General features: G+C 40.9%; 1 protein-coding gene across 1 annotated transcript; it reads right to left on the reverse strand.

Moving 5' to 3' along the window:
• Window positions 1–7,818: 7,818 nt before the first annotated feature.
• On the reverse strand, window positions 7,819–117,703 carry REPS2 (RALBP1 associated Eps domain containing 2). Its single transcript, XM_032226664.1, has 19 exons — window positions 117,255–117,703; window positions 95,671–95,794; window positions 91,280–91,428; window positions 89,686–89,812; window positions 74,221–74,312; window positions 72,195–72,333; window positions 70,405–70,468; window positions 68,448–68,590; window positions 66,634–66,722; window positions 63,874–63,937; window positions 58,378–58,452; window positions 45,877–45,919; window positions 40,017–40,153; window positions 34,450–34,508; window positions 31,494–31,571; window positions 16,293–16,370; window positions 13,208–13,356; window positions 9,655–9,760; window positions 7,819–8,509 (listed from the first exon to the last, which is right to left on the reverse strand). The coding sequence occupies exons 1-19, from the start codon at window positions 117,480–117,482 to the stop codon at window positions 8,441–8,443; spliced, it is 2,013 nt and encodes a 670-aa protein (XP_032082555.1). The 5' UTR covers window positions 117,483–117,703; the 3' UTR covers window positions 7,819–8,440.
• Window positions 117,704–121,896: the final 4,193 nt, after the last annotated feature.

Below are 121,896 nucleotides of genomic sequence, written 5' to 3' on the forward strand. Positions count from 1 at the left end.
TTCTCCAGTGACAGCCAGTGAACATTTGTCCTATCACCCATTACTTTACTATTTAAGGAAGTGAATAGAGCTGCAGATTACATATTGAATAAACAAACAGTAATGTAGATAACCGTTTGGTGAACACAGGCTGACAGTAATGAGAGGCTTAAACACGCACAAATAAAATTCATTAATATGGTATTTAATATGTTATTACAATCATGCATTATCTAGGATTTTCCTTATTAAAATATATATTTTGCTTTTTATCCACAGCTCAGGATGGCAGATATACATATCATTCCCTCCTATTTTATTCAATGACTTCTCAGATTGTGTTGACATAAATTGATCCAAAGTCACTGAGAGAGCTCCTATGGCTGATGACTGGTTTGAAAAGGGGTCTTTTTGATGCCAATCCAATTCCTTAACCACTGCATTACACTTCCTCTCATTGAAATGATTAAACACTTCTGAGAATTCTATTTATATTACTAACCTCAAAATAGTTTCTTCTTTAGAAAAGCTATACGGCCATCCAGTACAAATCAGTATAAAGCAATACAATTAAAAACAAATACAATAATACAAAATAAAAAAGCTGAGGCATCTTGCATATCACTCTCAATCTCCAAAGTCGCCTACAGTATACCAGGCTTCATTAACAACCCAGTCCTAACATCTGAGAGAAAAGCCAAATTTAGTGGTGAGATAGGCAGCAAAAAAATTAATTAATATTTTTACAGCCTTCTGAAAAGCCAAGAGGATCAGAGCTGTTTAGATCTCAAGGTCAGGTAGGGGATCTGTTCAGAAAAGACATGGTTTCACAGTGGGAACCAGAGTATGCTTACCCAGCCAAATCTAGTCAGGTGGGCAGAAAAAAAGAAAACTTGGTGGTCCTGTAGTAACATATCTCTATGTCATGTAAGGCTTTAAAGTGTAGCACCCTGAATTGCATCTAGAAACATACTAAAAGCATGGTGCACTCAATATTGCACATGATGCTACATTTTGGACTAACTGAAACTGCTGAATGCTTTTCAAGGCAAACCCCAAGTAAAACATGTTGCAATAATCCAGGCAGGAAGTGACTAAGGTGTAACTATGAGCAGAACCTCCCTATCCAGAACAAGCACTGTTAGTGCACAATATGGATTTGTGTAAAAACAACCCATTCACAGCTGCCACCTGTTCATCAGGAGGGAGTTCAGGAGTATTACCAAATTGTACATTAACTGTGTGTCTGGAGTAGTAGTACTGCAACTAGAAATACTGTCACAGCTCCAGAACTAGGGATTCTGAAAACCTGGAACACGGTTTTGCCTTGTTAAGAGTTGAGTCACAATCTGTTCATTGATCTGTTCATAGACAGTTGCAGCGCCCAGTCAGCATCTCCACGTGTACAGCTAAGCGGGGAGATGTAAAAGTAGGTATCTTTAGTATACTCATCATGACAGATGACTTCAAGCTGTAGCTTCAGGAGTGGAAAAAATCAAACACTGAGGTATATAACCACAGGTCTAGAATTAGATGCCTCCCCCATTACCATCACCAGCTAGAAACAGCCTTGGAAAGAGTTTTTCCACAAAACTCTGCCTACCATTCTCAATGTCCTAAATGAATTCAGAAATATACCATGATCATTGGTCTCTACCACCACCAAGAGACACAAGTGGACAAGAAACTGATGCGTCAAACCCATCCCAAGCTTTGTGGAAATAACCCACAAGCATATACAATGCTGTTTCAGTGCTATAACCTAGCCTGAAACCAGACTGAAATGGGCCTAGATATCTCACTTTCTTCAAGGCCCTTTCAATCTCAGAACCAATCAACCTTTCAACAATCTTTCCCCTAGAAAGTGAAAGTTGGAGACTAACAAAACTTGTCTAATACTGAGGTATCCAATTATGACCATCTCCTCTTATACTGTAGGTGAAATCTTCCCTTCACGCAAAGGATTCATCACACCATCCAGGAATACAGGTATAAAACACATGACATAACTCACAGCCCAGAGGACTTCCTCCAGTTGAAAAACTTCCCAGATAATTAAGCAAAAGTATGTCTCAGTGATCCCAAAGGTGGTGTCAGACAGATCTCTAACATGTGGTTTGCAGCTTGCTTGCTCTCGGCTGCCATAGAAACTGTGAGGAGGGGGGGCGGTCTGGCATTTAGGATGGGGAAGAGAGGTGGTGTGAAAAGTTCTGGTGAGAATTGGAAGGGGGGTTTGCACTCATGAACTGTGAGGCTGCTATATGCAGTTGTTTGGGCTTTTCCAAAGCCAACTGTCCTGGGACTCCAGAGACACAAAATTGCAGCGGAGCTTTCCATATGTTGTTATATTGAACGCTGATTGATCTTTCAATGCTGAACCCTGGGGGGAGGATTTGGGGGTGACTTTCAGTGTATAACTTTCACACGGATTTTTCCCAGATCTTGCCTTGCTTTTGCTGCTATTAGAAAAAGTACCTCTTTTCTAAATCAATGGAGTTAGGGTTTTTCTTTCTTAGAATTTGAATGGAGGCAGACTTGTGCAAAGTCTGCATTAGGCACGATCTCCTTTATCAGTCAACCCAGAGACTATAGTCTACCATGGGAACCAAGCATTCAATTTCAACTCATAGGAGTGACTGGGAAGTCTGGAGCCTTAGGAGCAAGTCTCCCCACCCCCAAGACTACACCACACTCAAAATGAGGAGGAATGGCTGTGTCATGCCGCAATTGGAGTCTGAATCGGTGGAGGAAGATGAGCCAGAACTGGAGCTGACAGAAATCAAGGGGGTGGCTTTGGAGGAATATGGGGAGGACCAGGCTGAATCAGGCCAGGGCCTTTCAGGATTGGGATGGCTTATAGGCAGGGAAGAATGGGGACAGGATGACCAAGAGAGGCTAAGCAGTGAACGTGAGACAGAGCTCAGGCGATGAGCAAGGACCACCCTCTCCTGATCCTTGAGCACAGAGTGGAGAAAAGGCAAGAACAGCACAGGCTGACCCACCTACTCAGGAGAGCACCCTACCCCTTCCCATAAGGCACACCTGGGGACTGAGACTTAATATGCTGTGGGGAGGGGCATTTATTGGGAACAAATGCTGAATTCCTGGAGGGTTGTGTGCCATTGCTGACGTTGGATGTTTCCTGGACTTCTTGCTTTCTGGATTAACTGCCTTGTTCCTTAGCTTCCTAGACTAATCGACTTATTCCCCTGCCCTGCTGGATTACTTGTTTTGCAGTAATTGTGCTCACAGCATTGTGCTGGACTACTTGCAGCCAGAAGCTGCTGATGGTGTGTGTGTCATCACTTTGCTCTGGGACTTAACCACAAACCTGCAGCAGCTGGGAGTAGGAAGGCTGAGAAGCCACCACGGAGGCTTTCTAGGGCTAAATAGTCCCGAAGGAGATGGAGGTTGTCGAATTCTCTCCTCCTGGCCTGGAGCGGTTGGGAGCTCTGACCCCATTGTGAATCCAACTGTGACAATGACCCCCTGGTAAATCAGCATGTGATCCACATAACCATCTCAGGTGTTATGAGGTTATGAGGTATTTGTAGCCTTCTGCCAATTGGGTAGGTCAGTGGCATCCCCCCAGCTCATTTCATAATGGAATCTCTGGAAATGAGGGTGGGGAACCTCAACGAGCTTCTGAGTTGAATAGTAGCACCTGGGATGGAGAGACCCCTCTTACTTGGACTGACCTGACTCCACAAGTGGAACCCACTTTGATTTGTAGAAGAGGGCTCCTAAAAATCTGACTTCAGCCAGCAGGGACAAGGAAGGGAAATCCCTTGCTAGAGGCCAAAAAAAAAAAAAAAAAAAAAAAAAAAAAAAGCCAAAATGACAAGGGAATTGGGTGCTGCCATGGAGGAGCAGACAAAGAGAGAGGCGGAAAACCCAAAGGAATGCTGGGACTTAAGATAAGATTGGATAACCATTTGTCTGAAGTGGTGTAGGGTTTCTTGCCTAAGCAGGGGTTTGGACTAGAAGACCTCCAAGGTTCCTTCCAACTGTTATTCTATTCTATTCTGTTCTATTCTATTCTAGGGAGGCATTCAGTGAGCGGGTCTTCGATGCACTCCCATCCCATTGCCCCATGGACTGCAGCATAGAAATTATCCCCAGAGTGAAATGCCCCAAGCCAAAAATCTATTTGATGATTCCACATGAATTAGATGAGCTCAGCACCTTATTGACAAAAATTTGAAAAGGGGATTCATCCAACCAGCCAGACTGTGAGTGTCCACTCCAGTGTTATTTTGGGAGAAAAAAGATGGAAGTCTTCATCTTTGTGGATTACAAGGGGTTAAACGATGTGTGTGTGGAGAATGTTTATCTGTTGGCTCTGATGAAAGATATTTTGGTGCATTCTCCCAAAGGGAGAATTTTTACTAAATTGGACGAGAGAAGCTTACTACAGGGTTTGCATTAAAATGAATGGAAAATCCGCCGGCCAGTGTCGACTGGCGACTACTCGGAGGAGAGCCTTCTCTGTGGTTGCTCCGACCCTCTGGAACGAACTCCCCATGGAGATTCAAACCCTCACCACCCTCCAGGCCTTCCGCAAAGCCCTTAAAACCTGGCTATTCCGACAGGCCTGGGGCTAAAGAACTGTTGCCCCCGTCTCGAATTGGTATGACTGTTGTTTTAATCATGCATTGTTTTTTATGTCGTTTTAAATTCTTGTTTGTATCCCCCTTCCCTGGTTGAGTTGTGAGCCGCCCTGAGTCCCCTTCGGGGGAAAAGGGTGGCATATAAATAAAATCAACACCAACACCAACATCTGTAACAAAAGGGTCTTGGTATACTTAGATGATATTCTAATGAACATCCTTTCTATTTTTATGCCTTTTGTAAATGTGATGACATTTGTGTCCAGTGCAATGGCAATGTAGCAGCAACATTTATAAAAATTCAATATAGGAAAGTTTTGGACAAAAATTCAGTTTATGTTGCTTAGTATGTATCTGAAAGCATGTTGAAGCTGGTTTATAATCTGACAAAACCTGATTTAATTCTGGCCTCCTGACATGTTTGTGGATGTAGTCTAGAAAGGTAGGTTCTCCCCTCCCCCGCCCCTTTTATCTTCTCTTAAGGAGCCAGTGCCAATGATACAAATGATTTTTAATTTCTGATTGTAAACCATATACTTGCAAAATATGGGACATTCAAATTTAATATACCTTACTTTGGGCTTGGATAACTTGCAATTATCTTGCTATTCTGGTTGACAGAGCCTGACCCGTCTTGAGAGAGAGCTTCAGTGCAGACTCTCTAGTGCTTGGCCTTGATAATCAGCTAATTCACCCAATGATAGATTTTCTTGAAGAAGTGATTAATCACACAGCCTTATTTTTCAAGAACTATAATTATAAAACTCTCAGGACAGGCTTCTCAGATCTAATATTTTAATTAATTAGAAAGAGTGGCACTGTTATACCTTCAATGGGGTTAACATGAAAACAAGAGAGAGCAAATCCTGATTGGTTTAATGGAAATGGGTAGGATTTTATGATGTTGAATTCTATGCTGGCTTTACAAGTTAATAGGACTTGGATTATAGAAATGAATAATATGGGCTATAAAATGAACCCGTCTGTTTCGGATCCACTGACCATGTAATCTCACATGCATTTTAATAGTAGCCAGATAGCTGCTTTTTGTGAGCAAAAGCAACCTTATCCTGTTGTCCTTCTCAACCCAAGGAACTGATGCACTGTGGCCTGCTGCCTTGAATACTAAAGTTCTAATGAGGCAGTATGGTCACTATTAGTGACATATCTATTCCTGTGAATTGGTTAATCTCCTTTACAGGCGTTCTAAGTCATGAGCTTGTTTTCAGTAATGTACAATGATTTGCAAGAAAAATGAAAATTTAAATGCAGATTATTAAATAAAGCTTTCCCAGCTGCCTCTTTCCCTAAAGGATCACTTTCTCTGTGGACGTGGTAATCTCAGCATGCAAATCAAGGAGTACCAAATATTTTAATGCAAGCCAGATAATGTGTCACATGTACATGTACCATATTTCTTATTTGGCACGAGGGAATTTTGGGGGGATTCAGAACACTAAGTGGAATTGATATGTAACAACAGAAGCATCATATTAATAAAATATTAATCCCAAAGGAGGGGAAATTACTTGTGAACTGGTAATAACTTCAACAATTAAACACAAACAATTCTAGACACAAAGATGCTCTGCTTTAAATGAGATATATGTTAACCTTTAAATAATGACTATTATAATCTGTGGGTAATATGTAAATATTTTTGTAAGCAAAAGCACTACACTAAATCTTTCAGTGTTGCTATTTTTGTAAATAATTTCATGAAATTTAAGTAGCAAAATGCCCAATTTATAATTGGAACTGATGTGATGAACTAGTACTAACTCTACTGGGCTGACTTAACTAATCAACAAGAATGCCTAGTAGTTTCCTAGCACACAGTTGTGAATAAATAAATAAATAAATAACTTCATAGTATGCCATCCATTAAAAAACTAGAGCTATACACTGGGTGCAGAGTTATTAGGCAAGTGAGTATTTTCACCATATCATCATTTTCATGCACATATTTTCCACCTCCAAGCTATATAAACGTGAATGCTTAGTGGATGTAAGCTTATCAGGTGATGTGTATTTGTGTAATGAGGGAGGGTGTGGCCTAAGAAGATCAACACCCTATATCAGTGTGCATAATTATTAGGCAGCTTCTTTTCCTCAGGCAAAATGGGCCAAAAAAAGAGATTTAACTGATTCTGAAAAGTCAAAAATTGTAAAAAGTCTTTCAGAGGGATGTAGCACTCTTGAAATTGCTAAGATATTGGGGTATGATCTTCAAAACCGACAAACGTTTTGTTGCAAATAGCCAATAGAGTCACAAGAAATGTTTTGAGAAAAAAAATACACCTATTAACTGCCAAAGATTTGAGAAGAATCAAATGTGAAGCTACCAGGAACCCATTATCCTTCAGTGCTGTCATATTCCAGAACTGCAACCTACCTGGAGTGGGCAGAAGTGCAAGGTGTTCAGTGCTCAGAGACATGGCCAAAGTAAGGAAGGCTAACACATAGCCACCACTGAACAAGACACATAAGTTGAAATGGCAAGACAGGGCGAAGAAATATCTAAAGACAGATTTTTCAAAGGTTTTATGGACTGATGAGAGTGACGCTTGACAAGATGGATGGGCCAGTGGCTGGATCAGTAACACAGAGCTCCACTTCGATTCAGATGCCAGCAAAATGGAGGTATTGTTATGGGCTGGTGTTGTTAAAGATGAGGTAGTTGGATCTTTTGGGGCTGAACAGCTAAAGATGAAAGAATAATGACATGGCCTCCTTCCTCACCTGATCTAAACCCTGTTGAGAACTTATGGGCCCTTCTTCAATGGGAGATTTACGGTGAAGGAAAACAGTACACCTCTCTGAACAGTGTCTGGGAAGCTGTGGTGGTTCCTGCACAAAAAATTGATTGTCAACAGATCGAGAAACTGACAGACTCTATGAATGGAAGGCTTATGACTATTATTGAATAGAAGGGTGGCTATACTGATCACTGATTTTTAATTTTTGCAATGTCAAAAATATTTATTTGTACATTTTGAGTTTTTTGTTTATTATTCACAGATGCAATCAAACGAGATGGGCAAATTTTCATTTTTCATTTAGTTGCATAATAATTCTGCACACTAATAGTTGCCCAATAATTGTGCACACAAGGTATTCTCCAAAACCTCTTTTTTACTTTCTTAAATATTCAGGTTTGAGGTTTATTAACATTTTACATTGATTGAGAGCACTATAGTTGTTCAATAATGAAATAAATACCCCAAAATACAACTTGCCTAATAATTGTGCACACAGTGTATTAAACTATGGCTGCAGGCCACTGTACATCGCTTCCTTCAAACTGCAGCAGAAATATGGAACAATGACAGTATGTCAACTTCTAGGAATAGGCAAGGAATTGATATGCAGTGGTAAGTTGTAGAGAGAAGAGTGTGGATATATTTTATCAATACAACAAATTTGTGCTTTCTACCAAAGGTGATTAGTGATAATAAAACAAGGGGGGTGGGGGGAGAAACTAGGAAGATATTATACATGATAAATACAATGTGCTATAAATGCTCATAAAAAGCATATGGAAATAATAGTTAAAATATGAGACAGTGTTAAGCAAAATATAATTTCTTGGATACACACATACACAATATAAATGTCCTTCTCCTGTCCTTTAGAAAGAAAGGGTTGGCTAGATTAGTGGAAAAATAGTTTAGGTACTATGGTTGTCATTTGGATGGTGTGCATCTTCTTGCCAACAAGGTAACTGGTACAAGAAATGTAAAGATATCTGGCAACTATTTCAGATGAAGCTGCCTTGTTAGAAAAAAAAATGCCAACGTATTATACAAAGTGCCATGTTTCATAGAACAAACTGTGTGTAAAAATAATGTTCATAAGACAGTTACAGGTCGGTGTTGCTCCAATTGAGTTTCCAGTGCAATTCGTTCCTTGTGAACTTCCTAGATAGAATAAATGTTATGAAATAATTAGAGAGCAACTTGGTAGAAATATGCATATATAAAAATAATTTTGTTTTAAAATGCAGACTTATGAACTCTACTTTTGCAGTTTCTGAGTTTCACTATGTGTCCTTTCAATAAACTATAGCAATAACAAAATAAACAGACACTCAAATGTTGGATAGCTTGGTAATTTCAATGTTCCACCATCATTGCCCTAATTTTTTTAGTTTAGTTTACATTGTGATTCCTCAAGAAGTTTAAATACTATGTATTAAGATACAAATTCCTCCCCCAAAATATGCTTTACGTTTCTGAAAGCTAACCTATGGACTTTTGATCTATTTAGCCCTATTTTGAACTCTACTGTAATACTGATCAGGTGAATGCATTCATTGATAAAGAGTTTTAGGGACCATTGAGGAATTAACTCAACTTGGTCAAAAAATATGAAAGAAATTCAGTCAATAACCCATGTCAATCACTTGATAAGAAGTACCACTGGAAAGAAGATTAACGTTAATAATGTCACATATTTTTTCCATAGATGTAGGCAGTAAATAAATTCTATTTCAGAAAACAGTTGTTTCAATTTTATTTATAATTTAGTTCTTCTGCTGTCTTATTTGTCAGAAACTGATTTATTTGCAATTAAGAAGAAATTCTGAAGAGCATCTTATGTACTATAATATATTCTACTGTATGTTAAATATCAAAACCCAAATTATCACTGAAGCAAAGTATCTTTTGGCTCAAAAAGAGTAGTTAACTAGAAAGAACACGTGTTTTACTTTCTACTTCAAATCCATTTTGAATAATAGGATTGTATCTGCAAAAAGGACATTTCCTAATCCCATGACCACAGAGTTTTATTTTTTTAAGTGCTAATATGATTACATATAATATTCATTCATACAGGGACATGAGGGGAGAGGGCAGCTTCTGTCACTGTAGAAAATGGTATGAGGAAATTCACATTTATCACTTCCATAAATTTATTTAAATTTATTTAATTCATGGAAGGTTCCTTTTCACTCCAGTTCTCAGCGACCCATTCTTCTATTTCAAGAACATTTATATTTTATACTAAAGCTTACATTTTCTTCATGTACAAGTGCAAAAAGAGAAACATGAGCATTCCTTACCTTCAGTTGCTGCTGGAGTTCGCTGTTCAACCGAACTAGCACTGCATTAGCTTCTTTGTTTTCACGAATAGCAGTCTGAATAGCTTTCTTCTGTTTTGAAGACTGTCTGCCAGAGATAAAGACAACCCCTATTTTAATTAGTAGGACAATCTGGATGATAGACAAAGAGGACATGATGGGTTTAAATTAAAATCAAGGGAAAACGTTGGGGTGTGCATTTTTAAAACATGTAATTTGCGTAGAAAGTCAGTACAGTATAAGTAAACTATTGCTATGGTCTCCAACCTGATATCTAATTTCCCTATAGAATTATCCTCTGTGTTTTCTTCTTTACTATTGAATAGCCTTTAGAATAAACTTTATTTATAAGAACAATTTAGGCCCGCAAATATCCCAAACTCTTATTCAGATCTTTCTGAACTGACATAAGCAATCTTATCATACATTGTGTTCTGCAACATTCTAACATAAACCTTTTTCCAATTCCAGATGTTAGAAAAGACTATTTCCATAAATATATCATCTAGCTTCGGATAAATCCACAAGGAGGGATCTCTAATCCAAAATGGTGATGTATTGAACTAATTGCCCTTTCATTATATGGTCACCTATTTCATGAGGAAATTACTCTGTGTGGCATACAAGCAACCAATAAAAACAATTAAAAAAACATTTAGGAAAAACAAAATTTAATATTATTATGAAAAGGCTAAGAGAAGACATTAGATTACAACCAATAGAGCCATCTCATCAGATCTCTATTCCCTTGAGATCCTAAGGCCTATATACAACTAGGTTTTAAGGAACATCTGGAAAGTTGACAGGGATGGGATCAATTCTGCCTAAGGGGGATATGCCACAGGGAAATTATTTGATTTATATCCCAGTATTATCTTGTATAATTCAAGGCAGTGACGTGCAGTCAGGGGAGGCAGGGCCTCACCACTGTCATCATGAAAAGAAAAAAACATTTTAAAAGAAAAAGGCTGAGGTAGTTGCTGCCAGAGTCACAGTGGATGACTCTGCTTAGTGCTTAACTGTTTAAAAAAGCCTCTAAAAAGTGCCCTACAGAGGAAGAGGCGGGAGAAAGAACCACATGCCTCATTTAGTCTATCTTTATGATCACTCGAGCAGAGTTAAGCAAGGATTAAAAGCCAAAAAATTCCTTATGTAAATGAGGCACTTGGTTCTCTTGCCTCCTCCTGTGGAGGGTGGTTTTTTAGAGGCTGTTTTAAACAGTTCAGCAGAGTCATCCATTGGGGACTCTGGCAGCAGCTAACCCAGCCTGACCTCCGCAGCTCTTGCCTTTTTCCTTTTACATTTTCATCATAGCAGACAAAAGCAGAGTTGAAATCCTCTGTGAAACAGCTGGAAAAGATATGTGGGTCGGAAGGAGGGGGAGGAATTCAAAATTAATGTAATTTGTAAGTAATTGTATTATTGTAAGTAATTTGTGTGTGTTTGTTTGTTTGTGTGTGTTTTACCCATCTCTGCTGGGGCGCGGGCTAGCACTTTTTTTATGTTGGACATAGCGGCAGGGCTTTTGGACATAGTGGGACGCCTCTATGTCAGACACAGTGCCGAGGCTTTTGGACGCCCTGGCACTGTGTCCGCCATAGAGACTGTAGCGGCAGGGAGGCTTTTGCCTCTAGCGCCTGGGCGGCAGGGCGGCTTTTGCATAGCGGGCAAAAGCCGCCCTGCCACTATATCCGACATAGAGGTGTCCCGCCTCTATGGCAGACATAGCGCTGGGGTGGCAGGGCGGCTTTTGCCCGCTTTCAAGAAAGCTTTCTTGAAAGCAGGCAAAAGCCGCCCTGGCGCCCTGGCGCTAGAGGCAAAAGCCGCCCTGCCGCTATGTCCGACATAGAGGTGTCCTGCCTCTATTTTGGACATAGCGCTGGGGCGGGATGACGGCTTTTGCCCGCTTGCCTCACCAGCCATAAACCTCACTGCACGTCACTGATTCAAGGTATAATGCTATCACCTTCTATTTTCCCCAACAATATCCTGTAACAGGAATTGACTAAGAAAGAGTCCCAAGTCAGAACTTGGCCCCAAGTCACCCCGTGAGTTTACATGCTAAAGGAGGAATAGAACTCATAATTTCCAAGTTTCTAGCCCAGCACTTTAAGAACTACATCAAATTGGTTCTCTCATGGTCAAGTGCATTATATTTTTCTAAATCAGTCACTGACTGAGATTTGTGGTTATAGAAACTGAATGAGTGCATGAATACATGACTATGCAATAGCTAGGTCTTATATTTATTAAGGGGACTCGCTCTGGACAACACCTGTTTTAAATGCAAATATCCTCCCCAGTATATAGAACTTATATTATAAAACACTTATTTGCTGTTTTCCTTTATTAAATAATACTTTGTTAGTTTTCTTCCAACTCAAGTAGTTTATATATTACAAAGAAGTAGGGCTACTATCTTTTGTTACGTGTACTATTACATTTGCTACATCTTAATAACATATAAATCAGTCCTAAATTATGATGCCACAAACTAAAACAGATTTTTTTTTGGCAGATGATCCTCTGGATTGTTATGCCTTTCTATTCCACTTTTAAAAAGAAAGATGTTTACAATTTTATTTATAAAGAAAACTGATATAATGATGAAAAAAGCCAACTTTATTTCTAAGAGGTATTTTACAGTTCTCAATGAGATGTTGATCACATGAGCTAAGGCAGATACTTTATTTTGCAAACACACAAAGCTTATGTGAAAATAAATCTTTGACTTGCTCTGTCTTTCTAAAACAGAGTTGATAGTTTGAGCTCTTGAATCTCCCAGTGCCTTTTCCTGAAAAATTTATAGTCTCTTCAACTGACTTCTTCCCCATCTCTCAGCATTCTAACTGTGGAAAACAAATATGTTTATTTTAATTCAAGCATTTCCTTCTAATATATTGTGCCACTAGGAAACACCTCCTTATAAGTGAGGCTCAAATAAGAATACTGCTTGCAGATCACAACAATTCTAAGGAGACTTCAAACTTCCACATTGTTCACCCCTCCCCACCCATTACATATGCCTTAAAAGGGTATGATTTACAGTAGCTCCTTGTGTCTTAGAATATTTGGAGGAAAGCAAGAATTGATGATGAACAGATTCAAATACTACAAAATGCTTCTGTGCACATCAGTGCTACAGCACATATAGTTGCTAACCTCATCTGTTAACCAAATTAGAGTCCTGGAAGGGATATACAATTTTCAGGCTCTTGCAAAATGTCAGTGTTCTCCACCCACAACTGAACCATGGATTAACTGTTCTCTAGAGAGTTCTCTACATAGTCCAGAGGGTAATATTTTAATAGCACAGACATTGTGATAGTGGATTTGCATTCCCCAAACTAATAAGAAGAAATGAATTGCACAAACTGTATCTTTGTTCTGTATTGTCCCTAAGAAGAGATATTTTCAAAGTTGTTGACTTGCATTTTATACCATATTACCTACGAGGGAAATCTAAGCCTCTCTATGTTGTCACAAAACCCACACCTCTCCCAGTTTCTCATGTAGCATAAATCGGCCCTTTTACTTTGGAAATGCATGATGAGGTTTGATGGTAGGTAAGGAAGAGGCAGTGGCACTTTTCGTTGGAGAAACTTCCTGGTTCTCTAGCAAGTGGCTTTCAGGTTGGAATTTTCTGTGAATTGGCTTTGATGGTAGCTGAGTAAGTACAAGGTCCTATGAAATTTAAAAAAAAAAATCTTTTAAAAACTATTTTTTATTAGACATTTCAAAGAAAATATGGAAACTTGTGAAGACAAGAAATAAAGAGATAAAACAATAAAATAAACAAGAGATCTACAAATATCATAAAAGCTAAAATTTTCCAGTACTGTTTACTGTATCATTGATTTTGAATAATGGAATATACTGTATCTTTTAATAAGCCTAAAAATGACTATTAAACTCCAAACCAAAATTCCCCAAACTTTCTTGCTTAGTGGCTCAGTAATTTTTTTCATAGTGCTCTGCAGTTTCCAAATTGTCTACCTTATTACCAGCCAATGCATCATATGCTTTACTGATGTGTTCTCAGGCCCAAATCTTTGTTAACGTCAGCAATAAACTTTGACACTGGCACAATACAGAGAAATTTCTGCAACTCTTTGTTTTGGACTGAAGCAATATTTCAACTATTAAATGAAAAATTAGACTAAAAGTGAGCATTTAAAAGAATGTTACTTGAAATATGAAGCAGAAGATACTATGGAATATAGGTTAGGGAATATACAGTATTTCAATACAAATATACTACAACACAACAAAACACAATACCATCGCTCTAGAAAAAAACAACTTTGTAGGATGAATTATTTTAGCCTGAAAGTTAATTATAGCTGAAAACATCTATAAAACGTCAGGTCTATACATTGCTAATGTTAACAAAACTACTACTAAAAAAGAAATATTGTGCCATCTTGTAGAATTGTACGTGTTCAGGGCATATATCTGCATTTGCTGCCAACCTGTTGATTCCAATTCAGGTATCATTCTGCCAGGGATACTACAGGGCGGGGCATAACCTTTTCCTAGGGGGTCACAGCAAGATCGACAGCAGTTTACAACTTCCGCGACACCTCATTTTAAAGCCCATAAAAAACTGAATTGAATGAGCTATTAAATGTTAAATTTGCTTTAAGAATGGCTGGAAAATTCGATTCGGAAGAACAAAGGATCATTGACAGAATAAAATGCATTGCCTTTCGAGAGGCTCGCGATGCTGGAGCGACGTTTATCAATCGAAAATGGATTGCAAACAAATTGAAACGTCATCCGGATTGGGTTACTGATAATTGGAACAAAACAGCCCAAGAATGTTTCACAAAATTTGGAGAAGGGCGTCCTCTGCAACTGTCCCAAGAAAGCAAAGCCATCATTGCAACTGGCAGTCGCAAACAACGAAAAGGAAACCGAAAAGTGGCCCAAGAAATCCTTCAAATTCGTGGAAAACGAGTTGATCAAAGGACAATCGGCCGATATCGAGAACGAGAAGGTTTGAAGCCATTCCACGTCATTTGCAAACCATTGAAAACTCAAACACACGTTCAAGATCGGCTTTGGTTGTGCGATTGGTTGTCTGAATGGACCGAGGAAGATTTTCTTCATTTGGCGCCATCTGACGAATTCTTCGTTTATGCCATTCGAAAACCGAATTTCCAGAACGATCGAATTTGGGCTAAAGACATCGACGACATCGCCAAACATGAACGATATCGACAAATCGTTCGCAATCCGACTTGCATCGGGATTTTCGTCATTTTCACAGCCAAGAAACTGCATTGGGTTTTGAAGGATAAAGGGGAATCCTGGGATGGCAGTTATTTCCGTGAGAAAATTTTATTGGAGAATGTCATTCCATTTCTCAGTGATCCAGACAATGTCTTGGTGGTTGGTGAGGCTGTCTTTCTTCATGACAAAGCTCCTTGCATGCGTGCAAATGCGACTCAGCAATTGTTAAAGGAAAACAATGTCGAATTTTGGGGCAATGACGTCTGGCCGGGAAATTCGCCAGATCTCAATCCGGCAGAGAACATTGGGGCCATAATTAAGGATGAAGTGGAAGCTCTGATGATTCAGGAGCAAGGTCAAAATCGATATTCGGTTGAAACTTTGAGAATGAATTTGGAAACTGTGTTGAAAAATCTGGAAAATCGAACGGAACTGTTTGAAGATTTGTTGTGTTCTTATCCACCTCGTTTGAATGCTGTTCGAAGGGCTAATGGTGGTCATACTGACTATTAAATCGTGTCAATAAACTCAGTTTTTGATGGGCTTTCGAATGGTGTATGAATTATTTGTGTTGTTATTACAAGTGTTGCTGTGACCCCCTAGGAAAAGGTTATGCCCCGCCCTGTACAATTTTCTAGCACTGGATTCATTCATATATACATCTTTGTAAATGCAACATGAGTTGTGCTAGAAATATTGTCACAGCATTAATCAACTGAACTAAAAAATACATCTCAGCTCAAAATTCCTAACTATATAACTTCATAAATTTATTATTATGAATTTTTGGGAAAAAAATCTTACTTTGGAAATCCATTATGAGAAAGTCTGATTTTTTCCACCAGATTGCCTATTCAATGGCAATAGGATATTGTTATAGAATCTTTATTTAAAATGGGTATATTTCTTTGCTTTAGGCCTGATACTGAGATAATCTTTCCTTGGATTAAAAACTCTGATAGATTTTCAGATGCTCACATGTATGTCCACTGCCTTCAGCTATTTATAAAAATAATAAAAACAGGGTCCCCCCACTCAAAAAACCTAATAAATCTGTTGATCATTCACCATTTTAAAAGACAGTTTTATATTTTCTCAATTTTTTTCAGAGACCAAGATTAAAATATTAAATGAGTGGTTTACTTAGCTTTAATATTTTCTTTGTTCCATAAAAGCACAACGACAATAACAAATTTTATTAGAAACTAAAATGGCATAAAATGGGTAATAAAAACAAGATTTGAGCAAAAAACAATAAAGAACAATGCTGAAGTTACTTACGCCCTACTGAACAATGTAATTCTTAAAAATAAGTTTATATGGCAGTATATATTTTTATAGATCTGAAATGACTTACTACTGAAGATTACATGATACGTGCTTACCTTTTTTGCTGGGCTGCTTTCTTGTAATGGGGACATGTTCACTGGCAAATGTGAGTTTATTTCAGAGTCTTGTTCTATCTGTAACAATGTGAAAACTTCTGTAATATCAAAAATATTTACTGCACTGTTGTACTGCCTGGAAGTGTATATTGAAATGCAAACATTTACTTCCATTAAGAATTTAGCTTTCTGCAATTGATCTCCACTGGATACTTGGGAAGACCTTCATAGAAATGAGAGATGGGACTTAGATGTAAATCTTTGGAAGAAAAAAGCCAGAATGGTTCAGAAACAAAATTCCCAGTGTTTTTGTTTTCTTTTGGAAAATGTTGTAAAAGGTAAAAACAAAACAAAAATCTCTCCAAAGAAACATTTACTGTTAAGATAATGCTTAGAATAAGACAAGAGTGTATTTAGTGTTATCTTTTATTCTTTCTAAATGCATTGGGAGACTTTTATCTGAATCATCAGAAGACTACAGTTCTATACAGAGGAGAAGTAGAACTCTATTTGAGTTAGCATCTTGGGACATGTTAGTTATTGGGGATGTGCAAAGTTTGTGAAAATGATACTTCACAAAGCACGTTACAATAAGTGATGTATCCTTCTTCAAACTGTTACAACAATTTTAAAGCTTCTTCGACATCACAATGCAGATTTGGTTGACCAAACTACTAGCTTCAGTGTATGCTAACAAATCAATTTGGTTCAAAAGAAAAGAAATGTAAAATGAAGAAATTGGATAAATGAATATAAAACTAAACTTTTCCAGGGTTTTTGCTTGTTTTTACCTTCAAAGTCTGGCTGAGAATACAAAGTTAACATTTTGTAGCTACAGAACTATTACCCCTTTTCTTTTTCTGTGTATGCAACTTCTTTGGCCTTGTAAGTTATCTTCTAAAAAGTTACTGATATTTCCATAATGGTTTTAATTCCAATTACATATTGAGGCACTCAGTGTCAAAGGGCTGGAGTAGTCTAGAAGCTACAGAAAATGAATGAATAAATGTTTTCTGATATCCCCATGTAATAAAGTTTTTAGTGTATAAAACGTTCAATACACATGCCTTACATGTAGTGAACAAGGTGTTGGAGGATAACTTCATTTTCAATTAAAAAGAATTTGAACACTTGAATAATATAACCATCAGACGTTATATTACGTTCCATTTATAAGACAGCAGCAATACTACACATCTGATTTTCTAAACTTTCCAAACTGAGTATTTTATTTTTCATTTTTATCTTTTAATTTAGAAAAACCAGACCACGTAGAGAAATGTGCGCATCTTAATAGAATGCATTTTAATAAGTGGGAAAATGCTGGAAGAATAGTAGTGGGCAATTTATCCTGTATTGTGAGACTTCTGTTGTATGAAAATGAAAGTTGGATATATTAGGAGAAATATAAAAATTGAATACAATGGAAGTGTGTCCTTAGAAGAACATATGGTAAGTCAAGAAGACATAGGGCAAACAAATGAATGCATGTTAAATAGTTTTAGGCAGTGACGTGCAGTGAGGTTTATGGCTGGTGAGGCAAAAAGAAAGAAAGCGGCTTTTGGCCGCTGTCAAGAAAGAGGCTTTTCGCCGCTCCGGCGCTATGTCCGCCATAGAGACGGGATGCGTCCCACCTCTAATGGTGGACACAGCGCCGGGGCTTTTGGACATCCAAAAGTCCCGGTGCTGTGTCCACCATAGAGGCTTTTGGACACCCAGCGCTGTGTCCGCCATAGAGGAAAAACTTCCTTAGACCAACGGAAGACTTTAAAAGCAGAGAGAACCTATGGAAAGCTTCAAAGAATCAATGCTGGATGGAACCAAAGTCGCCCTGCCGCCCCGGCACTAGGGGCGCCCCGGCACCGCTGTGTCCAACATAAAAAAAGTGCCAGCCCACGCACCAGCAGAGACGGGTAAAACACACACAAACACAAATTACTTACAATAATACAATTACTTACAAATTACATTAATTTTGAATTCCTCCCCCTCCCTCCGACCCACATACTTTTTCCAGCTGTTTCACAGAGGATTTCAACTCTGCTCTTGTCCGCCATGATGAAAATGTAAAAATATAAAAGGAAAAAGGCAAGAGCTGCTGAGGTCAGGCTGGGTTAGCTGCTGCCAGAGTCCCCAATGAATGACTCTGCTTAACTGTTTAAAACAGCCTCTAAAAAAGTGCCCTCTACAGGAGGAGGCGAGAGAACCAAGTGGCTCATCTACATAAGGAATTTTTCAGCTTTTAACCCTTGCTTAACTCTGCTTGAGTGATCATAAAGATAGACTAAATGAAGCACGTGGTTCTTTCTCCCGCCTCCTCCTGTAGAGGGCACTTTTTTAGAGGCTTTTTTAAACAGTTAAGCACTAAGCAGAGTCATCCACTGTGACTCTGGCAGCAACTACCTCAGCCTTTTTCCTTTTATTTTTTTTTTCTTTTCATGATGACAGTGGTGAGGCCCTGCCTCCCCTGACTGCACGTCACTGGTTTTAGGATTTATAAAAGTGATACATAGCTAAGACTCTTTTGTGATGTAATCACTGAATCAAAGGAGAATGCAAAATTACTGTTCTCCAAAAAGCCACTGGGGATATACAGTACCTGCCTTGGAAATTAAGCTGTTCAAAAAGAGGAAAACAGCTACTCAGAATAACTGCCCTTTCTATGTCCTGTTAGAACTTCTGTGTTCATCTGAATCATACAGACAGAATTTATGTAGGATATACAGAGGCCTTGACATACAGTCAATTAAGGATGATGTGGCTGAGAGTACTGAAGGCCAGGAGGCCTATCAGAACAGGGATAGTCCTGTTCTGGTCCTTCCATCCACGCCTCTCTGTAAGAGAGTAATCTGAGCAACCAATTTGATTTCCATTCTGTACTCTGGCCTGAACCCCAACTACCACTGATCCAGATAATCTGCTTCTTTCTAGAGCCCATCTAGAATAAATGACAACCGACCACTTTCTTCAAGGAGTGGAGGTTGGATATTGTCTGCTTGCCTGCCTGCCTACCTACCTACCAATCATTGGTTGTATGGTCATGCAGGCAAAATGAATGAGGATTTAATAGCAAAACCAAATATATGAAGTGTGAATAAACTGAGAAAAAAGAAAGTTGTGGTTAGATGAAATTGATGAGATCTTCATAAAGAGAAGAATTTTGACAACAAAATGCAATACTTGTGAAATCCAGGATAGCTTTCAAGGAACGATATGGAGAGAACAGAAGTGAATGTTAGTGGAATAAACTAGATTTATAGGTAGTTGTGAAGTTTTTGGTCTTTAATTTTTTTGGCTTACCATGCTTTACCTAGTACTGCTAATATAAATGGGAATAATGATAAGCATGGTATATATGTTATTTGTATACTAAGATAGCATTCTCCAACCTTTGTGGCTTGGTGACCTGGCTGGGGGAATTGGGTTGCGCGAGGTGAGGCTAGCACGCATGTAAGGTGAGCTGCGCACACACACATTCTGACCAGCCACTCATGTGGCTCAATTCTAAATAGGCCATAGCCTGGTAGTGGACCATGGGCTGGGGACCCCTTCACTAAGATATGACTTTTCATTTCTAAGTGTGATTACAAATTTGAAGTACAGAGATGTATTCATTTTAAGAAACAACATGTAAAAATAAATTATGAAAATAATGATGGCCAAGCTGCAACCACTGTTTTCAGTGTAATACATTCCACCAGAGAATGTTCAAGTCAAAACCTGGAAAAATGGAGCTGCATAAATATTATGCATTCCTATTTTAAATAATAAAACTAACAGAGATAAAAACTGGTTGCTATATCCTTAAAGTGCCATCTAGTGGAATCTGTCAAAATATTTTAAATTAGAGTGAAGCACTCCTATAGTCAGTGCCTCAACATGACAGTATTTAGATTTTTTTCACCATACAGTATTTACAATTGCCTAAAGCTAGCAATTCCAAATATTGTATGTTGAGAAAGAATTAAAGTAACCAGCTATAGAGCAGACATGAGAAAACTGCTTCACCTGAATATTTTTGTTACTGTGACTCTGGAAATATATCATGAAATTATACAGCACCTCCTTTATTTTGAAACCAAAAATAGGTTATCTATTTATTTGTGCTTTGTTTTATTACATTGGGACATTAAGGGGTAAACAATTGGATTTTAGTAAATTATTTTATCATGAAGAGAGATTAATTGGTTTAATAGGATTGTCTCCTGGATAAGTATGTATGCTGGGCTGAATTGTATCAGCTGCCAAGCATCAGAGATGACATAAAAGTTGCACTAAATAAATAAATAAGCAAACACATTTATGATTTCAGCCTTGCTGTCATTAAGGGCTGCTTCATAGATTCATAAGAATCATTCATGAAGTTCAATCATTATTGGTCATGTCACTCCAAACTTTGGAAACATTTGAAATTAATTGTCCCCATGAAGGTACCTGGTTGCCCTGAATTTATTCAGCTTGTCCACAACATATAAGTTGCAAATTTAGCATGAACATTTTTCCTCTTGCTTTGCCTGGTGGGAAGATAATTCACAGTAATTTACTTGTTTCACTTACCAAATTTACTTATTAAATTTAGATACTGCCCATCTCACTCTGAGACTATTTACTACATTTTTATACTGTCACACAGGAATATTTTGTACCAACTACAGCTTCTGCCAAGGTAACCCTGTACACCAGTGGTAGTCAACCTGGTCCCTACCGCCCACTAGTGGGCGTTCCAACTTCCATGGTGGGCGGTAGGGGTTTGCTGTAACTCTGCTTTATAAATTTTATAAAGTAAAGTTACTTCCATACTTTATAAATCACTATTACTGTGGAACTGGTGGGCCGTTAGAAAATTTTACTACTAACAGAGATACTAAAGTGGGCAGTAGGTATAAAAAGGTTGACTACCCCTGCTGTACACAGAACATTGCATTCATATATGCGATGTAACCAGGATATGGGAAACAATGGCTTTTACCTGCCTATCTGGGAGTAATTCAGTATCTATACTGAAGTTATATATAAGTTATAACCTAATCCTTTGGGGGTAATGTTATCACATAATTTCTGAGTACGTTGTAGCTCACTCTCTCGAGGATTTAGCTTCAACTTGCTCCTTCCTATCCAGTCTCCTAAAGCATCTAAACACTGGGGTAGGACTTTCACTATATGACTGAGCCAAGGATAGTTGTTTATTGATATTGTGACACCCACTCACCCATGTTTTGGTTATACTCCACATGGAAACTTGTTTACCAGCAATAATCTAAAGCCAAAACTCTAACAATCTCATGATCAGCAAGAAAATCCCCACGACTTCCTGTGGTGACATCACCGTGCTTAGAGTGGAGGGAAGGAAGCTCTCTTAACCTCTAACTCTTTGTTTGGGCTCTTTTTTGAGCACTGTTGATCCTGAAGAGGTCAACAAATTAAAGGGGATACTCTGTAGACGCTGGGATGATAAGGCAAATCCCCTCGCGGATAGGAGAAACCCCCTAAATGGACAAGGAGATATCCTGCCTTTTGGTTAGGACTGAAGCGAATGGCGGCCGCATAAGAAGGGAGCGAAGACAGAGAAGCAGTGAAATCGGATACTTGTTACTATTGCTGACAACCCAAAGAGAAAGGTAACGTGAAACTGGCAGAGAGGGTGAGCTGAAAGAAGAAAGAGCCAGAGAGAGAAGTTGTTTTTGCAGCTCAATTTTGCCGAAAAGAACTGGAGCAAAGACGCAGAGACGCTGGGACGAAAGGGACAGCTGGAAAGAGTTTAAAGGATTTAGCCACAGTGAGAAGGAAATTCCGACATGGACAAACAGGAGTGGAGTGGAAGATAATATTTGCCGAAAAGATTTGGAAAGCTCAAAGAAGAGACTGTTTAATAGCCGGGTTGGTACACTGCCCCTTTTCCTTTCCTGCTCACTTTCCCTTCTGCTGCTTGTTGAATTTATAAGTATTTGACACTTATTTGGAACAGTGCCAGAGACAACGGATAGTGAATTGTATTGGAAAGAGAATTTTGCTGCATAGATAATAACAGTGAGACTGAGGAAAGGGTGACACCTAGTGGATTGTAAATCCGAACCTTGAAACCAGAAGTAAGGAAATCTTTGATGATATACACAGAGACTAATTACTAGGATTGAATGCTTGCATAATTGATAAAATTGAGAGACATTTATTGGTATAAGATAATAGTGTAATTTATAAATCTATGATATATATTAAGTAAAGACCAAAAACCAAATAATCAAATAGGATAGAATACTACATAGGAATGTTCAGGGATTGAAATGTGATATTAAGGACAGTTAATTATTGTTGAATATTGAAATATACAATTATTTATATCATAGATATTACTGACAAGGTAGAAGTAAAAATAAACCTTATATGCAATTGGGGACAAGGATAAACAGGGGGATACAAAATCGCAACTTCAGCAAAATTAATGAAAAAACTACTCCCAATGTGATCTCTGCAACACCCCCCCCATCAAATCAAAGATCAATTGAGAGCGTGTTGGGGTTGGAGAAAGGTGAAAAGATAGCAGAAACAGTGGGACCAGCTCCAACAATGCAGAGTATGTAAGCAATCCTCCAGATGATACAAGAGACACTGTCGAAAAGCCAAGAAGTGACAACTACTAACCATGAGGAAACAAGGAGGAATCATGAAGAAATGAAAAATGAAATGGGAGAATTGAAAGGAACTATTAAGATGGTAGATGATAAAATTGAAAAGATACAGAATGCCTTAACAATCAATGAACAGAAAATCCAATACATGGAAGAAAAAAATAGAACAATCAGACAAGAGGATGGAAAAAATGAAATTGGAATATAAGCAACTTAATAAAGATTTAGAACTATCATTAATTCGACTGGAAAATGAAAGAGCTGCATTCTACCTAAGATTCCAAAACATACCGGAAGAGAAGGAAGAGGACGTGAAAGGAAAAGTAATTAAAATTCTCACTGAATCTCTTAAAGTGAGAGGAGACATTGATGAAGCTTATAGGGTGCATACTAATTACGCCAGAAGACATGGACTCCCGAGGGAAGTGCATGTAAGATTTGCTAAAAAAACAATGAGAGATGAAGTGTACAAAAAAACCAGAGAAGAGACAATTACTCTACAGGGAAAAGAGTTGATCACGCTCAAACAGATTCCACAAAGAATTTGGGAACAACGTAGGGAGAAAAAAAGAGAAGGAGAGAGAGTAGGAGGGGGAAGAGAGAGGGTAAGACTAGGAGAGAGGTAAGGGAAGGAAGAAGGGGAAAGAGAGGAGGTAGGAAGGAAGTAGAGAAGGAAGGGAGAGAGAAAAGAAAAGAAAGAGAAAATAAGGTGGTGTCATAATAGATGCTTGGGTTGGTAAACAATACAACCCAAACTGTACTCTATAATCTCTTAAATGGAATAACAATAGTATAAGATTGGCAAAGAAAAAGAATAACCATGTGAATGTTTACCTGGAATTGTATGTATATATAGCACATTAGAAATAAACAATATTTGGTTATAAATAGCTAACTATGGAAAGGGAAAACACTAACTGCAAAGAAACCGATACGGAACTGCTGTATGATATATGATGGAACTTCTTGTTCCTATGTTGTCTTAAGTCATGTGTTTGTTCTTGTTGATGTGTTTATGTAAAATAAAAACTTTAAAAAAGAAGAAGATCCCCACATATCAATCGGCCTTAAATTGCAGGCCACCCTTCACTGAAGTGGTTGACCCAGTATTTTCCCATAGTACCATTCCCTACCCATCTTCATTGAAATATGATGTACATGATATTTATCTGCTGAATCTTTCCAATTATCCCTGCCTCTTTTTTATCATGACCAATAGACTCAACCCCAAATCAAATTCCCATCTTCCCCATTTTCTGACTTTCACTTAATGCAACTAACAGGGTTACAATTGTTCCCACAAGGCAACATCTTGTGAAACCAACCACTCAGATCTGCTTTAACCTCATTAATCCATATATCTTTAATTCAACTACCATATTTTTCAGAGTATAAGATGCACCTTCTCCCCCTAAAAAGAGCATGGAAATGTTGGTCTGTCTTATACACTGATTCTAGCCATTTTTGGGCTCCTGAAGCCCCGCCTCTGCATCCCATTTTTGTGAAAAACGGGAGAAAAATGGGTTGGTTTGCGCCAAAACGGGGGCATTTTGCCTTCCCTCACCCCCCCCCCCAGAAGTACTCTGCAGGCTTCAGCAGGGCTTGGGGAAGGCAAAAACGTCCCCATTTTGGTGAAAAGGGGGGGGGCGTTTTGCCTTTCCCCCAGCCCTGCTGAAGCCTGCTGAGTGCTCCTGGAGGCTGGGGAGGGAAAAAACTTTTTTTTCTTACTTATCTGTTTGAAATCTTGGTGTATCTTATACACCGTATAAGTAATGATTTCCTTCTTTTAGTCTGATAAATACGGTACTTTTCATTCCCTCCATAAAAAAGCTATCCTCATATAAAAGTGAAGGATCACCCGTCTTATTCTCATGAGAGCTAATAACAGCAGGAGCCCCTATTCTCTTATTTCGGAGAGCTTCCGGTCCAATCTGCCTCTTGTACTTTCTTTGTGAATAGACAGTATACAATTAATGATAATCTTATCGATGATCCAAGGCTTTATACTCACTCAGAACAATTGTGACTTCCACTAATGCTTTCAGGTCCACAAATCACCCTCACCTTAACTGGAAACCCAGGCCCAGCAGCTCTGATCCCAGTTCTTAGGATATAGATTTTATGGAACTAATCTTTAAAAAGTTCTAGTCTGAAAAAATACTATTAAAGCATTTATATAGCCACTTTTTTGTACCAAATGTAACTTAGAGCTAATACCCTTATATGTACAATAACATTAAAACCAAATTAATTAACCCCCGCCCTCCCCAATACTAAAACCAAAAGCCTGGCATAACAACTAAACTTAGCTCCCCCTATTCCAGCATTTGGGGGGTGGGGCCAGATCTTCATTGATTTTCAGAAGGTTAAAAGGGTAAGATCCTGCCAAATTTCAGAGGGGAGGATTGATATGAATACCCGGTGTTTATTACTTCTGAATTCCTTTTCATATCCTTACAGCTTTAACTGTCTTTCAAAAGTATTTTTAAATTTCAGATACATGCATATGTCTGTAAAAGATGAATGAATGTTCTGAATTCATGCACTCCATTTTAATATCAGAGAGCATGAAACCACTCTACAGAAATTTCAATAATAATGATAATGGCTGATGGGCTAATGGTAATGACAATATTTACTTGAAGTCACTTTTCAGAAGAGATGCTAGGAGAATTACAAAATAGAGGCATTCTCCAAAAATCATAATTTATGGAGACAATAACTGTCTCCACTACCTTGAATCTTTATGAATATGTTAATTACATATTGCCTGGACATGCAATTTCAGGTAATCATAAACTTTCTAAGCAGTGTTAGGCAGAAAAACAATTCAATTTTCTTAGGACTATATGGTGCAGCAACCTTTTTTGGATGCAGCATCATATAGTTGATTATCTAGTTATCTAGTTCTAGTAACCAACAAATCCTTAATGAGTAGTACATTTGAAAAAGCAGTCAGAAAGAGCAAAGCATGAATTAAGTAACATAAGAGTTATTCATATTTCTGTTCATTAGCTGAATATATTAACATTAGAGTGGCATAGAGGTGAAGATGCTTGCCTCCCAATTGGAAAGTTGAGAGTTCAATCCTAGGCAGCAACAGATGTTTCTCTATCTGGGCACAAAGAGAAAATATCTGCTACAAATTCCATATAGGCATCAGAAAGGGCATCTGGCTAGTAAATGCTTATTTCCATTCAGTCACCCCGATTCCACCCTGATAAAAAGGATTACAAGGTTGTAAAAATACCCCCTGAAAATGTTAACTTTAATATTTTACATTAGAGCAGTTTATGTAACTTATAGTCACATAACACTATTAGTTATATTCACATCTCTATATGGGTTGCTTAAGAATGGCACTGTGGTGTGCTGTAATCTTAAAAAATGCAATAGCACAGATCAGACTTTGTAATGAAGAAGAAAAATATTTCAAAAATTTCCTGAAACTAAATTCTACTTGTTACATTTTCTCACCAGCCGATAATTTCATGCTGGATCAGTCCTTCTAAAACAATATGGTTGATGAATAGACTTTAAGGCCAGGAGAGAAACTGAAATGTTATTACACTGATTTCCAATACTTTTGATGGTTCATTTCTAAACAATATAGTTGCTATATAGAAATTGACCTATGTGATATTACAGGTATCCTAAGACTTAACACAATTCATTTAGTGACCATTTGAAGTTACAATGGCACTAAAAAAGGTGACTTATGACCATTTTTCACATTACAACTATTGCAGCATCCTCATGGTCGTGTGATTAAAATTGGGTCACTTGGCAGCTGAATCATATTTATAATGGTTGTAGTGTCCTGGAGTCACATGATCACCTTTTGCAACCTTCTGACAAGCAAAGTCAATGGAAAAGACAGTATCACTTAACAACGGTGCTACTAACTTAACAACTGCAGTGATTCACTTAACAACTGTGGCAATAGTTGTTAAGAAATGCGGCAAAACTCACTTAACATCTATCTCCCTTAGCAACAGAAATGTTTGACTCGGAGGCGGAGTTGATGTCGCGATGATATGACGTGCGATCTTGGAGCTTCAGGTTCACTATCTCTGCCACCGGGCGGTCCTTTTGGATTTAAACCGTCCCGTAGAGATGGTGATAGAGAAGGGCACATCCTGCTGATCCCGGGGACATTGCAAAGTCCCTGGTAGATCCAGGAGAAGCCCTTTTCTCCAGTGACAAAGAAGCCATTGAAGCTGCTAAAAGTTGGGACAGCTCCAGAAACAGAAGACAAGCAGGAGAGAAAGTGTGGCGAATTGGTGAGATAATTTTTTACTATTAGATGAGAGAACACCCCAAAGATTAAAAGTAAAGTTAAAACTGAAAACAGAAGAGGTCAAGCGGCGAGATTAAGCCTGAGTCAAACTTAGTGTGTTATTTTTCTTTAATCCTTTTACTGCTGGAATTTCTACAAATTCTTATTTTTTAAACTGGACTGATTTTATTTTTCTCTTTTTAAAAAGGTTTTCATTCTTTTTCTTTTTTCAACGCCTTATAATATTTTCTTATTAAAAAAAATCTTTTTTCTTTCTTTCCTGGAATATAAAGAATATAAAGAGGGATGTGAAAATAGATGAAAAGAAATAACACTGCCACTTAGAGGCTTGGAAATATTGTTTTTCTTCTCTACATTTGAGCATTTGCTAATCTTGTGCAAAGTAAGAGATGGTGTTACACTTCAAGGACTTTGAGTTTGTTTATTGAAAATGATAGTGGGAAGAGCATGGATGTTTATACAGGTGCTTCTCTGGGTACTATCAGAGTAAAAAGCTTGGAGTGGAAAAAAAAGATTGCACTGAACTGGAAAGAGAACAGTTAACTTTGTTTGGAAAAGAGCCTTGGATTTTAAAGTGGCAGTGTGCACTATTGGAAGGAAAATATCAATACAGACGATGTTGCAACAGGGAAAAGAAAAGGAAGTGACATTGATGATAATATCAGAAATTCAAAAAATACAAGTAAGAACAGAGAGCATTGAAAAGAGATTGGAGATTATTGCACAAAGAACAGAAAAAAATTGATGGAAAAAAATGAGAATACTTACCAAAAGATGATGAGATATGAGGACAGATCTCAAAAAACTGAAGAAAAAGATGAACAAAGAGATAAGAAAATTGGAGATATTGACAGCAAAATGAGTGCTGTTGAAAAAGATAAGAGTGGAATATTGAAATGGGAGATCGATAGACTAGAATTTTACCTTAGATTCCAGAAGATAGAAGAAGAAAAGGTAGAAAATTTGGCAGAAGTAATGATAGAAATTACTTTCACCAGAAGCATTGGTGATAACTAAAGGGAAGATGATGGAAGGAACGGATGAGGGGTTTCGAACCTTCACAAGATACTCAGTGAAATATAAGTTGCCAAGAGATGTCCATACAAGGTTTAGTAAAAAAGCAATTAGAATACAAATACCACAAATGACAAGAAATAAAAGATTGTACTACTATTGGATGGATACAGGATGATGTAATGAAATGTTATAATAAAAATTAATTTGAATTTATTTAAAGTTAGAATATTTTGTATAAAATGAAGTAATAATAGTTATAGTCAAATAAAGGATTAATAATGATAATACTGTATACATATATATTAGATTGATAATATGAGATTTTATATAATTTGTAAGTGAGGACTATGGAGAGGATGAATAAAAGTTTGGTAACCAAAGATAAACAATTTTATAAAACATGGGACTTATCTTATTAATGGTTAGACAAAAATTTTTATAAAGATGTATTATTACTGGATGGATTTACGGTGATGTAATGAAATGTCATAATATAAATTTACCTAAAATGTAGAATATCTCACATAAAATGAAGTAATGATAATTATAGTCAAATAAATGTATAATAATGATAATAATTGTATACATATATATCAGATTGATAATATGAGATTCTATATAAAGTGTAAGTGAAGACTATGGTGATAATGTACAAAAAAGTTTTGTAACCAATCAAGACACTGTACAGAATTGGAAGATGTTTTTATGTTTTATGTTTGTCTGTACTTGTTTGTTTAAAAATAAAAAAGTTTTTTTAAAAAAAAGAAATGTTTGACTCAATTATGGTCATAGGTCAAGGACTACATGTACAGCAGGTCACAGAATCTTATATTCTATGAGAGCGCTGCCCAAATACATGGGGTTAGAGAGGAGGCATCAGGCCTGGAAGTGTTTATACTTTTGCCTACTACTACTACTACTACTACTACTACTACTACTACTACTACTACTACGATAATTCTCCTCACTTTAAAACCACAAAAACAAAGACCATATACCCAAAGCACAAAGAAAGGAGGTCTATCTTACTTTGGTACTGAAAACCTTGATATTAAATAATATTATGAATAAAAAGAAATATTCTATCTTTCTGTTGGCCTAGATTGCCATCTGGCTTTCTAAATATAGTTATTCCTGTGAGGGTTTTAAAAATTACTGAAATTAATCAAGCTTTAGAACCAAGTTACATTATCTCCCACCCATCCTCCTGAAATATATCATATACATTTCAGTAAGCCAGTCATATACTATCATAGTGCTTCTCAATAACCTATGCATAACAACAATATTAAAATAATGCTGCTCAGCTATCTGGCCATGACAATATAGAGCGATAATTCTATGAAACAAGTTACAGGAAACCCATTATTTTAGAAACCAGATACAATTAATCAAAGAAGCTAAAGAATGTGCAATGCCAAAATCCGCCTTCCCTTTAAATCATTTCCATCATTCTTCTATTCTGGAAACTGATTTTTTTCACTTGTATTTGGTATGTTCTTTTCAGCCAAGAACCCCATTAAGTAATGTAACCCATATGTGCATAACAATTCCAGTTCTCTACAAAGCTGATTTATAAGTTCCAACTAGTATGCATAACATTTTGATAGCTTTAATACCTAGAGACCTACAGGATGAGTGGATGGCTTTTAGCGTTGGCCAAAATGCCAATTTTTGGTTAGTTTTTTTTAAAACTAAGTTATGCTTCATTCAATATTATTATTTTCTCCAGCTGCAGCAATAGTGATAATGACAGCATGATGTTGAGAAAATTAAATTTGTCCTTTAACAGACAAAATAAAAAAGCTTTACCTCAGTGTAGCTTAGTGTTTATTCAAATCCTTGTGAAACCATTTAGGGCAGTGTTTCTCAACCTTGGCGACTTTAAGTCCTGGTTGGGGGATTCTGGGAGTTGAAGTCCACAGGACTTAAAGTCACCAAGGATGAGAAACACTGTTTTAGGGACTTTATAAAGTTACACTGCATTCTCACGGGTGTACAGTAATGTCTCTCTATGGTTTGAGGAATGAACTATATCACACAAAGCTTGATAGATTCATAAACAATTTTAATGATTTCTCATTAAGATTAAGCTTTGTCTAGCTGGTCAAGAGTGCAAAAGAATAGGATACACAAGCATATTCTGTCTGGTTATTTAATTGGGTTTATATATTAATTCCAAGGATATTTTTGAACTTCAATAATGCTAAAGTCTGAAAAAAAAATGTCCTTGACCACTCATATAGGTAGACCTCGACTTACAACATTTTGTTTCGTGACCGTTCGAAGTTACAACGGCACTGAAAAAAAGTGACACAACCATTTTTCAGACTTATGACTGTTGCAGTATCCTCATGGACACATGATTTACATTTGGATGTTTGGCAACTGACTCACACTTATGATGGTTACAGTGTCCTGGAATCATGTGATCCCCTTTTGTGACCTTCTGGCAAGCAAAGTCAATGGGGAAACCAGATTCATTTAACAATCGTGTTACTAATTCAACAACTGCAGTGATTCACTTAAAAACTGTGGCAAGAAAAGTCATAAAATGGGGAAAAACTCACTTAACTCATTTCTCACTTAGCAATATAAATTCCGGGCTCAATTGTGGTCGTAAATTGAGGACTACCTGTATAGTGTTTTCAAACATCTCTGTGTATAAGGCTGCTGAAAAACAACAAGTCTTTTCTTGCATATCCTTATGAATGTACTATGTTCTGTACGCATTTTTTTTACAAATTAGGCATAACAGAAACTTTTCTATTACTCATAAAATCCATAGTTAGAAACAACTTACAAGGAAGGAAGAATCCCTAAAACTATACTTCTATAGTTTTATTATAAATAATTGTATATTGTATTTGTCTATATTTGAACATATTTAAAACATCACTCTATTCTAAGAAACAAATATACATACATAGCTCCAGCCCAATTTGTAGTCATACATTTATGTATGCATAAAGAAATAAATACATAACTAAATCAAAGTTTGCTAATCTCAATTAAACATACCCTTTTCACCTTTAACTTATTAAAGTAATGTATTAAAGTAACAATTCTTACTCTGTGTGTGTTTGTGTGTGTGTGTGTGTGTATGTCAGTTTGGTACCACTTAAGGTACCAGACAAGACTCCAGGAAATTGTGAGTTCTGGTCCCACTTTAGGCATCATTTATACAAGTAATAAAGATGGGAGATAAACTGTGAAGAATAAAAAAACCTTGTTTTTATTTATAGTTTAAAAGTCTACCTGTTCCTGAAGAGTGAAGTTCATATAGCTTGATTTGGGTTGAGTGCTTGTTGCAGTATTTATGACAGGAAGAGAAACCTGCAGGACACAATCAGAATCAATCTTTTTATGTAGCATGATCAGAAGAAGCAATAGTTAAATAAATAAATGTTAGGTTAAAGTTTTAACTTTAATTTTAAACTTGCAGAATATTTTTAGAATGGTTTTCTTCTTTGGGGAACAATCAGACTTTCAAGTGAAGTAGGAATTCAGAAGAAAAATAAATAAATATAATAAACTTTTAAACAGGAAACCAAACTTTGGTTTAAAAAGAAGCAGATTTTCTTATGTAGAACAGTACTATATATAAATATCACTGACCCTGGAACATGACAGCAAGAAGTCAAAAAATGGGAGAAAACAAGATATAAAAGGAAAATTGACAAATGGCAACTTGTGTGGAAACACTTCCTAAATATACAACTAACATAAAATTAACAAGATCACTATTGCTCTTAATATTTCCATACTGATCCTCTTTTTATTATTTATTAGCATTTGTATTATTTGTCTAAACAAAATTATAGCTGCAAATTTACAATTAAGATTTTTAATTTGCCCAATTTTACAAGTGAAAGTTTTATGTTTGTCTACTGGATTCTACATCACTACAGGTAGTCTCTGACATGACCACAATTGAGCCCAAAATTTCTATTGTTAAGTGAGATATTTGTTAAGTGACTTTTGCCCCATCTTACAACCTTTCTGCCTCAGTTTTTAAGTGAATCATTGTAGCTGATAAAATAGTAACCCAGTTGTTAAATTAATATGGCTTCCCTATTGACCTTGCTTTTCAGATTGCAAAAGGTGATCATACGATCTTGGATAGAGCAATGGTCATAAATATGAACCAGGTACCAAGCATCTGAATTTTGATCACATGACCATGGGATGCTGCAAAGGTCATAACTGTGAAAAATGGTCATAAGTCACTTTTTTCAGTGCCATTGCAACGTTGAACGGTCACTAAACAAAAGTGGTTAGTTGAGGACTACCTGTATTCAGGAATGCCCAATATTTTTGGCTGATAGAAATAATGGATCTTGATGTGGGCTGAAGAGCTTGATGTGGGCTGAAGGGCTGCCAAGGAGGTATTTTGCTTATCTAGTTATAAAAAATCTACAGTAGTGATGTAATCATTCTTAAAACAAAAGAAATCAGAGTGATTCAGATATTGGTGAGTAGCCCTTGATCATATTACTTCAAAAATAAAGCAGATTCTAGCCTTCTGCATAAAGTAGACCTATACATTTAAAATATTATTTCCAATAACAAAACATTCCTGAGAGGGGCTTTCAATGGGTAATATGTGAGTCCTTCAATTCTTCAGAATTTATTAAGCCTAACACTGATCTGAGTTTTTTTGCTCTTTGTTATTTTCCATTTACAATCTAACTTTTTCTTTCAGGTTTACATTTAGACTACAATGACTAAGTTTTATAAATAGTGACTGAACTTGTTTTGATAGGCTGAAATAGTAGTAGTCTGAAAATGTGTTACGTGTCATAAAAGGCATCATAATCAGGTGAAATTCATGCATCCTCATAGATTCTACTACCTTTGTTGGTTTTTTTGGTTTGGTATCTTTGAGTCAAGTTTTTACTCCTGACAAGTGCCTGCACAAGTCCCTGCAGTTTTCCTGGCTGGAAATAATTTGCAAGACAGGACTAGAACTTAACTGTCCCTTGGTTTCTCACCTGGTGCCTTTCTATGATATTTTTATATTATTATATGTAAATTAAAGGGATTATAGTAGTCTGATTTTTTTACAAGCCATATAAAAGATAAATCAGTATTAACAGCACATGATAATACCGGTATATAGAAGTTTGAGCATAAGCATAGACAAAAGTCCTACACTTATTTGCAAAAGAATATGTACCACAGAACGTGGTTCTGAAGACCATTACTGCTGAGTAAATATTTATAAGACTGTATTCTTTAATGAAAATAGAAAAGAAAAAAAATTACCCATTATTATTCCAATAAAATTAGAAAGGAAACATTTGGGACAGTAACCCTTCTCACTGTATGTTTAACTGATTAAACAAGTATTGTGAAGTATGATTATAAAATGCTGTATGTTGTATAATATTTACTTCTCACTACCTAATCACAATGTCTACGAAATATCTAATATTTATGGACACACTTACTTATAGAAGACATATAGAAATTTTGTAAACATTATAAATATTATAAATATTAATTAGATCTGATTTATCCATGACACCCAAAAGTGTGATAGAAATAAAAAATAATGTCTCTATTTCTAGAACTCATCAGCATAATAGTTAATATAATACTGGGCAGTCAGAATTCATCAGTAATCTTAAAAGTATTGTCTCAAAGACAAGCAATTAAGTTTTATTAGAAACTATCATTTAGACTTCCAAAATAAGTTTCAAGTTTCAATCTTTTTTCAAACTGCATTTTGCATAACAAGAGCAGTATTAACCAACTATTATTATATGAAGAAAAGATTCAGAAAGTTTAGGATAGGCTTTGCTGGTTGACCGATATTTTCAATTCCTTAAGTTCCATCGAGAAACATGTTGTTAAAATGTGTAAGTTATAACATTAAAGAGTCTCTACATACAGATAGCCTTTAACTTTGTTTAGTGACTGAGACACTGAAAATTATTTGGATTATTGATTACTGATTATTTGGAAAAATTACATAATTTATAATAATTACTTTGAGACATTTTCTCAATCCCCTTTTCCCTTTGAATACCATTATTTTTAAACTATAGGATGTCTTGTTGAAGTTAACTACTGAATAGTTCCTAAAATTATAATTAATGATGCTATTTTTGTCTTGTGTGCTTTGATAGATGGCTGGGGAAAAAACCTCTTATCTCTCCCTTTTAAGATAGATATTAAGCATAACATCATGCAGAAATTATTAACACACCTGTGATACAAAGGGCCTGGGAGGTAGAGCAGGTGGTGGTGGTATCCAGCCTGATCTAACTGTTGAAATCAAAGGACAAAAATAATACATATGAATGTAATGGATAGTTATGTGTGCCTAGCAGGACAATTCATCTTCACACAAATTAATTTAATAATACAAACTTGAACAATTTGTTAGCATACTTCTGTCTTCACACACACACTCAAAAACCACCCAGAGTTGGATTGAAATGGGTGGCTGCAGAAATTGAAATAAATACACACACACAAACACACATCTATATGTATATATAATACAATACAATACAATAGCAGAGTTGGAAGGGACCTTGGAGGACTTCTAGTCCAACCCTCTGCCTAGGCAGGAAACCCTATACTGCTCCAGACGAATGGCTATCCAACATCTTCTTAAAGACTTCCAGTGTTGGGGCATTCACAACTTCTGGAGGCAAGCTGTTCCACTGATTAATTGTTCTGTCAGGAAATTTCTCCTCAGTTCTAAGTTGCTCCTCTCCTTGATTAGTTTCCGCTCATTGCTTCTTGTTCTACCCTCAGGTGCCTTGGAGAATAGTTTGACTCCCACTTATTTGTGGCAACCCCTGAGATATTGGAACACTGCTATCATGTCTCCCCCTAGTCCTTCTTTTCATTAAACTAGACATACCCAGTTCCTACAACCGTTCATGATGTTTTAGTCTCCAGTCCCCTAATCATCTTTGTTGCTCTTCTCTGCACTCTTTCTAGAGTCTCCACATTTTTTTCTACATTGTGGTGACCAAAACTGAATGCAGTATTCCAAGTGTGGCCTTACCAAGGCATTATAAAGTGGTATTAACACTTCACGTGATCTTGATTGTATCCCTCTGTTTATGTAGCCTAGAACTATATTGGCTTTTTTTGGCAGCTACTGCACACTGTTGTGTCAGCCTCTGCTTCGCTGCTGCTTTTAGGCTGCCATTGAAACGGGGAGGGGGAGGCATGGTATTTGGGAGGCGAATCATTATGTCCTGGAGGATTGTTATTAGGAGCTGTCCTGACCATCTATCTGCGCATGTGGAAGAAGGGAGTTTCCCGCCAAGGCCAACTGTCCAGCATTCCAGCCTGATGATGCTTTTTGAAGATATCTCCCACCTGACGGTTGGGTGAATTATTATTGGACTATGAAATGGGGTGCCAAGGGGAGGGGATTGAATTATACATGATATCTATTGCTTTCGTACCTTTTTACTCAGACTCAGCTTTGCTTTGCTACTCATCGTTTGTAATTAGTAAAAGTACACTTAATTCTAAAGCATGGAGTTGAGTGGTTTCTTTCTTGATTATTAAACGAAGGAGCACCTGACAGTTGGCTCCTATTTAAATGGCTGTCCACTAGGACTCCAAGATCCCTCTCACAGTTACTACTATTGAGCAAGGTACCACCTATACTGTACCTGTGCATTTGGTTTTTCTTGCTTAAATGTAGAACCTTACTCTTTTCATCACTGAATTTCATTTTATTAGATAGTGCCCAAGGTTGAAGTTTGTCAAGATCTTTCTGTATCTTAAGCCTGTCTTCTGGAGTGTTGGCTATTCCTGCCAGCTTGGTGTCATCTGCAAATTTGATGAGTTCCTCATTTATTCCCTCATCCAAATCATTGATGAAGATGTTGAAGAGTACTGGGCCTAAAACAGAGCCTTGTTCTTTCTTCTTCTTTGGATGCTTTTTATCATATGATTTAAATCAAAGAGTCATTTCAGGTTGCCAGATAAACGAAGCTCTTTGGTCCCTCTGCTGTGGCTTCCTGTCAGCTGAACCCACCATTGGCTGGCCCCACCCCTTGTGGGAGAGAAGCGCCCCTGTACTTGCCTCTTCTTCCGGCCCTTCCACCTTGATCGCTTGGAGAGATGCACAACTTTTTATCCACCCTGAGACACTGGACTGACCCAGGTGCAGCTGATGCTCCATGTCATAATAGGCTCAAGGAGGGGGAGGGAACGCCATCTCCCCCCACTGTGAAGTGCGCTAAATTTAAGTTTGCTGCGTAAGGTGCTGCAAGAGCAGCGAGCAAGCCATAGAGGTAGCAAGAGCAGCAGCGTAAGCTGCAACTGGGCCAATGTCTCGGGGTGGAGAGCAAGTCGTGCATCTTCCCAAGCGACCGAGGTGCACACAGCACCAACAAGCGCTGGAAGAAGAGGCAAGTACAGGGCTGCTTCTCTCCTGCTCTGGAATATGGAGTGAGTCTCCCTCCGCCACTGTTGCCCTTACCTTCTCAGGTGAGGAGTGACTGGGAGGGCAAGGAGTGGGGCCAGCCAATGGTAGGATCACCTGACAGGGAGCCACAGCAGAGGGCCCAAAGAGCTGCATGTGGCTCCAGAGCCATGGGTTTCCGACACCCATCCTAAATTTTGCTAACCTATAGTCATGTTCTCTTAAGCCATATTTGGCAATGTATTTAAACTACAAAGAATCTAAGCAATTTGTGATACATGATGAGGTACAAAAAGGTACATAAGAGGCTGCAATAGCTGATTATCATATGGTATGGTCATGGAATTAAAATAGGTTAAAGTTCTTTTGATAATTAACAAGAGTTTATTATCTTCAACAATACACTATTGTATCAATATAACAACAGGTACATGCATGATATTTCCTTTATCATTTGCATATTAGGTAGTCTTCGACTTATGACCACAACTGAGCTCAAAATGTCTGTTGTTAAGCGAGAAATTTGTTAAGTGAGTTTTGCCCCATTTTATGACCTTTATTCCACAGTTGATAAGTGAATCACTGCAGTTGTTAAGTTAGTAATAAGGTTGTTAAGTGAATCGGTCTTCCCCATTGACTTTGTCAGAAGATCGCAAAAAGGGATTACGTGACTCAGGAGCACTGCAGTCTTTATAAATATGAGTCAGTTGACGTGCATCAGAATTATGATCATGTGACCATAAGAATGCTGCAATGGTTGTAAGTGAAAAAATTATGACTCACTTTTTTTTCAGTGCCATTGTAACTTTGAATGGTCACTAAAAGAACTGTTATAAATTATAAATTATAAGCTTAAAAGAGTCAGCGTATTTAGTAACTCCACTGAAAAGTTTGCACTTGATGTTACACAATTTCTTTGTGGCATTGGTTCTATTATGTTTCATTTATATATTTAAAATGTCAACTAGATTGCAGCTACAAGGGATCACCTATTTAAATATTTAAATTATTTTCTCCCAGGTTCCCTTCCCACTTTTAAAAATTATCGAAGACCCCATTTTTTTCTTGTATAGGTTATATACATTAATGTTTACCATAATAAACATATAATTGCTGCATTTGCTGCTAGTACAACTTCTCATTATTGTTTGATGTAATTTTAATATGGTACCATTTTTTCCGCCAAAAGAGACGTCTAGAGCGCCGCTGGAGGGCTAGTAACTCTGAATCAGACCGAGCACTGATGAGAGCCTATGTCAGAGCCTATCTCGTGGCAATACGGGCGGTGAAATGTGCCCATTTTGCCGCTCTGATTGCGTCCACTGAATCGCACCCAGCCACCTTGTTTAGAATAACCCGCTCCCTCTTGAAAGGGAGGGATGCGGATGACCTTTTACAAGGTAGAGCTGAGGAATTTGTTCAGTTTCTAGTGGATAAAATCGTTTGGATTCGGACAGACCTGGACTCCAATTGCTCAGTGCCAGCCGAGGTATTGGGGGAAGGTCTTGAGCGGAGTTTATGGACTGAGTTTCAACTTGTCGTTCATGAGGAAGTGGACAAGGCCATGGGAGTGGTGAGTGCCTCCACTTGTATACTGGACCCGTGCCCCTCCTGGCTGGCCTTGGCCAGCATTGAGGTGACACGTGGCTGGATCCAGACGATAGTTAACATCTCTCTCTGGGAGGGATCCTTCCCGCTCCTCCTAAAGGAAGCGGTGGTGAGACTCCTCCTGAAGAAACCGTCTCTGGATCCAGCCATCTTGAGTAACTATCGTCCAGTCTCCCCTTTGTAGGGAAGGTTGTTGAGAAAGTGATGGCCTTTCAACTCCGGCGGTCCTTGGAGGAAACCAATTATTTGGATTCCTTTCAGTCTGGATTCAGGCCTGGCTACAGCACGGAAACTGCTTTGGTCACGCTGATCGATGATCTCTAGAGAGCCAGGGATAGGAGCCAACAAATACTGTTGCGGGGGGTGGGAGTGGGAGGCACCGTTCTTTGGTGGTTCTCCTCCTACCTCTCGGACAGGTCGCAGTCGGTGTTGGTCGGAGGGCAGAGATCGACCCCTAGGCCCCTCAACTATGGGGTACCGCAGGGTTCGGTCCTGTCCCCCTCCTATTTAACATCTACATGAAGCCGCTGGGTGAGATCATACGTCGGCACGGGATTAAATACCACCAATGCGCGGACAATACACAGTTGTATCTGTCCGCCCCGTGCCAACTCAGTGAAGCGGTTGAAGTGATGTGCCAGTGCCTGGAGGCTGTCAGGGTCTGGATGGGAACGAACAAGCTTGCATTCAATCCCGACAAGACCGAGTGGCTATTGATGCTCCCCCCCAAAGATGGTCCAGCTATTCCATCTCTCAGTCTGGGGGGTGAAATTATACTCCCCTCAGAGAGGGTTCGCAATTTGGGAGTCCTCCTGGATCCGCAGCTGACTTTAGAACACCATCTGTCGGCTGTGACCAGGGGCACCTTTGCCCAGGTTCGCCTGGTGCATCAATTGCGACCCTATCTGGACTGGGAGGCCCTTCGGATAGTCACCCACGCCCTCGTGACCTCAAGACTGGAGTATTGTAACACGCTCTACATGGGGCTGCCCTTGAAGAGTATTCGGAGACTTCAGCTTGTCCAGAATGCAGCCGCGCGAGCGATTGTGGGTGCACCTCGGTACACCCATGTTACACTTATCCTCCACGAGCTGCACTGGCTGCCCATTGGTCTCCGGACATGCTTCAAGGTGCTAGTCGTTACTTTTAAAGCCCTACATGGTATCGGACTTGGGTACTTGAGAGACCGCCTCCTGCCAATTATCTCCCATAGACCTATTAGATCCCACAGACTAGGCCTCCTCCGAATCCCATCTGCCGGCCAGTGTCGGCTGGCAACTCCCTGGGGGAGGGCCTTCTCTGTGGCTGCTCCTGCCCTCTGGAACGATCTCCCCGTTGAGATCCGGACCCTCACCACCCTTCCGGCTTTCCGCAAAGCAATTAAGACCTGGCTGTTCCGGCAGGCCTGGGGCTGTTGAATCTCTCAGCCCCACTCGAGGATATGACCGTTGTTGTTTTTTAAAATGTGTTTGTCTTTTATTTTTTATTCTGTACCCCCTTCCCTCTTTGATTGTTAGCCGCCCTGAGTCTCTCGGGAATAGGGCGGCATACAAATTGAATAAATCCAATCCAATCCAATCCAACAAAATCTAGCTTTATTTTTGAAAACCCTTGAATGGGTCTTGGGGTTTTAGAAGCACATTTTAAAAAACACTGTACTATGGGAAAAATAGGGAATATATTTGGCAGGTAAGAATTTAAACTGTTTGAATTTTTTATAGTATTATTTAATCTTCTGGGAAAATTTAAGGCACTCTATAGCTTACCGTGAGTGTTTTGCTGGAAAATACTATTTAAGTCTAAAGAGGAAGCTCTGGAATGTGATTTTTGAGGTCGTGGTGGGGGAGCTGGTGGTTCTCCCCCTTTGTTCATTGTATCTTCAACAGATGTGCTAGAGTAAGACCTCAAGAGAAAAATTGGAAAAAAGAAAAATTATTGATGGTTTTTGCTCATACTGCAAATAGTTCTAAGCACTCTATTTTTTTCATTATACCATCATTCATGACTCATCAAGGATATACAGTATCTTATCTTTCATACAAGAGCTGAAAGCAGTTTTCATGACAATCCCTTCATTTTATCTGCACAAAAAACCTTGTGAGGTAAGTTTTGCCCAGAATGCGATAACTTGCCCCAGTTCTATTTAATTATTTAGAACTATTAAAATTATTTTAATTTCTGTCATTCACATTCCATCCATCCATCCATCCATCCATCCATCCATCCATCCATCCATCCATCCATCCATCATCCAAGGATCCTTTGGCATCCTTTCTTTAATTATTCTATTCCATTTCTTGATATTAGTGTAACTTTTGTCCTGCGGCAAATTGGTCATGATGAGTTGTCTAATGGTGAGTTGGCTGCGGCAAGATGGTCATAGCAAGTTGGCCAGGGTTAATTGGCTTAGGTGAGATGTCCTAGATGTAGTTTTGCCTAGAATGTACTATTGACCCAAAGTCAACCAATGACTGAGTCTTCTCAGTCCTACTTGTATATCATAAATACCTTAACCAGCATATCAAACTGTCTTAAAATTATATTGGAAGCTATTCATTAAATTATGATCCCTACTTGTCTGTTTGGACAGAGTCCTGATACTTTGCCTGAAATTGAACTGCTTTGTATGCTTCATCAACACCTCCTTAATAAAGAATTGAAGGAATAGGTGCTTATTAAGGGTGACTAGTATAATAGTAAACAGGATGAAACTGTTCCATATGAATCTATGGCATGCGTGGCTTCCGGTTTGTCCGTAGGGCTGTTTTTCGCCCTCTGGAGCCTTCAGGGAAGCCTCTTGAAGGCTCTGGAGGTCAAAAAATGCCCCTACAGATAAACCGGAAGTCATCATTCCCGAACTTCCAGGTTCCTGTAGGGCCATTTTTCCCCCACCAGAGGACCTCCAGGGGGAGCGTGGGGGGGGGGGGCTGTTTTCTCCCTCCCCAGGCTCCTAGAAAGCCTGGGGAGGGCAAAAAAACCGCACCAAAAGTGGGGGGCAGAGGCACTATCATGTGCTGGGGGGGTGTCACGTGTGCATGTACACTGGGTCATACACATAACATATGGGTTTGGCACGTCCACACACAACCCCCCCTGCGCTCCCTCCGCTTTTCACATGGGAGCCAAAAAAGGTTAGCCATCACTGGTATATAGCCATTTACACTTGCACATCTGCCTCTGACTTCTTACCCTCATTTTTAAAAGGATAACTCAATTTAGTATCTGGCAAATTGCTAAGGGAAAGAATTTGTTTAAACTGGAAGTAGTAAGTTTCCAGGGAATACATACAAAAAATAAGGAACACATGAGGAACAATGTATTCAGAGAGGGCTGATTATGTGACTATACTTTGTAGCTGCTGCAAAATCATAGGAAAAGTCTGCTCTGAAGAGTTGCAGATATTTATTTCACACATTTATAAGGCCTGTGACTTCTCAACCACTTCTCCTTGTTTTTTCTTTTGAAGACATTTAGCTTCTTAGATAAGAAGCTTCTTATCCAAGAAGCTAAACTTCTTCAAAAGAAAAAAACAATAAAGTCCAGTTGCCTCCTGAAAAAGCACCTTTGGGACAACCATGACCTGGAAGACTGAGAATCTCTACACACTTTTGTGACCACACATCATTAAAAAACCAAAATCCAAAGGAGAAAATGGTGAACCAAAACGAATAAATAAAAGAAGCAGAAGGGGACTCCACTCAACTAGACCCAAATTCTGCTCACGTTCCCAGGCACTTTGAACACCCTTTCCAAAAGTGAATTAAAAAGAGGCAGAGTTTAGCAACTGCAACTCAAATAAAACTGACTTTTGAAAAGTTGGCGCTAGAGTTAATTTTGTTTTGTTTTATTGCTTTCAAATCAATCTTTACTCTCGGAAACATGCATATTTCAAACACCTTGGACCACACATTTTGAATGGGAACTAAACAGTGGACATATTCTTACACAGGGATTTAATTTTCTAAAATATGTGAAAAGGAACAAAAAAAAATCCACTAATATATCTACAGTACATTCTGTCACTTATTAAAACTATCTGGTTAAAAACTGCATAAGTTGTCATTTAGATACAATAAAAAATATTACCCCCCAAAAGAATACCTTGTTTTGTTGATACTTATTTTTTTTCTCTTTGTAATCTTAATACTATAGGACCATGATGGCAAAACTATGGCACGTGTGCCCGAAGTGGCATGCGGAGCTGTTGCATGGCATGCGCTTCGCTGCCTATTCTGCTTCCAGGTTCCTGGCGCTCATACCACACGATGATCAGCTAGCCTTTGTGTGTGCGTCAATGCTGGAAACTGGAAGAGCTGGTCTTCTGTTTTCCGGCATGAAAATGCATGCCGGCCAGCTGATGGTCATGTGTGCATGTGTATCAGTATCCAGAAGAGTAGTTGGCAGCGCGCATGTGCACATTGGAAATCTAAAATTCATTTTCTGGCGTGCACATGCCCCCCTGGGATGCTCCTCTTCTGGGTTGCGGTCCAGACAAGCACGCGAAGTGCACGTTCCCTTTTCGGCACTCAGTGCCGAAAAGGTTTGCCATCACTGCTACAGGAAGAATAATAGGAAATATTTTCTGACTGACAGTTACCCACTTTGTTTATACAGTTTAACTTTCTTAGGCTTATAGTACTGTAGCTTCATTATAAGGTCAAGGTAAAAAAAATTAAATTAAGTATGGCATTTATTGCAGATACGGATTAGAGGTGGCCATCTTTAAATGTGAAAAGTATATGAACAATTATTACAAGGAACTTTCAAGTGTGTTTATGTTTAGAAATGTATTTGACACTATATTTTTTATATTATTTATAAATTTACTGTGATGTGCCTCCATTTTTGTAAGTAGAATAAATAAAATCCATGCATTTCACAAAAACAAAATAATGTGGGAAAGTACAATTATCTAGTAAATTGTATCATAAAAACTTTTAGGCAATTAAAACTGCAGAAATAAAAGAAAGAGCTATTTACTAAATGAAATGCTTATTTTTGAGGAGAATTCTATCTAAAACAGTTTACGTGATGTCGTTTTTATATCAAAGCTATCGGGCACAGAAGTTGTCAGTCAAAAGGCAATAAATTAGAACCTGTCTGACAAATTCAATATAATATTTGATGGTCCGCTTCAAAAGTGTTATCTGAATTATAGAGGAGAGACCGGATGTACCTCAGCAAGACATACAAAAAAAAAAACGGGGGCTCTGAAAAGTCTCACGTAAATTCTGGCTGACAAACTAATGCCAAGGATCTTTGGATCAGAACTTTCCTGGAGGGAAAGTGAAGAAGGAGCTGTGTCTCATCAGACCCAGAGGAACGGAACAAGTTCCTTGTAGGTCAGAGTTTAGCTCTCTGAATTGGCATCAGGGGAGGCGACATTGTAACATGGACGCTACAAAGTTGAAGCTTCTGGATGAAGCATTTGAGCAGGAGTAGTGTGTGGAAAGAGTAATGAGAGACGATTTAAATAACCAACCGACACACATCAGAATTTGGAAAGGCAAAGAATCACGTGAGTACAAAATAACATGAACGGGTAGATTGGGATTTTGGCGGAAATAAAAGAAAGAAGGAAAAAACATGTGGTTTAAATCGTTAAGCCCAAAGAGAACTGCTTGCTTTAAACAACTTGGAGAAAGAAATGAGAATTGACTAACTCATTGAAATGCAAACTTTGAATTTGGATCTGAAAAGATTGTGTCTTTAAAAGAGATTAACTGACAATTGGGAACCTCACAAGGGAAAAGAAGGAGGGGGGGGAATGGAAGGTAAAAATAGACTTGCTTTGTTTGACTTTGTTCTAATTTACATATCTTAAGCAAGCCTAATCAATGAGAGGTGGAAGATAACAAGAGGAAAAATCAAGAAAAAGCGTTATTTTTTCCGTTCCTAATTCTATTTTTCCTGGAATTAAAACTGGATTTAAAAATATCAAGTTGTATTACTGAAAATCATCGAGTTGAAAGAATATGGAGCCATTTGCCAGAGGGAAGAACAAAGAAAGCGAAGCATTTAAGGAGGGTTTGGATTTGTGGTTGTGGTGGAAAAGAAGAATGTCCCCCACCAATTAACTGTAACTTTTGAACTGGACATTATGGAAAGTTGGGAATTTGAAGAAATACGTGAAATTATAAAAAATATGGACAAGTCATTAACATTTAACTTAGAATTTTGAAGTTAGAAATTAAGGAGAAACAAGAAGCAAGGGAAGAAGAAGGGGAAGGTAGTGAAATTAGAAGCAATAGAAAATAAAAAGCAGACAAAAGATTTCACTGGGTTTGACCGTGGTACAGGGAAAATTGAAAAGGGGGGATATGTCCCAACAAAGAAAAGGGAAGGGATTATAGAAGAAAGGAAAGGAAATGGCCAGACAGGAATAGAGAAGACAGAGAAGGAGTGATAAGAGAAAAGAGGAAGAGAAGACAGGGAGACAGAGGATATATTGAAAAACGCAGCAGGGGGTGATGGAAAAGTTTGAGAAGGAAGAATATATACCCAGTAGAAAGAAAAGCAGCTTAGAGTTTGGGATAAAAGGCTCACTAGGAAGAAATAGAAAGAATAGAGATATGTGATTTACTCTTTTACATGATAGTTAAACTGAGTTGCTAATTGATTGAATATGACAATGAAAAGATAATCAAATGTAAGTTAAAATATATGAAATATGGATACATATAGAACTTTTAAGAAGATGAGGTGAGGTGTATATTGCTTGTTATTTTATACAGCAGGTCAACAGAATTGTAATAAGCATTGAATAGCAAGGATTGTAATTAAAAGATAATTAAATGTAAGCTAAGTAAAGATATGGAAAAATGGAGGGGGAACTTGAAATATACTTATAATGGAAAATTATTGAGATTATAAAGAGAGAACTAAAAATTGGGGGCATGTAATGATGTATAGCTATACAATATTATGATGAGAATAGCTGGAAATTGTAACTAGGACCACACTTTGCCCAAAAAATTTTGGGGGGTGGGTGGGTTAAAATATTACTATATATGTATACTTTTTTTTTGTTTTAAAGGAGGATATATGTTGAAATTATTAATATGAAAGATGTGTATTGAAATGAAATTACTAACACCATCAACATTAAATGGAGTCTGCTCAGATGCTGAACTACACCATGTAAATGAGATGAAGAGTGTGGAAGAGAGGAGAGAGGCAAGAGGAAGAAGAGAGGGTAAGGAGAGAGAGTGGGGGGGGGAAGGGGGAGAGAAAGAAGGAGTGGAAAGAGGAGATAAGAGAAAGAGAAAGGAAAGGGGAAGTAGAGAAGAAAAGGATGAGAGGGAAGAAAGGAGGTAGGGAGGAGGAGAAGAGAAGGAGAAGAAAGCGATGGATAGGGTATAAATATGGTGTATGGAGAGCAGAAGAGCCAATGGGGGTTGATGGTAAGACGAATTGACATAATATTGAATAATACAAAATAGTGTTGTTTGCAATGGTGTACATGTGGTTATTTGTATGAAAATGAAAAAATAAAAAACCTTTAAAAAGTGTTATCTGAATTATTGTAATAGCTAAATCTCTTGGTCTACTTTAGAATTGCAATTTGTTGAAAAAACAGCAAAATAAATACTGATAGAATGACTTTTTATTCCCTTGTTTACTTACCTGGACCTTGGTCTCGTTTTAAGTGTGTTTGATTCTTGAGCAACTAAAATGTAAGATAATTTGTTAATAAAACTGTGAAGAAATAAAACTATTCATAATATCAAATGATGCAACAGTATAACTCATTCTAAACATGAAACTGCTAGTGGATCTCAACTACATTTAGGTAAAAAACATCATTTTCATGATAAAACTATTAGAAAATAAGATTTCCATAGTACAGTCTATATTAGACACTTTTTTGTCTTTCTTTTCTGTGAAACAAACATGGACATTGAGTAAGGTCAAATTTGAATTAAATATTAATTCTACAATTAATTTTAAATATTATGTCCACAATTAACATGTAATGATACTGAGTTTTGGAATAGCAGTATTATAAGTGTCCAGATTTAAGCAAAATGAACTAAATCCTGTGGCAATATTCCTTCTTCTTTTCCTTGCTTGAAAAAAGAAAGTTCTTTAACACTTCACTGCTGGCAGGCAGTTAATTTACACACTTTACCATTACCTCCAAGGCTTTGATAGATAATAGCTTCAATGAAACACCATAATTTTGAAACTCTCATTTGGAAAAAAAAGTTAGCTACATGACACTTATTCAAGAAAATCTGGCAAAAATGATTCACACTCTGGTCAGCGTCTCTTTGCACTTCTACCATCAGGCAGAAGACATCAAAGTATAGCCAGCCGAACAAACAGGTTTAAAGATAGTTTCAATCCTTGGGCTGTGAGACTTTTAAATACAACCCAATCACTCCATGCACACGCTAGTTTTTTCTTTTTCTTTCTTTTTTCATTTCTGTTATAATTTTGCACCGGTGAGGTTAAAACCAATTTCGTTGTATTTAAGTACAATGACAATAAAGATTATACCTAGTCTTACTTATAAAAAAGCAAACAAGAGGATAAGATATTAAGTATTTAGAGTAATCTACATGTAAATAACCTTGTAAGTAGTTTTCACTCAGGTCCACTGTTACCAGCAGGAACTCATTCAAACCTGATTGGTCGGAGGCCCTGCCTACCTCATCCGTTCCCACGATCTAACATTGGTAACGAAGGTGGGATTGGAAGGCAACTAGGCACCGAGAGCAGAAACAATCCAGCAAGTAATGCAGCCCGGAGTGAAGCATGGCAACGATCAGCCATCTTAAAGTGGCAGATTTGAATCAGCTTCAAGAAGAAACAAGATGACTACGCATGCCCCACCAGCTCCGTTCGACCCAGCCACTGAACACTGGGAGTCCTACATGATGAGGTTCGACTGCTCCCTCGAAGCCAATGACCTCCTGAGCCTCTCCGAAGACCGGAAGAAGGCGATGTTTTAAGCTACTGCGGACCTGAGGTGTTCGAGATGGCGAAGGACTTATCCGAGCCAACGCCACTCCATTCAGTTGCTTGGTCGGTGCTTCAACGGATGCTGAAGACACACTATGCTCCCAGACCGTCCAAATATATGAGGAGGCACGAATTGAACCTCCGGAATCAAAGGGAAGGCTAGACAATTAATCAATATGTTGCCGCGCTCTGAAAAGCTGCAGCATACTGTGAATTCAGAGACCTAGATGAGCTCCTCCTTGACCGCATAATTTGTGGTGTTCGGGACATTAACTTGCAAAGAAGGCTGCTTGATAAAACTAACCTCATGCTCCAGATCACCCTAGACAAAGCCAGGGCTACCGAGTCCTTGACCAAGTTGACAGAAACGTTACAGAAACAGAACAGCCCAAAGAGCGCACACAAAACCACCGGTGTGCATCACAAGACCGCAGAGCCAGTAGCGTCAGACAGCAATGACAACGTCTACCGCATGCGCATTGATTGCAAGGAATCGGTGCGGAAATTCGAATCACAGTTTCTACCCTGTACTGGCTGCGGAGGCAATCACCAAAGATTGGCTTGCCATTTCAGGGACGCCATCTGCCAGCATTGTGAGTGGAAGGGACACATCACCAAAGTCTGCAGGAGCGAGTTTCCAGCTGCCACCCAACAGCCACGGAATCAACCGGTATACCCAAAGCCACAGAGACGTGGAACATGGCAACCACGACCCAAGAAACTGGAGCAACGTACCACACGACCATCGGCCAAACCTGCGTCACACAAACCACGAAGCTGAGAGTCACAGTCCTCCTTGAGGGATCCCCTTGCTCCATGGAAATCGATACACGAGGTCATCACTGACCATTATGTCCTGGGCTACACTCAAGAAGATTGTCCCCAACCTGAAGAGGCACGAGCTGCGAGTTCCAGACATCTGCCTAAGTGACTACCAAGGGAACCGAGTCCCGGTTCTTGGACAAGTCACTTTCAGGGTACAATACAAGTCATTCAATGGACTGCTTCTGGTGACAGTAGTAAACGGCGCATTGCAAAACCTCCTAGGACTGAACTGGTTCAAACCCCTGGGCCTTGAAGTAACCGGAATCAATGCCATCCATGACAACAGCATTGAAGAACTCCTTAAGGAGTTTGAAGACGTCTTTGGCACCGGTCTTGGTAAGTACGTGGGGACCCTCATACCATTTAATCTGGACCCAAACGTAGCTCCAATTAGACTGAAACCCAGGAGAGTGCCTTTCGCTCTCCGACGCAAAATTGACTTGGAATTGGACAAGTTAATTGGCCAGGGAATCCTAGAGCCGGTAGATCATGCACACTGGGAGACCCCTATAGCGACTTCGGTCAAGCCTGAGGGGTCAGTCCGCATCTGTGCGGACTATAAATGTACAATTAACAAAGTGTTGCAACAAAGCGCTTACCCTGTACCCATTGTACAGCATTTATTGCATTCACTTGGCCCTGGAAACGTTTTTGCAAAATTGGACATGGTGCAGGCATACCAGCAGTTGCCTGTAGATGGTGCCACAGCAGAGGCCCAAACCACTGTGATGCATAGGGGTGCAATTCAGCGTTAGTATTGTCCCTGGATTGTTCCAAAGCGTCATGGAACGACTTTTGCAGGGGATACCAGGAGTTGTCCCCTATTTTGATGACATATTGATATACGCTGCAAATAAAGAACATGTCAGATGCTGTTTCACTTAATAACCAAGAAAGAAACCACTCAACTCCATTTTGCAGAATTAAGAGTACTTTTACTGATTATAAGCAAATAGAAGCTAAGCAAAGCTGGTTCTGAGCAAAAGCGCGCGTAAGCATAGATATCAATACATGACCCGTTCCCCTCCCCTTGGTAACCCCAGTCCATAGTCCAATCGTATATCTCCACAGCTGTCAGGTGGGAGACATCTTCAAAAATCATCATCAGGTTGGTATGCCAGACAGTTGGCTTTGGCGGGAAACTCCCCTCCTTCCACATGCGCAAACGAATGGTGAGAACAACTCCCAATTCACAGTCCTCCTGTACAGAATATTTCCCTCACCCAAATACCATGCCCTCCCTCCCCATTTCAATGGCAGCCAAAAAGCAAGCAGCAAAACAGAGGCTGACATCCAGCCCTCCTCCAGAAAAAAGGATGTTCATCCCTGTAGAAACGAAAGAGCACAGACAAACAGACGAACAACATAACATAGAAGAAAAAAAAGGGAGGGGAAACAAAAGAGAAATCAATCGAGGTCAAGGTTTGTCTGGGTAGGGAGAGTAGACGTTACGGAGTAGTCGAGGAGCTCGCACATGGGACTTATCAACCCATTCAGCATGAGAGGGAGGGAAATGCTTCCATGACACCAGATACTGAACACGGTTTCTATGTTTTCTAGAGTCCAAAATTTCTTTAACCTCAAAACGCTGTTCACCCTCGATCAGGAGCGGGGCAGGTGGAGCCGCCAAAGGGCCCCGCAACGGAGAAGTACGTTCAGGCTTTAGGAGATTGATATGAAATACCGGGTAGACAGGGTTGAGATATTTAGGCAGTTCCAGATGTACGGACACAGGATTGATGACCTTGACAATTGGGAATGGGCCAACATACTTGGGACCCAATTTCTTAGACTTTTGAGAGGTCTGGAGAAATTTGGTAGATAAATACACACGATCACACACTTTATAGTCCTTTAGCTTCGTTCACTTTTTATCCGCTTGCCTCTTATGTGCTCAATGTGCCGCATCCAACGCCTGGTAAGCCACATCTCCACTCGGTCACTCCACTCGGAAAGGGACAGCACTTGTGGTTTTTCTCGAGGTACCTCGGGGATAGGCACAAAATCATGTCCGTACACTATTTTTAAGGGCGTAAATCCTGTGCTGCTGTGTACTGAGTTGTTGTTATATGCCACCTCAGCAGGAGGCAATAACTCCACCCAATTATCCTGCTGGTAATTGATGAAACATCGGAGATACTGTTCCAGCACAGAATTAGTTCTCTCACAGGCCCCATTAGTTTGAGGGTTGTGGGCGGAGCTTAAGCCCTGGGCGGAGCCTATTAACTTCAAAATCTCTTTCCAAAACAAGGAGGTAAATTGGACCCCCCTATCTGAGATGATGCGGTCCGGTACTCCATGTAGACGATATACATGTGTAATGAACAACTTAGCTAAAGATTTAGTGGACAGGATCTTGGAACAAGGAATAAAATGAACCTGCTTGGAAAACAAGTCGGTAACAACCCAAATCACCGTATTTCCTTGACTTTCCGGCAATTCAACAATGAAATCCATAGAGATCTCCTTCCACGGTGCCTCAGGAGGGGCCACTGCGTGAAACAATCCTTGGGGTTTACCTGGTGGCCGCTTTGCTGCAGCACAAGTGGGGCAGCTAGCTACATAAGATTCAATGTCTTTTTTCAGTGAGGGCCACCAAAATTGTCTTTTAATGAGATGCAGGGATTTTACAAACCCAAAATGTCCAGCCATGTGTGAGTCATGAGCACGTTGAAGAACTAGGCCCCTAATAGTTGCGGGAACATACAACTTAGCTCCAATCCAAGCCAGGCCATCCTTCATGGTGCACTTGTCTGTATGTTGGCAAAACCACTCATCAACTTCAAGGGCCTCCTTGAGTTTTGTAACGAGATCCTGTGTAACCTCCAAGTTGGAAGTAGTTTGGCTTTTGGTGACGACCAGAGCGGCGACGCTTCTCGTTGGCATGACTGGTTGGACCACACTAAGCTTGGAACTGTTATATTGAGGAAGTCTGGACAAAGCATCAGTCATAAAATTCTTCCCTCCTGGGATGTACTTCAAAGTGAAATTGAATCTATTGAAGTATTGTACCCATCTCATTTGTTTGGGCGATAGTTTTCGGGGGGTCATCAATGTCTCTAAGTTTTTGTGATCAGTCCATACCTCAAAAGGGTGTTTAGCCCCCTCCCAAAAATGACGCCAAGTCATCAAGGCCCACTGGACAGCAAAAGCTTCCTTTTCCCAAATAGCCCAATGTCTCTCAATATAAGTATAAGCGCAGGGTTGCAACTTCCCATTTGAATTCGCTTGAAGTAGCACCGCCCCTACTGCAACATCACTAGCATCTGCCTGGACCACAAAAGGTGAATCCATATCCAGGGGTTTCAAAACTGGTTCAGCTGCAAAAAGTCATTTTAGCTTCTCAAATGCCACTTGACATTCCATAGTCCAGTTTAAGGGTTTACCTGGTCTGGGTTTTGCCTCCCCCTTTGATTTTAGGAGGTTCGTAATTGCTAGGGCAATCTTGGCAAAGAAAGCAATAAATTGACGATAGAAATTAACAAAACCTAAGAAACTTTACAACTGTTTGCGTGTGCGGGGGGCCACCCATTCGGTGACTGCTTGGACCTTTGCTGGGTCCATTTCTATTCCTTCGTGAGAGATGCAATATCCCAGGAAATCCACCTTCTCCTGATGAAATTCGCATTTAGACAATTTAGCATACAGTTCCGCTGCACGCAGCTTTTTTAGTACTGTGCGAACTAGTTTCACGTGTTCCTCACGTGTTTCCGTGTAAATAAGGATATCATCAAGATAGACCATCACGCCTTTGTAAAGGTGGTCATGTAAAACTTCATTAATAAATTGCATGAAAACAGCTGGCGCCCCCTGTAGTCCAAATGGCATAACACGAAATTGAAAACAACCAAGTGGGCAGTTAAACGCAGTCTTCCATTCATCCCCTTCTTTAATTCTGACTCAGTAGAAGGCCTCCCGTAGATCCAACTTGGTGAAAATCCTCCCTTTACCCAGCTGGGCCAGCATGTCCTTCATTAACGGCAAAGGGTAGAGATTTTGGACACATACACCATTCAGATTTTTAAAATTCACACACAAACGAAAGGAACCATCTTTCTCTTCTCTAAACATGACTGGAGCAGCAACTCGCGGTCTAGTTGGTTCACTGAATCCCCTCTCAAAATTTTTGTCAATGAATTTTCTCAATTCGTCCATTTCTCTAGGGGTCATTGAGTAAATCTGAGGCTTAGGGAGTTTTACTCCAGGGAGAATGTCTATGCTGCAATTGGTGGGTCTGTGGGAGGGTAACTTATCTGAAGATTTTTCACTGAAAACATCTTTCAGGTCCCAGTATTCTTTTGGGATTTTTTCCTCCCCTTCAATTTTTTCTTGCCCTCTGGCTGCTAGCTTGGGGTCTGAACTATTTGGTTCTGGAATCCCTTCTTCCTTTTCAGGGGGCGTAGAAGATTGGATGCATAACCAACCCTTCCTCCAATTTATGTGTGGATTCCACTTACGCAGCCAGGGCAATCCCAATATAAGGGCCCAGTCCATTCCCGGGGCTAAACTTATTGTCTCTTGGTGGGTTCCCATCCACATCTCAATAGGTTCAGTAACAAAATGAGCAGGGCTCCCTCCTGCAATAGAGCCATCCAATTGGCAAAAAGCAATTGGGATTTTCAAAGTTTTTAGCTTCAATCCCAATTTTTCTTCTATTTCCGGGCTCATAATGCATCGTGTGCATCCGGAATCTAAAAGGGCTAGAATTTTTTCTCGTGCACCAGAAGAGGGCACCCTAAGCTCAACTGGAATAGTCATGGGTCTCGACCGGGAACTTACCCAGCGTCCATCATCAGTCACTTCCTTCCGAAGCTGGCGTGTCCTCCCCCCCTTCACCAGGGCTGAAATACTGAGGAGGTTCCTCCCCTTTCAGGGCAGGTTCTTTCCTCTTGCTGGGAGGTTTTTCCAGCCTCCTCTCTCCGAGGGGGGGGGCCTTTTGGGTCATTTTGACTCGGCAATTAACTGCACAATGCCCCTCCTTCCCACAGCGGAAACACACAAAGGGTTTCAGTTTGCTTGCAGATCCACTTTTCCCTCCTTTCGGGACACCTGGGAGGGGGGTTGGCAGGGGGAGATTTTTCGCCCGCACTCTCCCCTTGGTAATTTCCATATCAGCAGCCACTTCATACCAGGGCTGCAGTCTACGGGGAGGTCTTCGGTTCACACAATGCTGGTAAATTTCTTTGTTTAACCCATCAGTGAAATGGTCTAACAATGCTTCTTCAGACCAACCCCTCATAAAAGCTGATAGCTCCCAAAATTCTTGTACATAATCAGTACTGGCCATTTCCCCTGGGTAAGGGTTTTAAACTTAATTCTGGCTCTTTGCTCTGTGAGGGGATCATCAAAGCGTTTTCTCAAAGCGGCCATAAACCCATTAAAGTCTCTTAATAGTGGGGAATCAGCGTTGTGCAAACCCACCATCCAATCTGCCGCTTTTTTTCCCAAAGCCATCATAATAACTCTTACCTTCGCTTCATCAGAAATCAGTTCATCACCATACATTTGCATGTAGTTCCATGCTTGAACAAGGAAGAATCCTAGATCTTTCGGTTCTCCTCCATATTTTACACTTAAAGGAAGAACCTTAGCCATCCGGCGTCTGCGGGGGGGGGGGCGCTCTTGGAATGTTTCTAGCTGCTGTGATCAGGGTCGGCGCTGGGTCATCTTGTTCAGCTCCCCCTTCAGTCCCTCCAGTTTCTCTCGGATCAGCCAAGGTTTCAGTGCCCCTTTCCTCTGTCTCCTGGAAATCAGCTTCCCTCTCCATGTCACTCTCACAGGCTCTGCATCTCTCCCATGCCCCTTCAAAAAGTTCATCGCTTGGGACATCATAAGGTTCTCCTTCTCAGGATCCCTCCAGTCAGCCATTGTTTTTCTGGGTCTCCTCATAGTAATCCCACTCAAAGGTTCTTCAGGGTCCTCTTTCCGTCCCACTCCCCAAGTTCATCTGGGTCAAATGGATCGTTCTTCCAAGTGCAGGCCAGCCATTTGCTCCGTCTCCAAAGGGCATGCAGCTGCTCCCGTATCTTCTTCTTGATCACTGCCTTGTTGGGACATCCTTCAGGTTTTGGGTGCACCCCACTCGGAAGGTGTCAGCTCCGGGATGGGTGCGAGATGAGATCCAGCTTAATGTCAGATGCTGCTTCACTTAATAACCAAGAAAGAAACCACTCAACTCCATTTTGCAGAATTAAAAGTACTTTTACTCATTATAAGTAAATAGAAGCTAGGCAAAGCTGGATCTGAGCAAAAGCGCGCGTAAGCATAGATATCAATACATGACCCCTTCCCCTCCCCTTGGTAACCCCAGTCCATAGTCCAATCGTATATCTCCACAGCTGTCAGGTGGGAGACATTTTCAAAAATCATCATCAGGTTGGTATGCCGGACAGTTGGCCTTGGCGGGAAACTCCCCTCCTTCGACATGCGCAAACGAATGGTGAGAACAACTCCCAATTAACAGTCCTCCTGTACAGAATATTTCCCTCACCCAAATATCATGCCCTCCCTCCCCATTTCAATGGCAGCCGAAAAGCAAGCAGCAAAACAGAGGCAGACAGAATAACTGTTTAAAATACTTAGGGCTGTTTTGACCAGGATTAGTGAAAAGGGTCTCTACCTTAAAAAGGGAAAATGCCAAAACAATGTGCCAAGGGTCGAGTTCCTAGGATACCTCATTGACAGTTCAGGGATTCACCCCACAAACCAAAAAATTAAAGTCATTCAGAACGTTCACACACCACGAAACCTGACCAAGCTCCAAGCGTTCCTTGGACTACTTAATTTCTACAGCGTTTTCCTCAAGCAGAAAGCCATGGTTGCTGAACTGCTGCATCGACTCCTCGGGAAAAAGGCTACATGGACTTGGGGCAAGACAGGCTGCTGTATTCACCATGTTAAAAAAACTTCTGTCAGCGGACACGTTCCTGGTTCAGTACAACCAGACTTTGCCACTTGTACTGACTTGTGACGCCTCGCCTTTCGGTGTCGGAGCCGTCCTCAGCCACTGCATGCCCAACAGAACCGTGGCACCCATCGCCTACTCAAGGACTCTCTCAGTGGCCAAGAGGAACTACAGCCAACTGGACCAGGAGGCTCTGGCTGCTGTAGCTGGAGTCAAACGGTTCCACGAGTACTTATATAGCCTTGATTTCGAAATCATCACGGACCATAAACCACTTTTGGGACTACTGGCTGTGGACCGAACTATACCTGCATCGTTGTCACCACAGATGACCCATTGGGCTATTTTTTAGCTGCTTACAGTTACCACCTCATTCATAGACCAGGCACCACACTGGGGCATGCTGATGCCCTCATCTGGTGCCCCCTACCAGAACTGCTTGCTGATCCGACACCCGAGACACCAGTTGTGCTCATAGACTGCCTGGAAGCTGGCCCTGTCTCCCCCAGCGAGGTAGCCCACCACTAAGCTAAAGACTGGACTCTGAAACAAGTTTTGAACTGGGTGTGGAGGGGGTGGCCCAAGGGACCGGTTGGGCCAGAGTTTACATTGTTTTATGTTATGAGGGATGATCTGTCCATTGTAAATGGTTTTTTTATTGTGGGGGGATCAGGTTGTCATTCCAGAAAAACTGCGAGTCAAGGTATTAGAAGTTTTGCATATGGGGCATCCCGGAATTGTCCAGATGAAATCATTGGCCAGCAGATACGTATGGTGGTGTAACATGGATAAGTAGATCGAGGAATGGGTGGCTACCTGCACACCGTGCCAGGAGTCCAGACCAGCACCCCCCGAGAGGCGCCCGCTAAGGAGTGGGAGCGACCTCAAGTACCATGGTCTAGGATGCACATTGACTTTGCTGGCCCAGTTCACAGCTAGACATTCATGGTAGTTGTGGACGCATATTTGAAATGGCTAGAGGTAGTCCTAATGACCTTGACCACGGCAGAAGTGGTCATTAAGGCACTACAGAGACTTTTCTCCACATACAGCCTACCCAATGTCTTGGTCTCTGACAACGGACCTCAATTCACGGCTAGAGCCAAGGTGGCGCAGTGGTTAAATGCAGCACTGCAGGCTACTGCTAGATCAGCAGGTCAGCGGTTCAAATCTCACCGGCTCAGGGTTGACTCAGCCTTCCATCCTTCCGAGGTGGGTAAAATGAGGACCCAGATTGTTGGGGGCAATATGCTGACTCTCTGTAAACCGCTTAGAGAGGCCTGAAAGGCCTATGAAGCGGTATATAAGTCTACTGCTATTGCTATAAAAAAAAATTTGAGACCTTCCTAGCAGCATAGGGAACCAGGCATGCCCTGGTCGCTCCATTCCATCCGGCCAGTAATGAACAGGCAGAGAGAATGGTGCGATCTGCTAAAGAAGCTCTATCCAAGATTGGGTCGGGTGATTGGCAAACATGGGTTGACCAATTTCTGCTAATCCAACATATAACCCCGAGTGCTACCACTGGGAGAAGCCCGTCCGAGCTTCTAATGGGTCGCCCGCTAAGGTCGCACTTAGACTGGTTGCACGCAAACTACTCTGCCATAACACCCTGATTCGAGCAGCAAAATTAGACAGTTCAGCGTAGGGAATCGAGTTTACGCCCACAACTACGCTGGGGGATCACTCTGGGTTCCTGCCATGGTCACAGGTATTACTGGACCACACTTATACCAGGTGGAGCTCGAGGACGGTTGCACTTGGAGAAGGCACATTGACAAACTCCGTAGCCGCCTCTCCAAATCCAGGAAACCAGAGGAAACTCCTGCACGAGTTAGCCAAAGCCTTACCAACATGGAGCACGATTTCACTCCATATACGGACACCTCAAACCCCAAAGTACCGGGGGAATTATCTGTTGAGGGTGCAGAGCTGCAGCAAGTTCCGAACAAGCCAGCTCCAGCCGCGGCCTGTGAAACGTTCCAGGAGGTTCCGCCATGTGCAGAAGGTGAGGCAACAGGTCTGTCCGACTTGACTGAAGATCTGGTGCCAACTGAAGTGCGCAGGTCTGGTCGAGCCAACAGAAAACCCGCCTACCTGCGTGACTACGTCACAAGTTGGATGAGCCCAACTAAGAGGGGAGGGGTGTTAAGTACTTGGAGTAATCTACATGTAAATAGCCTTGTAAGTAGCTTTCACTCAGGTCCGCTGTTAACAGCAGGAACTCATTCAAACCTGATTGATCGGAGGCCCTGCCTGAGCCCTATAAAAGGGCTGTTGCCGTACAGGGTCTTTGCTGGATTCTGAGTCACTAATAAAGAGCTGTTGTTACTGAAGCCTGAGTCTGCCTCATCCATTCCCACGATCTAACATGATGGAAACGATTTATTAAACCATGATTAATTGAACTGAATTATGTGTGTACTGGATCAATGCCAGTAGTATATTTTTTATATAATACTGCTTTGACCTAATCCTCATACCTATTTAATTGTGATACAAAGATGTTCTATTAACCATTTAAAAGTGATATCCTACCATGTTACCTTCATCATATCGTCAGCCCACCATTAAAGGAATTAAATTTGTTTTTAGTTGCTCCATTTTAAAAATGGTCTTTTTATTTTCTCCTAGCACAAGTCTTGCCATGGATAGACAATCTACAACACATAATTAATTGTGCCAATGAAGACACAATCAAGAGACACAGAACCTGCCCGGTTTCTGTTAGGTACTTTGCTAGCATGTTTCTCTTCCCTAGTCTCTGGCTCCCTCTTCCATTTTTTTTTTTTTGTTTCAGGAAAGCTGAGAAATTTACCAGCCAGCTCTATAAGAATGTTTGTGTGAGAGAAATGAGTATCTTTACAAATAAATTTCTTTATTTTTTGAAAGAAAATTTCTTCAAATCTGAATCCGAAGATTGATGCTAGAACATTTTACAATCCTGGAATGGAATCATTAACAGGAACTGCTAGCCTATTGCCATCCAGTGAACAAGATTCCATATAAAAGCCCATAATGAAACTCCTTATAAAATGACAGCTCTTTGGAACTAACGGACTTTCCAAAGAAAGTACAGCATTTATTGAGAACAGAACTATTTACTCAGAGCAAGAGCTTGATGGGGCTTGGAAACTAGACTAAAGCTGTTAGTTGAGGGTCTACATCTGCTGGAACAATGCATGCTTTTCAAATCCCAATGTTTGGCAGTCTAGCTAACATAATTCAATTTTATTTGTTAAATGTTATAAACCTTTGGTTTGCTTGGTTTTTGGATTCTGCATTGTTGTTTAACCTTGACTTTACTATTTTTTTCTATATGATACCTTTTGGGGAATTTGATAAAGGGAAAACTTTTTCTTCTCATAATATTAGACATTTAGATATTTTCCATTGGCTATATTTGTTTTTGTATAAGAAACTTTCCTTACCTGTTTTGAAAGGCAAATGTTGAGATACTTTAAATTCCTTTGGCGCTGCTTGGGTAGAATCACTCACTTTCAGACCTAATTGGAAAGAAATAATGAATTATTATTTAATATTGATTATTTGAGACTAAATTATTACTATTAATTTCCATTAGAAGTGCCCTTGGGAATATTTTGCATCATTGTAAGAAATAATGCTTTATAAAGAGAACAAATTTACAAACAAATTATTCTGTAAAGTTCATGCATAAAGCTTAAAAGTCAGGCTCAAAGTATCATATATGTAAAGTTTTCAACAAACAAAAATAAATCTGCTAGGGATTGAGTGTTCTCACCAATCAATTCCCTAACAATCTGTTGTTGAGGCTGAGAAAGTTTCCAGAACAGAATGAGCTGCAGTAAAAAGACGAATTGGCAAAACAAACAAACAAAAAAACTGTCTGCTTTGTAGATCAAAGCTTGTTAGATTCCATTTCATTCTGAAACAGAAAGGTTCCTTTCACAGTGCAAACTATATTCATCAATGACACAATGTAAAATAAAGTATTCAAAGCACATTAAAATAATTTACATTATACAGATGCATAATTTATTTTAACAGGAATGAAAAAGTAACAGCAATAAAAAGAGAAATCATACAAAAGCAATATTAGCAGTAAATTTGGAATTGATGACTATAACCCAAATAATTTCTTGGGCAAGCAAAGGCAGAACTAATAATGAAACTTTTTTGCATCTATAACAACTTATTTACCATAATTATAACTCATATGTCTTCCAAATTAGCCCTCTGTATGTGTTTGAATAAACTATAAACACAACAAGCAAACAATAATCAGTAGGCATTATAGATTTTCTTAAAAATTTGACCCTTTTTGATAATAAGAGAATACAGATTGGATACAACACATAATGTTGAGTGAGGTTAGCGTTAGTATTGTCCCTGGATTGTTCCAAAGCGTCATGGAACAACTTTTGCAGAGGATACCAGGAGTCATCCCGTTTTGATGACATATTGATATCCGCTGCAAATAAAGAACAACTGTTTAAAAGACTTAGGGCTGTTTTGACCAGGATTAGTGAAAAGGGTCTCTGCCTTAAAAAGGAAAAATGCCAAAACAATGTGCCAAGGGTCGAGTTCCTAGGGTACCTCATTGACGGTTCAGGGATTCACCCCACAAACCAAAAAATTAAAGTCATTCAGAACGTTCACACACCACGAAACCTGACCAAGCTCCAAGCGTTTCTTGGACTACTTAATTTCTACAGCATTTTCCTTAAGCAGAAAGCCACAGTTGCTGAACCGCTGCATCGACTCCTCGGGAAAAAGGCTACATGGACTTGGGGCAAGACAGGCTGCTGCATTCACTGTGGTAAAAAAACTTCTGTCAGTGGACACGTTCCTGGTTCAGTACAACCAGACTTTGCCACTTGTACTGACTTCTGATGCCTCGCCTTTTGGCGTCGGAGCCGTCCTCAGCCACCGCATGCCCAACAGAACCGCGGCACCCATCGCCTACTCAAGGACTCTCTCAGTGGCCGAGAGGAACTACAGCCAACTGGACTAGGAGGCTCTGGCTGCTGTAGCTGGAGTCAAACGGTTCCACAAGTACTTATATAGCCGTGATTTCGAAATCATCACAGACCATAAACCACTTTTTTTTTTAATATAAAATTTATATGCCACCCAATCCCGAAGGACTCCGGGCGGCTTACCAAAAAAGAGAGAGAGAGAGAGAGAGAGAGAGAGAGAGAGAGAGAGAGAATAAAAACGGTTTAAAATCGCAACACTACATACATTGAAGAGCCAAGGTGGCACAGTGGCTAGAGTGCAGTACTGCAGGCCACTTCAGCTGACTGCTAGCTGCAGTTCGGCGGTTCAAATCTCACTGGCTCAAGGTTGACTCAGCCTTCCATCCTTCCGAGGTGGGTGAAATGAGGACCCAGACTGTGGGGGCAATATGCTGACTCTGTAAACCGCTTAGAGAGGGCTGAAAGCCCTATGAAGCAGTATATAAGTCTAACTGCTATTGCTATTGCTACATTCATTCTAATCGGGGCTGGACCTCAACAGTGAGGTCAACAGCCCCAGGCCTGCTGGAACAGCCAGGTTTTACAGCTTTCCTGAAGGCCATGAAAGTGGGTCTGGTCCGGATCTCTGGGGGTAGCTGATTCCAAAGAGTTGGAGCAGCCACAGAAAAGGCTCTCCTCCGGGGGCCCGCCAGCTGACACTGTCTGGCTGACAGCATCTGAAGGAGGCCCAATCTGTGGGAACTTACTGGCCGCTGGGAGGTATGTGGCAGTAGGCGGTCTTGAAGGTACGCTGGCCCTAAGCCATGTAGGGCTCTAAAGGTAATAACCAACACCTTGAATTGCATCCGGAGACCAATTGGTAGCCAGTGCAGCTCGCAGAGGACAGGTGTAACGTGGGTGTACCTCGGTGCACCCAATATGGTACTGGTACTGCCCAAGTGGAGTCCAGGTCTGTCCGAATCTGAGTGATTTTATCCGACAGAAACTGAACGAACTTCTCAGCTCTTCCCTGCAGCGGTTCTCCCACCTCCTCATCTTTCAGGAGGGAGTGGGTCACCCTAAACAGGGCGGCTGGGCGAGATTCCACGGACACAATAAGAGCGGAAAAATGCGTACATTTTGCCGCCCTTATTGCCACTAGGTAAGTCCTGATAAAGGCTCTTAATAGCGATCGATCAGATTCAGAGTTACTAGCCCTCCAACGTCACTCTAGGCATCTCTTTTGGTGCTTCATCTCCCGGAGTTCCTTGGTAAACCAAGGTGCCCTCCTGGATCCACTGCCACGGAGAGGCCTCAAAGGCGCAATCCAATCCAATGCTTCAGCCGCCGCAACGTTCCAGGCAGCGACCAAAGACTCGGACGGATTGCGGACAAGGGAGTCAGGTATCTCTCCAAGCTCCCTCTGAAATCCCTCTGGGTCCATCAGGTGCCTGGGGCGGAACCACTTTTGGGACTACTGGCTGGGGACCGAACTACACCTGCATCGTTGTCACCACAGATGACCCATTGGGCTATTTTTTAGCTGCTTACAGTTACCACCTCATTCATAGACCGGGCACCACACTGGGGCATGCTGACGCCCTCATCCGGTGCCCCCTACCAGAACTGCTTGCTGATCCGACCCCTGAGACGCCAGTTGTGCTCATAGACTGCCTGGAAGCTGGCCCTGTCTCCTCCAGCGAGGTCGCCCACCACTTAGCTAAAGACTGGACTCTGAAACAAGTTTTGAACTGAGTGTGGAGGGGGTGGCCCAAGGGACCGGTTGGGCCAGAGTTTACATTGTTTTATGTTAAGAGGGATGAACTGTCCATTGTAAATGGTTGTTTATTGTGGGGGGATCAGGTTGTCATTCCAGAAAAACTGCGAGTCAAAGTATTAGAAGCTTTGCACATGGGGCATCCCGGAATTGTCCAGATGAAATCATTGGCCAGGAGTTACGTATGGTGGCCTAAAATGGATAAGGAGATCGAGAATGGGTGGCTACCTGCATACCGTGCCAGGAGTCCAGACCAGCCCCCCCCCCCCCGAGGCGCCCACTAAGGAGTGGGAGCGATCTCAAGTACCATGGTCTAGGGTGCACATTGACTTTGCTGGCCCAGTTCACAGCTAGACATTCAAATAAGCACTCGGGCTTATTTTCAGGGAGGTCTTTTTTTATGTGGAGGAGGCGGCAAGTATGGGTGCCGATGGGAATGGGAGCACTGCCACCACCAGCTCCACCCTCTATCCCATCATCTACTTTCCTGTGGCCGCAACATACCAAGCTCTTGGCACACCCTGGCCTCTACCCTCCCTGCCTGCTGGCCCTGTTGCAAGACCTGACCCTACCAGGTCTTGTTGCGCTGGTAGAGCTGCTCATGGCAAAACAACGTGAGGCTTGTTACGCTGGTGGAGCCACTCTAGGAAGGACATTGTGAGGCTCGTTGTGCCAGTTCAGCTGCTTGCAGCAAGATATTGCATTGTACTGTGGTGTGCGAGCGCCTCCACTGGCACGGCAAGCCTTGTGGCGTCGTTCTGAGAGCTACCTCACAAGAGCGACAAGTTTTGCTGCAAGGTGCCACAAGTGGCTGCAGAAGTCAGGCAGTGGTGCAAAAGGTGTTGAGGCATGGGTGGCCTGGCTGCAGCGAGCCAAAGGTAAGCAGGTGCAGGGCACATGAGGCACCTCCAACTCCCCCACTGCTGCCCTAGCTTGATTTTTACACCTGTGCCTTGTCCCACCTTGTACAATCAGATGGTGGGCAGGGCTTAACGAGGGCTTATTTTGGGGGTAGTGCTTATATTAGGTGCAGGCATGAAGATTGGGCTATGACTTGTTTTCGGGGTAGATTGTATTTTCAGGGAAACACAATAATACTGCTTTTGATATGAAAGATATGAGCACAAATATTTTTTCTAGAGTTGCACTGATTTTCTCTCTCTCCCCATTCATTTGCAGGTGATTGGAAGAAGATACAGGAAATGAAATCCAACTAATAATCAGACATCATGTTGAAAATTCTTTAATTTGTCAACACATGGACAGACTTTACTATAGTTTGAATTGGGAAACTGTAAGTGTTGTAGATCAAGCTAAGTCCAAAAATGCTAGACAATTCCTGGAAGACTGACACTCAAACAAATCAGCCATCAACAGGCACACAGGGATAAACATCTACATTCCATTCAAAAGAGAAAATTAAGAAGTGAAAAGACTACAACATCTCCTTGTCAGCAATCAACATCCTGATAAGCAGAGATTAACATCAATATTAATATTAAATCAAGCAATAAACAATCCAAATTAAGGAACTACCTCAGACAAACAATCGAACACTAAACAACAACCTAATTAAGGAACCACCAACATTGACACTTGGCAAATCACTTGTCCTCAAAACTCCACTCCCTTCAAGCATTATCTTAGTTGACTAATGAAATATCTGCAACCAGCACATTGAATTGGATCCGGAAGCAGCCAGCCAGCCAATGCAGCTCCTGAAGGAGAGATGACACATATGCATATCTAGGCATGCACAAAACAAGTATCACTGCTGTATTTGAATACATTGAAGCTTCTGAATACTTTTCAAGGGCAGCCCCCTGGAAGGGTCCAGGTGATACAAAAGAAGCTAAAAAGAGAAGAGTAGTCCACTTATATGAGCCTCCATTAAACCTCTGGGGCATTTAAGCAAAATAAAGGATAAAAATGGGGCTCAATCAGCCCCTAATGAACAATGTCACCTGTTGACATAAAGCTCCTTCCATTTCTTTTTCAGACTCCTCACAATTTCTCACATGTCTTCTGAACACTATCCTCTTCCCTGTGATCTGTCAGGCTGGTTTGGATACAGGTTTAGCTCTCCTTCAGAACAGCATTAATCCTTAACTATGAAGAAACACTAGTATGGGTGTTTTCTATCCAACGGAATTTGTATAAAACATATTTACCACTTTAAAACTGATTGAGACTACAATTTAGAATTGTACCTTGATCATCAGTAACTGTATCCTGAATCAGGGCAGCTTTAACAGGTTTCTCATCAATTGGAAGCTGTTTATGGCAGAAAGGGTATCCATTTGTGAAGATTTTAAAAAAAGTAAAAGAAGGAAGACACAAATTTAAATTGACAGTCAGGTCACTCAAAAATGTACAAGCTGAAAGAAGCCAATAATCTGGGGAGAGATGTGGAAGAAACTATCTTTAGGGATAAATTAAAATTCCTTAATTATTTTAATAATTTTGTAATGGAAATACATGCTGTATAATCTTATGCAAGTTTTTCCAGAAGTATCCTACAGATGTCTAATAGGTTTGCTCAGAATTGCAGTCTAGCATCATTCTGTTAACATTATTTTTATCACAGACTGCAATTTGTGAATGGTGCTGCATTATAATGGCAAATTAACATTTGATAAACACATGAGTACAACCTGAATATTTTATGAGCACTGTTCACAATACCTGCAAAACGCCAAACCATAACATTTTATATAGTTAAAGTTCATCAAGCCTCATAGTGGGATTACTATCCCAGTTAATTCTTTTTGTTTGACTATAATAGAGAAGTATACTTTTATTGTAGCAATAAGAAGTACCCCCATACATATGTGACTTGCTGTCAGCCTCTGTTTTGCTGCTTGCTTTTCGGCTGCCATTGAAACGGGGAGGGAGGGCATGGTATTTGGGTGAGGGAAATAATCTGTACAGGAGGACTGTTAATTGGAAGTTGTTTTCACCATTTGTTTGCGCATGTGGAAGGAGGGGAGTTTCCCACCAAGGCCAACTGTCCAGAATTCCAACCTGATGATGATTTTTGAAGATGTCTCCCACTTGACGGTTGTGGTGACATACGATTGGACTATGGACTGGAGTACCAAGGGGAGGGGAATGAATCATGTATTGATATCTATTGCTTTTGTGCTCTTTTGCTCAGATCCAGCTTTGCTTAGTTCCTCATCACTTATAATCAGTAAAAGTACACTTAATTTTGCAAAATGGAATCAAGTGGTTTCTTTCTTGGTTATTAGGTGAAGGAGCCGTGACACTTGCATTCACTTTCAACTGTATACAGTAAGATGCTTGCCCACCCACATGAACTGCTTAAAGTGTCCTTGCAAGAAAACATTCACAGCAAAGCTTTAAACCTTTTAGTCATCTGTAAGACTTTGAAGACTTGGCTTTTCCTCCAAGCACTGGGAGAAGTCTAGATAATCACACTTTAGAACTTTGATTTGGCACCAACTTTGTTGTTTTTAAAGTTTTTATAGTTTTAAAGTGATTTTATGTGTCTTTTGTTCTTTTATTGGGAGTCATCCAGAGTTGGTTGAAAGATAGGCAGCTACATAAATGTTTTAAATAAATATAATAAGTCCCATTAATAAGAGGGTGTGGGAAGGGCAGTGGGCAGGGGAGAAGAACTGATCAGGAATCAATGACCCCATTAAACCAAATTGTTTATTTTCATCAATAACCATATCTGAAAGATAAGTTTAGCTAACATGCTGAGCTAATAGAATAAACAATGAGAAGGAAATCCAGATGGGTTATCTAAAATATTTCAACATCATGCAGTAATTTATACTGTGTCTGCCTTTTTCTTTGTCTTGCCTGTCCAATGTAGTAGGTCAAGGGTACATGCACTGTAGTTCTGCTTTTGCTCAGGTCTGCTCAGCAAGCTGCCAATGCTTTGCTGGGAACCCATTGTACACTTTAGTAGCTTGCATGCTTAATAAATTTATGTTGTATTTTTGAAGTGATTTAAGTGAGAATGGTTTAGCTATAATATTATTAATGACACAAAAGGCATGCAAGTTAATTGTTACATACTGACTAGATCAATAATTTTTTTTTTTTTTAAAGTCACTAACTGGTTGAACAGAAGTTGCCTCAACAGAATCAGTGGCTCTGAGTTATTTGGATCTTCGCATAGAGTTACAAGCTGATTATATTAAAAAAGATATAAGAGAAAGTTATGGGGAGAATGAATATTCATCTATGGTGAGAAAAGTACAGGAAGGTTTGTTTCTACTTCTAAAAATTTAGGAATTAATTAAATAATACTTTGACTATTTGTAAAAATGAATAAATAACTCAAAGTGTGCAAAGTCTTTAAAATTTACACTTAATGTTTTTAGCTAAAGAAGGAAAAATCAGATAGGAGCTGACAAAAATGATCCTTAGGAATGCAGAGCTGACTCCCTATCTTGATATAAGGTTTCATTCTCTTAGCAAAGATTCAGTATTTCTTAAAACAAAATTCTCCCATAATTTCTCCCACTTTGGCAACCTCCATAAGGTTTTCTTTTGGCTGACTATGCTCGACTCAAGTACAGCAAATTACACTTTGATTTTAGTTGTGGCATCTAGCAGCTGCACTATGATTACAGTGTTCACCTTCTCAGCCTTAAACCTCATGTAACTGAATCTAGTCTTCTTTCTCTACTTTGTTCTCTTCCTTTTAAGAGGTGCATTGATTTCAGTGCTTACATAACTTACACTGATTTTTGGAAGGGTTTGAACTGCTGCCCTCCAACCAATCCTTCACTACTTCTGCAACGATTACCTTAGTGGTAAATGAAAAAAGTTGAGTACTATTGCTTTATAATTGGTCACCAACCAACTTAGATAAATGCACTGAAAAGCACACAGAGAGGAAAAGAAAGTGCTAAAGGAAATTAAGACATGAAGACTGTTTATACACCATTGTTATAATTTAAAGATTTTAAAACAAGATGAGTTGTTCATACCTCAGTCCTACTAAAGTGTGTTGATTGATTTACTGACAATGACTCTGAATAAGATTTCAGTATGTATTCACCTTTAGGTTTAAGGGAAGCTATAAAAAAAAAAGATGGTTAAGCGCCTCATAATTATCATTTTCTAGACTTATTTTCTCATTAATTTCTACTTTAGTATATTCTGTAACCTAATGATAACAATTGGCCACTCTTTCACTTCATAATGTTGTTTTTATTTTGTGATTATCATTTGAATAAGGTTGTCATATATATTAACAATATATTTTTGAAAAATTGAATGAACAAGTTATGGTAAGATGCAGCATTTAGTTGATCTTGACATATCAAAAAAGCTAAGCTGATGCTGAACTTAGTTAATGCTTGGAGGGAAGGAAATCCTAGGGCTGTAGGGGACTGATAAATTAAAATGAAACAACTAGGGAAAAAGTAATAAAAAGATATGGATAGATAAATTAATGCTATTCAGTCCACTGTTCATTCATTCTTTGGGATGAAAATATGGGAAGTTTCTCATTATTCCCAGTATGTTGTAATTAAAAAGTACCTCTTAAAAATAGGCAATATATTTTTAAGACTATTTCATTTCTAGGCACACAAAACTGGTATAAATGGTACCAAGTTTCCCTGAAAATAAGACAGGGTCTTATTTTCTTTTGACCCCCGAAATAAGCGCTTGGCCTTATTTTCAGGGAGGTCTTATTATTTTTGAGGTGCAGGAAGCGGCTAGTGTGGTCACCTCATGGCTGTTGCTATGTTGTGCTGCTGTGGCAGCGAGGCACATCGCTGGCCCTGCTGCTCTTTTTGCGGCGGCCATTAGCATGACAGAAGGGGCACAGTGGCTAGAGTTTTGGGAGGAGCCATTAGGTAAGAGCATGTGGGGTAAGTGGGGCATGTTCCCCCTCCCTTCCCCCCCCGGCCTTGCCTCCTCACCTCGTGTTGTTTGCGCAGCAAGCAACCACAGGAAATGGTGGAGACCAGCTGCGCATGTGTTTAAATATTTTCAGGGAGGGCTTATTTTACTACATGCGCTTAAAAGTCTGCTTATTATCTGTGGAGGTCTTGTTTTTGGGGAAACAGGGTATTAAATCTTTCTATACAAACTTAGAAACCCTGACTGGATGGTTTGTCATAAAGCTCCCAATTTTGTTTGGGATAGTAGTCTCTTTAAATATAAGAACAATACCCATTAAGAAAAGAACCCATATAAAATATTTTCCATACTAGTATTTTAGTATCTAAAGGTCACTATACTTATTTTTCATTTGGAAAGTAAGATTTATAGAACAGCAGTAACCTCATTAGACCCATAAAAACTACATTAATTGCTATCATGCCAAGATACACTTTGGATTTTATTTTATTTTTGCAATAATTGTGATTTTAAAAAGAGAAGTCCAGTAATGGTTTCAAATTGTTATTCTATTGAGATGTAATATACTATAAGGTGTATTGCAGGGTTATGGATATAAGATTAAAAATAATGTCACCACAATATAAAATAATCATATTGGAAGGACCAAGATAAACACTGTAGGTCAAAAAGGCCTTCCAGCTTCTAGGTCATGAGTCAATAATTTTAAGGATTTCAGGACACAGAGTTCATGAACATATATTAGCCAAGTTTTTTGGCTGCATATAGATTTGCTGCTAAGCAAGTCTTATCACTGCTGGTATTAAGAGACCAAACATTGATTACCAACAGTTTTAGAGCATTTCCCCTATAATTAGTGCATAATAACAGACTGTGGTTAAAACACAATTTTAATTAACTGAAAATGTATACACAAACACTGAAACTTTACCTGCATGAAGATAGTCAGGCAAGAGCGTCTCTGGCAAGCTGTCTGGCAAAAGATAGCCATTCTTCCGAGCAACAACAAGGTGAAAGGCAACACAGAACTCTGCTAATGTCAATGCTCCATCACAGTCAACATCACTAAGTTCCCTACAAATCAGATAACTATTATACAGGTGAAACTCGAAAAATTAGAATATCGTGCAAAAGTACATTTATTTCCGTAATGCAACTTAAAAGGTAAAACTAATATATGAGATAAGACTCATTACATGCAAAGCAAGATAGTTCAAGCCGTGATTTATCATAATTGTGATGATTATGGCGTACAGTTCATGAAAACCCCAAATCCACAATCTCAGAAAATTAGAATATTACATGCAATCAATAAAACAAGGATTGTACATAGAACAATATTGGACCTCTGAAAAGTATAAGCATGCATATGTACTCAGTACTTGGTTTGGGCCCGTTTTGCAGCAATTAGTGTCTCAATGCAGCGTGGCATGGAAGCTATCAACCTGTGGCATTGCTGAGATGTTATGGAAGACCACAATGCTTCAATAGCGGCCTTCAGCTCTTCTGCATTGCTCGGCCTCATGTCTCTCATCTTTCTCTTAGCAATGCCCCATAGATTTTCTATGAAGTTCAGGTCAGGCGAGTTTGCTGGCCAATCAAGCACAATAATCCCATGGTGATTGAACCAAGTTTTGGTGCTTTTGGCAGTGTGAGCTGGGTTGACCCTGGACTTAATGAACACAGCCATCTACCAGGAGATTTTGGAGCATTTTATGCTTCCTTCTGCAGATGAGCTTTATGGGGATGCTGACTTCATTTTCCAGCAGGACCTGGCACCTGCCCACACTGGCAAAAGCACCAAAATCTGGTTCAATGACCGTGGGATTACTGTGCTTGATTGGCCAGCAAACTCACCTGACCTGAGCCCCATAGAGAATCTATGGGGCATTGCCAAGAGAAAGATGAGAGACAGGAGACCAAACAATGCAGAAGAGCTGAAGGCCGCTATTGAAGCATCCTGGTCTTCCATAACATCTCAGCAGTGCCACAGGCTGATAGCTTCCATGCCACGCTGCATTGAGGCAGTAATTGCTGCAAAACGGGCCAAAACCAAGTACTGAGTACATATGCATGCTTATACTTTTCAGAGGTCCAATATTGTTCTATGTACAATCCTTGTTTTATTGATTGCATGTAATATTCTAATTTTTTGAGATTGTGGATTTGGGGTTTTCATGAGCTGTACGTCATAATCATCACAATTATGATAAATCACGGCTTGAACTATCTTGCTTTGCATGTAATGAGTCTTACCTCTTTTAAGTTGCATTACTGAAATAAATGAACTTTTGCACGATATTCTAATTTTTTGAGTTTCACCTGCTCAACCCTATTTTTGAAAATGAAAACCTGTTTGTTACACTTTGCTCATACAGATATTAACATTTAGACTAATGTGATTTCTAATAGTAATTCAAATAATTTTATTACAAATATAAATTACAATTATACTTCATAATAAAAATATATTACAATTGCAATAAAATTACAATTAAATTACAGTGATTTTTTAACATTCTAATATACACGAAGCTATTACGGTTTTAAAAACTCAGGATATGAATTCATAAGCACAACCAGAAGTGATGCTTATAATATTAATTTTTCTGAATTACATTTATCTGAACTTGATTCAAACTTTTATACTTTTAGGCTCCTTAATATGCTCTCTAAAACATTTTTAGATTACAGTACTGTTCACATTTTGCTAGGCCACTGAAAAGATAACAGCATAAAATAAATATTAATTTACTCTCTACTTTGCTTGGATCAGCAATGTGAGCCATTGCTGAAGACATTTTCTGTTGCATTAGTTAACATACAGACACAGGGGAAAAAAACCCCACAGATATAAATAATATTATGAGTTAGAAAATAGTACTTACCATATGTGTGAAAGCTCAGGGATCGGCAGTTTAGATTTTGTAAAGAAATTCTTAGCCACAGAACCTGTTAAAATGATGGCCAGAAAGCAGTAAAATAAATAATTCAGCAACAAAATTTCTACTGGTATCCTTCCTATATTTCTTTTTTTTAAAAAATGAATCAGTTAACAGTTATTATCTGCTTGTTTATATTAGCCTAGAACACTATTTTTGTTATGTAACTTTAATAGTAATTACAATATTTATTGCAATGTTTATCAGTATTTTATTTTTCAGAAAAAGATTGAGGCTTCTGAAAGACAGTATATATCTGTTGCATGTTATTTTTACCTAAGCACTAACTCTAAATATCTCATATACTTCAGAATCTTAAGCAAAACAGAATTTGAAAGTATATTCTGAATTTCCAAATTATAGCTAAATGCTACTTGAAAATTGGTAGTGAGCAAGGTATGATTATCTATCCTTTGCTGCTGTCTCTGAGCATATACAGAAACCTTAGATGGAACCTGTATATGTATATTGTCTGTCTGTCTATCTATCTTTCACATCCTAAGCTCTGAAAAAGTATTTAAAACAATAAAATTAATAGTGCAATATAAATTAATTAACAATTCCAATAATAAAACCTATAAAGAATAGAAGTTAGAATAAATAGAATTTCAAATATATATATTGAACTATCAGTTTATCATCTGGTATGAAGTGATATAACTTTCAAGGCCCTATGAAATAGCTCTGTTTTGAACACCTTTTGAAATGTTGACACTGTATCTGTACTATTATCATTTCAGAAGAAAGCTGTTCCATAAAGTTTCCTCTGCTAACCCGATTTTCGGCCACTGTGAAAGATGCGTGGAGGCCAAAAACGGGACGTGCAGAGGGCAAAAATAGCCGGCGGGTGGGAGTCGGTGGGTGGGCAGGGCTTCAGCAATATTCGTTCCATAAGACGCACAGACATTTCCACCCACTTTTGGGAGACAAAAAAGGGTGTCTTATGATATGGTACTTTTCGGATCTTAAAATTCATTTTATCAAAATACTTAAATTCCAGGTGAACAGCAGTAATGAAGTTTAAAGCAGGAAGATTTTAATTTAAAATGCATAATTTTTATGAAATACCAGATAAAATTGAAATTTCAATGAAAGAGTTTTCATATATATAATTTTTTTATAGAACTCAGTGAAATGGCCAAGAATATCTATTTAAACAAGGAGGACTGTAGCAAAGCACATATTATTTCACAGAACAAAAATCTATATACTGTCAGCATGAGGATAATGTTCTCCATGTCTCATATCACATTACTAATGAAGAGGTACTACAAAGATCAAATTTAGAACCTATTGAGAACTGAGAATGAAGGTTGAATGTGGCTTGTTGGCCATATCTTTTTTATATATATGTAAAGACTGGCATCCAAGAAATTGCACTATGTTGGATGCCTTCTGGAAGAAACAGAAAATGAGCCCCACCTGTCAACAAACTCTTAAGGAAGATCTTAAGATTATTAATGTCCCTTGGGATGATGCCAAAGGTACTGCGAATGATTGAAATTTGTGGAAAATACACTGCCCAATGTATTCTGTATAGGAACTAATTATGAGAGCATGTGCGAAGCACACTGGTACCAACTGGTAAAGGTATCCACCCCTGGTGTATAACCCATCTCTACCCCTATCAACACACACACACGCACACACACATTTTGCACTTGTCTATATGAATTTCATTTACTTGCCTACATTCTCAGTCTAGTATTACTTTCTGTGTTTACAAAGGACATTACCTGAAATGAAAGAGTTGAGATCCGGTTGTAAAGACTTGAACTGATTGATATAATAGTCTCGTTGTTCCTCAGTTACCCTCCAAAGATCATCTGGGTAATTACTACTGTTGTCCTGTGGTTCTCTTTCTACTGAAAGAGACTTCAAAAAAGGAAAATGTTTTATTTGGAAGGATAACAAAAAAGCTGAGCCGTTATTTCAAAGGATTAACTATGCTCTGTTCCTACTATGCCATTCTTGTAAAAATAAATTGCGTTGATACTTCTGTTGAATTTGCAAAACATTATTTTCCAGAAGCCATATATATCAAAAATTGTCAAAAATGAATGCCATGGATATTTAATGCATAATCTTTCCAGTGAAAGGGTTTACAAACTAAGGAGATAAAATCTACCTGAGGTAAAAAAAAAAAACTTCTTAAATAAATTGCTAACAATCCTCACATTTCCAAACAAGGAAAATAAGACAAGTTCCAAATGAATTAATAGTTGATTGATTGGACTCATTGTCAATATTAGGATGGGGAAAGATCAAGTCTCATAAAACAACTCTAGCTTCTAACATTTCCTAAGCAAGCACACCAGGAATAAATAATTCACAAGGAGAGGTTGCTTTTAGATATCCATTAAACTCTAATTCTATCAGTACGTGACCATTATGAAGAGAGGACATGAGAAAGGACAGCAGTGAGAACTGATGCAAAAAGGCCTTTTTAAATTTATTTATTTATTTGAGTTTATCAACCACCCAACTCCAATGGATTCTAGAAGTCCCAACTAAATGCAGTTCCAATTAAAATAGTTCACTATAAAAGTAAACAACATCAGTCACAAAGCCAATACAGATTAGTTAACACTCAGCTATCTTGCAGAATTTTAAAGGTTGCCTTTTCCTTGCTATAAATACCCACATCATAGTAACCCATGGTTCAGAGTGGCACACACTCCTGGTTATAAATTTTAGTTTGATCATGGTGAATTAAATGAACTTTTTACTTTTGGCAACTTGCATACATTAATTATCCAGTGCAATTTCTTCAAAAAAATTCTTGATGAAACATACTTCTTTCTGACACACACGATGTCTCTGTTCTTTAGAAATCTCTTTCTGATATACAAAATTGCCTCTGTTCTGTGGAACCCTCTTTTAGTTATACACAGATGCACTATTTTTTTGTGTAGATGCAAATAATGGCAGCATGAATTCTCAATGTAGCGAACATTTTTATTTACTCAAGCTGCTAATTTACTTACTGCCAATAAGATCTGGAAGATCTGTGAATCTTAATCCTAATATAAAAGCTAATATAAATTAATACCAACAATCCTCAATTTACAACTGTTCATTTAATAACCATTTTTCAGTTACAATGGCAGTTACAATGGCACTGAAAAAAGTGACTTATGACTGTTTTTCACATTTATGACAGTTGCGGTACCCCATGGTCACATGATCAAAATTCAGATATTTGGCAACTGACTCCTACTTAGGACAGTTGTTGTTTCCCAGGGTCATGTGATCCCTTTTTGTGATCTTCTGACAAGCAAAGTCAATGGGGAAGTCAGGAGTTCACTTAACAATCGTGTTACCAACTTAGCAACTTCAGTGATTCATTTAATAGATGTGGCAAGAAAGGTTGTAAAATGTGGTAACATTCACTCAACAAATGTCTCACTTAGCAACAGAAAGTTTGGGCTCAATTGTAGTCATAAGTCAAGGACTACCTGTACTTAAATTAGGTAGAATACAATCTCACTTTATATTGTAGCTGATCCTGTATAGTTGTAAAATGTTTCCATTTCACATATATTCTAAAGGCCAGAGCTCATATTAGCTCTCAGGTATGTGTTACTAGTTTTAGATTGCAATTGTCCTTTGCTGAAAAATACTACTAGCAACTATCTATTGATCTCATTCAAGATTAGTTCATGTAACATTGATTATAAAAATCAAAGTTTATTTTTCAATACTTATGTAGGCTGTGCAGAAAATTTATTTTCAATTATTTTTGCATCTCATGCAAATTACCTGAACAACACATGAGTGAGTTGGTATTGATTTGGGCCCATAATTCCCTGAAGTCAATCCATCTTGAATAGAATGCCTAGCTTCATAGGAACCTATATAAGATTAAGATGAATGCAAAACATATGCTAAACCAAAATAAAAAACAAAGTTTGGATCTTGTCTCATACCAAATTATTTAAACATATATACACACATTTAAAATTCACTTTATTACCATAAGCACTATTAGGATGGATAAAGGTTAAGGAAAAAGATTAATGAAGAAGGTTCAAATGAAAAATGTTTTTTAACACAAGGGCTTGAGTCTAAATAGGTTAATTCATTATTTACGAAAAGCATCTAATATCTCTCAGAACATCAATTTCTTTTGGTTTTTAACCTGAGCTCTAATTTAAACTAAATTTGCAACATACTGCAGTAGGTTAAACCAACATTTATCACATTCACTCAATGTTACAACAAAGCTGTCTACTGTTGTCATTTGTGATATATAGCAAATGATCAAAATAATTCTAAATTTCTGTAGTGGTTGTTATTTAAAATGCTTATTTAAATAACCTTGTCTTCTCTCTGAAAACTATGGAACCTTACAATTGAGAGAAAAAATAAGCAGTTTTAATTATAATAAAAAAATAAATTAACTAGTCCTAACATAATACAGTTAAGACAAGTAATACAAGGTGTTCTTTTGTAGCATCAGATAATCAGAAGGATTTGCACAGTAATATCTTGTAAATTTGTAAGATCATTTTTCTTTTTATATGTTGTGAACTTGTTGCAATAACAGTATTATCACTTTTATACACACAAATGATTTCTTTTTAAAAAAATATACAAAGCTGTTTTCTCAACATCAGGACATCTGTCTACTTAGTTAATATTGTTTATTCTGATCATCACATTTCTAAAGATTTACACAGAAGGTCCAACATAGTAGACATGTCTGAGATTCCTTATGATTTAATAGAAGCATCAGAAATTTTGTTGTATTGATTTTGTACAATGACAATAAAGACTATACTATAAAAATAAAGTATATGTACATAAAGTACATGTTTTGTTATTCTTCTATGACCCCATACTCCCATACTTATATATTATAATATCAAATTCAAGCTGCATAATTAGTTAACTTCTTAGCTTAAACAATTTTTGCAGTTAAAAATACAGTTCACATAATCAAGAAAAGGAAACAATATTGTTTAAAATAAATTCGTATATAGTGTGATTCTACGTACCATATTTTTCAGAGTATAAGATGCACCAGAGTATAAGACACACCAAGATTTTGAAGAGGCAAATAAAAAAAAGTTTTTGCACTCTGTAGACCTCCCCAAAAAGGGCTGTTTTTTGCGAAAATGCTTTCCCCTCATTTCTGCCTTCCCCACCCCCAGGAGCACTCTATAAGCCTCCTAAAGGCTATGCACAGCCATTTTGGTGAAGGGGTAGGATTTCAGGAGGCAAAAAAATGCTGTATTCAGTGTATAAGATGCACCCAGATTTTCAACCTCTTTTTTGAGGGAAAAAGGTCTTATACTAAAATACGGTATTTTAGAAGAAAAGAATGTTGGTCCTTACCTGAATGTTGCTTTTAAGTAGAATTGAGAGAGGGGTTATGTGTGGGTATTCTCAAAGCCTGATTGGTCCAAAGACTGAGGGAAATTTCTTTAATATTCCTCCATTCCCTGCTAGTTCCCAGTTTCCTCAAGGTCGCATGACAAAAGCTGCAAGATACAAGCAGACCACAGACCGCCCGACCTCCACCTGACTAGCTTCTGAAGCTCAACTAGGGAGGGATGTAAACCCTCCCTCAATTCTACTTAAAAGCATCGTTCAGGTAAGGACCAATGTTTTTTTCCCAGTAGAATTGAGGGAGGGGTTACGCGTGGGACATACGGAAGCTCAGTTCCAGGGAGGGAAATTAAGACCCAGGGGGAGGGGCGGTCGCTACCTGCCGGAGAACCCTGCGACCAAATGATGCCTCCGCAGATGCGAAAATATCCAAACGATAGTGTTGGAAAAAAGAAGTTGGAGATGACCAAGTGGCTGCCCAACAAATGTCCTCAAACTGGGTCCTTGTGGCTCACACTGCTGTAGTAGCAGTGCTCCACGTGGAATGGGCCGTGATCCCTGAGAGAGGAGTTTGGCATGAGGATTCATAGGCTGTGGAGATGGCCTCCCATAACCATCTGCCAATTGTGGCAAGAGACACTGGCCCCCAAAGAGCCGGGCTGAAAGGAAATAAAGAGGACCTCAGACCTGTGTATAGCCGACGTACACCTGAGATAAATGCGCAGAGCGCAGTGAACGTCTAATCAGTGCCAAAGGCATTCCTCTCATGGGAGGGAGCTGGGCAAAAATTAGGGAGAATTGCGTAAGGTGCGCAAGGTAGAAAGGAGAATTGACCTTCGGGAGGAAGGTTGGGTCCAGACGAAGGACCACTCTATCCTGGTGAAATTGGCAAAGATCGTCCTTAGATGACAGAGACCCCAGTTCAGAAATACGTCGGGCAGATGTCACAGCGACCAGGAATGCGACCTTCAAAGACAGGAATCGGAGGTGGACCATCTGTAACGGCTCAAAGGGAGTCCCTGTCAAACCCCTGAGAACTAGGGGCAGGTCCCACATTGGGAACCTATGGACTGGGGGCGGTCGAAGGTTAGCAGCTCCCTCAGGAACCTTTTGACCAGAGGAAGGTAAGATTGGGGGGAATGGCCATCCCCGGCAGGGACCGAGGACAGGGCTGCCACCTGGCGGCACAGAGTATTGTGGGACAGACCCCAATCCAACCCCTTTTGTAGGAACTTGAGTATCTGAGCAACCAAGGCCTCGGTCGGACAGATATTGAGTGGCCTGCACCACTTGACAAATGGCGATCACCTGGAATTGTAGATCCGCGTGGTCGACGGTCATCTGGAAGCATCAATGGTGATGATGACCCAGGATGACAGCTTTGCATCCCTAAGGAGGCTCCGCTCAAGTACCAGGTGGTCAAGTGGAGCCACTGGGGCTCTGGATGGATTAGGACCCCTTGATACAAGGATCTCTTCCTGAGGAATCCTCCACGGAGGAGAGATGGATAGCTGGACAAGTTCCGCAAACCAGGCCATCTGGGCTAATATGGTGCCATCAGGATGATGTCTGCCCTCTCTACAACTATCTTCCTCAGGGTGCCCGGGATTAGTGGGAGAGGGGGGAAGGGGTAAAGTAGGCCTGGCAGCCATCTGCTCCTAAGGGCGTCTGTCCCTTTTGCATTCCAGGCTGGGAAGCGGGAGAAGAACCGCATCAGCTGCGTGTTCGCTGGAGTTACAAATAAGTCCATCAGAGGGATGCCGAAGCGATGACAAATTATCTGGAACAGCTCGGGCTGCAGCTGCCACTCGCTGTGGTTGACTGTTGCGCGGCTTAGCCAGTTGGCCTGATGGTTGGCCGTGCCTGAGATGTGCTCTGAAGTTATTGATGCCAGATGTCTCTCTGCCCAGAAGCTGAGTTTCTGAGCCTCCATCCAGAGGCACTTGGAGTGATTGCCCCTCTGACAGTTTATGTGGGCTTTCGTGGCTACGTTGTCCGTCAGGAGGAGCACGTGTTGACGGGCAATCTAGTTGTGGAAAGGTCCGAGGGCCAGGTGAGCTGCCTTCAGCTACAGCCAGTTTATGTTGTGGCGCAGGTCTGAGATCGTCCATCAATCCTGCGCCAAACTGGAGTTCATCAATGCCCCCCAACCGAACAAGCTTGTGTCTGTTGTTATTGTAATCCTCTCCAGCTCCCAAATGTCCAACCCATGTCGTAGAGCCAGAGACAGCTACCACTGCAGGGACAGTCGGAGTTCTGCTGGCAGGGGAATGGTCCTTAGGAAATTGCTCATGGGCCTGCGTTGATATGGAATGAGCACCGTTGCCGGGAGTGGAGACAAGCCCAGGGCACTATCCCTATGCATGACACCATCTTGTCTAGGAGGCGGGCCAAGGTCAGGATGGAAACTTACCAACTTGTTTGTACCTGGTGCGCCAGCGCCTGGAGGTTGACTAGGCATTCTGGAGAGAGCCGAACCAGTCCCACGACAGAATCTATCACTGCTCTCAGATGAAGGATTCGTGTCGTGGGGAAGAGATGACTTTTGGGGAAGTTGATGGAAAAACACAGGGACTGTAACGTCTGTATGGTCAAATGAAGGTCGTGAACTGCCTGTGCATGTGAGTGGGCCAGGATGAGCATGTCGTCGAGGTAGCATTGGAATCTCACCGGGGTAGAGCATAGGTGAGCCGCCAATGTCGCCAGGACATTCGTGAACGTGCACAGTACTAATGCTAGGCCGAAGGGGAAGCCTGTATTGGAAATGTCGCCCCTTGTGAGAGAACCGGAGGTATCTGTGATGGGCCGGCAGAATCAGAATGTGAAGATAGGTCTCTGTTAAGTCCATGGACGCCAGAAAGACCCCCAGCCGGATCCCCTGGAGGATAGACCTGAGGGAGGACATCTTGAAGTGCCTGTATACTAGGTATTGATTGAGGCGCTTGTGGTCCAGAATTGCTCTCCAGCCCCCCAAGCTCTTTGGGACAACGAACAGGTTGGAGTAGTGACCCAACCAGTGTTCCTTGCTTGGGACCAGCTCTACCGCCCGAATGTTCAGCAGATGTTGTATGGCTAGGTCCATCAGGCGGTGGTGTTCCAGGTCCCGAGATGGAGGAAAGGTACTGAGGAGCGTCGGGGGCAGGGAGAGGAATTCCAGGCGAAGCCTGAGCCTGATGGTGGACCTGACTCAGGCATCTGGTCCTACCAATCCACGAAATATTCCAGGAGGCAGCCTATGGGAAGACTTGGGTTGGAGTCATTTCTCTTTGCGGAAGGGGCGCCTCCCCACAAAATGGCCGCTTGGACTGGCCCTGATATCCGCCTCTGTCATGGCAGTAGGGTTACTGGGCCTGTCTATCAGATCTGTAGGGGAAAGACCTATTTTGATGGTAGTCAAACTTGGCCGCATTGTAAGAAGGCTTATGGTAGGAGTTGTACAAGCATCTGGTTTCTTAGCATTAGAAGGAAAGACCTTCTTCTTGTCTTTGTTCTCTATGAGAATTGGGTCTAGACATTCACCAAAGAGATTAGTGCCTGGGTACCGGGCCACTGCCAGGTTCCATTTGGACTTGTTGTCCATCTGCCAACCCGATAGCCAGAGCAACCGTCTGGAAGTCACCAAGGTAGACAGAGCTCAGGATGCATATTTTATAGAATCCAGAGTGGCATCCGCAGAAAACTGCATGGCAGCAATAATCTTAGTGAGGTCTTGTAGAAGACGCTCGTCCTGGGCAGGTATGCGGTCCTGCAGCTGGCATAGCCACATGACTGCAGTGCGGTGAAGTAAGAGGCCGCTGTGGCAGATTTAATTGCCCAGGTGGAAGCTGTGAAGTTCTCACACAAGGTAAGTTCTGCACACTTGTCCTCCGGCTTCAACTTGTCAGCTACATCTCCTGACACCACTGCGGAGGCAGTGGCCAGGGCAGCCACTGGAGTGTCTACAGTTGGTAACTGTAAAGCCTGGGAGAAGGCCTGCTCCATGTTGTAGAAGCGGCAATCATTGCTCCCAGGGTTGGGAAGTGTGGAAGGTTGCGCCCACTGGTTCTTAACCACCTCTAGGAACAGAGGGGGGCAGGGACCACCTCCTTGTCAGTGTTGGAGAACATGGCCAAGCTTGGATCTCTCAGCTGGGAAACTGGGGATGCCCCTGTCCCTATCTTAGTGGTCTTTCTTACCTTGTGCAAAAGGGTTTTAAACATGGGCGGGGAAAAGAGACCAAGAAAGGCCGAGGGATCAGGAGGGACGGTGTCTTCGTCCTCTGAAAACCCCATATCCTGCTGGGCCTCTTCCCCCATGATGGACCCTTCGCTGACCACAGATGGGGAAGGCGATCTGGTACTCTCCCGCCTTTGGGTAGAGGAAGACTATCTAGGCTGATGATCAGTACGAGACCTACCCTCCTCCTGAGATGTGTGTGCCCTTTGGGATAGGCCTGTGGCTATGCCTTTTGTAATGGCAGAAGAAATAAGACGCTTGATACTCTCAGGGAGGAGATCTAGATCATCACGTTCATCCTCAGAAGATCCAATTAAGGGTGGATCCTGTGGGGCGAGGATGGCAAGTGGAAGGAAATTGTGAGAAGAGCCTTCCAAGGGATCCCCGCTGACCTCCCTAACTGCCCTCGGAGATATGGCTGGAGACGGGGAAACCTCCTGCCTAGTCTGCCTATGTGGTCCTGAAGCAGAGATAGAGGGTGAAGATGGGCTGAAACCCCTAGGAGGAGAGGCAGACTGATGCGAGCCAGGCCTAATGGGTGACTTGTACCTACTGGGAGAGTTGGGCCTAGTGACCTGGGCCTGCTTCTCTGCCCTGGCAATCCTCTTCTCCAGGGTGCGCTATCGCCTAAGCTTATCCCTGACTGTGGCTCTGGAGGGGCGATGGGCGGCCAAAGGCTTGGAGGCCATCGCCCTTGTCCTGTCCTTATCCCCATCCCTGGCCTGATCTAGGGATTCCCCTGAGGTCTGAGCCAAGTCGGGCCTAGAATCACCCATCGGGCACTCACATGGCCTTCTGGAGTAAACTGGGACCGTTGAAGACGCCTGATGGTGTCGCGGCCGTGCGGGAGCTGCGAGGTGGTGATAGAATGCCTGCCAGCCTCGATTAGTAGCTGCAATGCAGGCCTCGGCCTCAAAATGTCTGCCTCCACATGCGCTGCCCCAAAATGGCCGCCAGGGCTCTGCTCGCTCCTTGACAGCTGTGGCTTGCTTCCTTTAGCCATGGCTTGGCTTGCCTTTGCTGACTGCAGCTCGCTTTTCCTCCACAGCTCGCTTAGAGGACTGCGGCTCAGCTTTCCAAGCTGTGGCTTGGCTTTGAAGCCACAGCTCGACTCTTCATGCAGCTCGGCTTTTCAGGTGCGGCTTGCCTTGATGGTGCGGCTGCCTCACAGACTGCTCATTGCCTCCGCAATTGCCAGACTTCACAGCCCTCCCACAGAGCTGCTTGAATGGAGTCTGTCACCCTCGCTTGCCGGGCGACTGGATAGAGCTCCCAAGGCCTCAGGGCAGGAGAGAGGCTCCAAAAACGGATCTCCCACCCCGATCTGAGCCGGAATACCCAGTCTCTGAGGGCAGCAGCTCAAACAATTTAGAGTGGCCATTGGTCCTTACCTGATACGCTCATTTTCTGGTAGAGTAGAGACAGCAGCCAGACTGGGTATGCTCCATCCATTAACCAATCGGACTGAGTCTACACTTATGATGTTATCGGGCCCTTGTGGCTCCTCCCCAGTTTCACATGAAGGACAACTGTAGACTCAAGTGAGAATTGTGAGCAAAAAGTGAAAGTCCATAGTCACTGTATCTCTCTCTCTCCTCCGCACAAGGAATCCCCTCGCGTGACCCATACCAGGGCGGGGCTGGCTGCTGTCTCTACCAGAAAATGAGCCTATCAGGTAAGGACCAACGTCCATTTTCCTGTTATTGTAGAGACAGCAGCCAGACTGGGACATATCAAAGACTGGGCTGTCCACTAGGGTAGAAAATTGTAAAAAAAGGTCCGTTAGGGCACAAGCACTTGTTTCAGCACCCTGCCCCCAAAGGCCACGTCAGCCGATGAATACTTGTCCAACTTGTAATGATGTATGAAGACTGTGGGAGACGACCAGGTGGCCGCCCAGCAAACTTCTTCCAAGGTGGCTTGAGTGGACCAAGCCGCAGATGTCGCAGCGCTGTGTGTAGAGTGAGCTGTAATGTTTGCAGGAACCTCTCGGAGCAGTGGAATTGTGATCTTGGTCTGAGGGGTAGCGAGATCTTGCCCCTGTCATGGTCAGACCACTACCTATTGAGGCTTGACTTTCGGAGACCAAACCCCCACTGTAGGGAGGAGGAACCGACCAGGTGGTTCCGCCCCAGGCGACTTATGGACCCTTTGGGGTTCCAGACGGAGCTTGGGGTTATTCCTGATACTCTCGCCCGCAGTCCGGCGGAGACTCTGGTTGCTGCCTGGAATTTGGCAGCGACGAAGTCTCTCAACCGGATTGCGCCTCTACGGCCACTCCGAGGCAGTGGATCCCGGAGGGTTCATTGGTTTACTGAGGAACTCCGGGAGATGAAGCGCCAAAGGAGACGCCTAGAGCACTTATGGAGGTCCAGTAAATCCGAATTGAACCGAGCATTTTTGACAACCTACACCAGAGATTACGTTCGGGCAATTAGGATGGCTAAAAGAACACATATTGCCTCTCTGGTTGCATCTGCTGAGTCGCGCCTAAATAGGAGGGATACGGGCGATCCGCTGCAGGGCAGGGCTGAGGACTACGTCCAATTCCTCGCAGACAAGGTTGCTCGGTTCTGGGCGGACCTGGACTCCAATCCTGCAGAACCAGCCGAGGCACTAAGGGATGATCTGGTAAGCCATCGCTGGATTGAGTTTCAAGCTGTTACCCCTGAGGATGTGGACAAGGCGATGAGAGCTGTAGGTGCCTCCACATGTGTGCTGGACCCGTGCCCCTCCTGGCTGGTTGTAAAAAGCAGTGAGGTGACACGAGGCTGGATCCAGGCGGTTGTTACCGCCTCTCTACGGGAGGGGGTCTTTCCCCCTGCTTTAAAGGCGGTGGTGGTGAGACCCCTCCTGAAGAAACCATCCTTGGATCCAGCTGTTTTAAATAACTATCGTCCAGTCTCCAACCTCCCCTTTGTGGGGAAGGTTGTTGAGAAGGTGGTGGCCTTTCAGCTCCAGCGGTCCTTGGAGGAAGCCAGTTATCTCGATCCATTCCAGTCCGGCTTCAGACCTGGCTGCAGCACAGAAACCGCTTTGGTCGCGTTGACCGATGATCTTTGGAGAGCCAAGGATGGAGGCCATGCCTCCATCCTGGTGCTCCTTGACCTCTCGGCGGCTTTCGATACCATCGACCATGGTATCCTTCTGCGACGACTGCGGGAGGTGGGGGTGGGAGGCGCTGTTTTACAGTGGTTCTCCTCTTACCTCTCGGACAGGTCGCAGTTGGTGTTAGTTGGGGGAGCAGAGATCGACCCCTAGGCCCCTAATGTATGGGGTGCCGCAGGGTTCGGTCCTGTCCCCCCTTCTTTTCAACATCTACATGAAACCGCTGGGTGAGATCATTCGACGGCACGGGATAAAATACCATCAATATGTGGATGATACTCAGTTGTATCTGTCCGCCCCGTGCCAACTCAACGAAGCGATGGATGTGATGAGCCAAGGTCTGGAGGCTGTTAAAGACTGGATGGGGGTCAACAAGCTTGTGCTCAATCCAGAAAAGACCAAGTGGCTGTTGTGTTTCCCTCCCACGAATTGGCCAAGTGCTCCATCTCTCAGGCTGGGGGGTCAAATTATACGCCCCTCAGACAGGGTTCGCAACTTGGGAGTCCTCCTGGACCCACAGCTGACCTTCGAACATCATTTGTCAGCTGTGACCAGGGGGGCATTTGCCCAGGTTCGCCTGGTACACCAGTTGCGTCCCTACCTGAACCGGGAGGCCCTCACAACAGTCACTCGTGCCCTTGTGACCTCTAGGCTGGAATACTGCAATGTGCTCTACATGGGGCTGCCCTTGAAAAGCATTCGGCGACTTCAGCTAGTCCAGAATGCGGCCGCGCGAGCGATTGTGGGTGCACCTCGCTTCACCCACGTAACACCTATCCTCCGCGAGCTGCACTGGCTACCTGTTGATCTCCGGGTGCGCTTCAAGGTGCTACTTATCACCTATAAAGCCCTTCATGGTAGTGGGCCTGGGTACTTGAGAGACCACCTACTGCCAATTACCTCCACTAGACCGATACGATCGCATCAGTTAGGCCTCCTCCGAATTCCATCTTCCAGCCAGTGCAGACTGGCAACTACCCGGAGGAGAGCCTTCTCGGTGGCTGCTCCGACCCTTTGGAACGAACTCCCCGTGGAGATTTGGACCCTCACCACCCTCCAGTCCTTCCGCGCCGCTTTAAAGATCTGGCTGTCCCGGCTGGCCTGGGGTTAAGATTGTAGCCCCACCCGAACTGTGTGACTGTTGTGCTCTTTTTTTAACATGTTGTATTGTCTACTGTTTGTCTTCCCCCCCCCCTTTTTGAATTGTGAGCCGCCCTGAGTCCCCCCAGGGAAAAGGGCGGCATACAAATAAAGGAAACTAACTAACTAACTAACCTGTATGGATTGAAGTTCATAAGACAGTTTAATATAGGGTCTTATCCAGTGCCCCAGAGTACACGATGAAGCCTTGGTACCCAAGGAGGCCTGGTGAAAGGAGATGAAGAGCGCTTCCGAGTGGCGGAACGAGGCGGTGCGGTTGATGTAGATCTTGAGGGCATGACGTACGTCAAGAGTGTGCCACTTGCGCTCCCTCTCGTGACGGGGAGATGGACAGAAATCAGGTACGGTCAACTCCTGACCTCAGTGGAAACAGCTATTGACCTTTGGTATGAATGTCGGGACCAGTCTTAAGACAACTAGGTCTGGATGGAACATGCACAAGTCATGCCTGACTGAAAGAGCAGCCAAATCAAAAATACATCTATCTGAGGTTACAGCCACCAAAAACAGCCTTTTGAAGGACAACAGTTTCAAAGAAGTGGATCTCATAGGTTCAAAGGGCGCGGAAGTCAAAACCTCTAGGACACGAGGTAAGTCCCAAGTCGGATATCTATGTATGGCAGGGGGACGCAGGTTGGATGCTCCACGGAGAAATCTCTGGATCAAGGGGTGAGAAGGTAGATGTTCGGATGCCAGGCCGTCCAGAACAGAGGCCAGAGCGGCCACCTGTTGGCGTAGAGTGTTAGGAGTAAGTCCCTGATCAAGCCCCCTCTGCAGGAAGTCAAATATCTGTGGGATGGATGCCCTAGGTGGGTCAACAGTCTGGTTGAAATACCACAGAGCAAAAGTACACCACGTGGCGTCATAAATGTGGTTAGTAGAGCTTCTGTGTGATGCCTGAATGGTAGCAATGATGTTGAGGGAGATGTTATTGGCTGTTAAGGCTTGCCACTCAATAGCAGCCACTGGGGGTCAGGATGACAAACTGACCCTTGGTGTAAAGACAGGAGAGACCGTGGGATGTGCCATGGGGTGGAGATTGACAGAGTCACTAGGTTGGCATACCAAGGCCGGCGTGGTCAATTTGGCGCTAGCAGCAACAGTTCTGCCTCCTGCTTCAGCATTTTTTGAATTACCCTCTGAACCTGCTAGGCCCCAAGTGGCTGCTCCAATATTGTTCAGAGAAAAGGATGGCTCCTTTTGTCTCTGTGTTAATTACAAGAACCTGAATGCTGTGTGTATACAAAATCTGAAAATGAAGGATATGTTGGCCCAATTGGGTAAAGGAAAGATTTTCACGAAATTGGACCTAAGAGAAGCCTATTACAGAGTCAGAATTAGAGAGGAAGATGAATGGAAAACTGCTTTCAACTGCCCACTTGGTTGTTTTCAATTCCGAGTACTCCCTTTTGGCTACAGGGGGCACCAGCTGTTTTCATGTAACTGATAAATGAAGTTTTGCATGAGCACCTGTACAGGGGCGTGATGGTCTATCTTGATGACATCCTTATTTACACGGAAACATGTGAAGAACATGTGAAATTGGTGCGTTCAGTGCTCAAGAAACTCCGAGCAGCAGAACTATATGCCAAACTGTCTAAATGTGAATTTCATTAGGGAAAAATTGATTACCTTGGGTATCGCATCTCCCATGATGGCATCGAGATAGACCCAGCAAAGGTCCAAGCTGTCACTGAATGGGCGCCCCCCCCCCCGCACCCGCAAACAATTACAAAGTTTTTTGGGATTTGCGAATTTTTATCGTCAATTTATTCCCTCATTCGCCAGCATTGCCCTATCCATTATGAACCTCATAAGAGCCGAGGTGGCACAGTGGTTAGAGTGCAGTACTGCAGGCCACTTCAGCTGACTGCTATCTGCAGTTTGGCAGTTCAAATCTCACCGGCTCAAGGTTGACTCATCCTTCCGAGGTGGGTGAAATGAGGACCCAGACTGTGGGGGCAATATGCTGACTCTGTAAACCGCTTAGAGAGGGCTGAACGCCCTATGAAGCGGTATATAAGTCTAATAAATAAATAAATAAATAAAGTCTAAAGGGGAGGCCAAACCCAAACAGGGGAAGCCATTAAATTGGACTGTGGAATGTCAAGCCGTGTTCGAAAAACTGAAGCGACTCTTTGCTGCTGAACCAGTTTTGAAACACCCAGACCATGGATTCACCATTTATCGTCCAAGCTGACACTAGTGATATAGCAGTGGGAGCAGTGTTACTACAAACGAACACTGATGGAAACCTGCAGCCTTGCACTTATACCTCTCGAAAACTAACTGAGACAGAAAGACGATGGGCTATATGAAAAACGGAGGCTTTTGCTGTCAGGTGGGCTTTGATGACCTGGTGACATTTCTTGGATGGGGCTAAACACCCTTTTGAAGTATGGACTGATCACAAGAATTTGGAGGCGTTGAAAACCCCTCGAAAACTATCTGCTAAATAGATGAGGTGGGCACAACATTTCAACCGGTTCAATTTCGCCCTGAAGTACATCCCGGGGGTGGGGGGGAAGGAACTTTATGGCGGATGCTTTATCCAGACTCCCACAATACAACAGCTCAAAGCTTAGTGTAGTTCACCCAGTTATCCCGGCAAAGAGTCTTGCTGCTTTGATGGTTACCAGAAGCCAAAGCAACTCTAATTTCGAGGTCACGACGGACCTCATCTGCAAACTAAAGGAAGGCTTTGAGTCCGATGACTGGTTTAAACAACATTCCAATGAATGTACCATGAAAGATGGTCTAGCTTGGATAGGGGCCAAAGTGTATGTTCCTGCTAGGATGAGGATTTTTGTTCTACAGCGGGCCCATGATGCACGAATGGCAGGCCATTTTGGGTTTGTGAAGACTCTACATCTCATTAAAAGACAATTTTGGTGGCCTTCATTGAAAAAAGACATTGAATCCTATATCACCAATTGCTCTATATGTGCTGCTGCAAAGTGCCCATCAGGAAAACCCCAGGGCCTGCTCCAAGGTGTGGCCCGTCCTGAAGCTCCATGGAAGGAGATATCAATGGATTTCATTGTTGAATTACCAGAAAGTCAAGGAAATATTGTGGGTCATTTGGGTCATTACGGACCTGTTTTCTAAACAAGTTCACTTTGTTCCTTGTTCCAAGACCCCATCAGCTAAATCCTTGGCTAAATTATTTATTACACATGTATACCATCTACATGGCGTACCAGAATGTGTAATTTCAGATAGGGGGGTCCAATTCACCTCCTTGTTCTGGAAGGAGTTTTTGAAGTTGATTGGCTCCGCCCAGGGATTAAGCTACGCCTACCATCCTCAGACTAGCAGGGCTTGTGAACTGACTAATTATGTTTTGGAACAGTACCTCTGGTGTTTCATTAATTATCAGCAAGATAATTGGGCTGAGTTGTTACCACATGCTGAAGTGACCTACAACAACTCTGTGCACAGCAGCACCGGTTTCACCCCTTTTAGAATAGTGTTTGGCCATGATTTTGTACCTATTCCAGAATTGCCCCGAGAAAAACCACAAGTTTTGTCCCTCTCCGAGTGGAGTGACCAGCTCCGGCAAATCTGGCCTTTGACCCACAAGGCGTTGGTCGCTGCTCATTGAGCACACAAGGAACAGGCCGACAAGAAGAGAACGAAACAAAGAGAGTACAAAGTTGGAGATTGCGTGTTTTTGTCTACCAAGTTTCTCCAAACCACCCAAAAGTCTAAGAAACTGGGTCCTAAGTACGTCGGTCCGTTTCCTATTGTGAAGATCATTAATCCTGTTTCTGTGCGATTGGAACTACCAAAGTATCTTAAACATTTTGAAGCCAGAACACACTTCTTCTTTGCGGGTTCCTCTACTTGCACCACCTGCCCCTCTTCTCATTGAAGGAGAGCAACATTTTGAGAATTAAGGAGATTTTGGACTCTAGAAAATGTAGAAATCGAATTCAATATGTAGTCTCCTGGAAACATTTTCCCCCTCCCAAGCTGAATGGGTCAATAAGTCCCACATTAGGGCTCCTAGACTGTTGAATAAATTCTACTCTGCCTACCTCGATAAGGCGTGACCCGACTTGACTTTTACATTTCCACCTTTTCTTGTTCCTGTTTTGTGTTCTTTCTATGTTTGTTTGTTTGTTTCGTTTCCTGTAGGGATGACTTCCTTTCCTGATGGAGGGCCGAATGTCAGCCTCTGCTTTGCTGCTTGCTTTCGGCCGCCATTGAAACAGGGAGGGGGGGGCATGGTATATGGGTGGGGAAGTATTCAGTGCAGGAGTGACTATTAAAAGGGAGTTGTTCTCACCATCTACTGCGCATGCTGCAGATAGAGGATTTGCCGCCAAGGCCAATTGTCCGGCATACCAACCTGATGATGGTTACTGAGGGTGGCCGCCTTGACAATATGTATCAATGTGCATGGAGAGCAAAAGAAAGAAATGTATATATAAATGTGGATATAGATGTAGACCATGTATCTTTCATATACCATTTTTGAGTAAATATCTTCAATGAATTATTTTATCGCAAGGAAAGAATGGCTTCAAGGCACTGATATGTAAGAAACTTGTTTTGCAAATATTAAAACATGTATTAGATTGTATTCTATGTTATATTATTTAAATATATCAATATGAAGTGTTGATCACATTCTGCAGATATCTGACTACAATTTACCAGTACGTTGAGTGATTGTAAAGGGGATTTTATAAATTGGAGATTATATTTGTGTTATTAACAGTGTATGTTTGAAGACCAAAACATTCCCAAAATCTCTGATATTCTACTGCCACTAGTTTTAAAATGTTTATTAGAATATGATTGTAAATGATCAAGTTAGGCATGAAATATTCTAATTTATTAGGTGAAAAGCAAGGCTTGGTTCCATTTTTTAGGTGATAAACTCTTAAACAAACTAAGCACTCCACATTTTTTTAACGTGGAACCTGACCCTCCCAGGAAGATTCCAAGCAATTGGGGCAGGTTACAAATATTTTAAAATGTTACCTCTGGCATGCTAGCTCAAAATTTTGCACAAAAGTGTTTCTTATAATTCACAGGGGTGTTGTATAAAATGAGACTTAACAATTGGGATGGAGGGGTGGAGTTAGGCTGCATATGGTGTTCCTCCTTCTCCCATAATCATTTCTTCCTATGTATATTTACTCCTCCTTGCTCAGTTATGGCAGTTTTGCTAAGTCAGTGTGGTTGTAGGGTTCCATATTGCTCCTTACAACAACTAACCTTTAGAATAACTTGTTCAGCTGCTGGTAGAGGTGCTCACTTTCTCATGCCATGGGGTTCATCTACTCTACATAGTTCCTCCTCAATCCTGAAGGAAGAGTCTCTTGATTATTGATTATACCTTTTGGTAGTGCTGCTCATAGACACTTACAACTACAGCAAAGATAATTATTAACTTACCTCCATGCTGTTGCTCAAGCCCACTTCTCAATATATTATATCCATATCCCAAAGGAATTTTCTGGTAATTTGAGGGAGAAGGAAGAAGGGAAACAATGGGAGACATGGGGGGAGACTTCGCTTCTTCCTTTAAGAGAAATGTTGTAATAACACATTGGATTATTAAATTTATTAAATTGAAGTCAATTAACAGAGTCAGCAAAATTTCAGCTTGACCTGACACAAATTTGTACAGTTTTTCCTCTGAATATTCATATTACATTTGAATATTTACTACCTGATTCTTGGCAATTGAAGCAAAGTAGTTCATTTTAATGATTTATTTATTCAATTTATACAGCTGCCCATTTAAAATAAATGACTCTGGGCAACTAATAACGAATAAAAATAAGATACAAAGTCAGTAGGGTTGGGGCAAGTGTAATCTTCAGAGGAATAATGTTCAATAATGTTCAGTGGTTACCACAAAATAAAATGATATTGAATGGCAGAATAGTTAAAATAGAAAGGAATTTAATACTGAGCAATCTTTGCTAGGTAGCTAACACCTTGACACCTCACAAAAAGTAAACATAAAGTTGTTGAAACATTTAAATTTCAACTTCAAGTTTCAACATTTACACTTGGGAGACCGCCTCCTGCCAATCACCTCCTCTCGACCCATAAGATCGCATAGATTAGGCCTCCTCCGAGTGCCATCTGCCAGCCAGTGCCGGCTGGCAACTACGCGGAGGAGAGCCTTTTCAGTAGCAGCTCCGACCCTTTGGAACGATCTCCCCGTGGAGATTCGTACCCTCACCACCCTTCAGACCTTCCGCACAGCCCTCAAGATCTGGCTATCCCGCCAGGCCTGGGGGTAAAGACCATAGTCCGCCCCCACCCGAATGTTGTATGAATGTTGCTTGGTTTTAATTATATATTGTGTTTTTATGTTATTGTATGTCTTCCCCTCCCATACAAGTTGTTAGCCGCCCTGAGTCCCCTCAGGGAAAAGGGCGGCCTATAAATAAACTCAACTGAACTGAACTGAACTTTGAATAGTTGTTATCAAGTCTTTATTAGTTTCATACAAAACTAGAAAAAGTACTATGTAAACAAAAGTCTGCTTATATTAAAACTTTCTTCTCTTTCTTGTGGCTCCCCCCCCCCATCTTGTGAAAGATCTTTCGGTCTACCATAGTAGATTTTGAGGGTGAGGAAAATAGCAATTATCTCCCAGTACTACTGAGAAATGCAGCTCTCTTAAAGTAAATGGTCTACTGAATTTGGCTCCAAGTGATTTTCCACATATTTAATAAAAATCTTTTTTGTACCTAAAAGAAAATTCTGTAGTTCATCTGCTTAAGATGAACAGCAAGTTGATCATACAAGAGATAAGCAATCTTAACTCTCTAACAATAGGCAACTGGTATTCCCTGTTGAAAGAATCTTCAATGACTAAATAATCAGCTGTAATTCCCAGTCTGTGTCATGAGACTTTATCAATAAAACGAACTAAAATACTAATCAAGATCTGTTTTTGTCAGTATGATATCATAAAATTAAATATTGTAGTTCATCCCACAATAAAAGATATATTTAAAAGAGACTTTACCTGTTTTTCTTCTTCACCTGATTTTCTGAAGCAATTTATCTCAAGGGTTGTATGTGGACTCTGAAACTTTGCTCCATGTGCTTCTGATAGATTGATGTACCTTATTTCAGTATCACTTTTCAGAGCACTAAATCGAGGTAAAGGTAATTCTTAAACAACAGAAATAAATACAAAAGAAAAATGATTATATAATACCATATTGTTTAGCTTATTTATTGACCAAATGAATCCCTTTGACAACTAATTATATTACGGTGCTTGGAAAATTAAAATTTAGTACAGGCCAAATTAGTATGAAAATACAAAGAGAAAGAACATTTTTGTATTTTGTATTTGTATAAAATCCTGAACTTTAACAGATTATTTCACTCTCTGATTATTTGTAAGAATCTATAAGCTTTCTTGACCACAAAAGCAGAATGCATCTGGCAAATAAAAAGTAAACTAATTTGGAAGAGGGGTTGATAAACAAGAAAGTAAATTAACTTGGGGAAGGGAATCTCCTTTTTTAGACATCTATTCTTATCTTACTCAAAATATTTAGATTATGTTTTTCCACCTGAAAACTTTCAAGTTGTTTTATGTAGTAGGTGCAGATAAAAAGTGAATGCCCACCAATATTAAAGCACTAAATTCACCAAGAAGTTCTAAAAATGCAGATAATTATAGCTGTGGTAAAACTGGGCATAAAGCTACCATAATATTACTTCAATATAAATATTTTTAGCATTTCACATTAAGGCAAAGTGAAAAGCAATTTTGGGTTAAGGAGTATGCAAATACATAACGTGATTTTCCATATCTGTACAAATATGCTTCTTAAAGTTCTATATTTCTGTTTCTATTGTATTGCATTATGCATAGAGAAATATTTCAACACAATATACATGTGTGTATACTGTAAAAATTGGGCATTGTATTACAAACCCAATCAACATCTATGTAATGCAAGAAATTCAAACATAAAAATAGACTCAGTAAATTACCTTAAAAAGAGGTATTTATTATATGCATGTCTGTATATACCATCCACTATATGAACCAGGTGTATTTACTTCAGTGACGTGCGGTGAGGTTTATGGCTGGTGAGGCAAAAAGAAAGAAAGAGGCTTTTGCCCGCCCCACCGCTATGTCCGACATAGAGGTGTCCCGCCTCTATGTCGGACATAGCGGCGGGGCGGGCAAAAGCCGCTTTCTTGAAAGCCCCGCCGCTATGTCCGACATAAAGGTAGGATGCGGGCAAAAGCCACTTCTTTTAAAAGAAAGAAATCGGCTTTTGCCCACCCCGCCGCTATGTCCGACATAGACGCGGGACATAGAGGCAAAAGCCGCTTTCTTAAAAGCTGCTTTCTTTCTTTTAAAAGAAAGCGGCTTTTGCGGCTAAGTCCTATATAGAGATGGGACGCGGGCAAAAGCCGCTTTCTTTTAAAAGAAAATGGCTTTTGCCCGCCCTGCCGCTATGTCCGTCATAGAGGCGGGATGTAGAGGCAAAAGCCGATTTCTTAAAAGCCGCTTGCTTTTTCTTTCTTTTAAAAGAAAGTGGCTTTTGCCCACATCCCGCCTCTATGTCGGACATAGCGGTGGGGTGGGCAAAAGCTGCTTTCTTGAAAGCCCCGCTACTATGTCCGACATAGAGGTGGGAAGCGGGCAAAAACGGCTTTCTTTGAAAAGAAAGAAAGCGGCTTTTGCCCGCCCCGCCACTATGTCCGACATAGAGGCATCCCGCCTCTATGTTGGAGTCGGACATAGGGGCGGGCAAAAGCTGCTTTCTTTCTTTTGCGGCAAAAGAAAGCGCCAGCCCGCCAGCAGAGGCGGGTAAAAGACCCACCTCTGCTGGCGAGCTACCCCAACAAAGAGAAAGAAAGCTAGTGGGCTGCCCTCCCTGCCTCTCCTACCTCCTTCCCACTGAGTGAAGAAACACGCACACACACACACACACACACACACACACAAACACAAATTACTTACAATTACTTACAAATTACATTAATTTTGAATTCCTCCCCCTACCTCCGACCCACATACCTTTTCCAGCTGTTTTACAATCACAGAGGATTCCAACTCTGCTCTTGCCTGCCATCATGAAAATGTAAAAATATAAAAGGAAAAGGCAAGAGCTGCTGAGGTCAGGCTGGGTTAGCTGCTGCCAGAGTCCCCAATGGATGACTCTGCTTAACTGTTTAAAAAAGCCTCTAAAAACGCCCTCTACAGGAGGCAAGAGAACCACGTGCCTCATCTACATAAGGAATTTTTGGCTTTTAACCCTTGCTTAACTCTGCTCAAGTGATCATAAAGTCAGACTAAATGAGGCACGTAGTTCTCCCGCCTCCCCCTGTAGAGGGCACTTTTTTAGAGGCTTTTTTAAACAGTTAAGCACTAAGCAGAGTCATCCACTGTGACTCTGGCAGCAACTACTCAGCCTTTTTCCTTTTAACATTTTTTTTTCTTTTCATGATGACAGTGGTGAGGCCCTGCCTCCCCCGACTGCATGTCACTGATTTACTTATAGAAATATTAATGGTTTTTATTTTACTAAGAACTCACTTGGTCATAGGTAGTTGCTCTATTTGGGCTTTAGAAAAATGTGATACAATTATGCATGCATAATATTACATAATGCAAAAATGACAAAACCAAGATGATGTAATTAATTTATAATACCTTTTATGTCAGATTGGCTAACTTTCAACAATTTAGTGAAATAATTAATGCTGCATCAGACTTAACATTGGTGCAGATTTCTTTATAAAGCTAAAATATTTATAATAAATATTAGTTGCATTCAATTTGGAGGGAAACTATTTTGGGCTACAATCACTAATACATTTTCAAGGATACAAACCCTATAAAATATAACAGGAGTCAAAGTACATATCCAGTGCCTCACACTAGATCAATCTCATTCATTCTAGATTAGCAATTTTAATGCAAATTATAATACCTAAATAAAACAATACATTGATATAATGGTTTGGAGCTAGGGTTAATGAGACGTTAAGTATTTGATTGTAATAATTATAATTAGCCACATAGCAATTGTTTTACAAATGAATCTTCCACCATTATAAAGGGCATATTTCATTCCAATTTTTATTATAGCTATTTTATAATTTAGCAACTTTGGGAAATTTTATTCTGCAATATCATAAAACCTTGCATACAACTAGAAACTCAACTAGGATGCAAAATTAGGTCATATAATTTAAACTATGGTTAGAAAGCTAGATTATGAAGACATATTGGGCCTATTGGACTTATTGTTCTTACTTGCATTGACCCAAATTAAAAGGACTAGTTGAACTTTTAAAATTTTGGAGACCAATGGTGATCTAGCTTAATGTAAGTTGTCTTAAGTTCTCCTGACAGGAAGTCTTCACTTTAGTTGCCTAATTAGTACTAGAATCTCAGTTGGTGAGTGATGTGATCACTAGGCAAAATATCATGTGAAGATGCCTAGTGACTGCATTGTTGGTAATCCTTGTTGCAGTTATTAGGAGAATACTGTGCCATCATTAGGTGAGGAACTGATGCATCTCCTGCCCTACTGCCCTCACCTCCACTTCAATTCCCCCTGCCTATCTGTTCCACCTCTGCCCCTTTGGCCACCCCACCTTCATTGCCCCTTCCATTAGGCATTCCATCAGCCCTTCAATCGCCCCTGCACTCCTCCGTCTCTGCCACTCTTCTGCTCCCCAACCCTTTGCACTCTGCAGTTTCTGCCAACCCCAAGTAATCTTCACCAACTTCTTCTTCCTATTCTTGATGAGGATTTCCCAGTCTGGCCCTTCACCAGCTGTCTCGCTAAAGCCCAGGCCAGGTTTCCTTGGTCAGCAAGGGGAAGAAGATGATGGCAAAGGTCAACTGAAGCAAAAGAGTGCAGGGTGGCCAAAAGGAAAGTCATGAGGAAAGATAGGCAGGTGAGGGGAGTTAAGTCTACACTGCATTCAAATGCAGTTAGGGGTGCCAAGTGCAACAGCTTTAGAAATAGATCTATATTTGGGGGATAGTTTAATCAATGATACAGCTTTTTAAAGTTCTGCAGTCTTACTTCTACTATACTGAGCTTTCATAACAGGATATTAATGAGCCTGAATTCATAAAATCAAATTTCTATTATAATTTTTAGTACAATAGGCTCTATTCAGCTTTTACTGAAATGGATTTCTTTTTTCTGTTTGCTGTTGTTTTTGTTGTTTATTATTGGTTTATTATTATTGGTTTATTATTCTCTTCCCTCTTACAATCATTTACATTTTCTTCCATGATGTCTTGCAAAAAAATTTACAAAACATAATGACCATTTAATAAATATTTTAAATAAAATATTAAATTTTATTTATTAAATAAAAATAAAATTGTCCAAAGTAAAGCAATTGAGTCTAATCAGTTACCATTCTGAATACTTTCTATTCGTACTGGGAGACCAGACTGTGCAGCAGCTATAAGCTTCAGAGCAGCATAAAACTGAGTACGACCAAAATAACCGACATGTTTAGCACCACACAAGTCTGTAATCTGAAAGATAAAAAGGAAGAGATGAATATGAGCATATGCCAAAAATATTGGTGCTTGCAGTGAAAGAATTACTGAAGCTACAAAAATATATAGTACTTAAAAAAAAACCTGGCAGCAAATAAACTGGTGATGCTGACATCTGGTTTACATTATATAGCCTCAAATCTGCTATATTAAACAGAGAAAGCCACAGAGGAAATCCTCCTATATAAATATTTTGTCTTCTTGGCTCCATTCTCAGCAACATGTGGCTTAACCTCTGAGCAATAAATCTGTCTAAATAGGACAAACTAAATAAGTATCAAGAGCACCAGCAGGATCTTGCTCTTTTTGTCAAAAGATGGAAACAGAATCACACCACAAATTCTGCACCTTTGTACATGCATGCAATATCACTATGTACATTACAAAAGAGGGGGCTTGCACGCAACGCTGCAAATCTGCTTTAGTCCTTCTTCTCCATCAATGGACACTGATTAGTTCCTAGTTGGAACATACATGACATGTTTCAATTTTCATAAACTTCAGCAAGCAGAAATGAAGGTTTAAATGCCCCTTTCTATTGAATGGATGTACTGGAAATGATTTCCACAAGTGAAGAAGAGATAAACATCACTGAATTGTAAAAAAAAATTCTCTTTTTTTTACAAAAGTAATTTCAATTTGGAAGTCCACAGGTACTATTTAGGAATATTGCAGAAATTCTGGCACCTGCTTTGTGCCATTTTCTGTTCTTGAAATTCTAGATTCTGTAATTATAGATTATAGCAACCTCAACTGTCTTCTGGGAAATCCACAAGTTTATATTAACAGAAGCAAAGTTCCAACCTTGGTTTTCTAATATATAAATATTTGCAAACAGTAATTTCTCAGTTTTGAGTCTCAGTCACTATCAAAGTTAATTTTTAAGATTGGAGTTCTGAGAGCTTGTTAAAGAGATTCTCATACAATATCTACCATGGTGGATTTAGACATCTTCCATTTACTATAAGATAAATTGATAAATTGGATTCCTAACACCTCTATTTTCCCAATTTTGCTCTAAATCGCCCCAATTTTTCTTTATCTTTTTTGCTTAAGCAGATAAATACACTTTAAGAAATAACATCATATAACAATGGTGAAAATAGCTTTTGAGAATATATAAGGTTATTTATTTTTATTTTTTGAGTCCAAAACAACTTACATTAAAAAGAGAAACATTGTACTTAAAATTAATATAATAATCTAAATAAAGAAAACTTTCATCAACTTTATAAGGAATTTAAAATTAAAACACAGAAGAAATTTAAAACACTTATGTAACATTATATAGCATTTGAGGACAAGAAAGTAGTGGCTTGGATAGTAGTGACTTTATCATAGGCCAGGAACAAACCGTCCACTGTACATGATCCATCAAGTTTGTGACATATCAATAGTCAGGATTCTGCAATTTTTCCCATTCGCAGTTGCCATCTCCTACAATATAGCCCCAAGTCTCCAAATTCTTCTTACATCATGACATCCCCATTCTCAATCTGTTCAAAGTTTTCCATATGTGAGACGGTATTCAGACATAGGTTTAAAGCTGGTCCAATTTTCACTGTAGCTCACATTACACCATAATTCTACTCAATGGGTTTCTGGATTTAATGGAATTGATTCTGTCATCTGAAAAAAACATTTTTTGTCCTCAGTTGTGTGGGATGGGGCTCAGGTCCATACATAGGAAGCTGGGGATCTCTTTGCTGTTTTTTTTTTTTCTATTTCTGCCACAACTCTTCCCATGTCTGGGGGTGCAACACCCCAAAACTGATAAAGTTAATCAGTAGATGCTGGTGTTAAACATTCTGTTATAATACATATCGTTTTGTTGAGAGCAGTGTTAACATGCTGAACATGAAAGGAGTTCTGCTAGATTAGTGTTGCATATCCTGCTGCAGAAAATACATAAAGCAAGGGCTGAAGTACCAGGATTTCAAGTTGTGCTCCCCATGTAGTGCTAGTCAATTTCGTAATTATATTATCCCTAGAAGATACTTTCTGCTTTGTACCTTGGCAGTGAACCTTGAAAATAAACATGCAATCTAGTTTGACCCCAACCATTTAGGGTTTTCACAGAGAAGTACTGATTGCCCTCTCTCCAGTAATTTTCAACTTCCTCCTAGCATATATGAAGTTAAAAAAATATAATTGGAAACAAATATATTTGATTTGGAATTTTGTTTCATAACATGCTCCCTTTTCCATTTGATCATTTTAAATGTATGCATTATATTAGGCAAGGTTGCACATGCTCCTTATGTTTGTTTAATGAATACAGTTCATGCATTATAAGAATGGCAGGTTGCAATAGAGGACATTTGGAATCAAAATTGAATGCTAACAAACTAACAATTTCAAATATGCAGACAAACAACTCTGTAAACTGAAGGTAAAGTCTTACAAGAATTCATTAGAAAAGGAAAAAGGAGAAGTGAAATGGAAAAGTAGGTAAACAAAAGGCAATAACAAAGACACGTGTAAAGACCTATGAGGCTTACAAACTGAGAAAACAACAACTTAAATTTCTGAAAATATATTTATTGCTATTACGAGTAATGTAGCAGAAAACTGTCATTTGGTGCTGCCTATCAAAGCAACTGCCAGATTAATTTATATCTAGTATAATTAAGATGGAGTTATTTTTGAGTCTCTTTCTCATATTTCACGCCTGGACTAAGGAACCTTTTCTGTAATGGTTTTGGTGATCCCAAGATTAGACACCTTGTTACACATAACAAGATCATGGAAGCACCATGTTATTTCAGAGACAACAAATATAATGATTAAATTATCAGTTTTTTTCAGTGAAACAGATGGCTATGAAAACAGCAAGAGAAATTTACATTAGAGAATCAATAATTTGGTCAATTAAAAAACTATATAGGGTTTATGTGCTTCTGAGGAGACCTGCTAACTATCTTTTGTCTCTTCTATATCCCAAACGTAGGACAGTGTTTTCAAAAATAAGATGCAATGTATTTCCTTTGGCAGACCTACATGTCAGATTACCTGCTCTTATGGATTAGAGAAAATGCTGTCCATGTTTAAATAATTTCATTATTACCATAAATTCTGTGTTGACTCATTGTGATCATTTATATCAGGGGTGTCAAACTGGCTGCCCTTGGGCCGAATGCATCACACGCAGGCCATGCCCACCCCGGCTCCACAAAGGCAAAAAATGTCACAATGCACCACGGGACTCAATCGAGTTTGACACCCATCATTTATATAGATCCTTTCCAGAATGAAACTAACCCTTTAGCTCTTATAATTATGTACTCTGCGCTACTCTAATCAAGTTATTCTATCTTTCCTTTCCATTGATCACCCACATTTCTTCATTATTGGTTTTTTTAGTTGATAGTCAATCCTAAAAGGTAGAAGCCACTCCCTACTTTAATATTTTCATTGCCAGCTTTAAAAGTAGTCATTTCTTTACCTTTGTAATACTTAATCATAGTCCCGTTCTTACACTGTGCTTAGTTTCATAGTAAAAGCATCCATATCATTTTTCAACTATCAAAGTAGTATCTGATCTCTGAGTTCACCACTGAGCAAAGCATTTTTGTCTTCAAAAAACTCCACAACAGTGTCAAAAAGATTGTAAAAGCATCTCACACAGTTGCCTTTTGATAGCCAACGAACTTCTGTATGAAGCAGCAAACGATCAAAATCTTCATCATTGAAAAGCTATTGAAAAAGTGACTTATGACCATTTTTGACAGTTATGACCATTGTAGCATCCCCATGGTCGTAAGATCAAAATTTGGATGCTTGGCAACCGACTAATACTGTATTTACGATGATTGCAGTGTCCCGAGGTCATATGATCATCTTTTGCAATCTTTTGACAAGGCAAAGTCAATGGAGAAGCCAGATTTACTTAACAACGTTAGTAACAAATGCAGTGATTCATTTAACAAGTGGCAAGAAAGATAATAAAATAGGCCAAAATTCACTTAACAACTTTTCATTTAGCAACAGAAATTTTGGGCTCAATTATAGTCGTAATCTGAGGATTACCAGTAGTCTGCAGCAGGAGGAAAAAGGCTTTTCAGAGGGCAAAGAGATAGCAGAGTTTGGAATGTAGGCAGGAAGAGAGCAAGTTTGTATCTTCCCTAGAAATTTGTGAAATACAGGTGGTCCTTATCTTACAACTATTAGTTTAGTGACAGTATGAAGTTACAATGGCACTGAAAGAAATGAGTTCTGACTGTTTTTCACACTTATAACTGTTGCACCATTCCCATGCCCATGTGATGAAAATTCAGACACTTGGTAACTTACTCATATTTATGATGGTTGCAGTGTTCCGGGGTCACTTTTGTGACCTTCTGACAAGCAAAGTCAATAGGAAAGGAGGAAAAATGCCACTTTATAGCTAGTACAACTAATGATTACGGATATTTCACTCATTACTGGAAATGAGATCAGGGCAATGACAATTCATTTTGGGGGGAAACACAAGGATGTAGTCAGGACATGATGTTAAACTGCACTGTAAGCTATTTTTATTAGGTGTGTCAATGCTTGAGAATCACTTGTCTCAATTCCACAAACTATTCTGAACAAAACATGCCTCGTTCAGCAGATCAACCAGCCAGCTAATGCTATAAAAATTATTACTAATTTAAAACACATTTTCTGGAGTATTTCCAGCAGTGGGCAAGATTAACATTGTTTATCAATCCAGATAATTTTAAAAAGAATCCTATTAACAATACTAATACTATAGAAAAAAACGTGCATCTATGAAGTAGCTGCAAAACCACGCCCTGCCCCAGCATGAAAGGATTACAACCCACAACTTCTTTTGTACACTGTTCAATCCTTATTTACATAAGAAAATAGCTAAAGCGGAGTAGACGCTCTTCCCCTTAGAATCACATTCCAAAATTTCAGCTTCCTTTGCTATTTTTTACGGAGGCAGCAATTCAGTTTCTATACAGCATGACAGACCGGTCGAGGGTCTCCATGTTGGGTAGGACAGGACCTTTGGCTCTTGTGAAGCTGTTCACCCACACACCCATTCATTAAATAACAGTGGGCCATAGAGAAGGAAGGGGGCAAAGCCGGCGAGAAGCGGGGAAGACAACTCCATCGCTATGTTTAGGGGTTCATAGCCGCCCCCCGCAGCTGGAGTAGTTTTAATCACCAGTCTCGCACGACGAAGAAGAACCCAGCCCTTCCACCTGTTAAAGGCGCGGACGAGACCCGAGCCTTCAAAGACGTGGCGTCACCAGTTCCTGGTGCAGAGAGACTGAGCCACCGCCTCCACACAAGCCACGCAGGGAAGGACTCTCGCTTTTGGTCCCATCACATTCCCTTCCATGCCTGCACGCTAAGCTAGGCAAGTCGGGAGTACAGTACAGCAGAACACCTCCAGCACTTCTCTGCCACCTTCCTTGCCTCTTAGCGCCCCCTGCTGACCCCACTTGCCTCTTAGTGCCCCCTTGCCTCTTAGCGCCCCCCTAAGTCATCCCACCGCCCCCCAGGGGGCGGTACCGCCCACTTTGGGAACCACTGGTGTAGAGTAATAGAAGGAACAATGAATTTCATATGAACAATACTGTTTCCAGTAAAGATAACAAAATTTCATCTTAGTTCCTTGTTCTACAGTATTTAAACATAAAGAGTGTTGGTACCTACCTAATATGCTTCTTCTAAGGTGGACATAGCATCCATGCATGGGTTGACATTGTCCGTGCTCTGAATGGACTGAGTCTGATTATTAATTAATGTACTATATAACCCGCCCTTGTGAGTGGCACCACCCAGTTTCTGACGAAGAAAAGGAAGACAGATATCCAAATAACAGCTTTAGTAGATTAAGTGAAGTGTAACATACAAAGTGCAGTCAATTAACAACAATAATCCTCAAACTGTAGAATCAAGAATAGAACAGTCACCCTAAAGGATGGGGCTGGATGCTATCTTCACCTTTTTAGAAGAAGCGTATCAGGTAGGTACCAACACTCTTTCTCAATAAGGGTGGAGATAGCATCCATGCATGGGACAGCTTGGCTGTCCTCAAGAGTGGGAAGGCGACTGTCCCGGTTCTATTCTGTCAGCCTGAACTGCCTGCAAGACTCTGCAGCCAAACACTGCATCGGCTGATTAAAACCTGTCTGTCTTATAATTCCTAATGAACAGTGAGGGAGACGCCCACACCGCAACCCTGCAGATTTCGTCCAGAGAAGCCTGCATAGCCCACACCGCGGTGGTGGTGGCGCTCCTCATAGAATGGGCTGTTGTGCCCTCAGGGGCCCCCTCCTCGTGGAACCCATAAGCTGCAGCTATGCAACGCCTGACCCATCTACCAATGACCGTTACGGAAGCCTTCCTACCTAAGGACGAGAGCTGAAAGGAAATAAAGAGCGCCTCTGATTGCTGAATCTGACGTGCAATTGATATATATCTTAAGTGCACAACGCATGTCGAGCTTGTGTCAGTCTTTTCAGCTGGTGAGTTGGGATGGGGAAGAAGCTAGGGAGCACCACCTCCTGGGCTCAATGGAACCATGACCCCACTTTTGGCACAGATGATGGGTCCAGCCTAAAGACCACCCTATCCATGTGGAATTTGCGCAAGTCTTCCTGAACCGAAAGGGCGTGCAGTTCCAATATCCACCACCTGTCTCTTAATGGTGTTAGGTGATAATCCCCTATCAAGCCCATCCTGCAGAAATTCCAGGACCTGGGGAATGGTGGATTGGCATAACGTGTTTACCCAAGCACCAATTACAAAAGGTTTTCCAGGTGGCATTATAAATGCAGACCATCGAGGGCCTCCTGGAGGCCTGTATTGTGTTAATGACCCTGGCCGAGAATTGCCTCCCCTTAGAGCAAGCTGCTCAACCGCCAGGCGGTCAGCTGAAGCCATTGTGGCTCCAGGTGTTCCAGTGACCCCTGGCTGAGGGCAATCTTGTCCAGTGGAATCCTCCAGGGCCTCTCCACAGATGTCTGAAGGGTAGCAAACCATGGCCGCCTTGGCCAGTAAGGGGCCAGAAGGATGATCTCTGCTCTGACATCGATGATCTTGCGGATAAGCCTGGGGAGGAGAGACACTGGAGGGAAGGCATAGAGAAGATCTCTGGGCCAGGAGCTGCGAAGGGCATCCACTCCCTCTGCTCCCAATGTGTGGAATCTCGTGAAGAACCTGGGGAGCTGAGCGTTGGAAGAGGTGGCAAACAGATCCACGATCGGGACCCTGAAGCGCTGCATGATCTCCTGGAAAAGAGAAGGGTGCAGTTGCCATTTGGCCTAGTCTACTTTGGCCCTACTGATCCAGTCTGCTCTAATGTTAGCCTCCCCTGAAATGTGCTCGGCTACGATAGAAAGGAGGTTGCTCTGCCCATGTTCCCAGGACACTAGCCTCTAGCATGAGATCCCTAGATCTGGTTCCCCCCTGCCTTTTTACGTGGGCCTTGGTTTTGATGTTATCTGTTAGGACCAGCACATGTTGACCAGCGATGTATTGCTGAAAGTTCAGTAGAGCCAATCTAATAGCCCTGAGCTCCAGCCAGTTAATGCTGTTGGCCTCCTCCTGGGTCTGACCCTGCACCATATGTGTCCCCATGTGGGCTCCCCAAACGTATAACCTGGCATTTATGGTGGTGATGGTGATCCTTCCCCTCACCCTGACACCTCTTCTCTAGGGAGACTGCCACCAACGATGGGGCTGCTGAACCTCTCCGGGTAGATTTACTCACACCAGAGAGGTGCTGTTCCTTTTCTTCTGGAAGGAGAGTAGGAACCATTGTAGGTCTCTTGTGTGCAGTCTAGCCCAGGACACGATGTTGATGGCAGAGACTATCTTCCCGAATAGTTTAGAGAGTGTGGCCAGCTTTGTCCCACAGCCCCTCACCACCTCAGCCACCAGTTATCTAAGACTAGAAACTCGCTCCTCGGAGAGGAAGACCTGCCCAGCTCTCGAGTCAATCCAAGCCCCTAGGTGGAGAATCCTGGTGGTAGGTGTGAAATGACTCTTAGCCTCGTTAATGGAGAACCCATGGGACTGAAGCACACATATTGTGGTGTGGAAGTCAGCCCTGTCCCTGTCCTGAGAGGTCGACTGTACCAATATATCATCGAGATAGAGCTGTACCCTGACTGGTACTGTGCGCAAGTGGATTGCCAGAGCCGCCAAAACCTTAGTAAAGACTCGGGGAGCAGAAGACAGGCCAAAAGGCAAAGCCATATATTGGTAATGACAAGAATTATAACAAAAACGGAAAAACTGGCGGTGCTCCTATAGGATGGGTACATATAAGTACGCCTCTTGAGGTCGCCCGATGTAAGGAAGTCTCCCTCGCGCACCCCTTCCAAAATAGTATATAATGAATGCATTTTGAAACGTCTATATCTAATTAACCTATTCAACCATTTTAAATCAAGGATGGCTCTCCCCCCCCCCCCCCCGAAGCCTTGGGGATGACAAATAATAAGGAATAGAAACCCTGATGGCTTCAATGTCCAGGAGGTGCTGTATGGCTGAATGCATTACCAACTGTCTCTGAGGATTATTGAAAATGGGACACTAGAGGAAGGACCTAGGGGGGGTGGGAGATGAACTCCAATGTCAGACCGAATCTGACCATGGCCCTAACCCATGCATCAGACGTCGTGGCCTCCCACTGAGTGGCAAACTGCCGTAGCTGCCCCTCAATGAGGGCCCGATCTTGCGATAGGTTAGGGTTCGCAGTAGTATCGGTTACCCCTGCAGCGAAAGGAGCACTATGACTGACCCCCTCTGCTACCGCCTATAATACTGCTGTCTCAGGCGTTGGCCAAATCCACCCTGCTGGTGAAACCCTGATGGTGAGTAATCAGTGTGCCTAAAGGATCCCACATATTCTCTGAATGGCTGCCTTCTAGGGTAGGGTGCAGCTCAGGAAAAACCTTTCTTTGGAATAGAGGGCAGGATCTTACACTTATCCTTGCCCTCGATTAACAATGGTGCTAGCGAGTCCCTGAAGAGCCCCCCCCCCCGGTATGGTTTAGACGCTAGCACCATTTATGTCTCATATCGGATTGCCACAGCTGTAGCCACAGAAGTCTGGCGAGGCCACCAATGAGGCCATAGCCCTAGAGGCGAACCGGGTGGCACGCAACGTGGCATCCATGGAAAACTGTACTGCAGCAACAATTTTATTCAAGTCCTGGTGGGCCCTCAGAGGTGGGTGAGGCTGTGGATGAGCTCAGCCGGGGATAAGTGGGCGACCAACTCTGGAGCTGTCCTCGCCCAAGGGGTAGATCAGGGGACCCCTGACGGTGTTCTCTGGGTCTTCTCCTGGAGCCCTGCCATGGTGCTCTGCTTGATGGCCTCGGCTATGATGTCCTGGAAGCCAGCTGTCATGGATTGTAGGGGAAAAGCCATCGGCAAAGTGGTCAACTGCCCCTCTGGATGAAGTCCAGGAGCAGTAAGGGTGAAGGTGGCTTCCACAGGCCTGCTCTGTGGCCTTGAAATGGCACTGCTCTAAAGCCCAGACATGTCATTGGGCAACATGGGACTAAAAGGCCCCTGCTCAGTTCCAGCTGCAGCTGCGGCAAGGGACTAGACCGGGCAGTGAGTGCAGGTACCCTGTCTGACTGCTGATGTGATGGCCCTGGCTCCTCCCGATGCTTGACCTTAGAGGTCAATTTGGAAGCCTTTTTCACGGTTGAGGAAGATGAGCTCTTACCGTAATCCTTTCCCCGAGGGAGTCTGGGGTGTTGATTGCCCAGTGTGGGAGGGTGGGGCCTGGTCCCAAAGTGATCAGGCTACTGGCCTGTGCTGCATTTCTACCAGTCTCTGGAGCGAGATCAGACACACTGCTGTCTGCCATGCTGCCGGTTAGTGAAGGCAAAGAGGTAACATGGCAGCCGCGACCTCCTTCCCTGGCTCCGCCCACCTCAAAATGGCATTCCTGCCTTTTCCCAGCGATCAGGGCCTTGTTGGACAGAGAGGAGTCCTTCAGCTGCCATTCGGCCCTGGGCGCACCTGTGGACCTAGTCGGGTGCTCGCGCTGCGTCAGGAGTCCTTGCGGCTGTTCCGTGGTCCTGCTAAACACCAAAGTGTGTTGCCCGGGCATTTTGGGCAGCGTGCGATGTCTCCGAAATATCACAATGTGCGCACGTGTCCGACTGTTGTCCTCGCTCCCAGTTGCAAGGGCTTAACATCCTCAGCTTCAAGTTGGCTTCAAAGTTAAGCAACATGTGACTACATGCAGGAAATTTTTAGAAACAGCTGATTCTTTCCTTGATCTGGAAGAAAAACAAATCTGGAAACAGATGCCAGATGTTCTACTGTTTATTAGATATATGATATAATACTAAGACTTAAATGGACTAGCGCAAATAGATCAGGGGTGCAAACTCAAGGTCTGTGAGCCAGATTTGGTCCATGGGGTACTTAGATCTGGCACAAGGGGCAGAAGGAACAGCCCGTGGTGCCTTGGCCTAGCCCAGGTCTATCAGGCACTGATCTACAAACTGGTAGCATGTTAGCAAAACTACTAGCAAAAGTGGCATTTGATCACAAGGCAAGGAGGCATTGAGAAATGCTTCCCCTTTTGCATTTGAACATCCAAGAAGGGACAGGAAAAGAGAAAGGGAAAGAGGAAAGACAAAGGAGAGAAAGGAACATGAAGAGGGAAGGAAAAAGAAGAGAGGAAGGAAGGATATAATGAGAGGGAGAGGGGGTGTGAGAGAAGTCCTGCCTTAGCACGTGGCCACCAGAGGCCCTGCTGCCCTTTGGCCATCCCCTTGTCTCCTCCTCCTGACCTCTCGTGGTAGTCTCCTAGCCCAGGGGCCAGGAAACTGCGGCTCTGGAACAACATGTGGCTCTTTCCTCCCTCTGCTGCAGCTCTGTCACCAGTCGGCACCACAATTTTGAGAGGAGTTCTCCGCTGCCACTGCCGCTGCATGGCTTTTTCTGCAGCTTCCAAAGCATGGAGATAGGATGCTGAGTCTTCTGGCAGTTGCTGCTCTGGGAGTACAATCTATGGTTGTGGGTTGGCTGGCTGCCGGCAGAGTGTACTCCCAGAGCGTACAATCATATAGCATATATGTGCTAAAGATTATTGGCTCTGCTCTCGGATCCAGATAGCAGCTTACACAGGCAATATCAAGGGGATGTATGATGGCATCAGGATGGCCTTAGGTCCAACACAGAAGAAATCTGCCCCTCTGAAGTCTGCAAAAGGTGAGGTTATCCAGGACTGAGCACAGCAGATGGCACACTACTCCGAGTTATATTCCAGAGAAAATGTGGTAACTGAAGAAGCATTAAATAACATTGAGTGCCTGCCTGTCTTGGAGGAGCTTGAACCAACTTTAGAAGAACTAAATGCAGCCCTGGATTCCCTTGCCTCTGGCAAGGCACCTGGGAAAGATAACATCCCTGCTGAAGTTCTGAAGTGCTGCAAAGAGAGCATTCCCGCTGAACTACATGAAATCTTCTGTCTTTATTGGAGAGAAGGTGAAGTACCGCAGGACATGAAGGATGCAAACATCATCACACTGTATAAAAACAAAGGCGACAGGGGTGACTGTAACAACTACCGTGGCATCTCTCTTCTTAGTTATAGGGAAGCTGCTTGCCCGTGTCGTACTGAAGAGGCTTCAGGTGCTTGCAGAGAGAGTCTATCCAGAATCACAGTGTGGATTACGAGCCAACAGGTCCATTACTGACATGGTATTTTCCCTTAGATAGTTGCAGGAGAAATGCAGGAAGCAAAGATAGCCACTTTTCGTAACCTTCCTAGATCTTATGAAGGCTTTTGACTTGGTTAGTAGGGATGGCTTTTATAAAATTCTCCCCAAGATTGGATGTCCACCTCAGCTCCTCAACATCATCGTCCTTTCATGAGGAAATGAAGGGCACTGTAGTTTTTGATGGCTTAACATCAGATTCCTTCGACATTCGAAGTAGAGTGAAGCAGGGCTGCATCCTCGCATCAATTCTATTCGGGATCTTTTTTGCATGCTGAAACATGCCTTTGGAACTGCAACAGAGAGTATTTATCTCCAGACCAGATCAGACAGAAAACTCTTTAATCTCTCTAGATTGAGAGCAAAGTTTAACGTCCAGCTGTAATGCTTACGGGATTTCCTCTTTGCTGATGATGCTGCCATTACTGCTCACTCTGCCAAACACCTTCAACAACTTATGGACTGTTTTAGCAAGACCTGCCAAGACTTTGAACTAACAATCAACCTGAAAAAAGCACAAGTCATGGGTCAGGACGTGGATTCACTTCCCTGTATTACAATCTCTGCACAAGAACTGGAGGTCATCCATGACTTTGTGTACCTCGGCTCAACTATCTCTGACATTCTCTCTTTAGATACTGAGCTGAATAAACATATTGGTAAAGCGGCCACCACATTTTCCAGACTTACAAAGAGAGTATGGTTTAAAAAGAAGCTGACAGAACATACAAAGATCCAGGTCTATAGACCCTGCGTCCTGAGCACACTCTTGTACTGCAGCGAGTCTTGGACCTTTACGCATAGCAGGAGAGAAAGCTGAACATCTTTCATATGCTCTGTCTCTGATGTATTCTTGGCCTCATCAGGCATGACAAAGTTCCAAATAGTGCAGTGTTGGAACGTGCTGGAATTTCTACCATGCATACACTATTGAAACAGCGACGTCTATGCTGGCTTGGGCATGTCGTAAGAATGGCCGATGGTAGGATTCCGAAAAATCTCCTGTATGGAGAATTAGTGCAGGGAAAGCGCCCCAGAGGGAGACGACAGCTGTGATATAAGGATATGCAAGAGGGATCTAAAGGCCTTGGGAATGGACATAAACAGCTGGAAACCTTAACTTCTGATTGTTCAGCTTGGAGGCTAAAGATGCAGCATGGCCTTCTCCAATTCGAAGAGACACTGGTTCAGCAGACTGAGGCAAAGAGGCAGTCCCGGAACCAGTAAAATCTGGGGGCTGGGCAGGGGACAGAATGTATCTGCCCTCAGTGTGGAAGGGATTGCCTCTCACGAATTGGACTTTTTAGCCACATCGAATGCGGCATTAGAACCTCTTTCCAGAGCACGATACCAGTCTTTTGAGATTGAAGGAGAGCAAATTGAACGTCAGAACAATCACAGGAAGTACCAAAAAAAGAACTGAAGCAAAACCAAGAAAGGATAACCAGCAGCATAGTGGAGTTAATCAATTACAGTGGCCACAGGTGCACTGTTGAAGGACTTGAAGAGCTAATTTGGGGACAAATTAAACTGGACAGGGTCTACCTATATGGTTGAAGTCATACTGATAGACATAATAAATTAACCAACAAACTGAAAACAAAACTTTAAACAGCAGTTTTGATTAGTTCATGTAAGGTTTAAATTTTAATGAGGCCCATTATATCAAGTTAACGCTTTGATAAGCTATGAAACATACATCAATTCTTACCAGAATAGTTCAAAAATGGATCACAATGGTATAAAAAAATTTCTTAGATCAAAATTGAATGTGTGTGCTTATCTAAGCATATCTTTCTTGGTCACAATATGATAATTGCAGCTGCACTGCTTGTTTTCAGTCTATATATGCGTATATAACATTGCAGTACATTAGAAATAAATTTTAATAAGTAGCATTCAAAAATCCAAAACTTGCTAATACTCATATAGTATGAACTCCTTCTAACAAAACTAATGAATAACTTGCGATTCACAGATTTACAAAAGAAATAAATTTTAATTATCTCGAAACCAAATCTAAAATTTATGTCAAATTAAAATGGGTAAAAGGGATTCAATGACCAGTTTTTATATTATCTTTCACAGGGTCAATATACTTTTACAAACTTTAGCAACCCAGTGTATTTCTACTGTACAAGTCAGTATTGAAAAGATCATCTTCCAATTATCATCAGATAGAAAGCCAAAGCCTACATACCAGTTTAAGGATTCAAGTCTTTTTTTTACCCATGGTAAATCCCAGTACTTTCAAATAAGATGGGGTAATAAAAAACTTTTTTTCAGCTGAACAAAACAACTGTATATTTGCTACAGCAATATATTTGCATTGAAATGGTGGATTTGAGTGAAAAGGAAGGGGGAGAATTTCTGGACTTCCAATTTGGTGTTGCTGTGGGATAGTCGTAGTAGCGGGGCTCTGCGAACCCAGTCTGAATCCTCATCGTTGGAGGGCCCTAAGGGGCTAAAGTCACCGTGAAGGGGTGAAAAAGAAAGGAGGGGTGCCTTGCAGATTGTGGAGAGTGGCGGCTCTTCTGCTTGTTCCGTGGTTCCTTCCCATTGACAACAAAGAGGAGAGGCAGCCATTATGACCCCTGTGAAGCTGGGACAACTGAAGAAATATGCTGGAGTGGTTCGTGAACAGTGGAGTGGAACTGAGTGAGGTGATTTTCAACTTATATACTAGAGATGAAACCCCAAAGAAAAGAAATTCCTAAAAAAAGACTCTCTAAAGTGGTGAGAAAGCAGCAAATAAACACTCAGAGAAAAATTACAGACCCGAAAGAAAGTGAAACCCAAGGGGAGAAAGTTTTAAAATATAGAAATACTGGACTGGAATATTTTATTGATAATATTTTGAAAAGGCATTTTAAAATGCTGGGAATGTTTGATTATTAGAAGAAATTACTTGAAGAAAATCAGAACACAATCAGCTGTTAGATTTTGGGTAATCTTGAGATTTTAAGCGAAGATGCCACCTACTGGTGAAAGAATATATATTATATTTTTACAAGGCTTGGAATAACCTTGGCATAAATGGAGGATTGATAAGGCAGAAAAGAGAGTGAAGACACCTGGAAGATTGCCTTTTTCCATATTGTTTTATACTGACTTGATTCACAGCTGATGGGGAACAAATTGTGAGACTTTTGAAGATCTCTAAATAGAGTGGATTACAAATGGGGAAACCTGATGGATTACCAAGGATTATAAATGTTGTCTGATAACTGCTTAAGAGGCAAAAGAAGAAAAATTAAAAAAAAAATTGAGAACTTAGAAGGAATAAACTGGTTTGTTGAGGACTATAAAGAACTTAAATATTGTGTATCCTGAGGAATAATTTTGAGACTGAATAAACTGTTCCAATATTGACTTTTTGGTTTACAGATAACTGAGACTTTGGTAGATTACTGAATAACTTTTTGATTCACCAAAATAAGGCAAAATGCTTCAACAGGGAAAAATAAGTCTATTTCAAAAAGAAATATTATTGATGTTTCAAAGTATTCATGAAACTATAACAAGGAACCACAGGGAAATAAAGGATCGGATGCATGATATAGTTGTGAGACCAGAAAACTCTCAGCAAATGACAATGAAAAATGAACAAGAAACCCAGTAAATAGAGGAGAAAATAGAAAGAACAGAGGAAAGGATAGAGCAGATAAACAACAAATGAAACAAGAAGACAAGGAGAAGAAAGAGATAATAAAACGTATGACACTGATCAGGTGGATTATATATTAAGAGATCAAAGAATAAAACTGGATAAATAGAAAAACATTCCTGAAGTGAGGATAGAGTCACTGGTAGGCGTATTGAAGGTTTGGCAGAGAGAAATAGATGTAGAGACAGATGAAATACTTAGATCAAATATGAATGATGCATGGAGATACAAAATCCCAAGGGAGGAGTATGAGAAACATGCTAAAAAATCAACAAGAATTGAAATACTAACATGGGCAAGAGATGATAGATAGAAATACTTCCTAATATAACATTTGTTCTATTAAGAATTAGAATAGAGGTAAAAACTAGAAAGGGGAAAAATATTATTATGCTTATTCCTATACAATATTTTAAAATTATTATGTAGATGTAAAGATTAGAAGTTGAAAGATGATTTTACTGTATACTTAAATAATATTACTATTGTTATTAGTATTGTGTATTAAAATATTAAATAACTTTTTTAAAGTGTATTTTCTGTATAATTCACATCCCTTGCTCTCTGGATCTGGATGTCAGATGTGGCAAAGCCCACATTTTGTAATTAACCCCTGCGCCCCGTTTTGGCTGGCAGAGTGCTGCAGGAGGCTGACTGCTGTCATGCCCATCTTGGCCATACCTCCAACCCTCCAAAGTCAAACACAAGCCTGATGCGGCTGTCAATGAAATTGAGCTTGACACCCCTGGTCTAGAGAATTGAAGATTATACTGTTTAAAGCTATACTAAGCATTTTATAGTACATACAATTAATGTTTATTTGTAAAGCAACATATGCTGATTTTACTGGCTGATAAACATACCAGAAATAAATTACTGAATATGAACATGTGATATTTTGAATCATCCTATCAATGTTTTTCCTGATAAATTTCCAAAATATATGGGAGTTTTTCTATTTATTTATTGTTTTATTGATTTATTTAGGCAATTTGTCCCCCTCTTGTATCCAACAACTCTGAACTTTTACAGCCTAAACTTTAAAACATTAAAATCAATAATGATAGAACACATATTCTTTTAATATACAAATGGTATTTTTGTTTAGTTTTGCACATTAACAGATGTAGCTTTGATTTTTCTCATTCTAAAAATATGTATATCATTTGTAATCATGTATATATTTTATTGCCAATGTTTGTGTTACACTAATTAGTCATATCACATCCATAATATGTTTTAGAAGAGCATGCCTAATTATCTCTACTATCCTTAGCCCTGGAAAAGGATAGCAAAATATAAAAATTAACATGTCATTAAACATCGATTTTTCACTTGTATTGAATTCTCCTTTTGTATAGATTTTGAATCAGTTTCAATAAGACATAGAAAATTTGTAACAAGATTGGAAAAACTATTAAGACTATAAATCCTTGTTAAGCAAGTATTTAAAGCACGTGTATAAAATGGAACTTTTGCTGAGAATGGTCTCTATGCTTTGCCAATTCAGAATCATGGTGAATTTAAAAGCATTTAGTATATTATTTTCTGATTCAGTTCTATAAGGATTACCAACGTTTTGTAGAGTTTAACAGAACTAACCTTTGTCTAGCGTCCTGAGGTTTTAACTGCTAGGTTGGAACAGTAATAAATTTCAATGTTTAACTAGTATTATATAGTAAAACAACAGGAAGAATTGCTGGTATCACTTATTTATTTTTATGTTAATTCATTCCTATGTCATATCTTGCTTAAACAACTTGGTACATACAATTTTGCTAATCTGCTTTTTATTAAGACCTTGCAGCAGAAAAGAATAGCTGTAAATACAATTCTAAAGAAACAAAAGCAATGTTCAAGGTGATGCAAGTTAACATTGGACAAGCATTAAGCACTACATTTAGAGACAGGTTCTCTATACCTTGAGCAAGGTCCCAAATAATAGAAAAAGGTATTTCCAGACTTGCAAATCAAGTCCCCTGACTATCTTTTGCACAGTGATCAAAGTGCACTGAGGTCCATTGTTTCATAGTATGTGACATAGATAAGATTCTATATTATGAAAACATACCAAAAACCAAAACACAGGTGCTCAAGAGATTACTAACTGCTTGAAATGATAAACTGACCGGGAGTTAATGGGATACAGTTCTTGGGAAAGAGAATAGAGTTATTAATGTCTTTAAGGCATAACTAGTTATACCTGCTTCCCAAGTTATAGTTTAACACAGTTTCTCTGTGCAGTGTTTTGAATAGTGTTGCTTATATAACTGCATATAACCTACAAAGCCTACGTTTTGTTCTATTTTTTTATTTACTGTAAAGGATAATAAAGGATTAATCTAAAATGGTACTATAAGAAATAAAAATATGTTGTTAAAATGAATTAAGTTGCCACCATCATATTAACTTTATAAGAAAGAGATGCTTATCGTATCGTCTGATTCAGGAAGCTTCATTCATAAATCTAGGAATCCAGTCTTAATCACCTACCAAGATGTTTCTAATACATTAACAAAACTTGAGGGCAGAAAACATACCATAGTGATCCAGCTTACACAATTTGAAAGAACAATCCAATTACTGCAGGCAGAGTGGGCACATGAAAAGAACTTTAGAATTTGTGAACTATTTTTTAAATGTATTCTTATGACAGCAATTATGCATGCACTTGATTATGAATAATTCCAATTCAAATCTATAATTACAAAATTATCTGATAGAATGGAACTGCAGCAACTTCTGTCACCCACATTCTTTCCCCTGCAGAATAAAAGAAAGTTGAGGATGAAGCATTCAGTGACTGGGCACATTCATTTTTACCCAGTTGTAGTTTTGTTTGTTTGTTTGTTTATTGGATTTATATGCCGCACTTCTCCCAAAGGACTCAGGGCGGTGTACAACATTAAAAAAAACACATATTACAAAAGTTAAAAAGGAAATTAGATAGAGTATCCAAAAACAAACCCAATTAATATTAACAATAACATTTTAAAAATAGATTAAAATTAACAATTAAATCAATAATTTATTTTATTTTGTTCAGGCCAGGCCGGTTTGCTGGAAAAGCCAACTTTTTAGGGTGCGTCGGAAGGACCGGAGGTCGGGGATTATGCGAAGCTCCGGGGGCAGCTCATTCCAGTGGGAAGGTGCTCCCAGAGAAAGCTCTCCCCCCTGGGGGTTGCTAGCCGACACTTTCTGGCCGACGGCACCCTAAGGAAGCCAACTCTGTGGGATCGCACTGGACGATGGGAGGATACCGGTGGCAGTAGGTGGTCTCGCAGGTACCCTGGGCCTAAGTTTTAAGGCCAGGTAGTCTCTCAATAAAATAGCACCACATATGTATAGGTGAGCAGGCACCTCTCTCCTTTGCAGCTTTTAACCATATTAACTGTCAATGGATAAAGGCAAATAATTTACTCTGAAACCATTGCAAACTTTTATTGCTATGGTATTCACAACCAATATTTATTTTTAAAGTTCAAAATTATCTCTCAATTTGAGTTTACATTTTAATTCTTATTCTTTTTTACTTTCTATGTATCCTTTCAATCCTTGGTACTGATTCTAGAGACAGCCTGGATTAGTTCCTGCATTTTCTTGGCAAGATTTTCAAAATGGGTTGCCCCCTGTCTTCTTTTTATGGCCAAAAGTGACTAGCCTAAAGCTACCTACATAGCAACATGCTTAAGACAGCACTAGAATTCACGGTCTCCCAGTTTCTAGTCTGCCTTAATCATTACACCAAACTAGCTCTTTCTTCAATTCATTACAAAGTATTAATATCATATACATGTAGCCATACTAATAATTATGCATCTCCCTTTCAGCCAATGAAAATATTAAACAACTGTCATAAGAAAATTCCAATAGGAAACAAAGGTAACAACACAAGCAATAATTCTTACTTTAAGATCAAAGGTTTATTATTTCTAATAATTTGGAACATTAGAAATGAATAGATATAAAAGATATAATAGCAGTAATACACTACATTAATAAATGCAGTGGGCCAATGAGAAATAGCAAGTCCTACAAGGACTGCTATAAATCAAAGAGCCCCAAGCTGATCTTAAACCCTATCCTTTATAGAGTTCCTCTAACCACATACATGATTCATGTCACTATCAGTGAACACCTGTGTACATTACTTTCAATTCCTCATTTCCAACAGTTTCATTCTTGTTTTAAACAAATCCATATAATTGCATTTTTTACAATTGCATATTATTTCACAGTTAGCAACGGTTCAGCAGGGTTACAAATATTTCTGGTAAATTTTGAAATCATCCTAGCTGAAAACTTTGGTTCATATCTCTTTCTTCTGGGGCTTTCTATTACCCATAAGACTTATTGAATCTAATAGATAAATAGGCTATATTTCTTGATTCTCACACAACCTAAAGATGAAGAGCAATAATTGTTAAAAAATGCTAGTGAAATGTCTATAAGACTCACATGATTGGCCTTGGGACTATCTAATCTAGATAGAAACTATTAAGCAAATATGTACTGTTGGGAGATGGTACTCACTCTGAGAGATATTTATGGGGTGGGAATTCAGAATAAGGCACTCTTCCACTTTGGAAGAATTTTACTCTCTTATTTAAGGCTGGCCCTCCAACTTTTTGTCCTTTAGAGAGTAGACAAAGATCTTCCTCTTCCATAAAGCTTGGGGGAAGTGAATTTAATGGAAGATACCAGTAGATATTTAAAACAATTTCAATTTTTAATATGTTGGATCTTATAAATGTTTACAATTTGCTGTTGTAAGCTGCCTATTCAAATAGGTAGCATATAAATGTAATACATATACCGGTAATAAAATGTTATTTAAAAAATTGAAAAAGCTAAACTTATGAGTCAAATTTTGACACAAAGGCTAAGGATTTCATGCCAGAAAATGGAGATTAAAAATAGTATCTCTGACAATAAGACATCATAATCAGCACCTGGTAATGGAGGAGGAACATGACAAACAATAACGTTTCTCTACAGCTGCAACCAATTGTTTTTCACTTTTTGTTTTCCTTTCAGTGGGCTAAAAAGAAACAAAGGAAGTTGGATATGAGACAGCATAAAATGAAGGCTTTTCTCCATAGCAAAATATAAATGGCAGTACATTAGAAATAAGATTTAATAAGTAGCATTCAAAAATCCAAAAACTTGCTCATAGTTACTCATCTAACAAAACTAATGTATAACTTGTGATTCACAGTAGATTTACAATATATTTGCAAAAGCAATGAATTTTATTTATTTCAAATACCAAATCTAAAATTTGTGCCAAAGTAAAATGGGTAAAAGGGATCCAACAACCAGTTTTTATATTATCTTTCACAGGGTCAATATACTTTTACAAACTTTATCAACACAGTACAAGTCTGTATTGAAAAGATCATATTCCAATTATCATCAGATAGAAAGCCAAAGTATACATACCAGTTTAAGGATTCAAGTCTTTTTTCTACCCATGGTAATTCCCAGTACTTTCAAATAAGATGGGGTAATAAAAACATTTTGAGCTGAACAAAACAACTGTATGTTTGCTACAGCAATATATTTGCATTGAAGTGGTGCATTTGAGTGAAAAGTAAGAGGGAGAGGGAGAAATCAATGAAAAATCCTCATTATAAACCACTACTTAACTGACCCAAACATATTAATTCTCATAATTCTAAAAAAATAAAGCAAGTATACTAGCTGAGCTAAAATGTTCTAATGTAGGCTATTTTCTGATTCAGCGTGTTATATCACTGGTTTTAATTCGGTAAGGAACGGCCCAAGTAACCACAGTTAGCATGTTTCAGTATAACTAATATTTGCTGGTGTAACTCTAGTTAAGAGGAAGAAAGGATGCAAGCCAGCAGTTTCCCCAATTTTTACCTAGCAAGCGTCAGATTTCCAGTCTGGGCGAGGCCACACCCTCTATCCCGAAATTCTCACCCAAAAGCTGTTCTTGGTGGTCTCTCCTGAGATAAAAGCACTCTGTACATGGGCAGAACGCTCTCATCTCTTCCTGACTTCGGAATCCTAAGCTCTGGCGTACGGCTCTGGGTCTCTTAGGTACCTGATGAAGCATCTCCGCGGAGAGCTGTGACGCCCTGAACAACTCTGCCACTTTACTGCCCCCGAGAGCGGGGGGGTGCAATCTCGATCCCGCCTCGGGAGTAGGCTGGCCGCCTCCGCCGCAAAGCGAAAAGAGCTCAGAGAAATACTGCTGCTCGTTCCTTGCCAAAAAGAATCCCGGGGTTCCTGTGGCCGCTGGTCCTGTGAAAGCTGTTCCCTCCGGCTCCATTGCAGGGAAAGGGCATCAATCGCTGTTCTCAGGAGAGGACAAAACTCCTCCAGAGGAGGAAGAAAGATCCTCCGTCGCTGCGGCGCGGAAGGTGCAGCCCCTCTGGCGGCAGCGGCGGCTGTTCTCCAGCTGAGCTGTCGCCGCTCGCCTTTTCCCGGTGCGGAAGAGCTCTATCTCTGCAGTGCTGCCCCTGGGGCGGTTGAGAGCGAAGGCAGTTTTCCCGCCAGAAGGGAAGGAAGGAAGGAAGGAAAAAAGCCTCTCGGGACTCGCGATTGAGCAGCGTCTTCCGGCTCTGCGACCGCACCTCACACCGGCTGGAGTGGCGTGGGCAGTTGGCCGCTTTCCCCTGGGGGGGAGGGGGGAGCCGAGGGACTGTGGAGCTGCGAGGCTGCGTGAACCTTACAGGGCGAAGTATCTTCAAGTCTTTGAAAACAGACCTCTGCTGCAAGGTTGATGTTTCGTACTCGCTGCGTCAGAGCGTTGTCAGAAGAATAATTTGGGGTTCCAACTCGAGCCAGGGTTGCGCAAGAATAAATAAAAATAAGATTCGGACAGCTGTGAGGAAAGAAGAAATATTTATTCTTAAAAGCAAATAGGAATAAAGCTTCAGAGAAATGGAGTGCAGCCACAGACCTTTTATAGGGCACCTTGTCCTGGTGTGGAAGTGTCTATGTGCTGATTCTAGGGTGACACTTGAATGGTGTGTGTGCGCGTGCTTGTAGGTATGTCTCTGATGTTTATTCTTCTGACTATGCAATTCCTTGGGAGACCTAATTTAATTAACTATTTGTGTTTGCAGACAGCTTCCTTTGATATGTGGATTAGGTCTGGGCAATTTATTGGGGTTAAGGAAGTTTGAGTAAAATATTTTCCGTTTTACTTGATTAGTTTCAGCTTGACTATCAATTATATAGTGGAGATGTTGATTCTCAGACCATTGTGGGGAGTCTGTTAACCTTTTAAGTGAAAATGGAAATACTGTGTTTTCCCGAAAATAAGACCTGCCCTGCTAATAAGCCCAATCGGGCTTTTCAGAGCATGCACCATAATAATCCCTCCCCCCAAAATAAGTCCGCCCCAACTATTTAAGCGCATGTGCAACCGGTCCCCGCCATTACCATTGTACCACCTACTGATACAGCTTGCAGGGCAAAAAGAGCCCGCCGCAAAAACAGCGGCAGGCGAAGCAAAGTGTTTCTACCCCCCTGCCCTTCCCTCTCACGCAAAAAGAGCCCGCCGCAAAAATAGCAGCGGGCCAGCAATGCAATCACCCCCTCCCACCTGCTCCTTCTCACGTAAAAAAACAACGCCCACCCCAATGGTAAAGGCAGCCTGCCTAGTTCCCTTCCCCGCCATCCCTTTAGCAAGGGGTGGCAGGTGGGGGGGGGGAGAAGTGAGGCGCCCCTCTTACCTTTCCAGTTCTGTCACGCTCTGTCAGTTGAACTCATGAGGTTTTTTTTTACAAGAGGATTCAATGGGCAAAAGGGCGAGGAATGCAATGGACCTGAATAGGTAAGAGGCGCGCCTCATTTCTCCCCCCCCCCTTGCTTAAGGGACGGCGGGGAAGGGAACCAGGCAGGCTGCCTTTACCATTGGAGCGAGGTGGGCGGTTTGGGCCACGAGGCCTGCCTCTTACCTTTCCAGCTCCATCGTGTTCCTCGCCATTGTGTTCAGGGAAGCCCCTGGTAAAAAACCCTTCTCGCGATTTCAAGAAGTTTGAACTCGCGAGAAGGGTTTTTTTACCAGCCACTTCACTGAGCACAATGACGAGGAACGTGACAGAGTTGGAAAGGCAAAAGGCGCGTCTCGCTTCTTACCTGCCCCAGAAAATAATAAGCTCTCCCCTATAATAAGCCCAAAGCCATATTTCGTGGGGCAAAAATAAAATAAGACCCTGTCTTATTTTCGGGGAAACACGGTAGTAAAATATATATAGCAATAGCAATAGCAGTAGACTTATATACCGCTTCATAGGGCTTTCAGCCCTCTCTAAGCGGTTTACAGAGAGTCAGCATATTGCCCCCAACAATCCGGGTCCTCATTTTACCCACCTCGGAAGGATGGAAGGCTGAGTCAACCCTGAGCCGGTGAGATTTGAACCGCTGAACTGCTGATCTAGCAGTAGCCTGCAGTGCTGCATTTAACCACTGCGCCACCTCGGCTCTTTTATATACTTTGATATAAAACTTCTCACGGCATATATAGCACACTTCTGTAGCCATCCTGGATTAAGCTATTTGGGAATTTTGCCAACACATTTTCTGCCCTGAAAGCACCCTCTATGTCAAAAGTGGGGATTGCCTGCGGCTGATTTTCAACCATGGAATTATTTTCTACTGAAGATTTCCAAAGCTAAAATAGTGCAATTTACTAAGGTAAAGTAAACTTTACTTTAATATTGCCAGTATTTTTTATTCTTGAATATGACATATTTTAAGTCATTTCAGGAGAAAAATTGTAGTAGAATTACAATTTGGTAAGTGTGTGAGGGAGTACAATTAGGTTTAAGTGAAATGCTAATAAAAATACAGAAATTATACATGCATGAGGATGGATTATATTGTGGGTGAGTGTGCATATTTGTAGTTGCATTTTTGGAAGAATGTTATGTTGTCATCTTGGTTCCAGAGAAAATATAGTTCTTGTCTATAAAATCTGAAATGTTTTGTCTGAAATGTTACAGGGATTCCTGCTTGAGCAAGGGATTAAACCAGAAGATCTCCCAAATCCCTTCCACATCGGTTATTCTGTTCATCCTGAGCCATATTCCATATGTGCAGATCAACCTGTATTTATTTTTTTTCTCCAAAAGGTGGATGGGGCTTATTTGTGGGGAAACACATTATCAGGGTGATACAGCTGGGTGCCCCATCCCGCAGCATGCTCAGAAAAAGCGGCAAGGACGCGAGGGCCAACAGATGGATAATTTTCTTTTATTCACGATTTTTTTTTTTTTTTCTTTTTAAGTCTTGTCTTGCACTCCCTTCCCCTGATTGTTGTGAGCCGCCCTGAGTCCCCTCAGGGAAAAGGGCGGCATACAAATACTCAATAAATACAAATACAAATACAAAACAGTGTCTGACAGCAGCTCAACCTGCTGGCCCTTTGGCCAGTGCTCTCAGGCTGCACATCTCGTGCGGCACAAGTGAGTCTGAGTGCCGCTGGATGCAAAGTAAAGAAAGATGGTGGGGTGGAGTGGGCAGCTGGCCAAGGAAAGCTTGTCCTGTGTGCAGCGGAGCTGTAAGACGAGGTTGGATAGTGGGGCCTGAGTGCGCACGGCTCACCGTATGACGCCACCCCTGCCCCGCCACCTGCATTCGGTCGAGGCGGCACCAGCAACAGACAGAGGCACAGGGCCGCCCAGTCCATGTCCAGCAGTTGCTGCAAACACATTTTAGGCAGCTGTGAACTCAATTGGCTCTCGGTCCCTCCCAAGCCTCTGACAGGCACGAAGCTTCAGCCAGAGCAGCCTGGAGCAATTTAATCCTTTTAAATTACAAATAGAAAACTTGGTTACTAATACCAGTACTTCTCCTTTTTCTCTTCTTTCTTGGCCTCACATTTTTCCTTCTCCTTTTCCTTGTCATCTTCTTACTCTCCTCCTTCTTGACATCTTTGTTGGCAATCTTGTTGATGATGTTGTGCAGCGCTACCATTGATCAGGCAAGGCTGCAGGGGAGGCGCTATAGCATGGGCTCTGTGTGCTCAGTCCTTGCCATCCAACATCATCCTCCAGCTCTGCTGCGCACATGGGATAAGCCCCCCTCAGCCAGCTGCCCACTCCATCCCACCGTCAGTCTTGGCTTTGTATCCAGCAGGTCAGATTACATGCCTCCCCCTGCACCACTGCCTCTGCTTGCTGCTTTGAGGGCTGGTCTGGGGATTACAGTGCTCGGACTTACCTGTGCTGCACGGGCTGCGCAGCTCCAGAGCTTGCCAGCCAAGGGGCCAGTAGGCTGAGGTTGGTGCCGGACATTGTGCCTTCCCCTTGTGTGCTCGCCGCCTTCTGTGCCGGCTGTGCCCACCTACCCTACCTGCTCCTCTCCCCCCACCCCCAGGGCTGAGGATCTTAGTGGGATTATTTTTGGGGTAGCGCTTATATTAGCATTTTAAAAAATCATGCTAGGGCTTTTTTTTGGTAGGGTCTTATTTTCGGGAAAACAGTAGTTTTTTATTTTATTTTACATAACTTGCAGTAGAAGTAAGGATCTAATGCTTGATTTTAGAACTCATCCAGTTGGCTTAATTATAAAGTGAACTCTTACCAGTCTTTGAGGTGATAGAAAACGATGGCAGCATAAAATGTGCTGACTTAATTACTTAGCTTTATTCTCACACAGTAATAGAGCCAATTATTGATGCTGTCCTTACTGATGGCATGTGAGTTAAGGAAAGTGATTTGTGGTACTCCCCA

The sequence above is a fragment of the Thamnophis elegans genome, chromosome 11 (genome assembly GCF_009769535.1).
Source record: "Thamnophis elegans isolate rThaEle1 chromosome 11, rThaEle1.pri, whole genome shotgun sequence".
Classification (NCBI taxonomy): Eukaryota; Metazoa; Chordata; class Lepidosauria; order Squamata; family Colubridae; genus Thamnophis; species Thamnophis elegans.

What these genes read in the sequence shown, in the direction of transcription:
- REPS2 (XM_032226664.1), bottom strand. Translation starts at nt 117,482, where the DNA reads ATGGAGCCGGAGGGAACAGCTTTCACAGGACCAGCGGCCACAGGAACC. An exon ending in CAGGTGAAGAAGAAAAACAG is followed by an intron (nt 89,813 to 91,279) that starts GTAAAGTCTCTT and finishes TTTCTCTTAAAG; the next exon opens with GAAGAAGCGAAGTCTCCCCC. An exon ending in CCTCATCATGCATTTCCAAA is followed by an intron (nt 9,761 to 13,207) that starts GTAAAAGGGCCG and finishes TATCTCTGGCAG; the next exon opens with ACAGTCTTCAAAACAGAAGA.